The 103,782-nt window shown below is 38.5% G+C and overlaps 17 protein-coding genes across 23 annotated transcripts; 13 read left to right on the top strand and 4 right to left on the bottom strand.

Moving 5' to 3' along the window:
- Window positions 1-17,808: 17,808 nt before the first annotated feature.
- LOC6566785 (potassium voltage-gated channel protein Shaw) lies at window positions 17,809-28,390 on the bottom strand. 6 transcript variants are annotated; one of them, XM_032739566.1, is made up of 9 exons: window positions 28,111-28,390; window positions 25,624-25,905; window positions 25,206-25,416; window positions 25,029-25,146; window positions 24,778-24,972; window positions 24,498-24,716; window positions 23,308-23,917; window positions 22,221-22,349; window positions 17,809-19,167 (listed from the first exon to the last, which is right to left on the bottom strand). In XM_032739566.1, exons 3-9 carry the CDS (start codon window positions 25,412-25,414, stop codon window positions 18,788-18,790), a joined length of 1,860 nt encoding a protein of 619 aa, XP_032595457.1. In that variant the 5' UTR covers window positions 25,415-25,416; window positions 25,624-25,905; window positions 28,111-28,390; the 3' UTR covers window positions 17,809-18,787. The 6 variants fall into 6 exon arrangements, 3 of the variants coding, with proteins under 3 accessions (XP_032595457.1, XP_032595456.1, XP_032595458.1); XM_032739565.1 differs by having other exon boundaries at window positions 25,206-25,803; window positions 25,876-25,905; XR_004365361.1 differs by adding an exon at window positions 20,826-21,161 and having other exon boundaries at window positions 19,089-19,149; window positions 25,206-25,905.
- Window positions 28,391-29,448: 1,058 nt separating this feature from the next.
- On the bottom strand, window positions 29,449-33,184 carry LOC6566784 (glycerophosphocholine phosphodiesterase GPCPD1). The gene is made up of 4 exons (XM_001993210.2): window positions 31,575-33,184; window positions 29,901-30,608; window positions 29,697-29,843; window positions 29,449-29,637 (listed from the first exon to the last, which is right to left on the bottom strand). The coding sequence occupies exons 1-4, from the start codon at window positions 32,718-32,720 to the stop codon at window positions 29,518-29,520; spliced, it is 2,121 nt and encodes a 706-aa protein (XP_001993246.1). The 5' UTR covers window positions 32,721-33,184; the 3' UTR covers window positions 29,449-29,517.
- Window positions 33,185-33,555: 371 nt separating this feature from the next.
- LOC6566783 (chromosome transmission fidelity protein 18 homolog) lies at window positions 33,556-38,240 on the top strand. 2 transcript variants are annotated; one of them, XM_001993209.2, is made up of 12 exons: window positions 33,566-34,483; window positions 34,550-35,114; window positions 35,174-35,402; window positions 35,460-35,576; window positions 35,655-35,757; window positions 36,008-36,150; window positions 36,214-36,448; window positions 36,786-36,961; window positions 37,022-37,155; window positions 37,220-37,449; window positions 37,976-38,039; window positions 38,102-38,240. In XM_001993209.2, the coding sequence occupies exons 1-12, from the start codon at window positions 33,608-33,610 to the stop codon at window positions 38,200-38,202; spliced, it is 2,973 nt and encodes a 990-aa protein (XP_001993245.1). In that variant the 5' UTR covers window positions 33,566-33,607; the 3' UTR covers window positions 38,203-38,240. The 2 variants fall into 2 exon arrangements, with proteins under 2 accessions (XP_043070434.1, XP_001993245.1); XM_043214499.1 differs by lacking the exons at window positions 36,214-36,448; window positions 36,786-36,961; window positions 37,022-37,155; ... (1 more) ...; window positions 37,976-38,039; window positions 38,102-38,240 and having other exon boundaries at window positions 33,556-34,483; window positions 35,655-35,725; window positions 36,008-36,122.
- A 1,067-nt stretch (window positions 38,241-39,307) lies between these two features.
- Window positions 39,308-39,811, top strand: LOC6566782 (kunitz-type serine protease inhibitor spermatin). The gene is made up of 2 exons (XM_001993208.3): window positions 39,308-39,439; window positions 39,514-39,811. The coding sequence occupies exons 1-2, from the start codon at window positions 39,343-39,345 to the stop codon at window positions 39,723-39,725; spliced, it is 309 nt and encodes a 102-aa protein (XP_001993244.1). The 5' UTR covers window positions 39,308-39,342; the 3' UTR covers window positions 39,726-39,811.
- A 635-nt stretch (window positions 39,812-40,446) lies between these two features.
- LOC6566990 lies at window positions 40,447-41,402 on the top strand. The gene is made up of 2 exons (XM_001993207.3): window positions 40,447-41,100; window positions 41,162-41,402. Exons 1-2 carry the CDS (start codon window positions 41,013-41,015, stop codon window positions 41,377-41,379), a joined length of 306 nt encoding a protein of 101 aa, XP_001993243.1. The 5' UTR covers window positions 40,447-41,012; the 3' UTR covers window positions 41,380-41,402.
- Window positions 41,398-41,762, bottom strand: LOC6566989 (PI-actitoxin-Afv2a). The gene is made up of 2 exons (XM_001993206.3): window positions 41,690-41,762; window positions 41,398-41,633 (listed from the first exon to the last, which is right to left on the bottom strand). The coding sequence occupies exons 1-2, from the start codon at window positions 41,760-41,762 to the stop codon at window positions 41,461-41,463; spliced, it is 246 nt and encodes an 81-aa protein (XP_001993242.1). The 3' UTR covers window positions 41,398-41,460.
- Window positions 41,763-44,487: 2,725 nt separating this feature from the next.
- LOC6566988 (tissue factor pathway inhibitor) lies at window positions 44,488-45,014 on the top strand. The gene is made up of 2 exons (XM_001993205.3): window positions 44,488-44,693; window positions 44,757-45,014. Exons 1-2 carry the CDS (start codon window positions 44,492-44,494, stop codon window positions 44,933-44,935), a joined length of 381 nt encoding a protein of 126 aa, XP_001993241.2. The 5' UTR covers window positions 44,488-44,491; the 3' UTR covers window positions 44,936-45,014.
- A 1,322-nt stretch (window positions 45,015-46,336) lies between these two features.
- LOC6566987 (kunitz-type serine protease inhibitor Bt-KTI) lies at window positions 46,337-46,972 on the top strand. The gene has a single exon (XM_001993204.2). The coding sequence runs from the start codon at window positions 46,361-46,363 to the stop codon at window positions 46,766-46,768; it is 408 nt and encodes a 135-aa protein (XP_001993240.1). The 5' UTR covers window positions 46,337-46,360; the 3' UTR covers window positions 46,769-46,972.
- A 258-nt stretch (window positions 46,973-47,230) lies between these two features.
- On the top strand, window positions 47,231-47,641 carry LOC6566986 (male accessory gland serine protease inhibitor). The gene is made up of 2 exons (XM_001993203.3): window positions 47,231-47,316; window positions 47,376-47,641. The coding sequence occupies exons 1-2, from the start codon at window positions 47,250-47,252 to the stop codon at window positions 47,552-47,554; spliced, it is 246 nt and encodes an 81-aa protein (XP_001993239.1). The 5' UTR covers window positions 47,231-47,249; the 3' UTR covers window positions 47,555-47,641.
- A 2,385-nt stretch (window positions 47,642-50,026) lies between these two features.
- Window positions 50,027-50,459, top strand: LOC6566985 (male accessory gland serine protease inhibitor). Its single transcript, XM_001993202.3, has 2 exons — window positions 50,027-50,113; window positions 50,183-50,459. Exons 1-2 carry the CDS (start codon window positions 50,044-50,046, stop codon window positions 50,362-50,364), a joined length of 252 nt encoding a protein of 83 aa, XP_001993238.1. The 5' UTR covers window positions 50,027-50,043; the 3' UTR covers window positions 50,365-50,459.
- A 1,147-nt stretch (window positions 50,460-51,606) lies between these two features.
- Window positions 51,607-52,043, top strand: LOC6566983 (male accessory gland serine protease inhibitor). The gene is made up of 2 exons (XM_001993200.3): window positions 51,607-51,722; window positions 51,783-52,043. The coding sequence occupies exons 1-2, from the start codon at window positions 51,653-51,655 to the stop codon at window positions 51,950-51,952; spliced, it is 240 nt and encodes a 79-aa protein (XP_001993236.1). The 5' UTR covers window positions 51,607-51,652; the 3' UTR covers window positions 51,953-52,043.
- Window positions 52,044-55,455: 3,412 nt separating this feature from the next.
- Window positions 55,456-55,895, top strand: LOC6566982 (male accessory gland serine protease inhibitor). The gene is made up of 2 exons (XM_032739458.2): window positions 55,456-55,567; window positions 55,638-55,895. Exons 1-2 carry the CDS (start codon window positions 55,498-55,500, stop codon window positions 55,817-55,819), a joined length of 252 nt encoding a protein of 83 aa, XP_032595349.1. The 5' UTR covers window positions 55,456-55,497; the 3' UTR covers window positions 55,820-55,895.
- Window positions 55,896-57,364: 1,469 nt separating this feature from the next.
- Window positions 57,365-57,822, top strand: LOC6566758 (chymotrypsin inhibitor SCI-II). The gene is made up of 2 exons (XM_001993198.3): window positions 57,365-57,494; window positions 57,562-57,822. Exons 1-2 carry the CDS (start codon window positions 57,425-57,427, stop codon window positions 57,729-57,731), a joined length of 240 nt encoding a protein of 79 aa, XP_001993234.1. The 5' UTR covers window positions 57,365-57,424; the 3' UTR covers window positions 57,732-57,822.
- Window positions 57,823-59,261: 1,439 nt separating this feature from the next.
- Window positions 59,262-59,689, top strand: LOC6571525 (male accessory gland serine protease inhibitor). Its single transcript, XM_001997678.3, has 2 exons — window positions 59,262-59,348; window positions 59,419-59,689. Exons 1-2 carry the CDS (start codon window positions 59,279-59,281, stop codon window positions 59,598-59,600), a joined length of 252 nt encoding a protein of 83 aa, XP_001997714.1. The 5' UTR covers window positions 59,262-59,278; the 3' UTR covers window positions 59,601-59,689.
- Window positions 59,690-60,312: 623 nt separating this feature from the next.
- Window positions 60,313-60,730, top strand: LOC6571526 (male accessory gland serine protease inhibitor). Its single transcript, XM_001997677.3, has 2 exons — window positions 60,313-60,409; window positions 60,474-60,730. Exons 1-2 carry the CDS (start codon window positions 60,337-60,339, stop codon window positions 60,659-60,661), a joined length of 261 nt encoding a protein of 86 aa, XP_001997713.1. The 5' UTR covers window positions 60,313-60,336; the 3' UTR covers window positions 60,662-60,730.
- A 110-nt stretch (window positions 60,731-60,840) lies between these two features.
- LOC6571524 (chymotrypsin inhibitor SCI-II) lies at window positions 60,841-61,306 on the top strand. Its single transcript, XM_001997676.3, has 2 exons — window positions 60,841-60,985; window positions 61,046-61,306. Exons 1-2 carry the CDS (start codon window positions 60,916-60,918, stop codon window positions 61,213-61,215), a joined length of 240 nt encoding a protein of 79 aa, XP_001997712.1. The 5' UTR covers window positions 60,841-60,915; the 3' UTR covers window positions 61,216-61,306.
- Window positions 61,307-61,850: 544 nt separating this feature from the next.
- LOC6566756 (homeobox protein aristaless) lies at window positions 61,851-101,918 on the bottom strand. The gene is made up of 8 exons (XM_001993196.2): window positions 101,370-101,918; window positions 88,993-89,116; window positions 82,038-82,129; window positions 81,846-81,947; window positions 75,356-75,457; window positions 70,820-71,343; window positions 63,084-63,235; window positions 61,851-62,914 (listed from the first exon to the last, which is right to left on the bottom strand). Exons 2-8 carry the CDS (start codon window positions 89,087-89,089, stop codon window positions 62,205-62,207), a joined length of 1,779 nt encoding a protein of 592 aa, XP_001993232.2. The 5' UTR covers window positions 89,090-89,116; window positions 101,370-101,918; the 3' UTR covers window positions 61,851-62,204.
- Window positions 101,919-103,782: the final 1,864 nt, after the last annotated feature.

Genomic DNA, 103,782 nt, shown 5'->3' with positions numbered 1-103,782 from the left:
CATCAGCAGTAGCAGTAGCAGCTGCTGTTGCTGTTGCTGTTCCTGTTGTTGCTACTGTTGCACCTACAACAACCCAATACATAAAGACATCCTCTTCTATCCGAAACACTTCCTTTCCACCAAATGTGTGAACACATAAAAAATAATGCTTTGAATACGTGACTAAGAAATATCCGCTCTACTTGAATATAACACTAAGATAGCTCAGGCACGAAATACACTAAAATTAGTTATGCTCTAGCAATCTGTATTCCAAATAATGTAGGGGGCTGTGCATTTTAATCAACGTGTGTGATAAAGAGCATTTAACAGCTTTCACAGCTCAAAAAATGAATAAGCTCGGTGAATAAACGAAGATGAATGGATGCATTCTTTTTTAAATATAATACACATTGGCAAACCACACAAACAATTTAATAAAGTTAAGACAAAAATATATTTTAATAAATACAGTTCACAAATCTTACTTAATTTTCTGTGACAGATTCTCCCACTGATGGTATTTTAATACAGACAATTTAAGACGATGCCTCAAAGTATGCTTTCAAAATGGTCACATCTAACTTAAATAAGAGGCATTAAAATGACATTTATTCCAATTATGTAAAAAGTTTTCTCAAAACAAATAAATCGCATAATTTAGCATATACCCTATAGAATTCTTATACGGTTCGGGTGTACAAATATTTTATGAATTCTGCTATTTTGCCAACAGTCGTGTGTAAAATGTTACGCAGCTCAACGATGTGCTTGGATTGCTCACTCACGCACTGTGTCGATGGTGCCACTTGCCTCAGGCAACGTTGACACACACATTTCAATATTATGCAAGTTATGCTTATGCCAGAGCCATAAAAAAATATATGTGGATATTTTAATAATATGTTTTTGCTTGCTTTCATTTGGTCGAGCAGGTCAGGATTTTATGCACCTTTTTAAAAATATTATATTAAACTGTAAGCGATGTGCAAATTCAAATAACTCGCAATGTTGATAATCCCAACCACTCGACAGTCCGCTCGGTGGGCCAGTCGGCCAGGTTCATGTGTTGACTTAACTGGTCATTGACTTTGCGAACTTTATGTTGCACTAAAATTAAATATACAACCATATATACCATATACCATATACCATCGTATATCGTGTCTCTGTATGTATAAAAAGTGGACAACTTTTATTTGCCGCAGCGCAAGAGGAGCAGACAGACGCAGGACCAACCAAGAGCACAAGGGCGCAAAGTGTTTGTCCTTTTTTGGGAGGGTGGCGCTGGTAAGCCTGGTCAGCTTTCTGGTTTACTCTGCTGATTAAACATATTGCGGCAACGAAAATTTTGCAAAAAAAAAAGCAAAAGCTGTGAGCAAATGGACTCTACTGAAAGACATCCTGTAATCAAGATTCAGATATTACCATGCACATTTGTACTAGGCTATTGCAAATATATATTCATCCTTACAAAATCTTAAGCGAAGACTTAGCTATGAAAATAAAAAAATATACTTGATCCAATATTCAAGAACTTACACCACCATTTTGTGACAATATTACAATGAGCTATATTTCATCGAGAGATAATTAGTAAAAGTAGTATAACAGGCTTATAGATTACACAGATACGGTTATATAAACCGCTTAGAATCGACGTTGTCTGCCATTGCCTGGTGCTCGCACCCACCTTTTCGCATTTATTTTACAAATTTCTTTTCATAGGGTATACAACAAAAAAAGAAACGCCAACAAGTTTAAGCCACAAAATTAAATTCATACCGAGAAGTTTTTGAGTTGTTTTTGTTTTGGTGCTGATGTTGATTTTTTTCACACGCTCTCGGGCGAAATTGTCGCAGCAGCGTCTGGACCCTAGTCCCTGGTCCCTGGTCCCTGGTTCTCGGTCCCTTGCTGCAAGATAATGGATATTATGTTGCCGCTGGGTTTACATTTTAGTTTTACACTTTGCTTTGTAATAAACACATGACAATATGCAGGGCTCCTTGCGGTGCATGCACCCTTTAAGAATAATGGGTAGAAAAACCGATTCTATTGCTGCGTTTCAGAAAACAATTTCGCTCAAATTTGTTGTAAATTAGCTCCTAAATACTGATATTGAATATATATAATAGGAATAAATAATATTTAAGCAAAAACCATTCAATTTTTTTTCATTTATTGTTTTTTTCAAATACTAAATATATATTTTGTTGATAAAGTATCAATGCATATTCAATAATAATTTATTTATTTAATGAATAAGGAAAACTCTTCAAATATAATTCTTATGCATTGCTAATGTGCTTAAGAGTGTATATTTTAAATCCCTTTAACTAAGGATAATTTTATGCAATCTAAAAAGCACTTTGGGAAATTACAGCGAATCCGTTTTCGGGAACACAAAGCCATTTCAAAGAGTTTACTTTTTATTTCGCTGCCTGCCGAAAGGGCACAAATTTTGATGTCCCTTTGTACGTTGACTTGTGTCTGTTTTCAGGATAGCATGTGAATGTAAAATTTTCGCACTCCCCAAGGAAAAATAATTCGAATGCTGCTGGCGGCTGGCAACAGAAAATATTAATACTTTTTCATTTACTTTGTGTGCCCGGAAACTCAAAACCAATCCAAGAATTTTCTGTAAACTTTCCAAGTCGACCAAAAATGTTGTTTGTCCCCGAACTTTACGCATATTTTATGTGCAGCACTTGGGAAAGAGTTCTTGGCAGTTCTGTTCGACTCTGACTAATGGATTTCTGCATACCGTACTTACATACTAGATACGCCTCAAATAAACTTGAAATATGTTACTAATAAGCCAATTCCACTCTACATAAAAAAATTAAATGCCGAGATCATGCGCTTAAGAGCCTTTATAGGCGCCCGAAAATTATGCAGCGTTATTTGTGTAGCATAAATATCCCTTGGATATTTGCTTTTCTTGTTGTTGTTGTTTTTTCTTTTTTTTTCATCAGAATCCGTGTAACAACATCGCAAGTGCCATTAACCTTACTCAAAAATCCTATCAGACCATAATTAGGTTGCCCACTGAGCAGGCAACGAGGCAAACAGTCAGAATCAGCGTGGATTAAGAGCTGGTTCATGGCCGGGACCAGAACCAGCCAACCTTAGTATTAATATTATAATAAATAAATTTAAAACGTAAACTTGCTAAAACCTCAAATTTTCCACACACATAGACACACTAATCTCTCAAAAGGCAGACAGATAAATTGTGCGGGTGGCGCGGTGATTGGGTGCAGAACCGGAGGCTTGGGTGATTTGCGGCAGGCGTGAACCACATCATAAAACGAAAGCAAAACCCTTCCTTGGCTGAAAAATGACACTTCCGGAAAAAAAGAAGGCGGCGAACGGAAGACCTAAAACAACGAAAATTACAAGCACTGCTGCTGGACGTAACTGGCTTGCTTATGAGATGGGTGGCACTGGTAGGCTTGGAGTTGGGCCAAGGGTTGGGCTTAGGCTTGGGCTTGGGCTTGGGCTTGGTGTTTGGTCTGGTTTTGATTTCGTGACTTGCTGCCTGCCGGCTGCATGCGGCCGACTGCTTTATCAACATCGAAGGCAAGTCTGGAAATCGACACAAGCCATTTTATTATTGGCATGCGCCACAAAAATGGTTTAGCTGTAGCTGTATTAACCTCCTCTTTCTCCCTCCCTCTCTCTAATCCTCGTTCTCTCTCTCTCTCTCTCTCTCTCTATCTCTCTCCCTCTGCCTCTCCCTCTCCCACTCCAGCTCTCTGTTTATTCGCTTTGTGCCTGGGCTGCTTTATCCGCTTGTGTTTGTGCTACTTTTGGTAGAATCGAATTAGCATGCAAAATCTTTTGTTTGACTAACAATGTGTCAAAGTGTGTGACGAGAGCGCGTTAGTCTTAGTCAAGGCAACCCACACCTCTTGCTGTGAGCCCCTGGAGTCTGCAGGCTATTAGGCTGATAGATTCACAGCTCCAGCAGCAACGCTACCCAAATTCATAGACGAGCCACAGTGCTGGCCAGTCAAATGGAAACCGCTAACGGTCTTCTCGTTAGCTCGTAATATAGCCCATAAAGTGAATTATGACTGGAGTGACCAGCCATTAGAGTTGGGTAACTAACCGTAAACCCAAAGACTGTCGCATGAAAACTAATACTTTTAATTGGTCACCTGGCCACAAGGTCCATTTAAAACAATAACATTTGCTAGGGCTTTATTTTATAGCTGTCACACATGGTAAGCATGCTCTTAAACCAAATTGTAATTGAATGAAGACAACTTTTGGCAAATTAACAGTATGAATGTGGAATTGGAGAGGCAAGTATCTCCCTACTCTCTATAATTACTTAAACTAACAAAATGAATATAGTATACAGGAAATGTACGTACATTTGTTGACTAGTAAGGATTGCGCTGATGACTCTTTTAGCTTTCCGTTTGAACTTGTTAAATTTGTCTTGGATCTGGGGAAAAGTTTTGGTTAACGAGTAGTCCAATATAAAGTTTAATTGCATTTTAATTGCTTAAGCTCAAGTCAACAAATTTTTAGTTTGCAATACCTCTTCAACAAGTTGGCAGTGTGCATCGTGAAGTTTTTCAATTATTATCGAGCTGTCAAACATTGTTTGCTGCTCCCACATGCGCAATGCATGACAACAATGCAATTCTGTCTGGCTGTAAAATATTTAGCAACTAGTTGATGAACAATCCGTGAACAAGAGCATACGAAATTGGAATTGAATTTGGCAACATGTAAAATTCGCTGTTAATTTAAGAGAAAGTATGACGGAGGAACGTACTGAAGTCCTAAATAAAGTCAATGGCTTAAATATGATGATGTGATTTAGATATATAATCTTGACATATCTTCTCTTACATCTCTTACATATATTTTTACTAAGGGCATCGAATGACAAATGTATTTAGAAGCCAAGCAAAATCCCTGCAATCGTTATAATAGAAATGTGATAAATGGTATCAATAAATCCAGAGTGTTTTTCATATATAAATATAAGAGTATATTTATCATAATGATTTACGAATTTTACTCCCATAAAAAATGCTTATTACATTTCAAAAATGTTTACTTTTATCGCTTATTAATAGTTAATATTTCGATTTTGATAAGTTACATTTTTGGATACTCTAAACGAATGGTTGGCATTGTTTGGTATAAAGAGAGGTTATCAATTTACTTAGACATTCTACTGTCCATCTTAGAAAATTGTTTGTCATCTATGCCAAGCGAACTGTGGCTGCTTAATTAATGTTAGTTTGCTTTGATGATGTTTTTGCTGCTGTGGCTTCTCCATTTATTGTGTTGACCTTTCTGGCAAATGCAACTTGAACCAATGCGAGGAGGGGAATCGAGTTGAGTAAGTAGACCAACAGCTTGTGCTAAATTAGCAAATGACATAGTCAACATGGCCAACATAGCGGCGCCTTGCGCTCCTCCACTCATAACTCCTGCCCCTGTCCCTGCCTTTGCCCATGAAGGCCTGCTAACCCACAAAACAACGTGCAATGCCGACACCATTTACAGCTTACTTTCCACCCTCCCTTTCTTTCCGTCTCCCTCTCTCTCACTCTCTCTCTGCCAACCCCACTCCTACCAGGCACCCCTCACTGACGCCTTTACGCTGACACAGAACATAATGCCGACGGGCAATGCTCTTTTAAGCATGCCGCTCTGAATGGAGCCAGGCAAAGGAGTGTGTTGGGGGGTTTCGGTTTGGGTGCTCTTAGTGCTGTGCTTGTCTGCAGCGAAAGTGCCTCAAATGCGCGTAACAATGATGATTATATATATATAAATATATACATATATATATACAACAAGTACTATATAAAAACTGACTGCTGCTGCTGTGGCTCCTCTCATCAAAATGTGACAAAAAACAAACAAACAAAGAGATAAACAAAGCGACGGTGACAGAGACGTTGGCATTCACGCGGCTTTCATTAGTCGTAGTCAACCTACCAACAACTCCTCTCCCACTGCCCATCCACCCTAAACACCATAAGCACCCCACCTAGAAGAGCCCATAAACGTCCCGCTGATAACTTCTTTACGTCTTTGGTCCAACTAAAGACGCTGCGCCAGCTGACAGTGACACACAGTCTTCCTCTCTTGCTGTCTCCGGCGCCCACTGCTGCTCCCCGCCTCGCCGTAACTCACAAAAGTAAGAAAAATATGCTAAGGCAGCAGGAAAAATATTTTAAATTGAAATTCTGTTTATCGCGCTGACGAAATCGTCCAAAAAACCGACCAAATCCGCAATTCCCAAAACCGGAGACCCTCAGCTGGAGACCGGAGACCCTCTCAAAACACACACACATACTGTGGCCTGGCCTGCTTGGCCTGGTTGGCCTGGCTGGCGTTGCCTTGCCTTTTTGGGGGTAATTCAATAAAGTGGAAAATGATGCTCATCGTCAACGTAATTTGCTTTCGTGGTTTGCACAAATCTGCCACGGAGCAACCAAACTTACTACTGATATGCGGGCACAGACTGTGCCCCGTAAAACGGGGCACTTCAATGCCGTTAATCGGTTCTTCATATCACATCAAACGGAGAGCGAATTGCTGAAAGTTGGCATCATCATCGCCAGCGACAACATAATCTGCAATACGTGGCAATCAGATGGGTTAGAGATGGGCCGTTTTGCATCAGTTCGATGTTTGTTGGGCATTAAATATTCATAATCACACACAAGCCAGTTTTAATGCATTGTGTTTCAAATTTAAAATACCAATTTGGACAAAAATGTGGAGAGAATTTATAATGTTTCGTTTGCTTCAGTTATTTGTACATTAGAGAATTAAAGTGGTTTTCCTCTAGAACGTAAAACTATTTTTGACTGTGCAGGGTTTATTTTAAATCTATTTTCCAAAAATAATTCAAACAATAAAGTGAATAAACTTAAATATTATTTTCATTTATGACTAGAATATATTTAAGGCATGGCAAATTTTCATTTTAAAAAACAAAACAAATAATTATATAAATAATTTTGCATTGCGTCAGCTTTAAATTTTTAAGAAGTTAAGCTGCTGGTAATTTGTGAACTGAATTTTAAGCTGAAAAAATTAAAAAAAAAAAAAAAAAAAGGAAACACAAAATGTAATTAAAGCAAAGGATTGTTAAATGTATACCAAATAAGTGTACGCACAGAAGGATAAATTGTGTCTGTTGAAAAATAGATGTGCTTTTGTGTGCTGGGGCAACCAAATACTTTGGACCCATGTCCATCTCTAATAGGGAGCATTTGGAGGCGCATTAGCAGCTTGTGAGCGAGTCGTCATCAAGTGGCAAACGGCGAGCGGTCTGCGACAGACGCCGGTTGACTATAGGACTACCAGAGAATATAGGAACGCTGCCAAAGAAACCGCGCAACCAAACCAAATAGAATCAAGCCAGAAACCCAAGCAACACACACACACACACACAAACAAAAGGCAAATGCTGACTGAGTGGCCGGGATGCTGTTTCTCTCTCTCTCTCTCTCTTTCTCCCAATCTTTCTCTCTTTCTCGCTCTATCTTTATGTCTAAGTGTGTATATGGGGCCGACCCCATTACGTGCCAAAGCACTAAAAACAAGAACAGGCAACAACCCAAGCGCCGCCACAGGGTGTTCCGAGTGCGCGCAAGTGCGTGTGTGTGTGTGTGTGTGTGTGTGTGAGTGTTTTGTGTTTGTGTATGAGCCTACAAATATGAGTGAGCTGCGCTCGTAAATTTTGTCATATTTTCTCGTCTTTCACGTTCAACTTTTTCCGTGATTTGGTTTTTGTTGTTGCTCTTGCTGCTGCAACAGCGTTGCTGATGCCTTTTTTTAGGTGCTCATTTTCTTGTTAATGTGCCTGACTTTTTGTTTTGTTTTCTTTTTTATTATTATTTTTCTTCTCTTTTTTTTTTGTTGGCATTTTATTTTCATTTTGTATTTTAGCAGCCCATTAAAAAATGCGGCCGCACGCACAGTTTGACATGCACTTTTAATCGATTACAAAGGAGAATGAACCGCAAGAGCAGCAGCAGCAGCAGCAGCAGCAGCAACAGCAGCAGCAGCAACAGCAGCAGCAGTAGCAGCAACAAAAATAACAACAACAATCCGATGCAAATTTCTTGGCACACGATTTTCCATATTTATACACATTTTTGATTCTCCATATTTTTTTTGGCACACACGCGAAATGTGTGTAGTCATGCATGTGAGTCTCTTTGTTTGTGTTTGTGTGTTGTCTTTGGGGGACTTTTGGTTATTGTTGTTGCCTTGCTGCCGCTGCTGCTGCTGCTGCTGCTGATGTCTGCGGGGCGATTAAAGTTTATTTTTGCTGCTTTAATTGAATAATAAATTAAGCGAATGGCCCCAAACACTCAAGGCTCCAGCCTGAAAATATCCAGTAATCGAGAAAGTAACGGTAACTACGGCGCAACAAAGCTGACAATAAGTACACGGAGGCCATAACGACAACAACAACTAGTTAGATCCCCAGATGGTCGCTACCACTCTATGTGTGTGCATGCGTATGTGTGCATGTGTGTGTGTGTGTATCTGTGTGAATCTCAGAAATTAAATGCCTTAAATGTCTGTGCTCGAATCTAATTAGATTCTGTTTCATTTACAGTTATGCATCGTTAAATGCATCGTTTGCCATTATTTTAGCTTAATTGAGGAAATTATACAGTTTTCCATTGTTTTAGTCAAAGCTGAAAAAAAAACAGAAATATTGTCTGCACAATTGTTATCGTTTGGCTAACAAATAAATTCTTTTTATTATTCAATTTTAAAAAAGATACACACTTTGTGCAACTATATGTGCTAATTGTTATGGAAATTTTTAAATATATTTAATAAAAAATTCATCAGGTATTCGTTAAGCAATGCTGGCCATAAAATACATCAAAAAACAACAACTTTATATAAACTCACTCGTATGACTATTCAATTCAATTTCAATTGTTGAAGAACAAACATTAATGTAGTATGTGTCCGCTGGGAATACAAGCATTTACCTGTATCAAAAATGGGATTCTATCATATTTGTCTACACAAATCCGAAACAAATAACTACCTCAAAAAAGGATGAATACTTCCCGGCAGAGCGCTCGACTATGAGTGTTTCTGTTAAGGCAGATTTAAGGTACACAAACATCTTTTTGAAATAGTTTGGTACGCGTGCAAATACTCTATCCCTAAAATTAAATGCAAAAGTGTATATTAGCTTTCTACGTCTATTGTTTGCACACTGTATACCATTTTTAATTTCTTTGCTTTGAGTGTGTGACGAAGAAGGTGCTGTGGCATGCATCGTTTGCATATTGTAACACGTTTTGTTACCCCTAAAAAAGCTGAAGAGCACCCAAAGTAAAAATAACAAAACAAAACACTCACTACAAACAAAGAAAATGAACAAAAAAAAACGAGAGCAGAGAACCAAAAAAAAAATAAATAAAATAAATAAAACAGGTAAGCTCCAGAGGGCAATGAATACAATAAACAAAATGCGTGAACAAGGCACGAGGAAACGCTTTAAGCGAACATGATTAAAGAGCAAGCAAGAATAATTGCTAAACATTTAAGGATATGGGCTCCCAGCAGATAACGAAAACAAGCTGAATAACAACTGAAGTGCATTACAAAATATGTAATTTAATTTTGGACAGCATAAAAACACTTCTTTTTTTTGTTGTCATTAATGGAAACGTTTTAAAAGACATTTGAGTGATATGTTAAGGGTGTGAGTAAGGATTAGGGGGATGTGTGTGTGTGTGGAAGTGTTTAAGGATGAGATGAAGAGTGCTTAGTGCTGCACATTTAGTAGAAAATAGATAGCGGTCTAGCTACAGCTAAAGTCATATACATTGGGAGTACAAAATGCTGAAGCTGCTTCAACTTTAATCGGTTTATGTGACAGTTGAGATGCGGCGGTTGTGGTGGGCCGTGGAGGGGGTGGCGGAGGGGGAAGGTGGCAATCCTTGACTGGCACAATGTAACGCACTAAATCATAAAGGATCAGCTGCTATAAACTGCATGGCGAATGGAAATAGCTTTTTGTTGCTCTTCTAATGTCTCATGGCAAACTTCAAGTCGAACCCGAAACTAAAATTGGGCGAGGGTGGGGCTAAAAACTGAAACCGAAGCCAAAGTGGATGTGAATGCATTTGGGCAGTGCTTAAAATAGATGCCAGGTCCTTGGGGCTTTACTGTAGCTATAAAGAGAGCACAATGCGAGCCAGACACACACACATAAACATTTAGCTCGATAACTGTCAAACTTTCCTTGGGGTGCGCAAAAGTAAAAAGGAGAAATGCAATCCTGGACAATTTAGATACTGGGTGCGATTGCTCGTTTAGCAAGCTCATGCTATAAATGAATAAGTTATGGCCTCGAAACGGTAGTTAAGCCAATTAAGACGTTACTTTGCTCATAACATCCAAATACCAACAATTGCCTAAATGGCGCTATTTATTAGAGCTGTCACAAACAAGGTTTTCTAACGCATTCCATTTCTTGGATATCATAAAAAATATTCCCTTTGGTTTTTCAAGGCAGTCAATCATATTTTTCAAAGGCCAATACTAAATACTTCTATTAATGTTTGTCAACATCTTTTTACAATTTATGTGTGCCTTTTGCTAGCTATTTTCAAGAATAAGACTACCTTAAACCTATTCCCAATGTAATCACAATTCATGTGTGATCAAGTAAAATATATCAGATATTACATTCAACAATACATTCTTCACATTATCATTCTTCAAGATTGATTAAAGTTTAATGTGTTTTATCCGGAGCAGCCGGTTAAATGGTGCTATCCTTTGGCAACTTAACTAGCTGAATCGAAACCAATTTGTTCTCATTTACATTTATATGATTTTGTATTTGGGCTTGGTTAAGCCGCACACACATTTCGAATGAATTCCAATTTAAACTGCTGTCAATCAATAATTTTCACTTTTCATTCATTGAAATTTGAATACGGAACGGAATTCGGCATAACTCATTTGTAAACATCGAAAGAGGTTTTATTCGCGGGATAAGCAATGTTGAATTAAAGTCTACAACTTGTTGGCAACAGGCGAAGAACGCGTTGCTAAAATATTTTCCATTTCGCACAAAACAAAATTCTTCTTTTCACCAAAATTCTTGAATTTCAGTTGTCAGTCATTCACCCCTCAAATGAATTGTTTGGAAATTTGAGCAATTCAAATGCGAAGACAAACAGGTATCGGAATGTGCAGAATATCAAGTATACGACTGTAATAAGCCCTGTACAAATTTGAAATATAAAAAGGCATGCGTTCAAAAATTGTAAAAAGACCTCAAATGTGAACAGAGTATGTTAAAAATGCAAATGACAGATACAATTTAGCTCTCGAACTTTTTTTAAGTACCTTTTATTTTGTAACCTAAACTAACCTTTACGTTTAAGCCACAATGATGTGTTTTATGGGTAATAAAAATAGGTCATATTATATTTTGTTTTTAAACAGTTGACTTCACAGCTGAGGGTTGCTCTATGCTCGTATAACATATTGGTTTCTACTCGAGAAGATGCGAAAACAAATGCAATATGACAGATGGAAATTGTGGGTGAAAACAAGTGACAGAGTCGATAGCACTTGATGCTTCCGATTGATTTTTGACACGTTCTCGAATTCGCTTTCAACATTTGCACCGTTTGCACAGCTGTCGACTGCCAATAGCGCAAATCCAAACAAAATCAAGCAGCTCTATGCAAATTTCACAACTCCTCTTGGCCCCAAACCCAAAGACAAACACAATGAAATCAGCAAGCGAAATGTTAATCAAAAGTGAGTAAATGAATATTTTTAATTTGCTCGACTGTCAATGGGTAAGCAATAAATGTAAATTTCATAAATGAAGTACGGCTATGGAATGATAGTTGACAGCTTATGCCAATCAAGCATAAATGCCATCAATAATATAAAATGCAATTACAATAGCAAATGAAAATGGAGAAAAAATCGGTAAAATCATGTAAAAAAAAACTCACAAAGGCTATATAAATGATACAGCTCAACGGAGCGCATTAAATTGCAGTCAGCAATTCAATATAAGACTTACAGACTGTCAACGCATCCAAAGATCTAGATACATCACAAAAGACACAGATGCAGATAAAGTTACAAATGCAGCTAGAGTTGCACTAATTGGAGGTGGATTGCAACGGCAGCTTCTTGCTGGCTTTTGAATTAATCGTTGAGTGACTTCCCCTCTCCACAGTCTATTCTACTTTCTTAAAACTAAAAAGGAAAAATACATACAGCTGCTACGTTGGATATTGTTGTCACAGGACTTAGGGAATCGCTCCCGTTTCCTGTTGTCTTTTCAACTTTGCCTCAAGCAGCACTTGCTTTCGCCCATTTGTTCCATAAACATTGCTGTGCTAAAAAAAGGGTTCCACAAATCAACGTGATTGAAAAGGATGGAAGGCAAAATAGAATGGCAGTCTTTCAATTTATTTGTCGATTTTGTAAAAAAAGTAAAATTAAATGTATATTAAATTTAATGAATTGAAAGTCCATCAAAACTGCTCTGAATGACCTAACCTGTGCAGAACTTGAATAGACTCACTTCCAGGAAATTTAGCGTGCCGTTTGAAGAGTGCTGAACAATCTCAATCTCAATCGAGCATTTGCATATTTTTCTGTCTGACTTTCAACTGCACACATCTGCGACGTACAACATTGTTGCGGCGCATGCATCCTTTGAAGCATGCGGACGATGGCGCATTTTCCCGTTATGACTGTCATCAGCTTCCGAATCAGATGTTTTCTAAAGTGTTAGATTTCGGACGTCCGCTTCGGATGCAAGCTGAGTTAGAGTGCACCGACCACTCAGTCAGTGTCTTATGCTCTGTCTCATTGTAAGTCATACTTTCAGTTCATAACTTATACAAATTGGCTTGAGGCAATGTTGTTGTGCGATTTTTCAACAAATTATCGAAATTATGCTGTCTGAATTACTTTCACTCTGCATAACAAGTTTTCGCACAAATACCCTAACTAACTACCCCAACTGGTGGAGAAAATTAAGAAAATATTACTTAATACAAACATTCCCGACATTCTCTGGCGATGTCGTTACTTGAGCGGAAACCCAACTCAATTACGCTCTGTCTGCAATTAAAGGCAACATTAAGTAAGCCAAGATAATTAATACATTACTGTCTTCACAAAGGGATCCCGAATTCCTTGATTCGAGTGCGGCCAGCACATATACATACAAAGTGACATGCAACACATATACATATAAGTGAATATGTATGTAAGTTGCAAGAAGTATTTATCTTAATGTTGGTTGGATTTAAGACAGCGTCTGTTGCTCAACGACATCTCACGAAGGGAAAATTTATAATCATCATATTTTTGCTATGCTTATTTTCTTTTGCACCTTCATAATTTATTTAATGTTGTCATTATTCCTGGAAGCTTAAATGATATCTCAATTCCATACAACAGTCTATGTTGTAATTTCTAATTTTTTATCAAAATAAATTCGAAACAGAATTTATTAAGTGACGTTTGACATGGGTACTGCCATTTTTTGTTTTTACAATAGAAACTTCCGAGTATTAACAAAATGAAAATGTCAAAATGCTTTAAGATGTTGCCTCAAGCAAATTGAGTTTAATATCATTAAAGATACTCGTATCTAAATTTCATTAACAAAACTCGAGCCATTTTCCTCAAGGTAATCAAATCTTGGCACATGTAAGTTGCAGCTCAAGGAAATTGCATATTTCTTGTGAGCATTTTATATTCAAATAGAGATCGTAATTTGTTAATTTGTTAATTTCATTTTATTGCTGTGATAGGTCCAATTACGTTTGCAGCTGCAGCTATATTTGTCATGAAATCTTATTAATTTATGATTTGACTTCAAGCGCGCTCCACAGGCACAAAATGTGCTAATAATAAAGATTTAAAAGTGAAAAGAAAAAAAAACAGCAGCAGTGCAAACACTATAAAATAAAAGCTTCAGCGCACTTTTAATCTAGTTGAGACTTTTCAGCTCCACACCTCCCCCCCGAGCACCCTCCACATGCCCCCTTCAACAGTCGTGCAGTGGCGCTTATGTTTAATGCATGCCACAGTCAGTTCGTGGCAGTTGTAAACGTAACCAGGCAACAACTGCGGACAGCAACTATGACTGGTCTTAATCGCAATTGCAGAGCCAGTCAAGCAAACGCCAAGACCTGAGACCTGAGAACAGAGGACTGACTACTGAGCACTGAGCACTGAGTACTGAGTAAGGAGACTTGGCGGCCCACGCCACAGACTACAGTGATTGCTACAAGTGTAACAGCAGGGTGTGAGGGGTCGGGGGGGAAACTCGTGAAAACTCTACGGGGGCTAAGACTCACACTGAATGCCAGGGTGGACAATTGCTGTGTAGGGCATTTTGTGGCTGGGACTACTGATGAGGTACGGGGCGGGGGAGGTTATGAAGCACACATACACACACACACACACACACACAAAGGCACACACACCAAAACTGTCGTCCTCGCACTTGGCTTTTATATTCAAATGGCAACAAACCTCAAGCAATTGTAGAAAACACAACGCGTCGCACCGAATATAAAAAAAAAAAAAATGTAAATAAAAAGCCAAAAAAAAAAACAAAAATTAAGGAAAACTTGTAGATGCGACCGCGAAGAGCAACAGTCAACGACGACGACGACGACGACGATGGCAGTGGCAGCAGCAGTGACGGCAGCGGCGATGCGACGTTGCGACGTTGCGACGAACTGACGACGACGCCGCTGACAGCTGGAGCACGACGCGACGTAGCAAAAAGATACGACACCAGATATAGGCGCACACACGCAGGCACGAACACAACACACAAGACACAAGGCACAGGCACACTGGGCACTGAGATGGCAATTTGTTGTCCCGGGTTATCCCACAGCGACGTGGAGACTAACACGCCGCGCAGCCAAAATTACACTGAAACCGTTTGTAAATGTGAACTCCAGCAGCAGTGGCAGCAGCAGCAGTGGCAGCAACGTCAGCCGCCGCCACAATTGAAGCCGAGCCGGGACCGGCAGACAAAAAACCGACCAAATATACAACGGGATCACAATATACGAGCGGAGCCAGAGCACAGCATATACTCCACAGTGTATCTATGGTAACCGAAGGCAGCGCACGAGAGCCTCAGTGCCCTGGCCCCAACCTCAGTCCCAGTCGCAGTCGCCGTCACAGCCCGGAGGTACGGAGCCGGGGGAGGTGGTAGGCCAGGCATCCATGCAAAATAGCCAAATAGCTAAAGTAGCGACAGAGAAATATATTTTTGGCTGAGCGACAAACAAAGAGAGAGAGAGAGAGAGAGAGAGAGAGAGAGTGACAGAGAGAGAGAGAGGAGAGAGAGTGTACCGCGCGAGAGCTTCATTGACAAATGCAAACGCAAAGAGCGTCAGAGCGAGGGAGAGACAGGGAGAGTGAGAGAGCGAGCTTTTTCCAGGCAACTCTCACCGCGCATAGACCAAAAAACCGAAAACTGAAAACTGGAAAACTGTTAATATAAATGCCTTTCAACTCTCACGCAATGTCGGCAAGTCTTTAGCGTGTTTTGTTACCCTCACCGAGGATAGTGTAAATATATCACAATGCATGTGACATGCTGTTGACAGTTTGACTATTTACCATTATTTTCAAACGAGGTTTTAAAATATTTAGTTGCGACTGCCTACATTAAAGAAAGATATGGCAACGATCCTGAATGATCCGTTGAAAATTTAGTTAAATGCTAAGGGACCAGTTTTTCATAGTTTACCAGTGCATTACTCTCATATTTAACTGTATTCAACTGTATCAGAAAAATACTAATTATATTTAATAAGTTTCCAAGAGTATTCCATCTTCGTTACACCTTTCATTGTGGTTTTTTTCTTTTTCTTTACCTGCTCCCACAACATTCCAGCAAATGAGAGCCAAAAGCAACAGCAAACGACACCAACAACAATTTTGATGTTCAAAGATTTGCTAGCTTCAATGCCTATTACTACGTGCATACATACGTACATAAATACACATATGTAGATACTCATACTCTTGCAGATACTGACAGATACTGGTAGTAGATACTGGTAGTGCCTTATGATTTTTGACTCGTAATTGAAATTTTATACATTGTTAGTTTTGCGAGGGAGGCATTCGGGGTTCAAAGTACGATGAAATTGTTGTTGTTGTTTTTGTTGGTGCCGCCGAGCAGCTGACAAACTGACTGGGCGCCAACTGTTGATTGGTATGTAAACTGGCCGTGGGGTAAAACCTCCCTGCACCCCTTGTGTACTTTGTGTTTTGGTTGTGGATGCTGTTGTTGTTGTTGTTGTTGTTGGGTTTTCGTTATCCTGATGGTTTCATGACCCATTCTGCTGTCTAATGAAGCGCTTCTCTTAGCAGTAGTCAACACCCGCTGGGCAAGTGAACCGAATGTTTTACACCTGCCCAAAAGCTTTCTATTTAACAGCAAGGGTCAAGCCCTATGGGGCAATTGTTTTGGGGTTAGCCTTATAAGATATTCATTCGAGTAATGTAATTGCTTTCACAATTGAGCAATGAAACCGTTACACTTAAATTCCCACAATTTTGCTTTTGTTGCTTGTGGCGCACGTAAACTAATAAGACCCCAACTATACAACTTGGAGTCTTGCATATCGAAGCATGATTTGCTATTTTGCATTAGTTTGATGACTCAACAGAAAAAAAGCAGTTATCGACTCACGTAGCAAAAGGAAACATGGCAAAAAAGTTTGCTCTCTTACTTTCAAAAACCAAAATGCAAATAAAAAAAAAAACGAAAAATACAACTGAATCGATTTGCGAAGCTTACCTATACTATGAAAGTTTCGTTAATAATTATTGAAAAAAAATGTTCAAAATTGTTTGGTGTTCAATAGATTTGTTTATTGCATTTCAGTTTTGAGTTTCGTATATTTATAATATATTTAAATTTATTCTTGTTCAAGAATTATTGAGAAAACAGTTTTGCTTTTAATTTAAATAGTATACAATTCTCTTAACTATACAATTATAAAAATCAGTTTTAATTATTGTAAAAGAAGAAACAAATAATAAGGAACTAAAACGATAAAAACAATGTTTTTGCGCTTTCGCATTTTTAATATATAGTATGTATGTATATGTATGTATGTATGTATTTATGTATATATGTACTAGTATGTACTAAATGTTTAATGTAACTTTCCTATTAATGCTTTTTCCATTGTAAAAACTTAACAAATGTTTTGCAAACTTTATCATTTATTTGTTTTCGTTTTTTTTCTTTTTCAATGAATCATTTTACTTTTTTGTAATTATTCCAAAGCGTTAGAATCTTTTGTTGTATTTTGGTTTTATCTTAGAAATTACCGTAAGTATTATGTATAGATACAATAAGTATGCATGTATTATGTAAGTATGTATAATGCTTGCTGAGAGATATTCAAAATTTACAAGAGGGTTTACCTAATAATTATATCCAAATGAAACACTTTCATATATGTATGGTATTTACTCTGCTTTGAACTCTGACCCGCTGTCACTACACCTCTCCGCTCCCCACATTTAAGAAAAGGAAAGAAAATATTTGAAACAGGAAACAAGTTGAGAGCTGCGTTTGCTTACAGCAACTTTGAAGAACAGCATCTGAATATATGCATTTTAAGTCGTTTAACGCTGGCTGGTTTGAACATCGGGTAGTTCCCCCAATAATCAATTCCCAAGTCGCTCCACCCCTTCTCGGACCCCCGCCACATGTTGTTGTTGGTTCCAGGTTCAAAATATGTAATTAAAGTTGAAGCCGTTTTATTTAATTTTTTTTTACTCCCGCTGCTAATTTGTGTGTTGTGTGTTGATGAGAAACAGCCAGACGGGAATTTTTCATTTGTTTTTCTAAAGTTTTTAGAAGTTTGCACAATGTTTTTCGGTTCGCAGCATTCAACGCTGAAGCCAAATAAGATGGTCCATAGGATGTAAGTACTTATTAGCTCCAAAGTTAACACGTGCCTTTAAGACGCGATTGCCAACGTTGAACGCTCCAATGAATTCTAAGCACACATTTTTTGTTTCTTTATTTTTTTTTTCTTTTTTCGTATTTGATTTTATAGATCTGATGTCTGGAGCTTTCTAGAGTTTTTTCTAATTAGAATTTTACAAAGTTGATAAGCATCATAATGTTTGCACAGCACAAACCAAAATCGAGTTAGTTGAGATTGTTTTTTGTTTGGGGCAGCTAAATAAATACTGAAAATTCGCAGAAAACTTTTCAATTACTGAGCTTTAAAAACAGCACAATTCTTTGATGTTTTGACTAAATTCTAAATGAAATTAAAGCTTGCGAAACACAATTGTTGTCAGACAATACTTAAGGAACTAATTAAAATCAATTTGTTATTTAATTCTTGTATCTGCGACTGATAAAATGGTTACCTACATACGTAGTCTGTACATTTCTGGCTATTTGTGGATTTGTTAAAATGGATCGATTAGCTTTTAAATAAAAAACCTTCATTATTAAAAGCGCTATTTGGTATCTCCTCGAAATGCCAAGCAGTGCCGTGTTGCATTATTAATTGTAATAATACTTATATAGCTACAGTAATATGTATGTCATGATATGGCCGAATATGGGAGTCTAGTTAGCGTGATAATAGATTGATAATTAATCATAAGTAGTTGTCATACGTATGCGAAGGTTAATATTTGATAGGTTATAGGCTAAATATTGCTTGATGGGTTTGAGAACGCTTTTCATGTTGTTCAGCTGTTTCACTCTTTTTTTTTAGAGAAATGCCTTCTTGGTGGCCTCCACAGTGGTGCTCGTGGTGGTGGTGGTGCCAGTGCCAGTGCTATCCTTGCCCAAACTGGCGGTTGTAGAAACCGCTATGCTGGGAACCGCTGGCAATGTGCCCGATGCAGCTGCTGCTGCTGCACCGACAACTGTTGCTGTCACCGTGCCTGCTAATGTTGCTGGCATTGTCGACACCAAAAAGGGCGGGGGCACGGGCGTGGGCGTGGTCGTGGTCGTCGCTGCTAGTTGTGTTGGGAAACGAGGCTGAAATGTGGGCTTACCCATGGCCAGTGCCGGATTCAAATCTAACATGGTGCGCGGACTCATCGCAACGATGCTGGCTCCCAAGGGACCTGTGAAGAGTTGAGCAACTGTTTGGTTTTAGCGTAGTTTAACCATATCGCAGAAGAATGTAGAAGTAGTAGAGGTAGAAAGACAGCAAGAGAGAAACGTATATATAAAGAAAGAGAGAAAGAAAGAGTGGAAAGAGAGAGAGAGAGAGAGAAAGAGAGAAAAGCATATTTATTAAAATTGGTTAATTTAAGTGATAGAGTATGGAAATCCAAATTCGATTTACTTATTTTAATTTCAGGGGTAGACGCAACGCAATTAGTGTTGTTTAATACAGGGTGCATTTGATACTACTCATTACAGGGTGTGTGGGAGTAAAACACAATACAATACATACAAAATACACAATACACAATATACACATTATTCACGCACACACACACACACATACACACACACAGAAGACACAGAATGTTGCGCATTGTTAGTTCATATTAGAGTAACTAATAACTAATCTAGGATTAATGTCACACTCGAGTGGTTAGCACCACCTCCAGGACGGGCAGACATGCAGCATGCATCAGTGAATACAATCAACTACTTTTTGGATAGTTGAGGGGTTGCTTCAAGTGTTCGCAAACATTTCGAATCAACGCTGGAATGTTTAAGGTGTGAAGGTTACAGTTTCAGTTTTGTTATAAATTTTCGATTTCATGGAGGGATTGTTTGCTACAAACTAAATAGTTGCATCTGGTGGGAATTATTGCATGGCCAGCGCCTACACTACATAGAGTATATTGGATTTTCGGTTTACGGTTAGGGAGTAGAGTACAAGTACTTAGTGTTATATATAAGGAATATATGGTAAACCAACACACCCGCCCTGTACAATCCGTTAGATTTTTGCATAGCCTGAGAGCATGAGAGATGAGCGTTTTACGATAACGATTACGATTACGATTTCGATTGCATTATTTTTGTTTTTTTTTTCTTTGATTTTTTTGTTTTAATTTTGATTTTGATTTTTTGATCTGCAGTCGATAAACCTTTATTTTGTCTTTTTGATGCTTGCATTTGAACTGTAATTTCTGTTTTGGTACTTTTGGAATACAAATTACAAAATATAAACTGGATTTTTAGCTTTTTAGTCGAAAGTGAACGCCATATCTGAAAAAAGTTCAAGATAATACAAATATGTTGATCATACTAAGACTATAAGAAATTCAATACATATACGTAAATATAAATTTTATATTGAACTCTTGCAGAGCACTTCAAATAACAATGAAATATTCAGTAATATATATTTATATATAAAATACACACACGCAGACACACATAAAGATATACAACAAGTGAGATGTAGAGAGAGAAAGATATAGGGATACTTGTAGAGTAGATATATATATATAGATTTATATATGTTTGTATGCATATTGAGTAGATAATTTTGGAACGAACGAACGAACGAGCCAGAACTGAAGAACAACACGTATACGATGCGCAATATCAATATATCAATATATTCTTATACATATATATAGAGAGTAGAAGAAAACACGTAGAAAATTACATATTGTAGTTATATATACGGTTCACATATATGGTGTATATACGATTATATAGCAAGTTGGAGTAGTTATAGTAGTAGCAGTAGAAGGTGTTGGTAGTAGTAGCAGATGCCGCCGAATTAGGCACGTGTTTTGTATCATATCATAATCCATGGAGGCCAACGTACCACGATAAGGATCTCAATCCAGCGGCTCCTTTATAGCTGTTTCACTTAATATGCATATTTTTCTATAGATTTTCGATTTTCGATTTGTGATTTTGCTTTTAGCAGTAGATCTTTGTAGTTTGGTTGAATACATTTTAAATAATAGTGCTTCCAGTTCGAAGTTGTTGCCTCCATTCTATATATGTTCCTTGGATATGCCGAAAATATTGTTCTTTGCATTTGGAAAATTTCAGGGATCAGAGTTCTTGATGTGTTCTTGGTTCTTTCTTATTGTGGCTTAGAGCAGCCTGCTCTTTTTGCCATCTCGTGGTTTGCCAATCATTGTTGTATATTCATCTAAGTATTTACATAAGATTTGTGGTTTTTGATTGGGTTTTATCAAACAAACAAAAATTATAAATGTACAGTTTGAGCAAAAATATTTTTAAGAAGAGTTCGAAATGGTTTTAAGGCATTTGTTTCGATATTTGGATAAAATGAAATGAATTCTTTAGGCACAGGGACTTTAATATATATTACAAAACTATTTGCCTTTAAGTAATTGCAATTAAAAGCGATTGGTAAGAAGCCATGAATGGGAATTGAAAAATGTCTTTATGATGGAATTATTGTTGATTAGAGATCAAGAATTGTGTCGTCCAAAGCAATAGAATTGATCAACTCTCAGCTATATTCAACAATCTTCAATCAACAATACACATGATCGAAAAGCTCGCCGAGCTTATGAGCAGCATTAAACAAAAGCTAAGCTTTGAGATGAATCCAAAAATGAGCTTTCGATAATAAGATTTGAAAAATCATATTTTGAATATATGCATTCACATTGTAATTACATAGAGTACATATATACACGTTCAGTTTCGATATGCATACACATATGTATAAAAAAAACATAATATTTATGAAATTAAATATTATTTTCAAAAATAATTAGTCAATATTTGATTCGTACTTTAGCTTTGTGCTCAAGCTTGCAGAATTTTGGAACATTATTTCGAATGGATAACGCGTAGTACGCTCGGTATTTAAACAGGGAGAGAAAGGGAGAGAGAGAGGGCGAGAGTGAGGGGAGGCGACAGCACAACAAATGCTAATGTGAAGCCCAATGAACTTGAGTACTTGAGAACTTGAGTGCAGCTGTGCAAGCTGTGAGCTTTGTCGTGATGGTTAGGAACTCTTTGCCGCTCGGCTTGGCAAAAATGGGTTACTCAACAATTGTTTGTTTTTTTTTTATTTTTTTGTACTACATAGAGAGGCGTACGTTAGGTGTACCGGTTGTTCCCGGGTGTTGAAGCGCAGCTTAGTTGAAAGCTGGTGTAAATTGGTGCTGCTGATAATTGTTTCGTGTTTTTCTTGTCTTTTTTTTTAGCGTCGACGACGGAATCAAACACTCACCTGACTTGGGACTAACCAGATCCTTGGTTTTATTGTTCATGCGGCGCGGTCCGGTGCCGCCCGAGCCCATCGGACCCGAATGCGGACCAGAGCCTGGAGTACCGCAGCCACTGACGCCGCCGGGAGCGCCTACAAAAATACAAATAGGAAAAGGAGTTAGATACATATACATATACAGTCATACAAACCACAGAGATCTTTTACTGAAATGAAACTCTTTGTAAGACCTTTTTTTATAATACAGCCATAAGTTGATTTCAAGTTTCCATTTTTAAAAGATATATCAGTTATTTCTTAAGTTGACATAATAATATTTTCAGATATTTTATAATTATAATTTTGCCCTGAATTCTGTAACGTATTGAAGGAGATGTCTTCGATCCCATAAAGTATATATATTCTTGATCTATCTCACTAGCCGAGTCGATACAGTCATGTCCATCCGTCTAACTCTTTCTATGAAAACTAGTCCCTCAATCTTGAAACTAGCCTGATGAAATTTGGCATATTTTCGTATTTTTGTTCCAGGTATTAGATATGAGGAAGCCGACCGGTTCGGATTACAATATCATATAATTGTCATAGTAAAAATCGATGAGTTGTTGCATATAAAATTGTTATGTTTTCTAAGATATCCGAACCAAAATTATTCAATTTATTCTGCTTTAAACATTTGGACAAAAAATGATTGATATCAGACCTCTATATCGAGATCGAACTACTGTTCAGTGGATCGGTTTTTTAGATGTATAGTAAAATGTAAATGCCGCCAATTAGAATTGGGTCTACAGGGATATATAATCTTTGACGTGGCTATATTACTCTTCTTTACATACCCAAGTTCTTAAATTAATACTGATATGAACATAAAAGGTAACTAAATCAGACGATACTTAAGTTTTTTAGAAGGTTTGCACTTATTAGACACAAGAATCGCTTGTAAAGGCAACTTTAACTCTTTCGTTCTCTTTTATAAAGATCGAATTATAGTTGCAACTGCAGAGGTATTCAATGGCGATTGTAATTGAGATTTCAAACAGTGATTTTCTCTGAGTGTAGTATATTTGTTATTCGATGTGATACTTACGCTCACCTGGCAGACGCGCCTGTCGCGGCTGTTCCACGGGAAGCACTCGTCGACGCTTCTTTGGCAGTTTGGCTCGCGCCTGTGTATGCGAATAGTACATGGCAAAGTTACTGACTATGACGGGCACTGGCAGTGCAATGGTTAGCACACCGGCAAGGGCACAAAGGGCACCCACAAACATGCCAATGTAGGTCTTGGGCGCCATATCGCCGTAGCCGACCGTGGTCATGGTGACCAGAGCCCACCACAGGCCCAACGGTATGCTGTTGAAGTCGTTGTGTGGATTGGGCTGGATGCGCTCGGCGTAGTAGACGAGGCTGGCAAAGATCACAATGCCCAGCACCAGGAAGAATACCAGCAGCGTCAGCTCCTTCGCCGATGCCCGGAACGTTTGGATGAGTATCTTCAGGCCGGACGAGTGGCGCGTCAGCTTGAAGAGTCGCATTATGCGTATGATCGAGAAGAACTCGAGTATATCCGCGTTCTCCAGATGCGATGCGAATCGCTGAAGCACTAGATCGATATAAAAACTAAGCGTCGCTATATAATCTATGATGTTAACAGATGACTTTAAGAATTCACACTTATTCGGCGATGAGATAAAGCGCACCTGCAACGACAATTGCGAGAGAAATTCAGTAGTAGTTGTAATTGGTTCCTTAATTTCCTAAAATTTTCATTGTCAGAGCAGTACTACTTTTTATGTTATACAATCCAAAATATCTGACTATCCATTTTCAGCACTTACTTTTCTAGATAATTATTATGTTTACTGTCCTTTCTTCTTTTAGTTCTGTTTTATGCTATAATTATTAAATATTGACTTTTGTTAAGCTACTCTGATCACCTATTTTCAGGTCATATCTTCTAAGAAAATACTCGTACTTTTAGGTTTACTTTCAATCTCAGCTTTATTATACCTATTCTGTTAATCTTTCTTTACTTTCTTTATATAACGTTTATGATGAATCCAGTGAGGATGAATGTTTCTCTTTTAAGAACGCAATCTTATAAGCCACTCAATGTGAATTTTATAAAGTAATGATTTCTATACTTATATTGCCACGAATTTGCATCTTAACTTTTAGTTACATTCCTAAAGTAGCTTGACAACAACTCTCAGAATTGAAAGATATTCAGATGCATATATGACTAAGTTGCTCTGTATTGAGTTTAAATCGGTAACTCACCAGTATCTCAAATGTAAACCAGGCATTGCAAACGCATTCTATGTAGAAGAAGGCAATGTGCGCATTGGTCATTGATTTGTCCAGGAACCAGGCGGCGCTGCCGTTGGCCGTTTTCACGGTCACGTTGTGAACAATGGGCACACGCATGTCCGGATGGGTTTTCAGGCAGAAGGACAATATCGAAATGCATATGAAGAATACCGAAACGACTCCAATGGTCTGCAAGCCAAATCAAGACGTTAGTACAGCTCCGACTGGAGATTAAAAGCCAATAATTCACCTTGGCGGCATTAGAACTGTAAGGCTCATCGAATAGCGACCAAATGCGTGGTTTCATTTCCTGCCACCAGGATATGGTGCCCTTATAATAATCCTCTTCAAATCCAAATTTGCGCGCCAATTCCTCTTCGGACGGTTTTTCCGTATCCAGATCCAAGCGATCAAGTACGGCAAGGGTTTCCTGTGTGTCGCGATGCTACAAAACAAAAGAGAATCAGTCTGATGAAGTATATATTAATCGCAAGCTCTTACCTGTGTATAGGTCATCCAGCAGCAGGGCTCCACCTGATTCGAGTCAAGACCCCAAAATTCCAATTCCTCCTCGAACAGCGGACCGCACACATCTGTGGGATAGTGCAGCTTGCCAGTTCTATAAAGAATATATTTACAAATCAGTTGAAATATATTTTATATTATTGTTTCGTTTACCTGTAATAATTGAGCACTTGTGCGAATACGCCCGGATGCCGATCGAAGAAATACTCGTTCAGTATGGGATCATAGTTGGCCAGCGCTTCGGTCAGGCGCGACAGACGCGTCGCTGGTATTTTTTTCAGTGTAGCCTTATATGTCTCATGTCTAATGCCGCCCACGTTGAGCACGACACGGTTCTCCGAGTCCATGTTGATCAGATTCATGGCTGCATGCGCATAATGATGCATATTCTTAGGTATATATGTCATGATCACAGTAAAAATGAAGTGTGCCAGTTGCTAATTTGATTAGCTCTATCTACGATATGTGTTTATATATTTCGTTGGATATACGTTGTATATATATCTATCTCTTTTTTGTTTTGTATTGTTTGTGGGCTAAGTTCTACGTGTGATTTGTGTTAGCCGCAAACCTGAATATTTTGTTCTGTGTATTCCTTGCCCACGAGTTGAGTTTGTCACTGTCGCGTGTCCCGTTTAAAAGGCACACGCGCTCTCCGGAGCCGTGGCTGGCAACTGCTGGTCACGCCTACTGATGTCACCACCCTCACTTCCACTCACTTTGTCTGTTGGACGTGCCTGGCGCGTATGCACTTTAAAATGTATCTAGATGTTAGCACGACGAAAGCATTTTGGGTGCTTTCGTGTGGCATTGAGGTACTCACTAGGTTGGGGTCAGGTTGGACAACATTGCGCTGGAACAATAGAAAAAGAAATGGTATTTTCTGAACATATTGATGGTATTCATTTAATTAATTGATTATACTCAAAAACACAATTATTGTAGACTATTTATGAATATGCAATTATTTATGCATATTCCATCATCAGATAACCCCTCAAGAATTCTAAACATATCAATTCGAATAGATAACCTTGGATGTATAAAAAGTATACCAAGTGTGTCTTAAACCAATAATAGTGTAAACAATTCATTAGCATATTCATATTTTATATCACCACAAATGATTCTCGCACTTTCACACATCCGCCATTAATTATAAATCAACAAATGGTTTATTGAACGATTTGTTATGAGTACACATATCTCATCAGGGTACACATGAGAACGATAGATGTATATAGATATCTATGCAAAAGTCACGTAGTGATTCAACTCAATGCGAATTCAAAGGAAACCCAAAACTGATTGATGCTTCCTATTTCCCGATAATTCGATTTAGAATCTTACTAATCCAGGTGAATTTTTCCACGCTATACACACTCACTCAGAAGTAAAACAAATAGTAAAGACTACTCACTCGTACCAAGTACAACTAGCAATAATATTTGTTTCAATTGAAATTGACCCATTAGCAGCTCGTGAACGGCATCCCACGAAATGTTTTGCTTTTTTTTATGACTAAATATAATTGTTGGTAATAGTAGGGAGTCTTGAGATATAAATAGAGGAAAGAATATCATCGATAGCGTCATTAATTTGCCTTCGAGACTGCGAAACAGCCCCGAAAAAATCGGGGATTCGTGATTTGCACAAAGTTAAATATTTGTTCTTAAACAATATTTAGTTTTAGCGCTGCATTGTTTACACGCATACACACACACATATACAGAGTGGCGCACACGCACCCATTGTATTCAACGAATACACTCACACACAAAAAAATACACCCACATGCGGTCACAACAACGAAACGAGCAACAGCACTGTCTGCCAGTCTCTTCGAGCTGCCTGCTCTTTATGTCTGTCGATAGTCGACTGGCGACTGGCGACTTTCGGCTGTCGATTTTCAATGTTCATTGTTTATTTGCAGACACACAGCCAGATAGGCAGAACAGAAAAGAAAGGCAGACTCACGGATGGACGGACGGACAGGCATAATGAAAATCTTGAGCTTTATAAACAAAACAAACAATCAAAACACACACCGAAGGCGGCACGCAAAAAATAAATAGACAAATATCCCATATACGCTATGCATAGCATTTTTTGGTTTAGTACTAGGGTCGAGCTGTGGTTGCAGGACTTTACAATTAATGCTAATCATAATCATGTTGACACTCACTCCCGCATCAGCAAACAGAGAGAAATGCTTGCAAAGCCGTTAGGCAGCTCATAAGATTATATTATTTATAGGTATCTCTGTTGAATACTCCTCTAGCCATTAAAAACCTTATTCATGTAAGCAACGTTTGCTGCGAGCCCTCATTTTGGCCCCAGGACCCATAATTTATTTACTTTTAATGAGCATAGGAGAACTTCAAAAAAGCTCCAACACGTACACATACACACACATATATATTTAAAATGAGTTTTCTGTTTTTTGTGGCGCTTGTTTGCCTTTTTCAACCGAAATTTCCTTGCACACTAACACACCCACTACAAATATACATATAGACACATCCTGTTGGCAGCACACGCACACAGTCTTTGGCTGAGTAAGCATGCGGGGGGCAATCGGGGTCACTCGTGTTGCAAGTAGTAGTAAGTAGCGTGTTGTAAGTGCGGCACTGCCTCTAAATGCTGCTTGTGTTATTTTTTTTTCTTCTTTTTTTTGTTCCACTCTCTTTTTTGTTGTGGTATGAAGTCGTTGCTGCCTTCTGTTAACTTAGAGTGTACATGACACACATACACACACACACACCCATGCTGGGTGTTAAGCTGTGTGTTTGTGTGTGTGTGTGTGTGGGAACAGGCGCACGCATCGATTTTTCCGTTTGGTGTAGCACGAAAAACTTCCTTATTGTTTTGTTGGTCGTTGACTTTAAAATTAACTGACTTCTAATGCCCGCCTTGTCATAGATCAAACTTAGCACATTTTCCACTTGCTGCAAGTGTGTACATACATAAGAGACACGCACGAAGACACTCACTCACACACACACACACACATACGCACACACGCTCGCATTTTCCATTTTCAGTGGCCGCTTCTCACCTATTTGCTGGGTTTTCGGATTTTGTGCACGATGCCAATAAACATAATCGCTGAATAGTTTTCGCCGTCGTTGTTGTGTTTTAGTTGCTTTTGTGTCTGTTTGTGTCTGCCTGTGTGTTGTGACAAACCAAAAGGATTGCAACATAAAAACAAAAACAAAAAAGGGGGAAAAAAAACCTTAAAGCCTAGAACTACACTACACTTTTGTGCCGTTTAACGTGCCCCGTCTCGACGCTGCTTCACGTTTCGTGCTCGGCTCTCGACTTTTTGGGGCTCTGCGCGTTCCGAACGGTCCGATGCGATTCAACAAACTGAATCCGAAACACAAATCTGATGGAATTTTCATGTTCCCTTTCTCCCTGCGTGCTCTTTGGCTCTGCTATGGTGCATGCGCGCTGCGCTGCTTGCTCATTTCTCTTTTGCGCTGACATTCGACATGGTGTTTGGCATTTGGCGGCAAATGCAACGCTGCGTATACGTATTTTGGAAAATAAGGTTTCTAAATTTAACAAATTTTGACCTTGCTAAATTTTATACCTTCTTTGGTTTTTATGAACAATTTTTAAATTTTAACTATGTTTCAAGAAAAAAATACAGTCAAGGCCAGAGCTGGGTAGTTAGCTGCGTATACGTGATTTAAAGGAGATGAAATTCATTGCAAACTTAAATGTGGTATTAATCCAAAGATCAAGGCATGATTTAAATCATTGCTTTTTGATCGGTTCAATTTTGACAATATTATGGATGTGGACAATTGTTACCAGCTTACCAGCCCAAATGCTTCTAATGCATCATTTTCTTATTTGTAAAATATTCAAACATATATGAACTATATTACATTTTTATTTGATAATATATATTTAACAATTTTTCTTTTTTAATTGAATCTTTAATTGGTTATAGTGTAAGAATTGATATTCCTGTTACGATCGGTGAAAAGCATCTTTAACTTAAGAAGATGGCCGGCCTATTAAAATCAGGGCTAAAAATATGTTTAAAAAAATATAATTTATGTTCTTTGATTTAATATAGATTGTTTGATCAGTTATTTTATTTGAAAATATTTTATTTCAATGGCGTAAACAGTATAAAAAGAAAATGTGAAAGTACAGAGCGCTGTCCTTAAAAGCATTAATTAATTAATAAGCTCGATATAAAAACGGACGAAATATGAAAGAAATAGAAAGCTATTCACAATTATGTATTTTAAGGTGGAACCTATGAAATAAAAATCAATTTTACTAGGTGAGAAAATGTGTACGCCTATGTGCACGAATGTGTATTATTAGAGAGCATTAAATGAGTCCAGACTAACAAGAAAAGAAAGCCGAATAAACATCTCTCAAATGAATAAATATAATTTTGCCTGTTTGTGTATAGTCGTATGAAACTAAACTTATGCAGAATTCAGGCCTGCTGCTCCTCGTTGCCCGAAGCGGATGTGTGCCAAACGTGACCCGTTTCGAGAGCTTGCAAAGTAAGCATCTCCTTTTGACTGTCCTTGGCCTGCAGCAGAAAAACACTTTGCTGGAAAAGATTACAGAAATTAGCATACAGAATAAATAAATATATTATGTAGTACTCACTTTAACCGCCTTGCTGGTCAGCATATCCATTTTGTCATAGATGATGGCATGCAGCCCCAATTCCTTAAGCAGCTTGATGGTATCTTTTGAGTTATTGTCATCGCCCCAGCAGAAAAGCACGAGACCACGCTCCTTGGCCAGATTAACCTAGAACGTCCGTTTTATGTGAAAGTCCCAACAATGCCGAATGCGGCTTCAGTTTACCTGGCTGGGATCACGTAACAAATCCTCCGTGTGTGCCACAATTCCTAGTAGCTGCATGGCCACCGCATGCCACACGGCCGTCTCCATTGAATTGCCACGCGGATCCATATACTGTGTGTATTTCGTACTCCGACCGATCGTCAAAAACATGACAGGATAACGATTCTGTTTATAGCGCAGCATGGTGCATATGTCCGGATCGAAGCAGCTGAACACAATGCGCCGGTTGCCCGCCTTGCGCAGCACCACATCCAGAATGCAATCGAGATAGAGATTGCGATCGACCACATGCTCACACTCCTCCTCCATGCGCCCATCCTGCAGTCTCTGCGACCATTTAATCTCGATGTTGAAGCCAATATGCACATCGAGCGCATCCAGAACATCCGCCAGTTGTGGAAATGGCTGATGCTCGAGCATATCATCGTTGTGAAAGGAGCGCGTTTCACGGGACAGTCCCTCGGCTGTATGATAGACCTTGAGTTTCTTTAGCTGCTCCAGCGTCAGTTCCCGCATGGGTAGCGACAGGAAGTCGTGCTCCTGCATGCTACACTTGCTTTTCAGCGACACATATATCATGAAATCATGATAGACAACCGGCACAAGATCCTTGCTTAGTTGCACATCAAACTCAACCATGTCGGCGCCATGATCGGCGGCATTCTTTAGCGAGGTGATTGTGTTCTCCCTGATGACTGTATCCTTGGCCTTGAAGTAGTTTAATTTTTATAGTAACTTCAAGCTCTTAATTGCTGTAGATAAAATTTGAATTTAATTTTAGATTCTTTTCCGAAAATAAACAAACAAACCAATTACCATTTGCAAGATATTGAATGTCATTACGAATTTCGATTATTAAATGGGAAGATACCAATTCCAACCAGATACTATTATGGATTAAAATCCTTCGATATACTGATGCATGCAGATGGCAAGAATATTTTAATTTTTAATATAATCTAAATTCTTTTTCTATATATATTCTTATTAACACTGACATGATATACAATTTAAATTTCAATATGACAAAAGTTTTTAACTCTAGCTTTTTCTCTCTCTCTCTCAATATACATATATATATATAAATGTTTAAAAGTGTCAGGTGAACAACAACTACTTATAGCTTATATAATGAACTAATTAACATTCACTTGACATAATACGTAAATTAAACCAATTCCACAAAAATATGAATGTTGTAAATTTTGAATTAAAAATTCAATTGTGTTCCAAAAGTATAAAATATTGCTGTGGAATAAATTCGAAAATAGAATTCAGAAAATTGAGTTCATTGAGTTCATTGAACTTCAAATGACTTATTGACTGTAGATGAAGCCAGATCTATCTTAATTTTCACAGCTATACAGAATAGATCACTTGTTTCTTGAATTCTGCCTCAGCACTCCAATTCTTCTGAACTTTACTCTCAAAACTGCGAAACCTCAATGGAATAATCTGTTCAAAAATACCTTAGGTTCATCAAATTGTACATATATGTATGTATATTATGTATTTCATCAGAAGAATGACACAAACGGACTATAAAAAAGAATTCTTCATATGAATATCTAGTATTGATATTTTTGGAAGAGTTGATAAAAATATTATCGATATTAAAGAATTACAAACAAAATACATATTCACAATAGTACATATTATCTATATCAAACGTACCTTAAAGCTGGTGCCTGAACCGCGATGTCCCACATCGAGACCGGTCCACTTGCTGTTCCAATAACGCGCATAGCTCACACGCATATCCATGTGTGCGCTGTGGGAGGATGGTCTAACAATTAGATAGCCCACTCGCATCATGCCCAAAGGTCGATGACCCTTGGCACAGGTAATTGGTAGCTCGAGATTGCCCTCGGAGCGCTTGAACAGGTTGGGCAGCACATAATGATAGCCCAAATGCAAGGGTGGTCCATCTTCTACGGCAACTCTAGAGCTATAGCTGTACAGATCCACTAGATAAGCCGTATTATCCAGATCGCCAACGGTCAAATGAAAGATGACCAAATCGCTGGTGCCGCATGCGGAGCCAAACTGTTCCTGGGCGCGCACCTCGCACTCCTCAGCGCTTAAGGTGACCACCTCGTTAAAACCAAAGGCCGTATCGCCGCCATTTTCACGGGTGTCATGAGTATCATTCGATAGGGAATCCTCGAGCGTTGAAACAGGCGCAAGATCGGCACAGCTGGCGCTGGGTATACGTAGATTCATCGGTGTCACCTTGACGTACACCAAACGACGCTTCATGCGCTGCTTCCAAGTGAATGGGGCATAAAAGAACTTAAGCTGCACCAGTGCCTCTTTGGTCAGCCAGCCACGATCGACTTTTCGCTTGCCCTGCACACAACCGAATGTGTCTTGGCACTGCACGGGCTGCTCATCCAGCTCGGCAATGCTCCTGGGTTGCAGTTGCACCTCCCAGCGGCGCACCAGCAGCTGCTCCGTGACGGTATCCACAGCACAAACCATATAGCGATACTCAGTCGCACAGTGCATGGGTATATATACCTGAGCAGTCCAAATGTGAGCACCCTCCTCATCCCCATCATCTTCGTCCTGCTCTTCCTCGCGACTCATTAGCGCTGCTCCGCTGTGCTTCCAGCTGCCCAGCGCCTCGCAGCTGCCGACAATTGCCAGCTGCTCGCCACCAGTCAGCTCTTCATTCATCAGCACTCGAAATGTCCACAAGCGATTGGCGCTAATGTCGCCATAGATCCTTTTCGTTGCGTCTGCATCGGCAACTGGGCTAACCAAGGGCGCTGCCATTGCATCCTCCTCACCGTCAAATACTGGAAGCCAACGTTCCATTTTCAATTGAGATCTCAAGTCGACGTAAAACGAAAAAACAACTTTCACCGCACAGCAAATTTGCTATTTGGGTGGGGCAAGGACAGGGCAAAGTTCTTGCTGCCTGTTTTTGATGTCGTCAAAGTTCCAAGCACATTTTTACTCGAAAGTGCAAAGAAAACCAAACCAGACACAAAGACTCAAACGATAATTGACGACGTCGGAGATGAAGAAGAAGATGAAGTCTCGGCAGATTATCCGTTATCGAGCTGTAGTTTTCTTGTTGATATTCTTGTTTTTGTTTGGTTTACGGTGCTGCTGCCAATGACCAGCTGTTTTGATTATATATGTATTTTATATACGGATGTCGATTTACTTTGACATGTGTTTTCTACTCATTTGCACGTAATTTATTGTGTATTTAACAAGTTTATTGCGAATTAGAGTTGTTAACGCCGGAGAGAGGCCGAGAGTTTGCATGCATCAAAAAAAATTTCCTTGGCATGCATAGCTTAATAATATGAAGGTTGCGATGCTCACATTCTCACCTAATAATGAGGTTAACTTATGCTCTTAAGCTTTCAAATATTTTAATGATAATAAGAGTAATAATCTTAATAGCCTCTTAAGCATATTTATCATGTCTAAAGCAATTTATTTACAATAAGCACATCAGGTTAGCAAGAGAGAATATCTTGCGTACGTCACATATGATCAATAACATAGATATTCACAACCTCTTACGTTTCAGGTCTCTGTGACTGTCATTTTGCGCAGCGTTGCCACTCCGCAGCGACCGTTGTGCATAGCAACCAGCTTTCGACAGCAGTGATTTTATTTTGGCGGGAACCTTGGGTACTTGTTTATTGTTTATAATTTGCGTGTTGGCAATTTGCTGTGCTCTCAAAATGGATCAATATCCTGATGAGAATGAAGAGTTTGAACTGCAGTACCAGGATGAGCTGGAGCTGCTCGAGGATGTACCGCAAGAGTACGACAATGTGGTCGTCGATGGACCCAGCACATCGCGTCAAGCAGCAGCAGCACTCAAACAACAACGACAACAAGGAGGAACTCCTACAGGGACTGTTGCTACAGCTGCCATTCAGGATGTGTCGCGCTTTAGCAACTCTACGCTCAGCTCGCCGCACCTGTCACAGATCACATTTGGCGCCAGTCAAACCGATGCTGGTGGAGGAGGACCAGTCAACCGACGACTTTTTGGCACACCCCGTGGACCAACAGTGGGTCGTGGTTGCTCCACTCCCCTGCAGCGACTGCCCGGCATACAGGAGACAGCAATGGACACTGCCGCACCGCTTCCAAATTCCGCCTCCGAGCAGCTACAAGAAGTGGGACTCCGTGGCAACAATAAGCGGCGACTTGAACGGGATCTCTTTGGTGACATTGACGATCTCTACCATGAGAGCTATGAAGATCCCCTACTGAAAAAGGCACGTACCGAGGAGCAGCGCGATAACGAGGCCATCGAACGTATTCTTGAACTGAGGCGCAAACTGCGTGAAACCGGCAAAACCGTGCCTCACGATGAAGTCTCCCGACTGCGTGCGCTTCACGACTTCAAGATGAAGAATCTATCGTATCAAATACCGACGTGGCCATTTCTGGCTCTGCAGCGCAGCGATCTCGAGCGTCTTTATGTGCGCTACCACTCGGAAGATTACGAACGTCGTCAGCTGGAGCTGCTCAGTGTGCGAGGCAATCAGGTCGGCAGCCTGCTCGGCGAAGCCAAGCAGCAGGTGTGGCAGGATGCCAATGAGCTGGTGAGTTGAGAGTAACTAGAAGTGTAGCGAAGCTCACATCAGGTTATATATTCCATTCCCTACTAGGTGCTGCGTCGCCTGACATCTGCCACTCAGCCTGTCTGCGCTGCACCTGCCCCACCCAGTCCCGATATGGGACGCCTTTGGGTGGACAAGTATAAGCCGCGCAAATACATTGATTTACTATCGGATGAGATGACGAATCGTAGTCTGCTCTACTGGCTCAAGATGTGGGACAAAGTGGTCTTTGGCAAGACATTCCAGAGCAAGCAGGAGCAAAAGGGAGCGAATACAGGAGGAGCAGGTGGACAGCAGCTAAACAGTTTCAATAAGCGCACTGGAAAATTTGAATCAAACGGCGGCTGGCGACAAAGGAAGCAGCGTCAGGCACTCAACACCAATGTGGATGAACTGGGCAGACCTATGCAAAAGGTGGCGCTGCTCTGCGGACCTCCTGGTCTGGGCAAAACGACGCTAGCGCACACAATTGCCCGGCATGCTGGATATAATGTGAGGGAGATTAATGCCTCCGATGATCGCAGTCCGGAGGCTTTTAAGCTGGCCCTAGAGAATGGCACACAAATGTCATCGGTGTTGAATCAGGATAAGCGACCGAATTGCATCGTACTGGGTGAGCAGAGAGAATTACTAATATTCTTCAGATTTGTAATCCGTGCCAATACTTTGCAGATGAAATCGATGGCGCCCCGCGTCAATCCATCGAGTATCTCGTCAAGTTTGTTAGCGATGGCATCTATAGCAAGGTCAAGTCCAAGGGCGCCAAGGCAGAGCATAATGTGCTGCGGCGCCCCATTATCTGCATCTGCAATGATATTTATGATCCCGCCCTGCGATCCCTGCGCCAAATTGCCTTTGTCGTCAGCTTTCCGCCCATCGATGCAGCGCGTCTGGCCGAACGGTAAACTTTTAATATTCATTTTGGTTAACAGCTAATTGAAATTTGTTTTATATTTAGGCTGTTGCAAATTTCGCACAAGGAGCATTTGAAAACGGACTTTGGCTCGCTTATTGCTCTGGCCGAGAAGTCGGGCAATGATGTCCGCAGCTGCATCTCATCCATGCAGTTTTTCAGGTAACTGAAATAATATATTTAAATAATATAATCTATCATTGTTTTATTTTTATAAACTCTTCTTTTGTATTTATGCAGCGCTCAGAAGCAGAGTCTAACGCTCCAGGATGTGCTGAACAATAATTTGGGTCAGAAGGATCGACACCAAGGTCTGTTTGATGTTTGGGGCGCTGTTTTCAGAGTGAGTTTCTAAATAATTGTTAGGAAGCTAGTCGAATATGCCCAGCAGCATCTTTTAAAATATAGATTAAAATAAACTATATAAAACTTAAATCTTAAAAAATTTGTGCAAATATTTCGATCCGAACTAAATCAATCAGTATTATTAGTACATTTGAATTAGAAATCTCTCTCACAGAGAGAGGCGGAAGAGTCACTACAATAATTATATGCAAATATCTATATTCAAAAGATTTGTATCCCTTATACAGATAAAACGTCCAAAGAGACAGCTGCAGCAAATCAACTCAAACAATAGCGAGGAGCCCGCCCAAGTGACCATGACGAACATGTCTGTGGGGACCCGAGTGCGCAATGTGCTCGATGTGGTGCATTCCAGCGGTGATTACGAGCGGTATGTCTAAGGTCTTTTTAACTACAAGGCGTACAAATATTAATGATTAATTTTATTCATTAGACTCACGCAAGGCGTCTACGAGAACTATTTGCAGCAAAAGATGCCAGATCCAAACTTTACGGGCATTTGTGAGGCGATGCAATGGTTCTGTTTCTCGGACATGGTGCAGCACCAAATCGGACGACAGCAGAACTACAGCATCTATCCATATTTGCAGTACGGCTTTGTGGTCTGGCATTTGCTCTTTGCCACATTGGCCTGGCCGAAAATTGCATTTCCCACGCGTGGCTTTGAGGTAAGCAAACGGCAAGCATAACGGCAACGGCGAGGACGACAACGATGGCCCCAGGCCGCATCATTTCTTTTCATTTAACATGTGAAAGCAGTGGATTCTTTTGAGCCTAACTCATGTATTATGCAATCCTCATTAGCTAGGGCAAACAGACCCAAACAGACCCCCAGCAAGGGGCAACAGAAAAGTGCATAATCAACACAATCAAGCCATGTAATTTCTTGTGCATTATGTGCCTCAAATGCAATCACAAGATTAATAAGAGTTCTGCATAGATTCCGCACTGCTTACACTAAACTCCAACCACCATACACTCATACTCTCTTTCATATTTATCCAGTTCAATCAGAAGTGTACGAACCAGCTGAACATCTTTCAGTCACTGCGCAAGGGTGTCACTACATCGGCACAGGGCGTCGGTCAAGGCACCATCCTGCTGCTGGACACGGTGCCACTGCTGAAGCGGATCCTCTCCCCACAATTGCGCTCGGTGGCTATTCAACTGCTATCACAAAAGTGAGTGCACTATAGCCTCCACAAAGCTACTCAGATAATTGCAAATATCTACTCATTTAGAGAGCAATATGATCTGCGTCATACGATTCAAGTGATGGTTGATCTGGGCTTGACGTTTGTGCAGGTTAAATCCGCTGAGGGTCATTATGTTTTTCAAACCGAACCGGACTTGGATACGCTCTGTGCATTCCCAGGTAACGCCAATTCCCCATTCTACACAGCTAATAATCTACATATAAATATATATATATTTAACAGGTTTTGCTGGTCTCACCCTGCCCTATTTCAGTCGCCAGCTGATAGCACGTGAGGTGGATCTGGAGCGCATACGACGTGCCGCACCCAAAGGGGATGCTACAAAGAGCACAATTGCTTCAGTGACTGTCTCGGCGAAGAAACCGGAGGCAGCTCGCCTGCCGAATCATTTGCAAACATTGAAGCCAAAACAAGTAACGGACTTCAGTTCGCGCAGTGGACCCAAACAGCAAGTGAGCTGCATGCCTTTTCCATATTTCTATCAATTTGCATGTCTTGCATTTACTTAGCAGCAATTTTGTTGCAAATTTGTGGTGCAGCTTATTTGAGCTTATTGCGCTTTGTCAGAATTGCCCGAACCACCCAGCGACCGGTCTTGAACTTTAGTTGGTCTTTTTAGCTGCGTTTTTCTTGCTTCAGCGGCGCAAATCCTGTACAAGCTAATAACCCATAAGGGGATTCGGTGCCCATTGTCTTTAGGGTCGTAATGTGGGATCAGGGCAAACGAACATTTATTGCCAATCCTAAACGAAAGCGACTGGCGAACAACAACAACCACAGAAATATGCTTTTCCTTGTGGTTGCACATTTATTTAAGGGTTGTTTCCCTTGTATTCGCAGCCCTCAAACTTTACATAAAGCTTTTTTGTGCAAATGTTTATAAATGTATTTGTTTTATATATATTATGTTGTATTACATTAGTTACTGTCTCTCAATTAAACAATTATTTAATTTAATTTTATTTGGTCGTATTACAGCTTACAAAGGATTTCTTTGGTCGCGTAACTCATAAGACAACAGCAGCAACTGCTATGGATGAGGGTAAGACCAGAGTTTATTATGCTACATTAATATTTTAATTCAACTCAAAATGTTTTTTTTAGTTAAAACAGATGCAATTGTCAAGAGTCCAATCTGGTATCGCTATAAGGAGGGCTTCAACAATGCAGTCAGAAAGGACGTACACCTAAATGAACTACTCTAAAGTAAAAACCTAATTATTGCTATTTTTTTTATACTAAGTTGCTAATAATTAAAATATATTTATTGTAAAAAAAACTAAGAAACTACAAAAAAATACTAAATATGTCGAAATCAAAAAGCATCCCTGAAAAAACACTAACAATTTGGATGTTCTTTGAGCAGTTGGCACGCTTAATCAAAGCACAATGTTTAACAGAGAACTTATCATGATCAGCAAGTTAAGAGGAGTTTTCAGTTTAAAAAAAAAGTTTTGTTAATTTAGCTGGTTTAATTATTTTCATTCTTTGAATAGCCAGTCAAAAGTCTTTCTTTGGCTTTGGGAACTTTTTCTTTTCTACTCATTACTTTAAGGATTTATGAACTAACTCTCTATCATCTAAAAAGACAAACAATTTTACAAACAGGGCGAAGGGAAATGAGTATTAGAAAATAGTTTTATTATCTTGATCATCTGGGATCCATTTATTCCATGAATTTACGCATCGTTTAAGGCCCTTAATTTTATTATTTTTAAGTGTCAATAAAATCGGCTTATATCGTTAGCTGAACAGTGCTTCAGTAAACCATTAGCTTGGGCAATTTTAACTTTTATTAAGGATCAGATATGTAATTCCATTCTTAAACTAACTGACTTGGTAAGTATTTGCCAATATAATCAATAACCTATATATATTCTAAATAAGTAATGAATATCCTTTTGATTATTAACCTTGAATTTCTTAAAGGGAATCAAGAGCTTTAGCTAATCTTATCATTCAGTTAAAGGTGTACATAAAAAATGTCTCATTGGGAGAACTTTGCTCGGATTCATTTGCTATCGCTTTCGTTCCGCTCGGGAGCTGTGAGATCTGTGGCACTCATTGTAGGCCAAACCGAGCTTAGAAGCGGCCTCTTTTCTCGCTAAGCTGACGTATGGGGCTGCTTATCGCATCCGTTTAGCTATCAGCAAGTTGTGTATCTGTGTGTGTTGGCTGTGCGGGTGTGTGGGTGAGTGTGTGTGCGTGTGTGTGTGTGTGTGTGTATCTGTATGAGATGTTGTCGCTGCCGACATTGACGTTGCTCTGGTCTCACTCACTCTCATTCAGTTGCCTGCGGGTGGTGTTGGGCGCAAGTATAGTACTATCAAAGACAGCGAGGCCAGATGTCACCGTTAAAGCCAATGTTTTGGTTGTTGTTGTTGCTGGTGCTGCTACTAGGCTGCATCAACATTGAGACGCGCTATGTGCCCGGCATACCACGTGAGTCGAGAAGAGGAATCGCAGAGATAATAGGTGCCAGTGCCATCACTAATTATTGTATTCTATTTCGATAGATTTTTGCCTCAAACCGAGGCCGGTCTCTATCGGCATCTGCACCATCGAAATCGAGGGCTTCTACTACGATCCGGCCACACTTGACTGCGAGAGGTACTCCATAAGCGCCTGCCACCTGACGCCCGGCCAAAGCTTTGGCAGCCAGCAGGACTGTGTTGCGACCTGTGTGCGGGGTCAGCGTCGCAGTCCCGATTACTATAGGAATGAATGAGACGATCTGTGTCTACTTTATTTAAAAAATAAAGAAAAAAATAAAAACAAAAACTGCGTCTGATTTAAATCGAGCTGCAGCGTTAATCACCGCTCTGTCTTGTGACGTAATTGTTTATTTCCAAATGGTCATCTGTGGCGACACTTGTTTGACTTCGTGTGTGTGGCATGTTTCACAGTCACAGCCTAATTAACTACAATATATATGCATAGTTGCACATTAAGTACAAAGTTAGCTCAAAATATATTTGATAAGGCAGGAATGAATCGCTCAGCTGATTGTAAGTGATTGACACAATTCAAAATGTAACAATATTATAATTTGTACGTCTATTTTCTTTTAACTAAAATAATAGATATTATTATTATATTATAGATAAATTTAAATATTGTTATTGCTTCGGCAAAGTGTGATCACTTTAGATAGATAGACTGGTTAGGGCATTCAAATGTCGTTGTTTGATAATTGCATTGATTAAAGTCCTATATAGATCGGCCTTCTGCAACAGGCGCTCGCCAGTTTATGCTGGAATACCATGCCCCAAACATCACTTTCCATAGCATCTCATCTCAGCTCGCAAGCATCATGTATATTATCAACATTGTGCATGCAGTGGTTGTTATGGTCCTTATCAGTCAACAGCTGCGTCAGCAGCGGCTATTGGCAGAACAGATTACGAATATGTGTGGAGCGTATTGCCTTTTGTTCGATGTTTCGAGACGAGCTTGCGACAGCTCAAACAGCAGAGTAATAACTTAGCCAGTGACAAAAAGTGTCTCAACAACTCAACAAATCAACACAGATTTCAGTTGAGTATTGATAGTCCGATACCTACATCTAGGTGACCAGAATCGCTCGTTATATATTAATCTGTGAGTGAGCAACAAAAGATTTGGAAAATTTTTGGACTGGTCTAGTCTGGTTTACTGAACTTTTGTCCAGTATTAAAAAACTCATAAATTGCACAAGACGACAGCAGATCGGTATACTATATAGTATAGCATTGACAATTATAATTACTATATGCATACATACAGACATACATACACACACACACACACACACACACACACACACATACATACATACATATAAATGGCGAGAAGCAGCTGCCAGTGCTGCGCATTTGTCTTCAACTTCGTCGCAGCAACAGTCGTCAGTGATTCTATGAAAATACAGATGATATCTGTGCCAGCCACAGTACAAAGCTGAATTTTGACACGAGCTGGTGAATACATATATAAGCAAATTCTGTGTCAATTAAGGGAAGAAAAAAACTTAGCAGAAATGAGTGCACAACGTAGAAGAATACAAATCTGGATATGTCTCCTCGTTGCTTTGTGTCTGGAGTGGCAATTAGTTGTGGCACGAGCACGTAAGTCCTAACAGGTTTATCTCCTATTTTTCTAGTGGATTAATCACATTGCTTGTTGCAGGTGATCTGTGCCAGGTGAAGCCCAGCACAAGCAGCCTGTGTGTGCCAACTACAGTGGGCATTTACTATAATGTGGAGACACAACACTGTCACTACATGGGCTGCAGCAATAAGCGATTGTTTGGCTCTCTCGAGGATTGTGAGAAGATCTGCAATAATCGACGACACACGAAGATACGCACTAATTTGACCAACAAAATCAATCAAACCACTAATTGAATATAAGCACTTAGAATATCTGATCTAGTTGTAGTTGTAGTTCTTATTGTCACATCATACATACATCATGCATTATGAGCTTTAAATATCACGGCAATTGTACTCGCACTCGGCCTTGCTGTCAAATCGATTCTCATTGCCACCGCAGCCACCATAGATGAAGGATTCACAGCGCCGCTGGAGCGGATTATAGGCATAGCTCTCCACATGGCCAAAACAACGACCGCTGACCATTGGCTGCAGACACAGCTTAACTGCAATAATAACACATTAGTCTACGACTAAAGCGCATGCTCAGAAAGTATCTTACCACGTTTGGAGGCACCGTCGACCAGTAGCAGCATGAGCATCATCAGTTGCAGCATCAGCCATTGCCAACACATTTTGGATGATATAAGCCGTACTCAACCGTCTAGTTCTTTGGACAGCAAATCACTAAACACGCTGTCAGTCAATTATTTGTTGTTGAGCAAATGTTTCTTTTTTCTCTAGCCAAGATTCAACATTGACCAAGTTAGCTAGCTGCTAAATCTCTTGGCCATTTCGACAGCTGTATCATCTACTTCATTACGAAATACATTTAAACTGTAGATTATCTATTTATTTTATGTAATAACAACTAAATTAGATTTATAAAGGTTCAAATATATACATATATATATATATTTCTTTCAATAAAAAGTCGTAGTTAATTTAATTTAATTTTTAATGGCCTTACAGATTCAAAACATGTATTTCAATAATTTCAGAATATGTATTTACTTTTACTTTTGCGTGTTTCATCTACGAAAATTTATTGCATTTGAATTCATTATCAATTTCCAATTTTTCGCAAATATTTTCGTTTATTGCTGTTTATTGGCATTAATATATATTCCTGCCCTAATAGTTTTCAAGAATTAATATTCAATCAAATTGACATTTGGCACTGAGTTCACGAGTTCGTTAATTATCATCTGCTAATACTGATTAAAATAATTTGTACATATATAATTTCATATATATTTTCAGTAACAAATTAAATGTAAAATTGTGAAATATATCAAAACACAAAATAAATAAAAAAAGAGCCAATATGTGCACCAAAATACTAAGTATTAATGCTTATACATAGGAAATGAATTTAGTGGTTGTTTATAAAGTGGTAGCAGCCAAATAAAACTATAGAACTTGATTCAAAAATGTTTGATGGATCATATTCTGTATGCTGACTTCTGATAGGCCTTACTGTTCCCATCGATACCCTACACACTCACAACACTTATAATAAACGGCGTCGGCGTTCACATGAAATGACGTAAAACTTTGCACTGCCAACAAAAACATGTTCCGCATATCAATGACAACAGCAACACCAACAGCAAAAGGCAAATTGAAGTTGATTTGGCTTGGGTATTTCCAATACAAGTGCAAAAAAGAAAAATACACTGAAGCGGCGAGCGAGCTCTCAGTTTCAACTGAAGTTGTTTACGCACCGTATTATGCACATACATACATACATCCATAAATATGTTAATCGAAATACACATAGCGATACACTTGAGTCGGTTCACTAAGTTATTCATTTGGAGCCCACAGGCGAATGCGAATGTGAGTCTGTTTGAGTCTGTTCCAGTCTGTACGAGTCTGTTCGAGTCTGGTCGAGTCTGTACGAGTCTGTTCGAGTCTATTTGAATCGGTTCGGCTGCATCTCTCAATTGCGGACTAATTTAGTAATTAAACGCAGTTTTGGATGACGAGTGGCACAATTAATGGGTCTCGCCTCGGCAGCATTTCAATTATTTCAAGCAAATTAAACAGTTAACTGAATTGTCACCACATTACACACTCACACAGACACACACACTTGTCATTTCAAGCATTCAATCAGCCAAATTTGCGTGCCACCCACACTCAATATGGGTGCAGAGGCATGTGTGTATAACTAATGAATAAATAGCACGTCTACTAGGTGCACAAGTAATCCTCATCATCGTCATTATGATGATTATCAGCTACGTTAAGTGATAATTCAATTTACTCTGTGCATTAACACCTAACTAACGTTTTTGCCCAGCCATAGCCCGTTAGCCACGTTTACATCTTTGGCCTTCATAATATTAGCTCTAATTATCACTTAAGCCTTAGTCACTACCTTGTCTCCGTTTCTAATTACTAATGCAATTTTAATGAACCACCAAAGTGTAAAACATATTCAAGCACTTTTCCTTACTTATACATAGCAATCATTGTATTTGTTATGCAAAGTGCTGCACTTCCAGGAAACTCTGGGATCGGTTGACAAAATATATTTGTTATTTATTTATAAATTATTTTTCTGGCTCTTTAAATATGCAGAAACTTATATATGCTTGTCAAATGTTTACTGCGTCATAGAATGTTAACTTTTGTTGACCAACAAAATCTATTGAAAATTTATTTGTTAGTAGACAAATAATTACAGCACAGCGATGTATAAGAACAAGTTGTTGGCTATTTGCATACCCTGTAATCGTATATACTGTGTACTGAGCTTTACCAGACTTACAGACATCTTCCATCTACAAGTCTCTAAATATATAAAACCAATAACTTTATTATTTATTAATTATGTTTAAAAATGGCTAAACATTTTTATCAGTAGGTATTTTATATCACATCGTAGTATTAAATTCGTTTTTTTTAAGGAACGACCATTGCTCAATTTTTGGCTTGAGCTCATGTAGGGTATTCAAATGCTTTACATCTGAAACTTGACACACTGATGGCTGTTGACAGTCTGGCTTTGTCTCTTTACATACCGTTATGTGTTTATGTCTACACAATCATGTGTGTTTAAGTAAAACAAACAAAAACAAAATATATATATATGTATATTATTTTAAAAATATATGTATATATATATTCATGCATACATATATGTAAATCTGATAATTAAGCTCGCTCGTGCTTAGCGCTTCGTGTGCGCAATTTGACTTAAACGCCTCGCTTAACACACACAGATACACACACACACACAAATACACAGATCATATGCATAAATGTATGTGCGTATATAGTTTTTTCTTTTATTTCAAAGATTCAGTTGTCGTTTGCAGTTATTAACGTGCAGTAATCAGTGATCACATTGAAAATGAAAGGAATGAAGATAATGACCCAATTTTGTTGCATTGTGGTGATTCTTTTGATCTGTCTAACACAATTTACGGGGGCAGAGACAACGCCCAAACCTAAGGCGGTGACACAGGCAGCTCAGGTGACCACAACTACAACCACAGTGCGGCCCAGTCTCAAGCAGCAGCAAGCTCAACCACAACAACAGCAGAAGAAGCAAGGTACAAATAATAATTCATTTGAGTTGCCTGTCGCAAGTTACAATATTTCAATATTACCTACAGATCCGAAATGCCTGCAGCCATTGGAAACGGGACCCTGTCGCATGAAACTGGAGCGTTATTACTACAACAAGGATAAGAATGCGTGTGAGACATTCAATTTTGGCGGCTGTCGAGGCAATGACAATCGCTGGGGCTTTCGTCAGACTTGTGAGGATGCATGTCTTCTTGTCAAGAAATGAGTCCATGACGATCCCAACTCAATGGCCATTCTCTAAGTAAAGAACTTGAGCAAATAAAATCAATCTTTGAAAGTGTGAATTATGCGTCAACTCTCAAGATGTGCCAATTATTAGATTATATAGTCAACTCATGATTTAAATTGTGTTTGTTTAGATAATTCTCTGAGAGTGGGTAACTTAATTTGAGAGTCAGTAACATTACTCTCATCGTAAGCGTATTATTATATCCAAGATCCCCTTTCAAATCTATCTATAGATAGAAAGATGTTAGTTATTTTACAATGCAACAAAAGGATTACATCAGCTCATTGTCAAACTCGGACCTTTTGTAAATTGCTGTAAAATTTTTAAAAATACTATTTTTTTGGAGAGTCCATTCACATGGGGGAATCACGTTTAAGTGCATTTACCGAAGTCATGTGAAACATCCATCAATTCATTTTAAAAACTATTTATTTCACACGCTGTCGCTATAAGCTCACTCAGTAGTTCACTTAAATATGAATAGTTCTCTAGATTTGCATTAATTAGCACAACTTGGGTTTACATCTAATTCCTTATGGTGATTCAATTGGTAAAATGAGATTTAGTAAAGGTTTTGAATCAGAGCCCAATAATCGATATTTACATACATATGTATATAAAGCTAAAGTCTTTCCGATTGTGTTTAAATTCTAATCCACAACAATCTAATCAAAACATTTTCAGAGCAACATGACGACTTTCTAGGCAAAAAAATAAATGGCAAAAATAATTAAAAAATGCGCCGTACAGATAAAATACAATTTTGCACCAGGGTATGAGAGTAGGTAAGTATGGATTCATATGCGAAACAACTCTCTCCAACGCAGCTTGCATTCAAATATTCCGATATCAAAGACCACACCCACCACTGCTGCCCCTAGCCACGACGTTATTGTGTAGATTAGAGTAGAATTTTTAATACTGTTAAGTTATTCGAATTTCGGATTTTATATATATTTTCCCAGAATCGAATTATTTGATATGTGATTGAAATAATGCTGGGGAGAAGGTCGTCACGTTCATTTTTGATAATATCAAAAAGTTAGTCAAAATACGTGGTGGAAGTACGAACATATGTGCGGAAATAAACCCATTTATGATTTAGCCGAGTTAAACCATCATAACGCATAGCATTATTAATAGGTGCGTTGAACTGAAACTGAGGCATTGGACGTCAACCAATTGTCAACGATTTGTCGAGCGACGTAAAGCGACAGGTTGCCGTGATTTACATACGCCGGCGAATGACTCAAGCAAATACAAAATCAGACAAAAAAAACAACAACAAAAAAACAATGCGGATGCTCATTTATTTTATCATTTCGTGGCGCACTGTTTGACTATTTAAGCGTGGCCAAGTGACATAGTTGGAGTCATTCGCATTAAAGAAACCGAAACGAAATGAGCTACAAACTGGGCCTGATTGCACTAAGTGTACTGATATGCGCTCTGTGCGTGCACAGTGCCGCAATGGATCAGTCTCAACTGGTGGTGGAGAAGCAGCAAGAAGATGGCCAGACAACTGGGAAAATGGATACCACCAATGTGCCGGAGGAGTGCCATCAGCCAAAGGAGACGGGTCGCTGCTTTGCGCTCTTCTATCGCTACGCCTACAATCTGGACACGCACTCCTGCGAGGAGTTCGTTTACGGCGGCTGTGCCGGCAATAGCAACAATTTTGAGACCAAAGAGCAATGCGAACAGGTCTGCCTAGGCAAATCAGCATCCGCCACAGAGCAGAGCACCGAGCTGACTACAGAGCAAGTGCAACAAGCAGCAGAGACGACGCCAAGCAGCACCAGCAGTTAATCTCATTTGGCATTGTGGGAAGAACCTGGACAGGGTACACCTTGTTTATAATTACTAACACTTGAAATCATTGTAATCACTCTCCCACTATGTAAAGTGCACAGCTCCATGGGCGGACGGCCCAAATGGGGATTATTAAAAACTTATTTCCGTTGCCAATATAGTATATATAATAAATAAATGTTGACCTATTTTTATCACTACAAAAAAGCTTGTTCTTCCTTTACTTTATAAACATATTTCGGAAAATTACTTGCGAAAATATTAAAGTATCAGCACTATTTATAGCACTCGATTATTGCCGCCCATTTATAAAATGTTTCGCAAGCAATTGTTAATGAACTTTAACGTGATCTATACACACACAAGCAGAGAATCATATTGACAAATGTTTCGTAGAGATTCGTATAAAGCATCGAGTAAATCGGGCTTTCAGTTAGTCGCTCAACACAAGCGCTAAAGAAACTACAGCCTGTTCAAAATGAGATTCACAGCGATCATTTGCGTGCTCTTTGCAGTGCTTGGCCTCTCACTGGGTCTCAAGGATCGTAAGCACTAGGATAATAATCAATCAAGGTTCCCCTCTTAACTTTTGACTTATCCTCAGCTGTTTGTGGTTTACCGCCTGCAGCCGATGGAAACGGTGTGATCAGGTGTGCCGCCTTTATTCCAAGCTGGAGCTATAATCCCAGCGATAATTCTTGCAAGGATTTCGTCTATGGCGGCTGCGGAGGCAATGCTAATCGCTTTGGAAGCAAAGAGGAATGCGAGGCCAAGTGCGTGTAGTTCGTATATCAAAGCTGGATCTATGACCTAAATAAATAAATTTGTTGAATAAAACTATGCGAGCTGTCGCTTATTTTAACCTTGAAATGTTCTAGAGGAGATTATTATTAGACGCATATATGTTAATTGCTCTGGCATATATAGATAATGATGTGCATAGGTAGTGTCATAGCTACTTAAGGGAAACCTTCGCATCCGTTGTCGATTTGAAAAACTTATTCTGCTTTTTCTATTTTAGCATTCGATTATATATGTACATTTAATATAAAAATATTTGATTATGGTTGTGATATGTGATTTACATTTCAGACCAAATGTTAAGCAATTATACAAATTTATCGAAAATATTATGAAGATCTTTTGAAAAGATTACTATAAAACTTCATTTATAGTGGTAGCAGCGGGAAAAAATATTCTTATCATGTTTTCATCAATTATTTACGCTTTTGCTACATTTAGAAAAACCCCCATTGGACAATTTGTCAAAATCACTTTGACCGCATTCAAATTGTTTTTGGTAGCTGATGAAATTGGATTCTTGAAATGAAGTCGTTTTTCATTTTTATAGTAGTCATGGCAATTGTTATCAGATCTGTTGCACAGAAAAATCGTGAGTATTATTTGTTGCAATACTCTTAAAATGAATTCACAAATTATTTATTATAAAGCGAAATGCCGTTTGCCACATTCGAAGAATGGAATTTTAAATGGCCCAAATAACCAATGCTTGGATAACATTAGACAATGGTCCTACGACTCAGATAATAAAAAATGTGTTGCATTCACTTATGCAGTCTGCGGTGGAAACAAGAATCGGTTTCCAACACAACAAGAGTGTGAGGATACTTGCCTTGAATAAAACGCGAATGTGAAATACATAATTACATTAAATTATACAAAATTTACATTAACATTAAGCTACAAGGCAACTTTACTTTCAGTTGTAAGGTATACAATGAAAATATGGAAGAAAACATTTAATATTAAGAAACAACTCAACAAAAATGCCTCTATTTAAGTTTATTGCCAAACAGCTAAATTGTGTAATTTAATAAGTTATATATTACAGCAAAAAAATTTATGTAACCTTATTTCCATGAGTCGGTTCGATCTGCAACCTTTTCGATCTATTTGACAACAATATAGTCATTTAATTTATCATCATTTTGAAGTTCATGCTTAATCCTTTCAACCCGTAGGCTGCCAAACGGCAAATGTAACGCCTTTAGTCCTAGATGTACCTATTACTCTGAAAAGAACACATGCAAACCGTTGGCGGATGCGAAAATAAGTGTATTATATATATATATATACATATAGACATGGAATAAATAAATATGAATATAAAGTACAAAACATCTCAATTTGCTCATTATTTTTTTCTCAGAAATGAATTTGTTTACAAAAATCCGCCTGTGATTTCCCGTTGGAGGTTACTTTAACTATATTCTGTGAAAACAAGTTGATTGTTGGGTAATGAAAAAGTAAACAATCAATAAACAAATAGCGGCTAAAATTCACAATTTTGACATTTATTTCCCAAGACTGATCTAAAATCTTTTGAGAGCGACAAGTGCAACTGGGGTGCAAAATAAAGCTGTATTGAACACATTCCCGTTTTGTTTATTTTCCTATAGATATTGTAAATGTATTATTACTTAATATGTTAAATCAATCATATGCTATTTCATAGCTTATCGATCTTAGTTGGGCCTATTTATAATGATTCAGGTAGATTATGTTATTGTATATATAGCTGCATACTAAAGTGAAACCAATTGGATTTTGCTTTTGAAGCAGGTATAATATTTAATCTTACCTTCAAATTTTCGTTTAATAGTAGTGTTTTGGTTTGCTTATAATATGAGGTGAAAATATATATATGTATTATATATGCGAGTGCGACTTATTGACGCTTCAGTCGCAGTTTGTGTTTATATCTGCCTGCTTTGCGCTTACAAATGGTGGGTAGTAAAATGCGAAATACCCTTTCCTGTTTCTAATGCTATTTTTATAAGGTGTGTGTAGTCTGCCCCATTCGGGGAAAGGATTGCGTAGTGACAGATGTTATGTTAACTCTGACTTTCTGAAATATTTGAATTGGAATTATGTTTATATAGTCTAACTGACAACATTAAAGGAGATTCGATAATAGTTAAATAAACTCAATAATAAAGTGTACCCAGAGTTTTGAGTGAGACTGAAAGATAGAATCTACTATCAATTTTCGTAGAGAAGCTTCGAACATGACTCATTTATAGATATTTACCCTTTCATTTACATTCATAGATATTTACCAACACTATTTGCTGTTGAAAACTCCAAATTTGTTGTGTTGTTATTGCAAAGACTCGACACTCTGAGCAGAGCGATACACACAGCTGACCGAACATGTTTAAGAGACGAACTCGACATTTGTTCAGTTCAGTTAGAACTTGTCACTGCGAGAATTCAGTTGTCATTTCACTAAATATAAAACAGCCATAATTATGAAGTTTTTCGTGTTGCTTGTGGTGCTCGCTGCCCTTTTTGTCAGCTGCTTTGCGGCCCCCAAAAATGGTGTGTTGTGATTTTTTGAATGCCTTACATAGAATTATTTATTAAATCTGATATGTTCTTTGCATACAGTGGAGTGCGGTCTGGAGCATTCGCTCAATGGCGATGGACGTATTTCCTGTGAGGCATATATACCCAACTGGACTTTCGACTCTGCAGCCCAAGAATGCGTCCAGTTTATCTATGGCGGCTGTGGAGGGAATGCCAATCGCTTTGAAACCAAAGAAGTCTGTGAGGAGAGATGCCTCAATTGAATTGATTGGAATTTAGACAAAGCTATGTCAAAAGATTTTGCAAGCAGAGAGTCTGCTTAGTTATTGAAGAATAAAAAAAGAATAACATATTTGAATTTTATCAACTTAATTTATCTTAAAGACATTTACATAGAAGGGTATCTCAAACGAAATCATCAATCTATTATAAGCTCAGCTTTTGAGTATATGTTTTATATGTACAACTTTATTTATCTTATTCATCCCGCAAAAACATCACGTTGAGGACAAGATTCATCTAATTCAAGGTCGCTGTTAAATTAAATGTCTAATATTCTGTATCTCATTATGAAGAATTCTCCGAATTATGACCTTATAAGGAACCAGTTCTCAAAGTTTATTACATTTGCATTGCTCGTGATAAATCTCCATCTATTTCTTTGTACTCTTGTTCTGACTGGCAATCAATTTTAGTTCGTTAGGTATATATGTAAAGATTAAACGACTTTGGTTGCGATTACATAAACTAGTCGGTTTATATAGTGATTATCTTTCTTAATAAATATAGTCAAAAGTTCCATGTGGCAGATGTTGTGCGGTTATCAGGGTGGACTTTCTATATGGACCCATAGTGCTCTGCTCTGGTGTCATCTAAGCGGACGTCAGAGCTAATAGATAAGATCAACACTTATTGGCTATATGTAGTTGTCTTTATAAGGCAGCGATATGGCTGCTGCGCTTTATTTCTAAATATGAAATACGCGTTTGTTCAGCTTATAGCAATTGGATTGCTGATGTGCCTCTCCATGGTGCAGGCCAAGCCAGGTGGGTTGACAGATTGGATCAACTTGGAGATGCGACTCTACAGATCTTGCTGGTTCCTTCGCAGGTAGGTGCAATGAGGAGAACTCGAAGAATGGCATGCCTCCGAAGGGAGTTACCTTCATGGCTTATATGCCTAGATGGACTTATGATGCCGCCAAGAATGTCTGTTTTGAGTTTATTTTTGGTGGCTGGGGTGGTAATAATAATAGATTTGACTGCCGAGATGACTGCGAGATGACCTGCAAGGACTAAGTGGAGTGAGCAAATAATCAACGCGCAAAGTTTGTTTTGTACAATAAATTTGTGAAAATTGCACTCTAATATAAAGGTTGTTTTTTTTATTGCAAACAGAGCTCATCTTGACCTACAGATAAGCCAGTTGGTATTTGCCTATATAATGAGCGCCAGAAGGCAGTCTTAAGTTCAGTTGCAATCGAAACAGCGCCCCAAATAGTTGACGTTTTTATTTTATTCGTATTCGACACCTTTAAAAGCCAAACTTAGGATGAAGTATTTCGCCGTTCTCTTGTTGCTCTGCTCACTGTTGGGCGCAACGCTTGCCACCTTGAAGAACCGTATGTTTTTTGAGCACACCTCGCTGCAGAGATTGTGTTTAATTATTTGATCTCATTTAGCTGCCTGCGGCGAGGAGTTTGGTAAAATCGGCAACTGCCGCGCACTGCAAAAGATGTGGAGCTATCGCAGGGACATAAATGAATGCATCAACTTCAACTACGGTGGCTGCCACGGCAACAGCAACCTCTTCAAATCGAAAAGCCTGTGCGAGACGACATGCAAAGTTTAAGCGTTGATAACCGATAACCTGACTTGTTGCTATGTTTAGTGCATTTGATAATTAAAATCATGAAACGCGCAATTGCAATTTCATAATATGATCATTTGTTGTTTTAATTTGTTTCTATGTAGAAAATTGTTTTCTTAAATAATGTTTTGTTGTTATTGGTTCTAGTGATTAGTTTTTAGTGAGATAGTCTACTTATTTGCTATTGTTAATGTCTGTACAATGTCTGATACAAGCATATTTATATACATGCATATGTTGTATTTATGTTTATAAATATTATTATAACTTGGGGTTTATATTTATTCAGAGCTTTATATTTAATACAGAATATATATCCGCTTCATGCGACTTATACTACGCGATTCAAACGACCAAAAGCGACTGACTCTTACTTCATGAAAGTAGCTTTAACATAGCATCGAAGAAGGTATTGATCATAAGGAACTTACAATTACCGTTGCTCGCAGGCAAAAACAGATTAAAACTACAAAACGGGAATGCAAGACAAGCTGCGGTGTGCATAGGCAGTTTGTCTACTTCTTCTCAATGTAGTACTTATGACCGACAGTAACGCGGCCCGTTTCATCTTCACGATCAATTTCCATACCTAGGAAATGCTTCAATTGCCCGCCATCGACTACGTCGAACTCCTGTGATATGCGCTCCTTCACGCAGTACAGATCTTCCTTGCTTGTGCTGGCCACAATAAGATCGTCGACATATACGACTATCAGATCCAGTTAGCTGGATACATACATACCATTTTCTACCGCAAGAGCAATCAGTGATCGTATTGTCGAATATTTGGACACAGGGGAGAACGTTTTATTGTAATTTACGCCATATTGTTGGGCGCATCCTTTGGCCACTAGTCGAGACTTCAAGCGTACTACTTTGCCATGTTCGTCACGCTTCACTGCAAATACCCATTTACAGCCAATTGCCTTCTCTCCCTTCGCTAGATCAACCAACTCCCAAGGTTTGTTTTCTTGTAAACTGTTCATCTCCTTCTGCATCTATGCCCTCCATTCACTGGTTAATCAGAACTCAAGGCTGCATTGACGCCACCAGGTGCAGCTACGTCATTCGATGTGATAACGATCAAAATGTTGTACTGCTTTCGAGGGCGTCCTGGTTGCCCAGTGCGTACTTTCTTTGGCCTTCCAGGACCTCTTTTGCCCGGTGCCTCGCTCGACTCGATTTCCTCGTCGTCACCAATGTCTCCATTTGTAGATATATTTGGCACCTCGCCATCTCGTTCGGAATTTTCGCGATCCTCAGTTTGATCGCCAGTATGAAGACTTACAGGCTCATCTTCGACATTCTTCATGATCAGTGTAACATCATTATTACACAACGAGATTATGTCCTTTACGCTGTCATCTGTCATTTCACCTTCAAGAAATATCGCATCTCTTCAATTACTTTTCGTGAATCGGGATTATACAATCGGTATGCCTTAGCTGTTGCAGAGTAACCAACTAGTACTCTCACCTCACCTCATGCTTCGTGCCATTTCTACTAGCGTACGATTCGCGTGCTCAGCTACACTATTTTGTTGGGGTGTATACGGCACAGTAAGCTGCCTCTTGATGCCGTTGCTCACTAAATATTTTTCGAAAGCGCCGCTTAAATATTCACGACCGTTGTCGCTTCTGAGACATTTTATCTTATGTCCAGTTTGTTTTTCTGTAAACGCCTTATATTATTTGAACTTCTCAAAGATTTCATCGCGAGTTTTCATAAAACACACATGCACAAACCGCGATCTATCGTCAATGAATGTGCCAAAATACCGCGCACCACCTACAGAACATTTTCTCATTGGGCCACAAATGTCTGTGTGTATCAAGTCTAGTGTGCCTTCGGCGCGGGTCTCAGATTTATTTGGAAATCTCTTTACACTTATTTTGCACTTCGCGCATGTTTCACATACATGTTCTTTTAAGTCCGAACACTGCCTGGCCTTCAAGCCGTGCAGTAAATTTTTCTTAATCATTTTATTCAGGCTGACAAAATTTAAATGACCAAGCCGCTTGTGCCATTTCAGTATGTCTATCGTTACACAAATGCGCTGTGGCGCCACTGTCAATACACCACGTGTTCTTTGCAAAACCACCACTACTTGGGTTTCTTGCCGCTGCAAACACTGAGTACGATTTCTTACTCTCTTTATTTTTCTTCCGTTGCTCTTTTTCGGAGCTGTCTTTTGCGCGACAATTTGCAGCAACGTGCCCACGGCGACCACATGTCCAGCAGCCGGCCTGTGTTGCCTTTTTCTGCTGCGCACTTCTACGATTTACTTTACCGTTACATTCGTCTGTATTTCTGTTTGATCGATTGTCTATACGCGTCGAGAACATTTTTGTCTCTCCGTTTGACTCTGTCTGCCCGTCTGCTCTACGCCGTTCACTCTCTTCGAGTAACTTGATTTTTATCACACATAGCGACGGCAACGTGTCATGAGTTTCCATGGCGATCACGAAATTATCGTATCCATTCGACAAACTCGACAACAACAAACACTCTTCGACCATTATAAATCCGATCTCGCTTAGTCTTTCCACTAAGTCTTCAAACTTATGTATGTGTTCTGCCATACTACCCGACTCCACCAATCTTAGCTGTAACAACTGCTTTAGCAAAGTTACTCGACGCGCAGGTCCCATTGGCATGTGAATTTATTTCAGAATTTCCGCACACATACTGCCATAGTTCTGAATACACGAGTACGCTTTTCATTTGAACGACCCAGGCACTATAATTCTGGTCGTCCAACTTCTCGATCGAACTCATCGAGGTATTCATTTTCTTTAATCACACAGTTATCACACTTGTCCAAGAAAGTCCAGAAAGTCTCATTCAACTTCTACAAGTAATCCTCAGAACAATTCACTATATTTTCTACGATATGAATTTTCCGTGTTCTGCGCCCATAACTTATTATAACTTGGTGTTTATATTTATTCAGAGCTTAGTATTTAATACAGAATATATGTCCGCTTCATGCGACTTATACTACGCGATTTAAGCGATCAAAAGCGACTGACTCTTACTTCACGAAAATAGCTTAAACATAGCATCGAAGAAGGTATTGATCATAAGGAACTTACAATTACCGTTGCTCGCAGGCAACAACAGATTAAGACTACAAAACGGGAATGCAAGACAAGCTGCGGTATACATAGGCAAATACAGTTATTTCCAACATATTTGAATTGGAATTTTGTTTCTATAGTGCAACTGATAGTACATTCATAGTTAGTAAATATTTTATATGTTAAAAAATGAAACCTTCGAACATGACTTATTTACATTCATAGATAATCATATTAATTCTCCCAAATATTTATCAATAATGTTTACTGTTGAAAGTTCCAAATTTTTTGTGTTGTTATTGCAAAGACTCGACACTCTGAGCAGAGCGATACACACAGCTGACCGAACATGTTTAAGAGACGAACTCGACATTTGTTCAGTTCAGTTAGAACTTGTCACTGCGAGAATTCAGTTGTCATTTCACTAAATATAAAACAGCCATAATTATGAAATTTTTCGTGTTGCTTGTGGTGCTTGCTGCCCTTTTTGTCAGCTGCTTTGCGGCCCCCAAAAATGGTGTGTTGTGATTTTTTGAATACCTTACATAGAATTATTTATTAAATCTGATATGTTCTTTGGCATATAGTGGAGTGCGGTCTTGAGCATTCGCTCAATGGCGATGGACGTATTTCCTGTGAGGCATATATACCCAACTGGACTTTCGACTCTGCAGCCCAAGAATGCGTCCAGTTTATCTATGGGGGCTGTGGAGGGAATGCCAATCGCTTTGAAACCAAAGAAGTCTGTGAGGAGAGATGCCTCAATTGAATTGCTTGGAATTAAGACAAAGCTATGTCAAAAGATTTTGCAAGCAGAGATTCGGCTTAGTTATTGAAGAATAAAAAAAGAATAACATATTTGAATTTTATCAATTTAATTTATCTTAAAGACATTTACATAGAAGGGTATCTCAAACGAAATCATCAATCTGTTATAAGCTCAGCTTTTGAGTATATGTTATACATATACAACTTTATTTATCTTATTAATCCGGCAAAAACATCACGTTGAGGACAAGTTTCATCTAATTCAAGGTCGCTGTTAAATTAAATGTCTAATATTCTATACATCGTTTTGGGGAATTCTCTGTCTTATGAGTTTTGTTTACAACCAGTTTTTAAAGCTTATTACATTTGCATTGCTCGTATTAAATCTTGGAGGTGCGACTCTACATATCTTGCTGCTTCCTTCGCAGATATGTGCAATGAGCAGCACTCGAAGAATGGCATGGCTCAGGATGGAGTTGCCTGATTGGCTAGGTCCTAGATGGACTTATGATGCCGCCAAGAATGCCTGTTTAGAGTTTGATTTTGGTGGCTGTGGTGATAAAATAAATAAATTTTGCAACCAAGGTGAATGCGAGAAGGCCGGCAAGGACTAAGTGGACTGAGTGAGCTCTGTCGCTGACGAAACACCCAACGAAAGCAAATAATCAACGCTAAAAACTTGTTTTTATACCCTGAACACCTTGAAAAGGGGTAAAAAGGGTATAATGGATATATGTTAACGTTTGTAACGAGTGGAAGGAAACATCTCCTACCCCATAAAATACCTATATTCTTGATTTGATTCAACAGGCAAGCGATATAGCCATATCCGTTTGTCCGTCTGTATAAACACGCGGATCTCAGAGGCTATAAGAGCTAGAGACTTCAAATTTGGAAAATAGGTTTTCGTTTACCACGTTGTTACCAGTTGAATCCGTTTCTCGAATAACGACACACTTCGATTTCCGGTAGCAAAACATACCACAATTTTAAAGGCAAAGGCATCTAATTAATATATCAAGACCGGATAAGCAACACCCAAGTTATAGTCGAAAATATATTTTCATGTTGATCTTATTTATCTTATATCATTACGAATATGCGAGTGCTTATGTGAGAAAGGGATGGCATAATATTCGAAGCGAGCGTCAATATGTTTTGTGTGTTTGCCTGTATGTATGTGTGTGTGTGTACTGTGTATAAAACATGCTGTGCATGTTTTGCTCTTCAGTGCCGGTGCTTGCCATTAAAAAAATTAGCACACTTGAAGAGCTGCTCACATTTGGGTGCAATACTTTTTACAGGGGAATTTGCCAATAAAACTATTATATATTTAATAGCAAGGTTCAAGGGTACAGCGTAGTCGAGCTCCCTCGACGACAGCATTGTTACTTATTTACAATAAATATGTAAACATTTCACTGTAATATTCAGGTTTGCTGCTATTGCAAAGAGAGCTCATCTTGACCTACAGATAAGCCAGTTGGTAGTTGCCTATATAATGAGCGCCAGAAGGCAGTCTTAAGTTCAGTTGCAATCGAAACAGCGCCAATAGTTGACGTTTTTATTTTATTCGTATTCAACACCTTAAAAAGCCGAACTTAGGATGAAGTATTTCACCGTTCTCTTGTTGCTCTGCTCACTGCTGGGCGCAACGCTTGCCACCTTGAAGAACCGTACGTTTTTTGAGCACACCTCGCTGCGTTTGTAAGAGTTTGTGTGTAATTATTTGATCTCATTTAGCTGCCTGCGGCGAGGAGTTTGGTAAAATCGGCAACTGTCGCGCACTGCAAAAGATGTGGACCTATCGCCGGGACACCAATGAATGCATCAACTTCAACTACAGTGGCTGCCACGGCAACAGCAACCTCTTCGAATCGAAAAGCCTGTGCGAGACGACATGCAAAGTTTAAGCGTCGATAACGGGTAACCTGACTTGTTGCTATGTTTAGTGCAGTTGATAATTAAAATCATGAAACGCGCAATTGAAATTTTGTAATATGATCATTTATTGTTTTAATTTAATTAAATGTTGTATGTCTTGTGTTTTGTTTTGTTTCAATGTAGATATTTGTTGGCTTAAATAATGTTTTGTTGTTATTGGTTCTAGTGTTTAGTTTTTAGTGAGATAATCACTTATTTGCTATTGCTAATGTCTGTACAATGTCTAATACAAGTATATTTATATACATGCATATGTTGTATTTATATTTATAAATATAAATTTATAAATGAAAATATATGTATGTTACGCTGAAGGTGATATTGATTGATTTACCTCCGAGACATGGAATAAATAAATAAATATGAGTCTAAAGTACAAAACATCTCAATTTGATAATTATTTTTTTCTCAGAAATGAATTTGTTTACAAAAATACCGCCTGTGATTTCCCGTTGGAGGTTACTTTAACTATATTCTGTGAAAACAAGTTGATTGTTGGGTAATGAAAAAGTAAACAATCAATAAACAAATAGAGGCTAAAATTCACAATGCTGACATTTATTTCCCAAGACTGATCTAAAATCTTGAGAGAGGGACAATTGGCAACTGGGGTACACAATAAATCTGTATTGAACACATTCCCGTTTTGTTTATTTTCCTATAGATATTGTAAATGTATTATTACTTAATATGTTAAATCAATCATATGCTATTTCATAGCTTATCGATCTTAGTTGGGCCTATTTATAATGATTGAGGTAGATTCTGTTATTGTATATATAGCTGCATACTAAAGTGAAACCAATTGGATTTTGCTTTTGAAGCAGGTATAATATTTACTCTTACCTTGAAATTTTCGTTTAATAGTAGTGTTTTTGTTTGCTTATAATATGAGGTGAAAACATATATATGTATTATATATGCGAGTGCGACTTATTGACGCTTCAGTCGCAGTTTGTGTTTATATCTGCATGCTTTGCGCTTACAAATGTTGGGTAGTAAAATGCGAAATACCCTTTCCTGTTTCTCATGCTATTTTTATAAGGTGTGTGTAGTCTGCCCCATTCGGGGAAAGGATTGCGTATTGACAGATGTTATGTTAAGTCTGACTTTCTAAAATATTTGAATTGGAATTATGTTTATATAGTCTAACTGACAACATTAAAGGAGATTCGATAATAGTTAAATAAACTCAATAATAAAGTGTACCCAGAGTTTTAAGTGAGACTGAAAGATAGAATCTACTATCAATTTTCGTAGAGAAGCTTCGGACATGACTCATTTATAGATATTTACCCTTTCATTTACATTCATAGATATTTACCAACACTATTTGCTGTTGAAAACTCCAAATTTGTTGTGTTGTTATTGCAAAGACTCGACACTCTGAGCAGAGCGATACACACAGCTGACCGAACATGTTTAAGAGACGAACTCGACATTTGTCTAGTTCAGTTAGAACTTGTCACTGCGAGAATTCAGTTGTCATTTCACTAAATATAAAACAGCCATAATTATGAAATTTTTCGTGTTGCTTGTGGTGCTTGCTGCCCTTTTTGTCAGCTGCTTTGCGGCCCCCAAAAATGGTGTGTTGTGATTTTTTGAATGCCTTACATAGAATTATTTATTAAATCTGATATGTTCTTTGGCATACAGTGGAGTGCGGTCTGGAGCATTCGCTCAATGGCGATGGACGTATTTCCTGTGAGGCATATATACCCAACTGGACTTTCGACTCTGCAGCCCAAGAATGCGTCCAGTTTATCTATGGCGGCTGTGGAGGGAATGCCAATCGCTTTGAAACCAAAGAAGTCTGTGAGGAGAGATGCCTCAATTGAATTGATTGGAATTTAGACAAAGCTATGTCAAAAGATTTTGCAAGCAGAGAGTTTGCTTAGTTATTGAAGAATAAAAAAAGAATAACATATTTGAATTTTATCAACTTAATTTATCTTAAAGACATTTACATAGAAGGGTATCTCAAACGAAATCATCAATCTGTTATAAGCTCAGCTTTTGATCGTTACGCCTTAAGTATATGTTTTATATGTACAACTTTATTTATCTTATTCATCCCGCAAAAACATCACGTTGAGGACAAGATTCATCTAATTCAAGGTTGCTGTTAAATTAAATGTCCAATATTCTGTATCTCATTATGAAGAATTCTCCGAATTATGACCTTATAAAGAACCAGTTCTCAAAGTTTATTACATTTGCATTGCTCGTGATAAATCTCCATATATTTCTTTGTACTCTTGTTCTTACTGGCAATCAATTTTAGTTCGTTAGGTATATACATGTACATGTATGTACAAATTAAACGACTTTGGTTGCAATTATATACACTAATCGGTTTATATAGCGATTATCTCTCTTCATAAATATAATCAAAAGTTCCATGCGGGAGATGTTGTGCGGTTATCAGGGTGGACTTTTTATATTGACCCACGGTGCTCTGCTCTGGTGTCATCTAAGCGGACGTCTGAGCTAATAGATAAGATCAACACTTATTGGCTATATGTAGTTGTCTTTATAAGGCAGCGATATGGCTGCTGCGCTTTATTTCTAAATATGAAGTACGCGTTTGTTCAGCTTATAGCAATTGGATTGCTGATGTGCCTCTCCATGGTGCAGGCCAAGTCAGGTGAGTTGACAGATTGGACCAACTTGGAGATGCGACCCTACAGATCTTGCTGCTTCCTTCGCAGGTATGTGCAATGAGGAGCACTCGAAGAATGGCATGCCAGATGATGGAGCTGCCTGCATGGCTTATATGCCTAGATGGACTTATGATGCCGCCAAGAATGCCTGTTTAGAGTTTATTTATGGTGGCTGTGGAGGTAATAACAATCGATTTAGCAGCCAAGATGAATGCGAGAAGACCTGCAAGAACTAAGTGGAGTGAGCAAATAATCAACGCGCAAAGTTTATTTTGTACAATAAATTTGTGAAAATTTCACTATAATTTAAATGGTGTTTTTTTTTATTGCAAACAGAGCTCATCTTGACCTACAGATAAGCCAGTTGGTATTTGCCTATATAATGAGCGCCAGAAGGCAGCCTTAAGTTCAGTTGCAATCGAAACAGCGCCCCAAATAGTTGACGTTTTTATTTTATTCGTATTCAACACCTTTAAAAACCAAACTTAGGATGAAGTATTTCGCCGTTCTCTTGTTGCTCTGCTCACTGCTGGGCGCAACGCTTGCCACCTTGAAGAACCGTACGTTTTTTGAGCACACCTCGCTGCAGAGATTGTGTGTAATTATTTGATCTCATTTAGCTGCCTGCGGGGAGGAGTTTGGTAAAATCGGCAACTGTCGCGCACTGCAAAAGATGTGGACCTATCGCCGGGACACCAATGAATGCATCAACTTCAACTACAGTGGCTGCCACGGCAACAGCAACCTCTTCGAATCGAAAAGCCTGTGCGAGACGACATGCAAAGTTTAAGCGTCGATAACGGGTAACCTGACTTGTTGCTATGTTTAGTGCAGTTGATAATTAAAATCATGAAACGCGCAATTGAAATTTTGTAATATGATCATTTATTGTTTTAATTTAATTAAATGTTGTATGTCTTGTGTTTTGTTTTGTTTCAATGTAGATATTTGTTGGCTTAAATAATGTTTTGTTGTTATTGGTTCTAGTGTTTAGTTTTTAGTGAGATAATCACTTATTTGCTATTGCTAATGTCTGATTTGTTAGCTATCTGCTCTCTATGCACATATGTATACAAGTATATGTATATATACGCATATATATATTTATTTATATTTTGTATATATTTATATATATATATATAAATAATCATTGGAAAGTGCTCTGTCAGCTGAAATCTCAACACTGTTTGAATCATATGGAATCGCATCGAGGATTGTGTGTGTTCAGTTCAGTTTAACATATATTCTTTAGCAGCGCTCATGGGTTTTTATTGGCAGGTTATTAATTAAAAAGCTTGCGTAATTAATGTTTAAAAATTATGCGGTAATTGGTATATACACATATGTATAAATATTTATAAGAATTTTGATTTTTATCAAATTAAATACAAGTCAGAACGTATTTATTCAATTTTAAGTATACCAATGAATGAATGAATTATAAAAAGATTATTTTTTTAAAGATTTCTTTATGCCCGCATCATCCTCGCTCTATGCTCTCTCTCTTCATACTCTCTCTCTCTCTCTCTCTCTTCAGCTGTTGCTCTCTCAGTGTTTGGAATTTCAGCTGATTGGCACCAACAACTGTCTAAATGTCTAACTAAGTAATCTATAAGTATTGTAGATGTGACTTTTATTGTGTTTTTGCCCTCTAAATGCGTATAACTAATACATAAATGGTAGATCCGCCACTTGGCATATATATGTATATAGTACTTTAATATACTTAAATTAATAATTTAATGTTATTATTAAACGATTTGCTCGTCTTCGCACTTCTTACTCAGCTTTAGCAAGTAGAGTGCTGCCATTGACAGGAGCAGCTGTTGCTGGCGGCGAATCCGGACGCGCAGCAACCGATGGCAACTGCTGTGGCTGCTGCTGAGTTGGTGTGGTCGGAGGCGACAAGGTGGAATGATGTTGCTGCTGTTGCTGATGCTGTAGTTGCTGCTGTTGCAGTTGTTGCTGCTGATGATGATGATGATATGCCGCTGCTGATTCCGCCAGATCGAGCAAAGCTGCTGATGTGGAGCTGGAGGGGATGCTTGGGCCCAGCCCATTCATTGTGCTCGCTGTCATATCCTGTGCCTCGTGCTTCATGCGTAGCACATTGTTGTTGTTGCTGCTGCTGCTATTGTTGTTATTGTGATTAACGACATGCCCCAGAGCCGGATGATGGGCAAAGGAGAGCGGCGGCAAATGCAGTCCCGGAAATGCCAATCCGGCAGCAGCTGCGGCATGCAGCGATTGCAGCAGCGCGGCCGAATGCTCCTGCGCCTTGCGCCGCAGCTCAGCCACCGAATTTGAGCGTGGATCATGCGAGCCACAGCCACTGCTCGACTTGGGCGACTCCGGCGAACTGGCCGCCGAGCTGCTGCTCACAGGCACGCTTAGCGGCGCCATTACCGACGAAGATGCCGATGACGATGGCGGCATCGGTGGCGGCTTCAACGAGCAGCACGAACAGAGGCTTTGAAACGGCGACACACCTGTAAGAAATCGAATATTTATTAATTTTTAAATTTGTTTTTTGATGTCGATGCATCATCATCATTTGAGCTGGCAGCAGCTAATAATTTGATTATCAATTGCTTTTGATTTTTCCCCATTGATTGACAGGCAGCCCATTGATAGAGATTATGCCATTAGTCCACCCACCTTTAAGGCCCGGAAAGAGCGGCTGATGCGAGAACTGAGCAGCCAGATGTGGCGGCAGGAAAAGCGGTGGATGGTTTGCGCTGCGCTGAGCTGCCGCTGCTGCTGCTGCCACAGCGCTCTGCTCACTCAGCACGGGACGAAAGCCGCAATTGCTGCAATGGGTGGGAGGAAGGTAGAAGATAAAACAGGTTAGTGTAAGGTTGTGGCCTTATAAAAAGCAAAACAACAATAATAATATTGTAAAACAGGTAAAAGCACAGTATTTGATAACTAATTGTAGCCAGAATGAAAGGAAATCTGCAAGACATGTTTAGAAGCACGTCAATAGAAAGTTTCCTTTACTCGAAAAATCTGTGTATTTTCTCAAAAACTGATTTTCGTAGAAATTATTATATAAAGGTCTTAGACTTACATCGTCCACACAATATATCGATGTTATTTCATGTATTAAATTCAAAGATAATTCTCTGGTTAATCAAGCAATGGAACGTCTTTCTTTATGAATTTCACAATTCCACTCTTTATATTTATGTTGTGTGTAAAGCACCCAGTGACAAATGCTTCGTTTTCATAACACCAAACAAACCGAGCAACAAACACAGCTTTTAATTAACGCTTAATTGAAATAAATTAAAACATTTTTATGCGTAATTGCATTATTATTAATAAACCTAAATATTGTGTATATGAAGTGGAAGCTGTTGTCGCTCGATGATGTTGTTGCTGTTGGTGTCTAGGCCTATACTCATTTTAATTGAATGAAATAATACGCTTACAGACAACAACATACGCCCCGAGCTCCAATTCGTAGAAGGCAATGCAATTTCAACAATTTTAATTGATAAGCGAGCCAACAATTAAAAAAATAGATAGATATAAATGATGTAGATAAATTATGTGCCTGGCATAATCCATTAATAAAATTAACATATTTTTTATTAGTCATTAGTGTGGCATGTTGGTATTTGTTGCAAAGCCTATAATCAAATTCAAAATGAGTGGAAAAAAATGTAAAGCAAATTTAATCTACCTTTAGTCAAATTTTTGCGTCAAGCTTTTTAGCGCTTGGTCCATTTAGGCTTAGTCCATTGGGACGATTGGAAATGGAAGCAAATGTGTCCAAAATTTAATAATTCTTAGTGCGGCCTAACTCGACACGAGGCCAGCAGGACGACAGTGTGGAACACAAATCTCTGAATGCTAATCGAGTTGCGGGGAGGCAGGAGACAGGCTGGCCAGGACGAGCCGACTGAATGTCGCGACCACAGCCACTGGGCCACAATCGTCGCGGCTGCCGCTATTAATTCTTTTTACTTTATTTTTTCCTCCCCACCGGTGGCGCTTTTTCCGTCTAAACTTGACGGTTTTTGGCTTTTGCTTTTGCTTTTGTCACTCACCCACACCAACATGCTCCTGCCCCGATTCTGAGTTGTGTAGCGCCAGTCGAGATTTTTGAGGTTTGGCCGCTTTTTGCGTTTTGCATTACCTTACGAGGGAGGACACACTATTTGGCTTAAAACAGAATTTTGTATGTGACGAAAGCACAATTTCATTTTCCCCAGAGTTTTTTCAAAGAATTGAAAATGAAAGAGGGATAGCCAAACAAATTGTTAGGATTTAAAAAACATTATAAGGACTTTTAAATAATATACATATTTCTTTAGACACATTTTGCATTCATAAGTTCTAAATGCAATAATAATAAATTAAATATGTTTTAGAAAACAATTTGTACTGTCTTTCCTTCAATGCTTGAAGGATTTATTCTGCCTTAATCGCAGTATTACTCAAGGTGTCATTGCTAGAGCAAATCAGTTAAAATTTGGAAAATAGTAATCATGCACATGAAAAAGAAAAAGTTTTGGGCATTTCCATTAGTACGTATAACTTAATTATTAAAGAAAATCTTCAACATTTACTTTATATGCACTGTTTGGTCACACTAATTTGAATACAACTGATATTGAATGATCAGCTGTTAATTTGTCAATTTATCGCCACTTTACATAACTCTGTTAAATCTTATTCACTTATGTAAACACTACATTGTAATTTTAGTAAATATCGATAGTTTTCACTATCGAAGAGTCCGAATTGGAAATTCAAGGAAGCTTTTTGTTTCGATCATAAATAAACTTGCCAAATTAAATAGTTTAAACACTGCCCAGATCTGAAGTTTCATGTTTGCATAAAAAACGCTTTATGCATCGAACATGCGCATATATATTTCCTTCTAGTAAGATTCACACATACACACATATCAACCCAATTAGGCTCAAAGGTAAAGGCAAAAGTCCGAATTCAACGACAAGAGCAGACAAACAGTGACTCCTGCAAATACTCGCACTAGAACTACTATGTATTTGTAGTTCCAGTTACAGTCTCAGAGTCGCCCCTTGCCCAAGCCGTAGCGAAAAAAGCAGTAAACTTAAATGTTTGCGTATAATTAAGCACTCATCCTTTGGTCGTAATTAAATTTTGCATGTGCACATCCAACAGCTGCCGCTGCGGCACCGTCAACAGTCGGTTCTGGGCGGGTGGCAGGCAGTGTAGGAGGTTTTTTTTATATTTGGAGTATGCGTCATGTCTGAGACTGGCAAAAATGTTGCAACAACATCGTGTCGTCATGGCCTGCAGGCAACTACGAGAACTGTTTGACAGTGTGCCCCGCCCAAACGATTGCTGCTGCTGCCGCCTTAATTGCAACACTCAACAGTGTGCCCAGTCGGAGACGGGCTGCTCTCGCACTCCTAATTAAGACATTCAGATGCTCGAGTGTTGTCGTTGAGCTCGTTAGTTAGTACATAACTTTTGCTGTGGGCCAACTGGCGAAAGAATGGGGTGGTGGTGGTGAAGAGAGAGAGAGCGAGAGAAAGAGAAAGAGACAGAGAGAGAGAGAGAAACACGAGTGTGGAGAGGGGAGGGTAGTGAGCGTCTGTCAATGTCAGTCAAGCAGGCATGCTCAGCTAGCACACAAAAGTTTTCTTAAAATTTTCGCACTTTTCCCAGATTGCCGTTTGGCAAGGAGAAAGTTTTTCCTTACTTGACTTAATGAATTTTTACACATGTTGCCAGTGTTGCCTCCACAATGCTGCCGCACCCCGTTCCTCATAATTTTTCCGGCAAACATTTTAATGCTTTACGCAATTCTAACAAATTAAACTCGAGCAATCAACACCTCAATGGCATATATGTATCAACCCCACCTCAGAGAGAGGGCCAAACTCAATTTCCGCAAAATGTTTGCGCTACTAAAATATTTTTTTATATACGCTGTACGCATTAAAAATAGATAGAAGGGTGTAATGATGTAGCGTTTTCAAGTGTTTCATTATTAGTATTGCCAGTTAAATATAGTTATCTACATCTATAAGACAGTTTAGCGATATACAAAACTAAAGTACATCTAAGTCTTCCTTTGTTGGGGTATTGCATAACTAAACAAGGGGTAACTTTCCGTTAGGTACTCTCGACTGCAGCAATTTATCTTCTTTTTTTGGCATTAGCTTTGGCTAAAATTAATTTCTACCTTCTGCCCGAACTGCCAACGGGTACTCTGAACATTATATGCTTATTATATTAGGCAACCCAAAGTCGTTGTTGTTGTTGTTGTTCTTGTTGGAGTTGTTCGGTGGGAAGGAATTCTGATGGTTGGTTGGTTGGTTGGTTGGTTGGTTGTTGTTGTAACTGTGCGCGAGTCAGTGGCTTATTTTAATTGCATGATGAATATTAAAATATTTGCCCAATTTATTATTCAAGCATTCGTGTGAGCGTAAACATCAACGAGGCGGCTGCAAATACGCGTACAAATAGGTAAATACAGATAGTACAATATGTACAATCATAATACATACATAGGTAATATATATACATACATACATATATATATTTAGATTGGGTACATCATTTGGTTTTTGGCCTCTGCCTGGGCATGAGGCTGTTTACATGTTTAAGTAGCTCAGATTTTGCATGCCTCGACTCCTAATTACGTATTTAGTTATTTGTGCATAAAATATTTGGCAATTCGGCTTTAAGTTTAACCATTTTTTCCTAATATAATCAAAGAGATTTTAGATTAGGCTGTACACAAATTTAAATTAGTTTGCAGCATTGAAATACAAAGTATGGAAGAAACTTTAAGAAGTTTTTGGCCAAGCCTAAAAACAAAGTTTCCATTGGAATTTCTTCAAAGGTAACCACAAGTGGCAAGCGGTTTGCTGTGCTCTCCAAATTAATGAATTAGCTAACCAGAACTTAGAAATGACAAGCACTAAGCCAACACTTATTTCCAGCCCTAAGAAATACAGAGGTTGAATGACATATTGTAGACTTAGTAATGGTTGTATTATTAGTCAAAATAGTATAGTAAATAAGTATACAAGAGGTATACTTCATTAAAAGTCTCATAAATTGGCCTAAGCAAACTAAACTCAAGTTCAAGTCAGTTAAACATGCAAATTCTTATCAAACTCAAGATCTTTTTGGAGATCATCGCGCGCCATTAAATATTCATTGTTTGCCGCATTGAGTTTTAGTGTTTCCTCGAGTTTTAATTGCTTATGCAAATAAGTAAAATGAACGCAATTAAAATGCTTAATGGCCTTGATAAATAAATAAATAAAACAAAAATTCAATAAAGTAATCGACACACAGAAAATTTAAAATTTTAAATTTAAAACATTTATGTTTGTTTCGAACGTTCTCAGTTAAGCTCGAATTCTTGGACAAAAATCCCACAAACGACGATGACAATTAGATTTTCAGATTATGACTTTAAAAAAATATATATTATTTCTTCTCTTCCTTTTAGTAACTATCATAAGAATGGCTAATTGTCTTGCATTGACTTTGCGAATAAGTTAACTGACGTCAGCATTAAATTTCGCTTCAAATGATTGGCATTCGAGTGTTTATCAGCTTCTCGATTTGCATAAAATATACGAGAATACTGAGAAAAATAACTAGATATAACGATAGCTGAGTGCATGCCTAATGCGATGATAAATGCTTGAGATGAAACGCTCGACTTGAGATGAGCAGCAAAAACGATGGTAGCTACAAGATGGAGGCACACACAGGACATCCGGTCGAAGGCATTTGAATAACAATAAAGATATCAAACGATATCAAAGCGCTGAGTGCATGCAATTTGGCATTAGCATATACATACATAGTAGAATGGCAAAAAGTCGGAATTGATTTGGTCAACCGTTACAACAACAAACAGCGAGACAAATGATTCAACTGAAACAGGAGTAGCACCAGCAGCTGGAGCTGGGGCAGGGACAGGAACTGGAGCAATGCCTGTCAATCTTGACCTTCTTGCCCAGTGGGTTGTCCCCTTTTTGGCAGCCACTCACCCACTTGGCTTGTGAGCTCCTGCCGCTGTGCCATTATTGCCCGATCCGCATCCTGATGGCATGTATGTATTTTTCCTTCTTTTCTTTTTATTGTGGTGTGACTCTTGATTGTTGTTGTTGTTGTTTGCTGTTGTCTGGGCGCGTTGACATGTGAGCTGAAGGAGAGTTGCGGCCGCCCGTCGCCCTTTAGCCGGCTGATGAGACCGCCCACTGCTAACCGATACACCCTCCCCCCAATCCGCAAAAAAAAAAAAAAAACAGCAGCCGCCTTTTGCCGGGTGTGGCATATGGTTACATTGCAGCATTACAAAGCACGAAACACCCTCATTCACGCGCAATTAAATTTTCAAGTTGCTTTTTATGAGCGTAATCGGTATTTTTAGTTATGTTTAGATTTATAAGATTTATATAGGAAAAACGCCAAATTATTTTAAAGTGAGCAATTAAATTGCGATTTAAATCTTTACATAGAAAGTAGATAGAAACTTGGCAAAAAATTAAAAGAGAACTTTTAATTTATTTTGAACAACATTTCAGATGAGAAAGAATAAATGTTGATTAGCAATAATTTAATCATATACATATAATATTATAATAATAACATATTGATATAATTTTTGTTTTGAGTTCTAGTTTCTGATTTACGAATATTTATTTTAATCTAAAATTAAAAATACACAACACAACCTATTTTATATTCAAAGAATGGGCTTCAAAGCAGTATCCAATTATACTTTCCAACACACACAATTATATTGCTGAGACTATGCTAACCACAGTTATTATAATAAATAATGATCTTTTAGAATATAGCTAAATGCCAGTAAAACTCATTGCTCATTCCGAGCCACCATCTAATTTATTTATTAGCTGAATTAGAATCTAGCTGTTGAAAACAATGCTTGGATTATTCAGGCGCTGTTGTTCCGTTGGTGATTAGAAGCTGGCATCGTTAGCACGTGTCGGTCATATCAATGCAGCATCATTAGATCTGGCCAGAACTGTTGAGACTATGTGGGACTGGGCGAGGACTTGGGGGGCACTCTTAATGTTTCCGCTGGCGCACACGACATCCGCTGACCGGAAGTGCGCCAATGGAATTTAAACGTTTTTCATCCAAAACATTAACTGAAACGTCTTCCGCTGCGCACGCCTGTTCAATAGCCCGTGCCGCACACCCGGCCACCGCAGGAGTCACAGGACTCTCAGGCGTCTCCTTGGCAAGAGTCGCAAGTCGCGCCATCAACCGAATCCACATCCATCCACATGCCACCCATCTAATATCATTACTGCTCTCATTGTGGTCGTTTGTCTGGCTATAATAATACACCTAACTCCCACAACCAGACAATTTCTCCACTTTTCCTTTGCTTGCTCGTAATCAATTGCTAATTTAGTCATCGTCGCCAAAAAATACTTTAGGGGTGACATTTGACATTTGTACTGCACAGAAAAACTCAGCCACCTCCTCACTCCCCGTATCCTGCACGGATTTGTAAATATTTGCTTGGAAAATTGTTTTTCGGGGGGTGGTATTTGTTCTGTTTGCCGTTTACTCTCTTCTCTTTATGTATTTTTTTTTTCTTTCCTTTTTTGCTGCCAGTTGTTTCTGTGCTCGGTGGCATTGTTATTGTCAAATTGACGACAAAATGCGACACTTGCCATAAATGTATTGTTTGTTGTTGCCTAATGCCCTTGTAAGTGGAGGCTTAATGACACGCAGGCAATTAGCAGATCGTTGAGTTTTAATCGCGCTGGTTTACAGAGGGGTGGTGCACGCATCAGGGGTTGCACATAAGTAGTTATAGAAGTAGCTATTTGTGTACCGATGTTATGGATAGCCCTTCAACTAGTTGTACAAGTAATTCGATTATGCATAACCTTGCACTGAGAATAAGAATTTCTCACCAACTAAATAGACCCAACAGATCCTAAGTTAAACATCGTGAAATTTGACAGCATTTTTTGTTTTAATTGAGTGTCTAAAATCGGAAGCCAAAAGTGAAAGAACTCAATTAAAATAATAAATTAATTATTTTATATTTTGAATGGAATATACTACTATATCACTATAAAATAATATATATATTTCTATATTTCAGCCTATTAATATTCAGTCTATTCGGTAATAATTGTATTTTAAATGCAACAAATTATGAATTACAACTCAAAGAAAACCTCGATTTAATAATGGAAATTAATTATGATCGATCAAATGATATTGCTGAACTGGTCGAAAAACACGGCACACATTTTGTTATTTAACAGCTCTGTGTAATTAATGGGTTGACAAATTTAAATATTTATCTTTTAAATTTTGTCTCCATTGGCGCCTAATTTTAAAATACTATTAATAATAGAGATCTTACAACTTACCTATCGTTGGCAACGCTGCCGGCACCAAAACTGCCAAAAATGTGACTACCAAAGGCTGCGGCAGCAGCTGAATGTTGCATCTGTGCTGCGTGCGGCGTTGTTGGCGTTGGTGTCGATGACGCCGAGTTGTTGGACGAGGCAGCCATACGAGAGCCGGTGGTCAGCGACATGGGGCCACCCACCTCGATGGGTGAGTCCGTGTTGCGTGAGTTTGAGGGGCTGCTGGGGCCCAATCCGCCAGCCATTGGCGTATGCTCGCGCATGCCCGGCGAGGGAGAGCCGGCGCTGATGGAACCCAGCGATTGGGAGGCGGAGTGCGGTGTGGCGGTCAGCTGTGTGGAGGACAGCGGTCGTTCATTATCGCTGGAGTCCAGATGATGGCCACCAGTGGGACTGCGTGAATGCTGCTGCTCCAGGGGCCCATTTGTTAAAGGACTATGGGAACGCTGACGCGGCGGCAGCTCATCCATATCATCGTCGATCTCGCCTGTGATGTCTGGCGAGGATTCGCGTGAGTCATGCAGCTGCAAAAGAGAAGTAATCATTTCAATTTTAAGCTATTAACGAAATTTAAACAATGGCTAAGTGACTATTTGGTTCAAAACGTTGCTGCCTAATTGGCTACTAGAAACAAGATTAAAAGATTTATTTAAAATTTATATAAATAAAGTTATATATATTTTTTTAATAAATTAAATTTTAAATTAACAGAACAGAAACAAAGGTCTTATAAGCATTTTCAAATGCCTAAAATATGTTGATACTTGTTAATCCAACTCCCATTTCATGAATTAAAATTAATGAAATGGTTTACAATCGAACTAAAAACTTTCTCAACAGAATTTAAGTCTTATTTTTCAGATTGAATATCAGCGGCCAATACATTAACTCATAGTTATACTAAACCCTTGCAAGTGATACCCATCGACTACAATTCAAATAACATTTTCAATTCAGATCAGCTCAATATTTCATTATTCATTTTTAATATTTCCTTTCAATTGTATTCATCATTCAATACCCCCACCACATCGTTTGCGGCAAGTCTGTGGAGTGCAAAAGCGATTTCCGTTGCCACCACATCCGCGATATGGCATTCTCCTGCAGAGCCTAGCACGGCGATCGTGCCACCACATGTGCCTATTTGCATGTTGAAGGCATCCGCGAAGAAAGGCATGTCCTTCATCTCTGCCAGAATCGCAACCTATCTGGGCAGCTGATGAATAATAACACAAGAGTTGCAGCATTCTTTTTTCAGATGAGAAAGTTTTTTCCAATCACATACCGGAAGCAGCACCACGGTAATTGGTGACAAACTGTGCCTGAGTCTGTGCCATATAAAGGGTCAAGCAAGCGAAGACAAGAAGGAAATTTATGCTATTTAAACTTGTTAAACTCGATCAACCTTCAACTGATTTTAAGCTGTAAATGTGGGTACTTATATAGCATCTACGAATACTATACAATTTATTAATAATACAGCAACGATATACAAATATCGTTCACAGAAGGGACCTAAATATAAAGTATTGTTCATTTCTGAATTGAATGTCGGCTCAATAAATTATTTATGCAACTATTATTTTACAATGAATAAAGGGTAATTTATATTGTGAACTATACTATTTATTTTGTACATAATATATTTATATATATATATATATAGATATATAACATAGTTTCGAGGGTGTTCAGTCGGTATTCCCATATATTTGTCTCATCATTCTTAATTCTTAATGAAGAACATATTACAAGTTCAAGAATATTTCAATTACCTAAGAATTTCTAAACTCGGAGAATGTATTTACTACTTGCCAGAATGGACATTACATAAAAAAATAGGTTTTAACTATTCAAACCAAGATTAAATAGAATAATGGAGAAAATATTTCAAGGTGTTATCTTAGAAGCGTAAATATGAAAAATTATTCATTATTATATGTATCCATGCATACATATTTATGTTGGATTATTTCAAAGACTTTCTGATTGCTTAAAGAAATTAAATATATATATATTAAATTTACTATTATGTATATATTTCTTATGATTTTCGAATATTTTTTCAAATTGATAAAAATGGAACAAGGGTCTTATAAGCATTTTCAAATTTCTTCAATATGTTTACACTTTTTAATCCAAGCAATACCAAGTTATACTAAGTCCTTGCAAGTGATTCCCATCGACTACAATTAAAACGTTGCAGTCGGGCATAACCGACTGCGAAATACTTTGATACCATAAGTTAGTCCAGCAGATAACAAGTAGCAAAGACCAGGGAGGGTATTGCTAAGAAATACTGTCCAAGTTTGCCTTTCAAATTGCGATAGATAAAAGCTAGTAACGTTTCTTCGAAGTTTGATAAGTTTAGCTCTTAAATTACGGGAGATAAGCTTTTGAAAATGTTGAGGGCGGGAGTGGGCGTGGCATGGTCCAACATTTTTTCCCCGGATTTTGGAAGGATGCTACTAGCAATATACCTTTTAAATTTGAAATGATCTTATACACTAACAGGTGTATCGGTTTAGGGAGGCGGAGTGGGCGTGGCCATCCAATTGTTTATCGATCTCTTAGGGGAGTTACCAGTAACATACTTTTAAAATTTAGTGACTCTAGCCCACAAATTGTGGAAGATATGCGAATTTCAGATTTCTAGGATCGAAGTTCCCGGGGGCGGCGGGTGTGGGCGTGGTCTGAAAATTTATTTGACGATTCTTGGAGGAGGTTACCAGCAAGTCAGCTTCCAAGTTTGGTCACTCTATGCTTAAAATTGTGGGAGATAGGCGGACTTATTGATGTACACTTTCCGAAATATCGACCTTGGCGATTATAGGCGCAGGTGTGGGCGTGGCCATTCAAATTTGCTATCGGTTTTTAAAGGCGGCTAAAAACTGCGGAAGATATAGACATGGACGTGGGGGTGGCGGAGATGGACGTGGCATATACCGATCTTTCTGGGACATCGCCAACCACCTCCACCCAAATTTGGTGACTTTAGCCTTCAAATTGTGGAAGATGTATGGCCTTATCGATTTGCGAATATCGATTATATCGATTTCCTAGCCTCCTAGTGGGCGTAGCACTCCAATTTTTACACTTTACTCATAACATTTTCAATTCAGATCAGCTTAAAATTTCATTATACATTTTTAATATTTCCTTTCAATTATATTCATCGTTCGATAGCCCCACCACATCGTTTGCGGCAAGTCTGTGGAGTGCAAAAGCGATTTCCGTTGCCACCACATCCGCGATATGGCATTCTCCTGCAGAGCCTAGCACGGCGATCGTACCACCACATACGCCCATTTGCATGTTGAAGGCAGCTGGGACGAAAGGCATGTCCTTCATCTCTGCCGGAATCGCAACCTATCTGGGCAGCTGTAGAATAATAGCACAAGAGTTGCAGCATTCTTTTTTCAGATGAGAAAGTTTTTTCCAATCACATACCGGAAGCAGCACCACGGCAATTGGTGACAAACTGAGCCTGAGTCTGTGCCACATAAAGGGTCAAGCAAGCGAAGACAAGAAGGAACTTCATTCTATTTAAACTTGTTAAGCTCGATCAACCAACTGATTTTAAGCTGTAAATGTGGGCACTTATATAGCATCTACGAATACTATACAATTTATTAATAATACAACAGTTGTTCCAGATTGTAGTCACTGAATACAAATATCGTTCACAGAAGGGAGCTAAATATATTGTTAATTTCTGAATTGAATGTCGGCTCAATAAATTATTTATGCAACTGTTATTTTACAATGAATAAAGGGTAATTTATATTGTGAACTATACTATTTATTTTGTAATATATTTATATATATATATATATAGATATATAACATAGTTTCGAGGGTGTTCAGTCGGTATTCCCATATATTAATCTTAATTCTTAATGAAGAACATATTACAAATTCAAGAAGATGTCAATTACCTAACAATTTCTAAACTCGGAGAATGTATTTATAATTCACTACTACTTTCCAGAAAGAACATTACATATAAAAATAGTTTTTAACTATTCAAATCCAACTTAAAATTAAAGTGAAGTATTTCAAGCTGTTATCTTAGATATCTTATATAAGCTATATATGATTTTTTATGTTTTTATGTATTTATATTTATGTTGGATTATTTCAAAGACTTTCTGATTGCTTATATAGAAATATTTTTGATTTACTTTCCAATTTTAATGTAAGAAAATTAGAGAAAAAAATGTTTTTTTTTGTTTACCACCATATAAACATCATATCCAAATAATTAAATTTATTTTGGGGATTTTCGAATTGTTAACGTAAATTATACCTGATGTCTGATTGATTACCCAGCCCTCATCGTGTACGCTCTTGAACATGAGCTAGTTATTATTATTATAATATTTTTTTCCAACTGATTTCCTTCTTGATTAAAGGAAGATGTTGTTAGGTTAGACTGCAGTTGAGCAATGTTGAGCTAGATTCACCCAAACTAACTAATTCCATTCGGTTGAAAAAATAGTTTTTAAAGTGTTTTTGTGTCCAACCCCGGCTTACCTTATCCAATGAGCTGCTGCTTTCGCCATTCTCTCGCTTACGTTGCTCATCCTTGAGTCGCTCCGCCTTGCGCCATTTGGCGCGTCGATTCTGGAACCAGACCTGTGAATGACAAAGGATAACGCAGAGAGGATGCAGAAGTTAGAAAATTGCTTTTGTACGCCTGAGTGCTGTTATTTATGCTGTGGGCGAAAGTTGCGCCCCCGACTTGGCTGCCAGCCAATTGAAAATTGAAAAACTTTCATCACACACTCACACGCATACAGACACACTTATATAAGAAAATAAACGAAATTTTCCACCTCAGAAACTTTAACAATTTGTTGTTTGCTTCACCCGCCACCCACTCCACATCCCATTGATTTTCATTGTGTCTTCTAAGACATAAACAAACAAAATCTGATTTTCAATTTTGCGCAGGCACACAAAACAAATTTGGCCTGTAATCAGCGCCTAAATTGGTAAGAGGCTGCAAACGATGGCAAGGGGGCACATGCACAATCATCCACATACACACACACACACAACCCATACACACACACACACACATGCCAGAGCAGCATCTTCACTAATGAGCTTCAATCAAGACAATGCCCAGGCATCCTTCGTAGCCGTCGTAGCCTCCCCCACACCACCCCCAACCCCACTGCTCTCTCCTCTCTCCTCTTGGCATCCTTGGCATCCTTTTTGCCTGCTTGCTTATGCGCGCGTGTTTCCTTTTTGGTAGCATTTGTTGTTGTTGCTGCTGCTGCTGCTGCTGTGTTGCTTTTAGTTCCGGTTACGCTGATTCCATGCTTAGAGCGCCCCCTAATGGGATTTCTAACGTCAGGGGGCGCCATCTTCTATATCTATCTCCCTCTCTTGCACTCTTCGTGTGGCTGTGTGTGTGTGTGTGTGTGTGTGTATAAGTAAATTTCCTAATCAAAATTCAAATTAGACATTGTGCAAAAGTTCGCATTGTTGTAATCATAACGCAACATAAAACAATTTCAACATTTTGCGCCTCGAGGCAACTTTCTCCGCTCTCTTTGCACTCTTACACACACTCTCTCTCTCTCTCTCTCCCTCTCTCGCACACTCTGTACCCGCTGGCTCTGCTGCTCCACTGGCTTAGCCGCCATGTTGGCAATATCCCAGACACAATACACACACACACACACACACACCCACTTAAACAAACACTACCCCAAACCCATGCTCAAGTGGCTCTGCCAGGCTCCAGCTAACAATAAATTGCGCACAATCCAACCCCCGAAAGACAACCACCCATCCACCCCCTGCTAGCACAGACTTCCCTGGACTTAATGCGGGGGTTTCTCTTTTTTCCTCTTTTTTTTTTTTGGTTGGTGGTGACGCCCACCAGTTACTTAATACAATATTTATGCCATAAGCACATTACCAATAAAATATGGTTGGGTAAACTTTTTCGAAGTGCAGCGTCTCCCTTCAGGGGCTCGGTATGAGTGGGACAGGTATAGCCTGGCGTGAGCGAGACAGACAGTGTATGGCTGTGCTCTCGTTATTATCATCAGGACAAAAATTGAATAATGAAAAACAATTGTGTGCGTCTGCCTTGACTTTGCCAACCAACCCCAACTCAACTTACATCATATAAATGTATGTATTTGTATATGTATGTGTGTTTTTTATCTTCCAATAATAATTTCATGCACAATTTTGCTTTGTTTTATTGCAATACCTAAACGAAAAATGAAGCCCGCAATCTTTCTCACAAAACGGCCGGAAAACGTGTTTCTTATTTATTCAATTCGCTTGGCTTAGTTTCTTGATTGCTTCTCGAAGCTTACAGCTGCAGAGTATGCAAAGAATTGGGCGGCAACTTTTATTTAACTTTCAGTTTAATTTTCAGTTTCTGTTGCTCTCTGCCTTTTGCCATATTCATTTACAGCGATGCTAATTGATTTCGTTTGTCTACAACATCTCTGCATTTTTTTTTGGGGATAATTTTTAAATGATGTTTCCAATTTTCGGAAATGAAATTCTGTAGTATATTCCGATTGCAGTTATTTAAATGAACGCATACTTTTAGGTGTAGCTCGAGCAATCTTAAGTGGCGTCAAAACTATTTGCTTTCTTCGATAAAGATTTATATAAAAATAATAATTAAAATTAGTGAATGAATATTGTTTGAGTAGGGTAATAAATTGCACACTTTAATGTTAGAGTTCTTGTACACTTTTAAAAAATCACTCTGGAAAATATATATATTTTCTCTAATTTTCTGGGGTTTTAAAAAGACAAATATCTTACAAATATGCTTTTTGAATAATAAGTTTAGCTACTCTTGACGTCGAAGAATGCCGATTTTTAATTTTTCTGAGTATAGGTTTTATAATAACACATTTAAGACACTTTTCAACACTGTATTTGTGTGCCTGCACTTCTCACATTCGCTGAACAGCACACGTCGCTATTGGCAAGCAAACGCATTTCGCCCTATCGAAAAAATTGCTTCTGAGAAGCTCTACTTCACGTAATTTATTTACAACATAAAAATGTAAACAGAAATGAGAAAAGAAACGCCCGAAGGCGGCAAAGTGCTCATAATTTCGACTCAACAATGCGAACAGGACACACGGTAAACAATGGGAATGGGAATGGGAATGGGAATTGCAAACTGGGCGATAAAAAAAATTGCGGTTACAAGTTACAAAAAGCGATTTGCGATGTAAGAGCGAAAGCAAATAAGCAAACAAAGTTGTTCAAGAACAACAACAACAAAAATGGAAACAATGAGCGAGTAACCTAAACAAGCAAAGGTAAACAACACCACCCCAAAGGAAGAGGCTGCGGGTATGGGGTTGGTCGGGGGTAATTATGGCAAGTGCGCACCATTAGCTTCCGCAAACAGTTTTGTCAGCACTCCACAGGACGACGACGGCGGCGACGATAATGACGCAGCTCAAGTGGAATGAATGAACAGATGTGTTAATATCAAACGCATTTTGTGAACCCTTTGCAACAAAAACACCAGCAACATTTGCTGCCGGGCAGCAGCAACAATAATTGGGCTACCGCAACAGCAACACCCCTCGGTATCGCCCATATTGCCGGCGGCGAACATATGCAGTCCAGAGAGCTGTGTCCTGAGTGAGAGAGTCCTTGCCATCAACTTAGATCAGCATTAAAGGATTATTGAAGCAAATGCAATTATTTGACAGTACGCCACAGCCAACCCCTTTGGGCGATGTCTTGAGATGTGGTCGGATGGTTTGGGTGGTTTGGTTGCTTTGGGTGGTTGGCGGGTTGCTTCCACTAGTTTCTCCCTAATTCCCATAGTCTGTGATTATAATAAATTATCAATTATTGGCATTATATGCGGTCGCCTTTTCCACTCTTCTTTTGGCGCATAGTGGGCGGCACGTGGGTGTGGCACTTGGCATTGTCATGCTGCAGACATAATTCCAAACGAATTATGTATGTGATATGCGTTTGTAATGCGAAACGGGGTAAACGCAGTGTGCTGTGGCATCGATAACCAGCTTATAAATATTTTCTTCAATGAATATTAATGTTTTTATTTCGAGTACTAATTGAGATTGACTGTGGCAAGGCTACGAACAGTCTTAGTCTCTGAGATAAAGTTAATCCATGATTCGAAAATGTTTCTTTTAGTTGTCAATTTAGATTTTTCAATCCGCTGACACTGTGTGTCCTATAGTTCTGATAATATATAATCGATTAAGTTTGGAAACAATATTTTTACAAGTACGTTTTCATATTCTTTGAGCATTTCATTTTTAAATAATTTAATTTAATATTAATATTTAATATAATTTACAATTTCGTTTACTATCTAAAACATAATTCTGTACTTGGCATTATCAATTTGTAGTTGCACATCAAACTTTATAAATTGATGCGAATAATTGTGGTTGATTAAGCTAGAAACCTGAGCACACAAATTAAGTCAAAGAAATTTGCAAATTGGAACTGTGCGAGACTTGTAATCATTAGCACTGGCAATTTGTGACACTGTGCCCGGAATATGGTTGGATTAGTGCAGGGGCAGCTGACAATTAGCGGATCTACTTCCACACACTCGGAGGCACTTGCTCGCTCAAGATGTGGGTGGCTGGCACTCAGGCACGTTGCCCACGCAAAAGATTGCAACTGAGCAAATTATGCAGCACAAAACTTAATGAGGATGCAACGTTAACGAGACACGTAGCCCATCTCTGAGATGTGAGATTGCGACCCACACAGGTGACTGCATTAGAAGCACTTTGGTGGCGTTAGGCTATGACAATGACGCACTTGTCTATTTCCGGCACAATTAGCTGGCGCTGGAAAAAAAAAAAAAAAAACAAACAAAAAAAAACAAATTGTCCAAACTGCCCCTCAACCCCGAGTTGATGGCGCAAAGTTCCCAGGCGTAACCTGATACTTTGAATTAAATTTGGTACAAATTTATATGTCAAACGTCCAACAATGGGACACTTGTCGCAAACACGTGTACACTTGTCAGCCTAACAGCACAGCCCAACGGAACCACCCAAACCACCCAAACCACCCGAATTAGCCGACTGTCAGTTCGCTGACTTCTGTCCAGGTTTTCAACTGAAACAGGTCTTTAAATGTCAGACACATACAAAACATATAGAAAGGCCATAAAAAAATACGGCAAAAAGCTATGAAAAAAACAATTGTTAAAAGAGGAAAAACAGAGAGAGACATTGAGAGAGAGAGAGTCGCTTTCGGGCCGGGTTTAGTCTGGGATTTCGATAATGGAATGAATGCCAAATATTTTGATGAGGGTGGCTTTTTATCTGCGCATTTTCAGCGACCGCATTTTGACACATTTTGCGAAAATGCCAAAATAAATTTTATAATAAAATTTATTATGTACTTCGCTTGATTCCTCTCCAACCCCTCGCACTTATTTGCCGCTCACTTGGATTCGTAAAGCCGGGTACTTGTAACCTGATATGTTTCTCTTCTTTTATTTTTCCACTGTCAATTTTTGATGTTCGGCGTCTGTCGCACCGCATTTCAATCCGGCGCAAAATCATTTACTTAATGCGTATCCGTGCGACTGGCGAGTAAGCCAACTTGAGTTTTGATAAGTACTGCACTATTCTCTCTCTCTCTCTCTCACTGTCTTCCACTCTAATTCTCTCTGTCTAGACGGCAACTGGTTGGTTACATATTGCCGCCTTGGCTGCTTGACAAAGACAAAGTGCTTTGAAGTTGAGCTAATGTGCCCGAGCTTGCTTATAAATGATATTGATTGATAAATCAGCGGGGAATGAAATTTAATTTAAGCTAACTGAAACTATGAGAAATGATCAGATTACTTTACTGCGTAGTGAGAGTCTCACGATTGATGGGGTTAGGGAAAAATATTTTTCAAAAAAGTTAAGATTTTCATAAGAATATTTCAATATATGTGGAATGAACACTAAATTTGCTGATAATTAAATTAATATGGAAAAACATTATATCCAATTCAAGCATATTAAAATGCTCTAAAAAGCTAATGTGCTTCAATTTAAATATATATATTCATTTGGCAATCTTAGGCATTGTTAAGATTGGTATGAAATTAAAACTTTATTTATTTCCGACTAAGATTAATATAATATGCGGAGTGCTTTTCAATTTGGATATAACATACCAATTATTTGTCTTCAATAAATTTGGTACATTCACAAGTTTCGTTGGATAACAATATAACAATCGAGTATTCAACGGAATTGCAACTTTTCTTGAAAGGGAAATTATTTGCTCTTCTATGCAATTCTCATGCAGTGCTGCTTTTATAAAGTCATCCTCTTTTATGGGATGTCGAAATGCCGCTACAAAGTAAAGTTCATAACTGTCTATCAACCTATATAAAACTCGCATCTAACTGTATATTGAAAAATAAATTTGATTTATTACGAGTATTGCTCTGGCCCGTCTCTTTTGTAAGGCAGGCAAGCAACGAGCCAAGCAACAATTTGCCCTGGAGCTGGCCAAGTTGGCAGTGAGTTTTGGCTTTTATAAGAACTTTGCATATTTGCTTCATTCAAAATGTATATAGAATATTTTTAAGGCAGTTATTGCATTAGGTTTGTACATGACCCCAACTCGCTACCTCTTTCTCCCTATCTCCATTAATCTTTCTCTCTCTCTTTCTCTCTCGCTATTTCTGTCACTGTCTCTTCTTATATACGATGTGCATATGCATTATTAATAGAAGGAGTGGGAGAGCGGGCGGAGTTGCTGGGCGTAGCTTTGATCAGGCTGCGTGACCGGGCTAGGGTTGCCCTGTTCGCTATTCTTGTGAAATTTGATACAATTTATGAGAAAAAAATTTTTTTTTTTTTTTTTTTTCTGCTTTTCTCATTTATAATTTGGTTTTTACTTAACCTTTTTTTTTGTTTTTTAAGCTCTTGGTATTTTTGCATAATTTCGAAAGGATTGACCAACCCAAAAGAGATGGAAAATCACAGTTATAGTCACTGCTGTCAGTTGTGGCACTCACCTGGACTCGCGCCTCCGTTAAGTTGATTTTCATCGCCAGATCCTCGCGTGTAAAGACATCCGGATAATGGGTCTGGGCAAATGCCGTTTCCAGCTCCTCCAGCTGTTGCCAACAAAACATTAAAAATGTACAATATTCCCTCTTAGTTTTTCCTTTTTATTTCATTTTTTCCTCAGCCAGTAGTTTGCTTACCTGTTGCAATGTGAAAGTTGTGCGATTTCGTCGCTGCTTGCGTCGCACAAAAGTCTCATCGTGTATGGCAGGATGATACGAGTAACTGGTATCTGCAAGGGAAACAGCAAAGCTAAAGTTAGTCAAGGCATTAGGCATTAGCTATCCCAAGGTGTTTGCATTAGCTGGCATAATTGAGCTAGTTGCATCGCCCAATTCCCCACTTCTCTCTGCTCGGCGCTGGTGTCGGTTCTTAAGCCCAGTCAGCATAAGCGTCACTAAGCTGGTTACACTAGTGTTCGCCTAGAGTCTAACGATTATTCGATGCCATTAAGGCAATGCATATGAAACATGAGCAGTTTTTCTTATTACCTTGTAGAGCGTATTATTATTCTGTTGTTATGTTTGTAACACATTGAAGAAGACATCTTCGACACCAGTAAGAATCTTATTATTATTTATTGTGATGTTTTTAAGGCATTGAAGAACACATCTCCGAACACATCAAAATATATATATATTTATTCATATATATATATATTCATCTTCATCACTAGCCGCATCTAATTAGCCATGTTCTTCTGTCCGTCTACGTGTTTGTCCTGATTTTATACACCCATTCCTTTAAATGGATGCTTTCCCTCTGTTTCACTGCTATCTTGTTGAAACTTGGCATATAACCGACATTTTATTTCAGGCAGTACATAGTTCGGAGCTGACCGGATCGGACCATTATATCACAAATGTAAAAAACTTAAGTTTTGAAATATAGAAATGAGTTTCGATCTGAAATCGCGTTGGCGAAATTCCTTAAATCATCTTCTAGACAAACATGTCAACCTTTCTGAGTCAACTTAAAACTAATGTGAAATATTCAGTTGACTTCTATGAAACAGAAAATAAATAAATAAAATTAGCTTAGTCAAATTTCGAACTCTGAACTTCAATTTAGACGTCAGCAAATTAACATCAGTATTATTCGGCTGCCAAAAAAGAAAACTTGTACTTCATGCATAAAATTCAGCAGATTATACGAAAAACTAGTACATTTATGTACACATTACTAAATACATATGCTAACTTGTATCGCATTCAAACCAAATACTGAAATTTATTTCATGTTCGTATCTGATCCCCAACGACTCAAAATACTTTCAAGAATTCCCACCACACTCATTGCTAATATTTCTTAAATAAAAAAAATTAATTAACCATTCGTTATAAAGAGTATTTTAACTATGTTGCTCAAAATATCTGCATTAGTTTGGCCAAGTCTTTGCTTGACCCCCCCTCAATGAGGCAGTGAGTAGGAAAACAGAGCTGTTCGGTGGCACGACGTGGCTATTGCTGAAAGGCAGCTGTTGCCAAAATTGCAGGCTAATTGAATTTTCTAGCAGCAGCGCCATTTTGTATGCTACAAAATATTTTATAACTGCCTTTTGAGCCGAGTGAAAGCGTAAGAAAAAGACAGAAACACACACAAACAGATACCGAGACAGAGACAGAGAGAGGGAGAGAAAGAGAGGGAGAAAGAGAAAGAGAGAGAGAGCGGAAGAGAACAAGAGTTGGGCATGCGACGTGTTGACAGCCGCACTTGACCCCGGAAAGGCGGCAAAGGAAAAGGCAAAATATAAAACGAATGCCAAAAAGTGAGGTCGAAAATTGTCGGACTTTTCATTGTTGTTGTTGCTGTTGTTGTTGTTGTGTTTTTTGGGCCTCTTGCCATGTTGTAAAATTAATTTTCAATTTGATTTTAAATAAATAATTAGCTAGCAAATTGCAAAATTTAATTTTAATTTCTTCTTGCTGACGCTCTTAAGCTCCAACCAACCCACACAGTTCCCGCTCCTTCGCTGCCGCTGTGTCAAGTACTTCTTCTTTTTTTTTTGGGAGGTTGCTTAATCCGATTAGCTGGAAAATGTTGTTAGGAGGCAGCCAGCAGCTAGCAGCAACAGTAGCCCTCGGCGCTCATTTGCGCCATTTGCTTGAAGGTCGCACTGTTGTTGGTCGTTGGTTGTTGGGTTGTTGGTAGTTGGTTGCTGTTCCCCCTCAGGGGAATACATCTAATGCGCTCTAATGTTGTTTGGCTGACAACTCTTGCAACTGCTGCTGATATCAAAGTGTCGCTATGCAAGCTGCGCACTTGTGTCCGTCTATCAATATTTAATTGTGAATATAATTAGAAAATGTTGTGCCGGTAAAGCACAAGATGCACTTGCCACTAGGCGGCTAATGCCGCACATCATTTGTTGGCCGACATCTCATTCTCTCTATATAGATTTTTGTGCAAAGTATTGGCCGGAGAGTGCCTGGCTAATCAAATGAGTCAATGAGTCAACGGAATGTGTGCACTTTTCGCAACGTTTCGTTTCCGTTTTCGTTTATCGGGCTAATCAAATTTTTTGTTTCCAATAATTGCTTGAAATGCAAATGGACGCCTTGAACATGTGGCATGTTGCATCTGGCATGAACTGCCTACTGGTTTGAGGCCAAAAAGCAAACGGCAACGGCAATTAGCACAATTAGGTTGCCAGTCCAAATCCCCAAAGCGTTCACCAGCCTCAACTCTCCACAGCACCCTCCTCGCCTCCTTCTCACTCTATACACACTGGCCGCTCGTCCAATAAGAATTTCATGCTGAAAGCATCGACCTGCGTACTAGACCAAACGGGAAATGTCAGTCAGTCAGGCAACAACAGCAGCAACAGCAACAGAAGCAACAACAACAACAACTCAACTAACCGCACTTGTCAGGAAGACAGGATTAACAAATCCTTGTTGGCAAATTGATTCAAAAAGTACCCAGCAGAGGGCACATAGAAGCCAACGCAGACAAGGGGTGCATAAGAATGCTGTGACAGAAAGTGATGACTCCGAAAACACCCTGTAAGTTGCTAACGACAGCAGTCTCACAACAAGCTTCTTTCCAAGCAATGATAATTATGTATTTTATAAATATGTATACATTTCTATCTAGTTCAATGAATGACAATTTAATCTTTTCTTAGACCTGTTTAATTAATTCAAATCAGTCATTTGTTTTTCCCCAGTTACTTAAGTAAATCATTCAGCACTTACTTTACTTATTGCAATATTAATAACTTAACTAGTAAAATTAATTCATTTTAATCTAATCAATATAATAATATTATTATACATTTTCTATTATAATATAATAAAAATACAACTTAATACAAACTCCTTACCCCCTTACGGTGTACAGGGCATAGCAAGACCTCTCTATTTCTACTCAACTCTCTGGCTCTTCTCTCTCCCTTTCTCTGTCTCTCTCTCTCTCTCTCTCTCTCTCTGTCTCTCTCTCTCTCTCTGCTGACGTATGTCTGCCGCCCCGCTCGTTAGCTGCGCTGGTAATGGGAGATAATTCAATTTTTAAACATTTGGCATAACAAGGGAAACCGTCATTATGGGATTTTTGGTCCTGGCTGTCGAAAGTCCTTGCAATCAGCTATCCTTGGCACTGGCCCATTCTGTTGCTCTGCAGCTGTATCTGTATTTATATCTGTGTATCCGTAAGATACATGTCTGCAACTTTGCTGTCTGTGTCTGCCAGTTGATTGGCATGTTGCTTGACTTTGAGTTCATCTGTTGTATCTGTGAGATACACACACACACACACACACACACACACACACACTGAGCCTGAAAATCAATTTTCATTCGATTTTTCCGTGTCTGTGTGTAGTCTTGCGTAATCTCAGACAAATTAGCATTTATTATAGTTTCGCAGTAAATTAGTTTTGGCCCAGTTTCTCATGCAACGATGCCGGCTTACAAATTGCTAGCGACACTTTTCGACTTTTCAACTTTGGCCATCTTTTCTTGATTTCCCCAATTCCCAATGCATAGGGCAACAGCACTTCTGGTGAACCCACTCCATCCCTCCCCCTCCACAACCTGTGCCATGGTCTCCATTTCAAGTTGAGCTCTCAGCTCTCGACGTTGTCGCACGCGCTCGAATTTTTAAATTAGTTTAGCAATTGAGAAGCGTTCCGGGTGTCGAGTGCCGGAGAATCACGAAGCACGAATCACGAATCACGAAACGAAACTAAATTGAATTAGCCATGCAAATGTTGAGCTTTTTTATTTTGATTTGTCTAAAGTGTCGCAGTTGATACCTTTAGACATTTCAAATCCAATGCATATACATGTTTGAGGTACAATACTTGGCCAGGCGATGACAATTTGATGAAAACTTGGTTCTTGTGTATTGGTATTGTGTTTAGGGAATCAGGTAGTAACGCTTGGAATATAGATACTGAAGTATTTAATGGTATTGAAAAAAAAACTTAAGGAAATGGGAAAGTAGCTTAGATCTTTATTTAGCTGTATTATAAAGTACATGTTTTCATATATTTTCACAAAATACAATCTTGTAAGCTTCATAATTAATTGATTCCGAAATCAGGTAGTAAGTTTTTGAATATCTCAAATTTTGAGAAACTTTAAATAATTGAAATAAATTGCAATTCGCTCAAATCTTTGTTTGATTGTACAGTAGAGTAAACGTGCTAAGTTATTTCATTATTGAATGTGTTCACAAAAAACAATAATCAATAAACAATAATTTTGATAATTAAACTTTCAATTCAAATTCGACAAACTTATATTTTCAAAAATATATTTCTTTTTAATTTAATAATCATTTCTTCCTTTTGTTTTATCACAGAGAATTAGATGAGCAAACTATGCGTGTTGCATGTATAAGTTAAACAATCGCTTTGCCGTGCATAATTCAGATCACATTCCGTCTGTTGGCTCATTAGAAGTGTTAGAGTGGACTTTAAGTGTATTATAGCCAAGTATGTGGATGCGATAAGTAGGCACAATTTATAAATTGCATTAGTAACACCTGCGCCACACTTGACGCAAATCAAAAGCGACTGTTGAATTTGTTACGTAATAAGCCGCAAATATGCGTAGTCTGTCACATTATGAGACATAAGTTGCAAGTCGTAAGACACACATCTCTCTCTGTCTGTCATATTGAATAAGTCAACAAGCAGCCAAAATGGAATTTGCACCTTCTGGGCAGCAGCAGCAGCAGAAGCAGCAGCAGCAGAAGCAGAAGCAGCAATAGCTGATTAAAGCAGGACGTGAGCAGCTTCTACGTGCAGAATGCTCATGCATTATATATACCAATAGTAGCTGCTCATTTCCCCTTGCCACCTCTCTCTCTCTCTCTCTCTCTCTCTCGCTTTCTATCTCTCTCTCTCTCTCTTGCTGTATTTGAAGTTTATGTAATGCGTTCGTAAGTCTTCGGCTAATCCCATTAAGTACTCGTACATTCCTCTCAGGCATCCCAATAACTAAAATGCTCTGCAATTTATCCTCAAAATTTGTCAGACGTTTTCACGAAATTTGTCGGCGCCTTTTATGTGTGTGTGTTTTGGCAGCCAAAAACAAACAAAAAATCAATAAAACCGTTTTCGGCGGCAGTTGGCACTTTGATTTTGATAAATGCAGCCGACGAAATCGTTTGTAGTTTTTTATATTTTTTTTTTGTTTCGTTTTTTAGGCCATATCTGCGCGACACTTTTCCACATTCCAGCACTGTGCGAAATTTGAATACCAAAGCATTAACGCGCTTTGCCGCATAATTGCATGATTCGAAACCCAAAACAAAAACCAAACCAAACCAAACCAAACCCAATGAATTCCCAGACCTAAAACTAACCTCACTTCTTGGATGCCTTTGCGGAACTGCCGCCACTCCTTTTAGCTCTCTCGCTTTGAATATCGATCGAGTTGCCGCCTCGCTTCGTTTACTTCTTTTCTGTTTTTTATTCAATTATAGTTATATACGGCAACGCTGGGGAGAGCTCCTATCGGACTGGCTCTCAGCGCACAGGCAAAGTTTATCATTGGTTGGGGGGAAGGAATAGCAAATCGAATTGCTCTGTGGTTTCCTTTCGACATTCGTCGAATGGCGTTTAATGGAATTTTTATGCGGCGCCATTTCGCGAACTGTCAATTTCTGACTTACACACTGAGTTGTTGAGCTTCATTAATCGGACAAGAATTATGACCAAAAAAAAAAAGAAGCAAAAAACACATTTTGCAGCACTTTCAGAGATTGCAATCAGCGCCAAGTGCGCTGCTCAAGTGCATATGTAATCATAATAAAATAATCCAACTCAAAGGGAAGCATCTAAAGTTTGTAAATATTATATTTCTTAAACCTTTTTATCTCATAACTCTGTTTATTTGAGATGAGTACTTTTCATACTATTTGATTGGGGGCTACTCAATTTGTTAATCGCACAAAAACTTAATAAAATAATCATCAAATGTTTTTAGAAAACTTAAGCCATAAATTTTAATTTGTAAAAACTGCTTAACTAAATGAACACTTTTTACTTTTTTCTTTCTATACTATTTCTGAGTTACATATTATTCTGAAGAAAAGGTATCTTTAAAGCTGTGCTCAACTATTTGCCTCGAATTAATCTCAAACAAAATTTCGAGTTCATTTAATGAACTGACGAATATTTAATTAGATGCGAAATCGACTCCCATCAGCACTCCCTTCACTTAGTGCTTATGTCTCTCTTTCTCTCTCTCTCTCTCTCTCTCTCTCTCTCTCTCCCCAATTGGCACTTACCCTCTGACCGATACAACACTAAGTTCTGCGCATAATTCATGCAACAACAGCAACAACAACAACAAGAAGTAAAGTAAGCCCTCGAAATGTGCGTCCCTGTAATCCGATATGCGACATAGTCCCAGTCGTAAACCCCGTCGAACCGTTGCACGTTCCTTTCATACAGCGTGCCACTAATAGAATAATTCGTTAATGTAACTACAGGATACACAAGTAGAATATAATCCGTTGGACGAGCGATTATCATTGGCTTTTTATCTCAAATTGAATTCGCCAACAGCAGAAACTGAGCATCTGTTCTGCTGCTGTTATCTCTAGTCGAGTATCTTTGCGATACATTTTTGTCATACTCACATGGATGAGTGGCAGCAAATGGATAGTCGAGTGTGGGCAGGCGCGGCGGATGAGGACCGCACGGGTGCAGGGCGGGGGGGCACTGATAGCAAAACATTCCTCTGCCCGCAGCTGCAGGACCGAGCTGTAAGTGAAAAATACAAGAAATAAGTTACAGATTCAGATGCAGATGCAGATGCAGATGCAGATACATAAATTGGTTAAAAATTGTCAGTAATTTTGATTAATTTACTTGCCAATCACGTACAAAAACGGAACAGTTACGAGCATTTCAGTATTGAGGCTGGGCAAACTTGTAATTTAAATGCAATTCAATTGATGACGACGTCGACGTCAGCCGAGGCAGCGACTGCGACTGCGACTGCAACGCATGCGGGCCGACTTTGCGTCGCCTTTAATGTTGTCATATGCACCTCAAACTCAATTCGATTCAATTAAAGACAATTACAGCCTTATGACAAATCATCTACAATCGATTTGAGTTTTTTTTTTATTTTTTAGTTTTTTTTTATGGTTCTTTGCTTTTGCATCTTGCTGCCGCAGAGTGCAGCGCTGCTGGCGTCGCTGTCTGCATACAATTAAATTGTCCTCAAACGAATCAATTGATTTAAATTAATTGCATTTGCCGCAAACTCGCTCATTGCTCGTCACTCAACGAATGGATCTTCGGACTCGACTACTGCCACTACTATTTACAGATCTGCATTTTTATTGCCCAGTTGATGAACTGACATCAGTTATGAAGTGCAATTGCCGCCCAGTTGGCGCCTTCTGCATCTCCACGGCTCTTAATTAGACCAATAATTTCTCATGGACCGGGCAAGAACTATGAAAGTTGCTGCTCTCATAATATCAGGTCAAATGTCACGGGGAAAGAGTATGTTGGAAGAAAGCCGTCGAGCATTATAATCAGATAAGATATGGGAATGAACTGAATTACATATGTGAGAATGGAAAGACTCATGCAACATTTGTAAGCGATACTTGTGAGAAATAAAGACCTAGAGATCACTCTCACAATGAACATTGATAAATGATTAAAATATCAAAAGTATCATGGAATCAATGTGATGAAATGAAATGAGGAATATCAGTTTCGTTATAAGTTTGTAAATTCACAATATCAATTCAACTTTCAGAATTTAAACAATATTCTTACACTTTCTTATTTGAGTAGTATTTTACAATCGAATTTTAAATCATTTAAGTCATATTTTGACTGACTGGGTGATTATCATATAGAAAATTAATTTTAAATAAAGTCCATAACATTTTTAGCATATATTGGATTATGTAGTTTTATTTAGTAAAGAGATGCATGACTTATAGCAATATTATAGCTCTGTTATTCATTATTCTCATTTAGTCAAACTTAATATATAATTAGTGGTGGTTCCAACACTACGACTAAATACATCTATTCTCCCATTCGACTTCAGGCATTTATATGTATTCAGAGTTATTCACATGTTTTCCTATATTCTACGCCTTTTTTTCTGGCCAAGGATTCTTCTTTAGCTATTGACTATTGTTTCGTTAGATGACTTCTTTGCAATGTTCTGTCTAGAGACCGTTGAGTATTCCAAGTCTAACCTTGCCCACGACTGCTTCACTCTTAGCTAAAATAATTTTCTTGTCGTTAACTCTGCTCGATTGTTTTCAATTTGTTATATTATTAAGTTAAGCTCTTCTCCCTTCTAATTATGCTATTTATAAGTTGTACTTCAGTCAACAAACTATGAAAATTCCGCCACTTTACCCAACCATGGAGTTGCCCTCATCCAAGTTTCCGTGCCACACTGTGAATATTCGCCGTAGAGGGACCCATTAAAATTTCAAAAATCAATTTCACGAATAGCATTTTGATTTGATTTACATTTAACACGCGTGGATCAGGCGACAAATACATATACATATATCTATATATATATATATACATATATATATATATGTATAGGCAAGCAAGTAATATGCATGACTACGCTTTGGGCCACACCATTAAGCTCTGCTCCGGCGCAGGATCTGCGGAGGGCTGTGCCCCAAAACAGTGGCCGCAAAATGTGCACGGCTCGTTCGGCTGTACGGCTATTTAATACGCCCAAATAATTCAGCATAAATTATTCAGTGGAAATTAATTCACTAACAACACCAGTCGTACGGCCAGCAGTAGTCGTAGTATTAGTGCAAATAGCCGGGCGCAGCTACATCGTTGACTAACGGTAACGGCACCTACTTTGGTTTCCAGTGCCACTAAAACTTTACACTGTTGCGGGTCGGTGAGGATGGGTGGGGGGTTTGGGGATTTTGGGGGCCGCATGTGCAACATTAGACACGAAATGGCAATTTTCCATTTGGCAAATGAGTTTTGCGGCCGACGGACTCCAAATATAACAATTATGCAAAATTACAAATTCTCACAATTCAAATGGAATGCTTTGGTCAGGACATTGGGTCCTCATGATGCTGCTGCTGATGCAGATGCTGACTAAATGGAAATTTATTGGCGCCGAGCGCAGGTCGCCGATGCTTTGGGGACCCAGCTGAGGCCGCGTCCTTCTCCTCATCCTGCTCCTGCTGTTCCCCCCGTTGATGCCGTTAAATTATTTTGCGTGTGTAAATTTGGCGGAAATAGTCTGTAACATGATATGCTAACACTTGTGGTGCACAACGGGCTGCCAGGGTGACAGGTGGACACACAGACAGAGACAGAGAGAGAGAGAGAGACAGAGAGAGAGAGAGGGCGCGAGGGGAGTCGTGTGCCGGCCATAAATAAAATTCCATAAAGTTTTTTCTTTTAACAAATTTATACTCAAATAAATTAAAATGGCGCAAGGAAGCGGCAAACAAATTTGTTGTATTCATTTTGCATGGATTCGTTGGCTGGCGGTTGGTGCTATATATATATATATATATATACATATATATGTATGTTTGTACAGAAGTATGCACACAATTAATTTTAATTGCAATTGAAATTGAAATGTAACTGGAAATGCGAGCACAGGAAATTGCAGAGCAACGCGAGGAATGGTCTAATATGAAAGCAAACATTCTGTAATTCTATTCCCAAATGTTTGCACAACTATCATAAATTGATGAGAAATATATATACGATATATGTAAATGCATATTTGACAGATACATTCACATATGTGTTCATAAAAATTATACAGATATCTACCAAGTATAATGTATATTTGCAATTAATTGCATTTCAATTCAAATTATTGTATGAGTTTAGGTGTATTATTTGAATTTTGAGGAGTTCGATTAATCGATTTTTATATTACTTTGAAAATATATATAAGTAGTTTTCACAAGCTTATATCTTTAATCAAGTGTTTTTTTATTCAAGCCTTAATTTAATTAATTAATTCGGACACTGCTGCAGAATGAATACAAAACAAATCTCAAACTTTTTGCGCTAGAATAAATGAATAAATTGAATGTTATTATTGAGAATGCTTGGCTATGAGATATCCCGGATCCAACTATTCAATATATATATATAATATATATATATATAATATATAATAATAATATATTGCTGATAGTAGTTTAAAATATGTCGTCCTAGAAATCTCTGCTGCTTATCCGATTTTAATTAATTTATTACAGTTGACTTATTCTACTTGTCTGTTGTTGGGTTAGCAAATGCTTCCTTTTACCTGTCACATAAATTGGTAAAAATTGCATAAAAACATTTATAACCATTTTGAAAATGACTAAAAATAATGTAACTTGGCTTGTCTTAAGATAATTTTTACGAAAAGCAGCGACAACAAATTGTTAATTGCATTTATCTTTTTAGAGATCGTTGAAAATGTTCAAATTGTGCCAAAATAAAGATCAGCCTTGAAAGATATCATATCATTATTTTTATTCTTTTTTTAATATAAAATGCATTTAATCTTTATCACTGCCTCTTCTTAGAACTTCTTGGAAATCCCTGCTGTGTTTCTTACAACAACTTAAAATACTATTGCCAACTTTTGGGCTGTGCCACTAATTAGCGCACATTGGCAGCAGTTGTTGTAGCTAATGTGGTTGCAACACACGGGACACAAGCAGGCAACAGCAGCAACAGCAGCAGCTCATGCAACTGCAGCAAATGCAATTATCCAATTGGATGAAATGCACTTGCTGCTGCTTTTTCGGCCTAGGCCCAGGCCCAGGCCCAGGCTTAGACAATGCAACGCAATGCTGCAAGCTGTGCTGAGCTGCTGTTGCAGCAGCACACGCGAAATTCAATTAGGTGCGCACTAAACAGCGCAACGATTTCGATTTGACTGCCAGGGGAGGTGTGGGGAATGGGGGCAAATGCAGGCATGGGCGCAGCCAGAACTGGACAAATCTGTGTGCTAAGCTCGGACTCGGAATTGCCTTTTGTTGTCACTGTGTGCTGTGTGTGTGTATGTGTGTGTGTGGGGGTGTTGTGGCACATTGTGTCGTTTGTCGCTAGTTTCTGCCACGAGCCGTCGCCAAAACGGGAAATTCAATCAGAGCTGTAGGATTAGACAGCGGCAGCAACTGTCTACCCCAATTGCATTAGGGAGCTGCATTCGAGTTGTTCCGTGTTCCGTGTTCCGTGCCCCCCTCCTCCCCCTTGGCTGTACCGTCTGTTAGGGTTGTCAACATCCGCGTGGAGCGATTGCGTTAATGGAATTAAAAATTTAACAATTTTTTACTCTCTTTTTTTGTGTTTGCTTTTTTTTTTGCTTGCTTGTTTATTGTGCGCTTTTTATGCCAATTCGTTGGAGTTGTGCAGCGGCTCCCCTTTTTATTCACTCTCTCATTCTATCTCTCTCTCTCTCTCTCCCTCTCTCTCTCTCTCCCTCTCTCTCTCTCTCTCTCTGTCGAGATGTGTCCCCCCTTTGGCGGTGGGTGTTGCTGTCGCTGATTGACTTGTGTTTCATTTTAATTTGGTTAATTCAAATTAATCAAGCGAAGTCGACAATTTTTTTATTTTTAATTTTTATCGCCCTGTGCGTGTCTGCGAATGCATTTGTTTGTCATACCCTTTTCACGCTGCTAAGTAGGGTATGCCTCAACATTTTTTTATGCAAAAATCTATTACATAAATTGTAAATAGATGTTTTCTTATGTTTAATATGAACACAATCAAATATTCATTGGTCGCATGTAATAAAATCCCATTGATCTATTTCCATGAATTAACAATAAATTAAAAGTAATTTAATAATTAAATACCCCCATAAATTTATACATTTTTTACTATTAAATGAATTTTTAATTTAATTTAATTTAATACAATTGAATAACTAAAACAGCAATTTTTGCTAACACTTTCACACTTCAACAAACACAACTTAAGTGCAGAGTGGGTATCTCAAAGTCGTGCCACAAATTACATTGGCATATTGGTTGGTTCATATATGAATATGTATGCAACATCAGCCCCACATACCAGATCTCTGGACAAGGGGACAGCGGGACAGGGAGACAAGGGGGCAACTGGACGTCAGCTGTTGCAGACGCGTTTCCACTTTGTTGTTTGCTCAATTAATGCAATTGCCTTTGTTGTTTTTGTTTTTGTTTTTGTCGCATTATTAATTTATATTTATATTACTTTTTTCGCTGCTGCTTCTGCCTCTGCTGTGGCTGTTGCATAATGTGCATCAGACGTCGCAGCTGCAAATTGCATTACATTTTGATGCGTTTTAATTAATTTTGAGTTAATTTTTGTTGTTTATGTTTCGTGTTTTATTGCTGTTGCCTTTCATTTGAGGGACATTCGATCAGACAATCAGCTGATTTAAATTTAGCTGATAAAAGAGCTCAAATTAATTTAAATATATTTAATACATACGGACTGTATTTAGTATATTTAGTATAGACTGTAATATTTAATTTTCTTAATTTACTTAATTTTAATTTCTTTGTTTAAATATATTTTTGCCTTTAAGTATATTTAAAAATACGGATTGTATTTAGTATATATTAAATATATTTAAAGGCAAAAATATATTTAAACACATATATATTTAAACAAAGAAATTAAAATTAAGTAAATTTAGAAAATTATATATAGAATTTAAAATTAAAAGAACTAAGTTAAAATTTAACATGTTAAAAATAAATTCAAATATAATATACTATTAAATATTATATTAAATTGAATTGAAAGTTAAGAGTTAAGTTAATAGAGAAGCGGATATTTCAATGGGAAGACATCTTGGCTTAATCAAAGATGGATGGTTAATAAGAAGATGCACAAAGTGTTAAGAAGGCAAACGAGGCCAGGCAGGGATTGTTTATTGTAAGTTTTCATATAGGCTAATTATCAGACGTGCTCTAAATTAATCAAAGTTTCCGTTTCCTTTTTTAACAAATAAAAATCGATTCAATTTTTCGGATTGTGTTTCAATTCCATCGTTCCCTTTGGCAAGCTATACAACACTACAACAGGTGGTTTTCTTAGCTGTGGTAAATTTATTATAATATTTATCGTTTCTTAATTTTGTTTGTCTGTCTGAAAATCCGTTTAAGTATACTTTTCAGTATTGAATTGGCCGACTTATAATAATTGATATAATTGATATTTTAGAACGATGTTGATCGATTTGAAAACTTTTTCTATAATTCCGGGCAACAGCTGCCATTGGAACAATTGATCGTCCTACGGAATGTATCTAAAAATGTAGATGTCGACAGTTTAGCTCCGGTCGACAAGTGGATGTCATCATCGACATACATAAGCTCCTCAAAAATCGAGATTGCACAAACTATATTATATAGCTTTAAAAGGAACAATCGATCGAAGATGAGTTTTTGTGTTAGCAAATGTTTTGTTTACAAAGATATGCAAAAAATCAATTACAACAGACTATTATTAAAAATGATAGTTAAATTAAGATATCAGCAGATTAACTTCCCTTGCCACTGCTTTTACAAGAACTTAGTTGATCTACGAGTAGCATTTTAATGAACAAGTGAGAGAATCACCTGATATAAGTGTACTAAAATAAATCTGAGACTAGAATCTCATATTTGCTACACTTTCCACTCTTAATAGAAGATGATGCACTTGCATATTTTGCCACAGCCCACAACTAACCCAGATTTGTAGGCAGCCCCCAGCTCCTCCACCTCCGCCACCCCTCAAAGCGCTCCGCAAGGTCATAGTCACAGCCATATAACGTCACTTGATGCCTCTTCATTCCCTAATGGACTTATCGGCTTGCAAAAATCTCAGCTAAACAAGCGAAAATAACAACAACTAGAGAGAGAGAGAGGGAGAGAGAGAGAGAGGGAGGGAGGGAAAGAGAGGGAGAGAGGGAGAGAGATAGAGAAACAGACAGCGAATAGAGGAATAGAATTCGCAGCTGGCATAATTCGCACTGCAGACAGCGAACGGTCGGCGTGAAGCGTCATTATCATCATCATCATCATCGTCAGTTGGAGCAACATCATCGTCATGATGATGATGATTGGCCATAGCCGTATCCACGTGCGAGTCAGCCCCAATCCCGGGCAGCCGCCTCATCCCGCCTGCATTAGAGCCACTTAAACGCATTTGCAAAATTGTCTGCCACCCACACAACAACAGCAACAGCAAAAACAACAAATGTGGCAGTGTTTTTGTTGTTGTTTTTGCCTAAAAGCGCGATAATTTTAAGCCACGAGGTGGTGTGCAAGAGGCGCGTGGGGGGGAGTTGGGGGAGGGTCTAGCGGCCAGCGGCTCACAGTTGTTGATGAGGTTATCACTTTGCGAAAAGTAAAGTGCATCCGTTTTTAGAATTGTCCGTCCGCGTAATCAAACTAAACTGGCGCAGAATCCATGTCCCTCCCTGCCCCTCAACCCCCTGCCCCTTTGCCAGTGATTCGTCTCTGGCGTTGATTGCAGTTTTTGGCCGTTGTTTTTGTTTTTTGCTGCATTAAGCGCATTTGATTGTGTCAATTGGCTCGCGCCTAGGCTCAAACCACAAAGCAAAAATCCAAAAAAAAAACAAAAAACACATGAAACAAAAAAGTATGGAATAAAGTAGCCGTGATCTAGTCGAGAGTGATCGACTTAGAGGCATCCATTGAAAATGTTTAACCATTTGATTAGTTGGATGTGAATAGTTATTTAGATTTGGACAAAGTGGTTCTCACTTCCCCCGATATCTTCCAGATGTTCCCATATATTTTATTTTATATTATTATGTGATTAAAAGAATATAATTTAAAGGTGTAATATAAATATAATCGACAAGCTAAACATAAATATTATATTCTGCATTCTGCATTTCAAAAGGCTTTAATAACTAAAATCAAGAATCTATTTTATTGCCGATCTCAATAAGTAAGTTGAGAAAATACATTAAAGACAAATATTGCTTTGGTGGATTTCAAAATACAAACTTTTTGGATATAATAATTATAAAGCTATTTTAATTTAAGTCCAAAATCAACTTTACTTTAAAGAGCAGATATCAACAAATATTTAATTTCAATTTCAAAATATATATCAAGAATAAGAATGCCATAGAGATATCTTCGATAGAGTTGGAAATTACTCTTTTTTTTTAAAAATGTTGAAAAAGAAAAACACTTCTTTTCTTTGGCTAACAACTAAATGAAAATCTTGTCGGTTCGGTTTCGTTGTTAACAACTTTGGGATGCCCTTTATTGAACCAATTTGTTTTAGGGTATACAAATCAGTTGTAGCTGTGGAATCTGTGGCCACTAAATTGAATTATGCGCCCGACTCAGCGGCTGCCACCCGCCGATCGTTGATTTTGCCTGCTGCAGTTGCTCCGACTGTGATCCGTGTCCAAGTGTCGCCAATTGTGCAACACGAGTCGTGCCAGAGCAAAGTATGGGCTGGGGGTGGTGCCGGCTGACGAAAGCCAACCCTTCAATTTGAATTTGTCTTCGGGGCGCCCGCATGTAGGAGGTCTGCACATATAGTAGAATATATATATATATATATATATATTTATATATATATTCTCGTATATTGCACTCTTGACAATTGCGTGGTTGGTGTTTTGTTTTATCATAAATATTTTGATTGAATTTTCTGTTTAATTAAAGCAAATTGCTTTTTGTGTGCATTTGCCAACGGGCTAACATCGGCCTGCATGTAGATTTCTCCTCCTTTTTTATTTCTCGATGTCAATTGTTTGCCGAGGAGAGCGGGGGGTCTCCAAGCTGATTAAGAGCAACTGAGACAAAGAGAGAGAGAGGGAAATATTCTTGGGAAAACTCGTATGGGAGCAAACAAGTCAAAAGGGAATGCGAATAGTTCGAACTTAAAACAAAAATCCTTTTATAAAACAAATTAGAAGGCTTTAGTCGAGAGAACTCGACTCGGAGTTACTCGAATAAAGCTATTAATTAATTAGATAATAGTTTGCTCAATAGGAAAATAACCCTTTTCTAACTAAACCCGATCTTGAGAAAATTTTTTATTTCAATTGGAAAATACATTTTGGTATTCTTAATTGATGTAAATGAAATTTTAGCATTTGATCAGTGTCAGAACATATTATTTTGAAAGCTATATCTTTACAATTGTGTCTTTTACTGCTATCACAAATCGATTTGTATCCATATTCGCCAATCAGTGTCGGTTTTAAATAAAATGAAAACATATAATCCAAACTTGAAGTCTCCAACTTATTTAGTTTCTAAAATCGGCTGGTTCTATATGAAAGTTCAGAGGAACTTAACTGATTAAGAATATATATGCAGCTGATGCTTCCTTCTTAATTACATAATTAGCAAAGCGTCACAATTTTTAATGGATACTTTCGAATATATCATTGATCTGATAATAATAATAAAATATGAATGATAAAATTTAGATAATAGCCGTCATTTTTTTCATATTCATAAATCAATCAATTTGAATTTTTTCCCAAATAAAAATATGAATTCAAATTTATTTATTCACCATAATTGAATCAATATATTTTTAGATTCTAATGCCACTTAACCCAACAAATATTTTCAAATATTTCAGTTAGCTTTGTTTTATTGGCTGTCGTATTTTTTTGCAGAACACTCGCGTTGACAAACCGAGTGCCCCCATTTCCCCCCAGTTGATGGAGCACTAAAAATATTTCCAATTTCGATAGTCAATTCGATCAGCCAATCAATAAACATGGCAACTAACCTCCAACTATGCCCAATGGGCATTTGTACGATAATTCTATTTGCTAATTTAAATATGCCGAATTGTATATTTATATGTATAGATATATATATAAATATATATATATGTATATATATATATATATATATGTATTTCGCCACTCCGCGCCAGACAGAGCCACCCCTGCCACCAGCTCCAACCCTAATTGAGTTGAACGAATTGAAAAACGAATCGAAACTTGACGATGACAACAAAAGCTGAACTGAACTCGCCACCAGTGTAGTCCACACATATATATATATATATATATATATATATATATATATATGTATATATGTGCATGAGCAACCCCACGACTCGGCACCCACTCAATTGAGGCAAAACTCCAGTCGAGTTTTGGGGTACGAGTGGAGCGCATGGCGTTTGCATGGCTGCCAATTAATTTGCGGTTGATCAATTCAATTTGAAGCTGTGCCCGTTTTTTTTCTCCTCCTCTCTCCCTCTCTCTACCACTCTCTACCACTCTCTCTTTTCTTTTGCAAGGAAGTATTGCACAGAGGTACCGCCAGCCGGTAGAGCGATGGGGCTTTAATTTGTAGCCGCATTTCGGATTCGTTTGCCAAATTATTGGCCATTGATTTTGTGCTCGTTCTGCCCCTTTCCAGCAACTGTCTAGGATTCAACTCTGCCTCTCTCTCTCTCTCTCTCTCTCTCTCTCTCTGTCTCTGTCTGGGGAACCGCAGTACTCGTCACTCTTTTTAATTATCATCAATTATTCAAACTGCATTTGGAGTGATCAACTTTGGGTCCGTCCTCAATTAAGCAGCGTGTTGAGCTGCAGTTGGCATCGTTGGAGTTGTAGATATTTCTTTGCCGTTCCCCATTTGTTCTTCAATACTCATTCCACATTTGAATCCTTTCCTTTTTTGTCTTGCTCAAATCCTTTTTACTGAAGTGCTCGAAAAATGTTTGTGCGATTTCTCACAGGAAAGGCATCAACACAAACACTTTTGGTGTGCCTCCTCAAATGAGTGGGAGCACTTAAGCAATTCACACACACACACACACACACACACACACACACACATATATATATATATATATATATATATATATGTTTATATGGGGTTGTACTTGAGAACACTTGAACAAGATTTTTATCACATCTGAACTCATTAAGAAATTTTTAATGCAAATTAAAAGCGTCTAAATAAATTATGCGCAAAATGCTTGTGCCTTGAATTGAATTGAAAAACGTTGCGAGCAAACTTTGCTTATATTCAGCTTAGAATTATATATATATTTGTATATATGTATGTATATATATGTGTGCTGATCTCTATTCTGTGATTATACAACAATAGCTTAGATCCTTTGAATCAGTTAACTGGCATTTAATTTGATTTTTTTTACTACTTTTTATTACAGCAGATCCTAAAACATATTCGTACAAATTTCTTAATCGATTTTCTGAAATTTCGATAATCCTTACATAGACAACTGAGCAAAATCTTCCTCCAACTCAAACCTAAAATATACAAAAAACTTTTGAATGCATTTTCAAAAATGTTGAAATATCTGGCAGCTAAACTCACAAAAAAAGGCATGGAATCAAAATCTGTCTCGAACTTAAAGTATTGTAAGATGATTGAAATATTGTTATGAAGATTTTATCACAGCAGAAAATTAAAACAAAGATTCCTTGATTAAAATAATTACGATAAATGAAGTAGTTTTCTAATAACTTTAGCACATCAGAAAGTTAAAAAAAATTTATTTGATTCAATTAACAATTTGCCTTATTCCTCATTTTAATAATAATGTTAAATACAATAAATACAATATAATAAAAATGAAATATATTTGAAGTAGGCTTAAGTCCTTTAAATCGTATGAAACAATTCTGAAGTTGTAGATTTTTATAGAATGAACATCATTAAGAACCACCTGTTAAAATTCACTTTTAACTCGATTTTCTCACGTTTTCAAAGATTGCTTTAGATACCATCTTAACTTTCTCTCGTTCTCCCTCTCTCTCTCTCTCTCTCTCTCTGCTTCTTAATTTTTTATAGACCATCATTTAGCATTATTCTCCTTACTTTTTACTCTAACTGTTCTACCAGTTTCCCAAGATTAGATCATATTTCGTATCCTTAAACTCCCCTATTCTCTTTCTCTTTCTGCCTGTCTCTGGTTTCCCCCAACATTCGCAATGCGAAGAGTAATTTTCCACTTTCTAAACAGTTTACACTGCTTATTTTATCCGACTTACCTTGTTACCGTCCGTGAAAATTTTGGCAGTAATTCTTCAAGCGTGTCACAGAAAAAAATCCTTTCGTGTGTCTCCTGCCTGACGTGGGTTGGAAGCCGCCGAACAAAGAGCAACTTTCGACGGCGTCTAAAAGGCGTTTAAAGTCTCAAAGCACTTGAAAAAGTGAAACTTTTTGCGAAGAGTCGAGACAGAGACAGAGAGAGGGAGAGAGAGTTCTGGTCTGTGAGTTGCGGTCGTGTGAACTTTAACGGTGCAACTAGTCAAAGTTTTCGAGTCACACTCAATCAAGGCTCAAATTTGGCACATAAGATTTTGAGTTTCGCAGAACACACACAACACACGCACTCGCACACACACGGACATAAACACACATACGCTGACACGCAGCTTGATTGCTTTGCGCTAATAGGGTTATTGTTTTCGTGTCTCTTCGCACACACACACACGCACGCACACACACAAACACAGACAAGCAGCGACGCGAGAGAAATTGCAATTGTTTGTTTCGTTTCGTCTTTGTAATCCACTCGTAGATTTGCCTACTGTTATACTGTTGGAATTGTTGTGTACCGAACGCGTGCAACGGTTGTTTGCGAATGATCTAACAGCCGACGCAGAGGCTGCGACGTTGTTTCTGTTTCTGTTTCTGTTGCTGCTGACGTCGTCGCCGCTGCTGCTGCTGGTGCTGCTGCTTGTGTCGTCGTCGTCGTCTAAAGATGGCCGCAACGGGGGTTGGGTTGGCTTCGGTGTTTCGGTGGGCTTTCGTGCCTGTGGCCGAGGCTGGCACTCATCTCGTTTTATAGTGGGCCCCCGAAGCGCCGCCCTTACTGCTTTCTGTGCACGCAAATATTTCCCTTTATTTTTGTGCGCACGCGCTGCGCTGCCAGCCAGCCAAAGCAGCGCCGCTATTGCCGGCCTGCTCGCACGCACGCCTCGCTCTGTCGCTCGCACGTAAGACAATTTTCTCCGTTAAGTTTTCATCTTTTGCGGCGCATTTTCATTGTGAAATTGAATTTTCGGCATGGGAACGTCCAGGACGTCAACAGCGACAACAGCGACGTCGACGTAGACGTAGACGTAGACGTTGCCTGCCTTCTAATTTCTCCACACGGCGGCGAGGCTACTTTATTTTATTACACACGACAGAGTGCAAGAGTGAGAGAGAGAGGGACAGAGAAGGAGAGAGTGTGTGTGCGTGTGCCAGAGAGAGAGAGAGAGAGAGAGCGCGCGAACAAAAGCATCTCACTCGCTGAAGCAGCCTTAAATTGGATTTTCATCGTTATGCTTGCCGTTAAGTGAGCGCGGGAAGAGCTTGCTTTGTGGTAAGAAAAGAACAGGCAGCGAGAGCGAGCGAGAGAGACAGAGCGAGAGAGGGAGAGTGAGGGCGAAGCTTTCATCCATTGTGCTTTGGGTGGTCCACTTTTGCAGTTGTTGTTGTTTTTGTGCCCTGACTAAAAGCGATTACTCACCGTTGGAATTTATTTGGCATATCATTTTTGACAACTCAATTTATTTTTATTAATTTGCAGCTGAGCAGCAGCGCTAACGGCGACGGTGACGTCGACGCTGACGTAGCAGCAGCAGTCTCGCTCCCTCTCTCTCTCTCTCTCTCTCTCTTTCTCACTCACTCGCACAGCTTCAATACAAATCCCGTGCAGAATATATATAAGTGAATTTCAGTTAATTTATTATCATGCATTATTGCCTTTATTGTTATTTGCTGACTTTGCTGCCACACACACACACTCTCTCTCTCTCTCTCTCTCTCTCTCTCTCTCTCTCGCTCGATGGTCGCCATGTTGGCACAGCCTGATCCATTTATTATTGTTTGCGATTGGGTCGTTGGCCACAATTACGAAATGAATTTGTTGCCTCAGCCATTTCCCTTGGTTCCCCCTTGGTTACCCCAACCCCTGTTCCCCACTTGAGTTTTGGGCGTTGTGCTTATCAGGAAACTATTTTCGTTTGCTTTCCCCCACCTTGACTCCCTCGACTTGCTCTTCTTCTTCTTCTTCTTCTCCATCTTTGGGGGCCTGCTGTCAGCCTTGCAAATTGGCGCGCTGATTTATGAGTTTGTCCATTGTAAGTTTTCTGCCCGTTTTTTTTTTGGTTTTAGTTTTATTAGTTTTTCATTTCATTTCGCTTTGTTTCACTTTATTTCATTTCATATCATTTTGTTTGCCTGCTTCATTTTTTCTCATCGTTTTAGTGGAATTACCTGCTTAATAATGGATGCCTTGGGTTCCTTTGCTTTCTTCTTCTTGCGGCAAATTGCAACTGCACTTTCCATGTAGAAAACGGGGGTGAGGTGGGGGCTGGTCTTGAAAATTGCTTTTCTTTTATTTTGCAGCTGAGAGATTTTCTTGGCGCTGGCAGAGTGCAAGCAAAAAATTGCTTTTTATATAACATATGT

This window comes from Drosophila grimshawi, unplaced genomic scaffold, assembly GCF_018153295.1.
Source record: "Drosophila grimshawi isolate 15287-2541.00 unplaced genomic scaffold, ASM1815329v1 contig_1377, whole genome shotgun sequence".
NCBI lineage: Eukaryota > Metazoa > Arthropoda > Insecta > Diptera > Drosophilidae > Drosophila > Drosophila grimshawi.
Note: the sequence above shows the minus strand (reverse complement) of the source record. Positions and strands in the feature narration are given on the sequence as shown.

Bases quoted from the DNA above. Each gene is read 5' to 3' on its own strand.
- LOC6566785 (XM_032739565.1), bottom strand. From the start codon at position 25,459: ATGACATATATACCTAAGAATATGCATCATTATGCGCATGCAGCCATG. The intron at 24,973-25,028 runs GTAAGAGCTTGC...TTTGTTTTGTAG, and splicing joins GCTGGATGACCTATACACAG to CATCGCGACACACAGGAAAC. The intron at 24,717-24,777 runs GTGAATTATTGG...TTTGGCTTGCAG, and splicing joins ACAGTTCTAATGCCGCCAAG to ACCATTGGAGTCGTTTCGGT.
- LOC6566784 (XM_001993210.2), bottom strand. From the start codon at position 32,720: ATGGAACGTTGGCTTCCAGTATTTGACGGTGAGGAGGATGCAATGGCA. The intron at 30,609-31,574 runs GTACGTTTGATA...AACTACTTCAAG, and splicing joins GTTCAGGCACCAGCTTTAAG to GCCAAGGATACAGTCATCAG. The intron at 29,638-29,696 runs GTGAGTACTACA...AATCTTTTCCAG, and splicing joins TGACCAGCAAGGCGGTTAAA to CAAAGTGTTTTTCTGCTGCA.
- LOC6566783 (XM_001993209.2), top strand. From the start codon at position 33,608: ATGGATCAATATCCTGATGAGAATGAAGAGTTTGAACTGCAGTACCAG. The intron at 35,577-35,654 runs GTAACTGAAATA...GTATTTATGCAG, and splicing joins TCATCCATGCAGTTTTTCAG to CGCTCAGAAGCAGAGTCTAA. The intron at 36,962-37,021 runs GTGAGTGCACTA...CTACTCATTTAG, and splicing joins ATTCAACTGCTATCACAAAA to AGAGCAATATGATCTGCGTC.
- LOC6566782 (XM_001993208.3), top strand. From the start codon at position 39,343: ATGTCACCGTTAAAGCCAATGTTTTGGTTGTTGTTGTTGCTGGTGCTG. The intron at 39,440-39,513 runs GTGAGTCGAGAA...CTATTTCGATAG, and splicing joins CTATGTGCCCGGCATACCAC to ATTTTTGCCTCAAACCGAGG.
- LOC6566990 (XM_001993207.3), top strand. From the start codon at position 41,013: ATGAGTGCACAACGTAGAAGAATACAAATCTGGATATGTCTCCTCGTT. The intron at 41,101-41,161 runs GTAAGTCCTAAC...TGCTTGTTGCAG, and splicing joins ATTAGTTGTGGCACGAGCAC to GTGATCTGTGCCAGGTGAAG.
- LOC6566989 (XM_001993206.3), bottom strand. From the start codon at position 41,762: ATGTGTTGGCAATGGCTGATGCTGCAACTGATGATGCTCATGCTGCTA. The intron at 41,634-41,689 runs GTAAGATACTTT...TTATTATTGCAG, and splicing joins CGACGGTGCCTCCAAACGTG to TTAAGCTGTGTCTGCAGCCA.
- LOC6566988 (XM_001993205.3), top strand. From the start codon at position 44,492: ATGAAAGGAATGAAGATAATGACCCAATTTTGTTGCATTGTGGTGATT. The intron at 44,694-44,756 runs GTACAAATAATA...TATTACCTACAG, and splicing joins ACAACAGCAGAAGAAGCAAG to ATCCGAAATGCCTGCAGCCA.
- LOC6566987 (XM_001993204.2), top strand. From the start codon at position 46,361: ATGAGCTACAAACTGGGCCTGATTGCACTAAGTGTACTGATATGCGCT.
- LOC6566986 (XM_001993203.3), top strand. From the start codon at position 47,250: ATGAGATTCACAGCGATCATTTGCGTGCTCTTTGCAGTGCTTGGCCTC. The intron at 47,317-47,375 runs GTAAGCACTAGG...ACTTATCCTCAG, and splicing joins CTCACTGGGTCTCAAGGATC to CTGTTTGTGGTTTACCGCCT.
- LOC6566985 (XM_001993202.3), top strand. From the start codon at position 50,044: ATGAAGTTTTTCGTGTTGCTTGTGGTGCTCGCTGCCCTTTTTGTCAGC. The intron at 50,114-50,182 runs GTGTGTTGTGAT...CTTTGCATACAG, and splicing joins CTTTGCGGCCCCCAAAAATG to TGGAGTGCGGTCTGGAGCAT.
- LOC6566983 (XM_001993200.3), top strand. From the start codon at position 51,653: ATGAAGTATTTCGCCGTTCTCTTGTTGCTCTGCTCACTGTTGGGCGCA. The intron at 51,723-51,782 runs GTATGTTTTTTG...GATCTCATTTAG, and splicing joins GCTTGCCACCTTGAAGAACC to CTGCCTGCGGCGAGGAGTTT.
- LOC6566982 (XM_032739458.2), top strand. From the start codon at position 55,498: ATGAAATTTTTCGTGTTGCTTGTGGTGCTTGCTGCCCTTTTTGTCAGC. The intron at 55,568-55,637 runs GTGTGTTGTGAT...TTTGGCATATAG, and splicing joins CTTTGCGGCCCCCAAAAATG to TGGAGTGCGGTCTTGAGCAT.
- LOC6566758 (XM_001993198.3), top strand. From the start codon at position 57,425: ATGAAGTATTTCACCGTTCTCTTGTTGCTCTGCTCACTGCTGGGCGCA. The intron at 57,495-57,561 runs GTACGTTTTTTG...GATCTCATTTAG, and splicing joins GCTTGCCACCTTGAAGAACC to CTGCCTGCGGCGAGGAGTTT.
- LOC6571525 (XM_001997678.3), top strand. From the start codon at position 59,279: ATGAAATTTTTCGTGTTGCTTGTGGTGCTTGCTGCCCTTTTTGTCAGC. The intron at 59,349-59,418 runs GTGTGTTGTGAT...TTTGGCATACAG, and splicing joins CTTTGCGGCCCCCAAAAATG to TGGAGTGCGGTCTGGAGCAT.
- LOC6571526 (XM_001997677.3), top strand. From the start codon at position 60,337: ATGAAGTACGCGTTTGTTCAGCTTATAGCAATTGGATTGCTGATGTGC. The intron at 60,410-60,473 runs GTGAGTTGACAG...CTTCCTTCGCAG, and splicing joins CATGGTGCAGGCCAAGTCAG to GTATGTGCAATGAGGAGCAC.
- LOC6571524 (XM_001997676.3), top strand. From the start codon at position 60,916: ATGAAGTATTTCGCCGTTCTCTTGTTGCTCTGCTCACTGCTGGGCGCA. The intron at 60,986-61,045 runs GTACGTTTTTTG...GATCTCATTTAG, and splicing joins GCTTGCCACCTTGAAGAACC to CTGCCTGCGGGGAGGAGTTT.
- LOC6566756 (XM_001993196.2), bottom strand. From the start codon at position 89,089: ATGTTTTGCTATCAGTGCCCCCCCGCCCTGCACCCGTGCGGTCCTCAT. The intron at 75,458-81,845 runs GTGAGTGCCACA...TGTCATTCACAG, and splicing joins TAACGGAGGCGCGAGTCCAG to GTCTGGTTCCAGAATCGACG. The intron at 62,915-63,083 runs GTGGGTGGACTA...GATTTCTTACAG, and splicing joins GCTCTTTCCGGGCCTTAAAG to GTGTGTCGCCGTTTCAAAGC.